This window comes from Aythya ferina, assembly GCF_964211825.1.
Source record: "Aythya ferina genome assembly, chromosome: 2".
NCBI lineage: Eukaryota > Metazoa > Chordata > Aves > Anseriformes > Anatidae > Aythya > Aythya ferina.
Window position 1 is genome coordinate 12,635,615 of NC_140297.1, and position 121,896 is coordinate 12,757,510.

A 121,896-nucleotide genomic window follows, 5' to 3' on the forward strand; every position below is an offset into this window, starting at 1 on the left:
TCTTAAGAAGAAAGGGGAGGAGAAAGACAAAGAGCACAGGCAATTTTCATGAAATCATCCAACTCCCCCAAGACACTTCTCTAAACTTCTCCTATTGAAGGAAGTCTACTGAAGATGGATACAAGATACATTTTTCAGCCTGTACTGATGTAGAATCAAAAGCTCATCTGAAACAAGTATCAACTGTAAAATTTACGGTGCCATTGTTTAAAGGTATTTGTATTAACATAAACCTGGTGCAAAATGCTGTCTATCTGCAAGTAACAGTGCTTAACAAATTCTATCACAGAAAAACTTGAGGCAATAGGATGAAGGGTCTCAGACAGGTATGAAATTACAAGGACAATACATTTAGATGCTACTGTGCTTTGAGTTTTGAAAGGATTTAAAAGCCTGAGGGAGAAAATGTAATTAAAATATTATTATTAGGACATTTTCTAATTTGGTAAGGATTAGCAGTCTGAGACATCAATTATCTTTAGTACTTTTGAATACTCCAACCTACAGTCAATGAAAAATGTCTGCAGATTACTTCATAGTTATTGGTGTAATTTGGGGAAGTATCATATATATATATGCACAGGCACATATGCATGTACATGTATAACAGGTATGTGCATGTGTGTGCATGTGTTTTTGTACTTTGTATTTAATAGTTCTTACAGAACTATAAAGTTGGATGTTCACACTGATCTTTTTATTGTTATGTTTGATATTACTTACATAAACATAAATTAAAACCACAGGAAGTTATACAAATTTATGCATTCATAATGTAAATATATAAAATACTAGTTCATCAAGAAGAACAGTAATTGTTCTATTTTATTAACTGTATGTGAATATTTACAAATTGTTAATTATTGACATAGAATCTTGTAAAATAAAGATTTTGTTCTACAGACTTTGTCTATCTAGTTTTTGTCTGTTTAGATTAAAATGTTAAAATGTAGCCTCTATGCCACCCACATATAAATTCCCTATTGCCTGGAAATCAATGTACCTGAAGAAAATGAATATTGAAAGAAGGAAGTTTCACTCTACATCACCTACTAAAAGGAGGCGGTCAGAGATTTCTAGAAGTGGAAGAAGAGCATTTAAAAGGGACTGAAATAGCTGACAGAATGGTACCCCAGGAGCCTTCCAGAAGTGTGCAATTGGGAGCAGAATATTATCCACAAGGTTGGTTTCTTTGATTTTATTGCTGATTTTTGTTTTACTCATTTCCTTTTTCCTTTACTAATGCAATGTCAAATGATTTTCATGTCTTCCTAAAAATTATCTTATATTTAGAAGCAATTGCTTTAAATTATGTTACAAGTTACAGGTATACAGCAAACTGATGGAAAAAAAAAACAACCTATTTTTTAATTCATTACTTTGTAGACCTGGCGGTTTACATTTAGTCAAATTTATTACAGAAAGCAATTTTCTATATACTGTATGTGTTTATCTATATAGAAATGGTGGGAAAACAAATGTTTTAGAAAATCACAATATAATTAAAAAAAAACAAACACATTCTGACATTTACATATTAAATAAATTATATATCAACATGTGATTCTCTTATATGTTTCATTTTTCTGTAGATACATAGTATAATATAACTTTCAAATGTTACACCACAAAAATTTAACTCATTAGGCTTACCACAGCACATCCGTAATCAGTGCTATCTTCCCATTGACTTCTACCCTAGGAAACATTATGGTTGCCCTGGAGTGCTGGGCCAAATTCCTATTAGTTTAAAGTGGATACAATTACACTGATTAAAGTCCATGTACAGGTATAGTTATGGCCTTCATCTTTATTAGAAATTAGAATCATTACAGCGTAAAAGTGAACATGCAGGGGTAAATGATATCAACTGTGCTTGTATGACTTTACAGAATTGTAAAACCATCTTAATTCTGTTAGCTTCCCGTCCACTTCTTCGTTCTCCAAGAACTAGACAATGTATTGCCCTGGGAGCTTCTTGATCCTCTTATCTGTCTGCCTTATTGCTACTTCCCTTGGTAATCACCAAAGTAACAGCCACCAATGCCTTGAAAGCGTGCAGTGGAGTGAGCTCTTAAAGGAGATTGAGAAACTGGTAAGTAGATGTTTAAAATACCACCATAATCTATAGACATTGTTTGTAATGTTTCCTTTCTTCAGTATAAGTGGAAGGAATTGTTAAATGCATTAAAAAAAAATAAATAAATAAATCAGGAAATTATTAATTATAAAAATATATTATGAAACATATGGCCCTATTTCTACAAAGCCAAAAATCTTATTTTTATCTTTTTATTCAAACTAATCTGGCTGAATATATGACATTTATGTGTCTTATGAAAAACTCCATTTCCTCCACTGATGATTGACAGAAGTCATGTATTTCAGAGTACACAGTTACAAGGGATTTCTACAAATTAGCATCAGCTGAAACCATAGCCCCATAATTTACCAGAATATAATTCCACCCAAAGAAAAGTGCTTCAAAGGCACAAATACTCAATTAAGGTGTTTGTGTTTTTTGTTTGTTTGTCTGTTTTATTTTTATTTATTTGTTTATTTGAAATCAGCTGTATGGAAAGCATGTTTCCTTTCCCATTTTAGCTCCCCCCCCCCCCCCCCCCCATCCCCCCATGGCCTGCCTTTTCCTCACCACCATACAGATACCTGGAACATTTGAGAAAATATAATAGGCAAAGAGTCCTACTATAAAAGCATATATAGATACTATAAAAGTATCTATTTCTTCCATAGCTTGGAAGCTTCCCAGGCTTGTGAACATATGCAGTTGTTCATACATTTCATTGTTAAGAGACCAAATGATTATTTAGTGAACTATTCTATGAATTGTTCATAATAAACCTAGTTTTGTACATACTTAAAATAACTATTTCAAGTAACTTAAAGTTACTTAAAATATTTATTTATTTATTTAAGTAACTTAAAATAACTATTTTAACTGATATTTTCTTTAAGAACAAAAGAGGTTTTTCTTTGGAATGTGAGGAAGTGAACAGTGAAGATTTGTGTTTCCCTGAGAAGATGCTAAAAGCAGTAAGTAAGAAAAGATATGATACTTGATATTGAAGTACTATAAATACATGATAGTATTTCACTGTAACAACTCTACTTCACGCAGTTTATGCACCTTGTCATGAGACTTTCACATTGGAACTTTGCAGGTTTAAATGACAAATCTGACTTTTGGCTTTTCACTCCAAACTCTTTTCCCTGAGAGCTTACTGGCTAAATAAAAACATACCTTGTCATATACGCTGGAATCCACAGTAACCAGGGCTACCTGCTAACTGGCATCAGCCAAGCTCATAAAATCACAGTTTGCTTTGCAAGAACACAATCTTACTGAAAGGAAAGTACTTCCACAGTAACAAAGTATTTTGGGCACAAATAATCTCAGAATGTATTTTTGGAAGTCAGCTATATAGGAAGCACATTTCCTTGTCCAATTTTTCACCTTTTGTGGTTTGCCCTTTGCTCAAGTCTGCAGAGATCATATAGACTAAGCTAAGTAACAACTTAGCCAGTAACTGGTCAAATTCATCCTTAATACCACGCTTTTGAATTTCAAACTCTGCAGTCTATTGCTCTATTGTTCTATTCATTACTGTTAAAAAGACTTCTCAAGTGTTTTCATAAACCATTCCTGAGGGGTATTTGGAAGTATGAGGTGAAGAGCAAGAAGTTCTTGGTGGTTTTTGCTTTTGTTTGTTTTTCCTACTATTTATGTTACTACATTTACCAGAAAAGGGTGAGATGCTAGTCCTGCCTGCTGTTCAAACCAGAAAGTTAGTTCGAATTAGTCTGATGTTCTGAAATCTACCAGAATGGCATGCCAGCTTTGGCTTCAGTCAGAAGCAGATCCTATAAAAGAAGCACAGAAGTAATTTTACATTACTCAACACATGCATGCCAACTCAACACATATATGCACAGTCCACATTCAGTCCACAAAATAAGAAGGCACTTGGCTGAGGTAACAAAAAGGACAGAAAGCATTATCAACCACTTTTGTATTTCCGTCTTCTCCAAGAAAGAGAGAACTCTTAATCTGCTATGTGCTTGTGAGGAAAGAGCTGCACATTACTAGTGTATTGCTTTGGGTCTGAATCCAAGAGATGCAACATATAACATATATAAGAAAATGCAATATATATTTACATTAAAAAATAGGGGTCCAGCTTATGAAGCAAAATTTGCAACTAGAAATTGCATATACAATTCCTGGTTTCCAAATAAATACTGTCTTTGCAATACATATTACTTTATATATTCTTTTTTGCACTTAAAATTTAAAAAAAAAAAACACAAGAAAGTGATGAAAACTGTGCAAGAGCTTATGAGTCGACTCAGACACTTGTAGTAACTGAAACTTAACTGCAAACTTCAGAAACCAAGGTAGTCTACATTTCATTTTTTTTTTTTTTCTTTTTCCTTGCAGGTTAAATATGATAGTGTCACCATTGTTCATATAGTGCACGAAATTGCTGAGTTTTTCAAGAGAGCAGACACACCTTTTCAAAATAAGAACAATTTTCTAAGAGGAATGTATGAAGCTCATGCTCAGCTCAAGACTTGTGTAAGTATACATATATATATATATATACACACACATTTTTATTATTTTTTTCCTCCACAGCATGATATTGAAGTCAGATTTGCTAAGAAACTTGCAGGAGAACAAACCCAGGCATACAAGCATGCAGCTAACACACCCTTTTGTTCCCAAAGAGGGAGCCCCCAGTGCATGGTAGAGAGGGTTCCTTGAATGCGCAGTAGCATATAAACGCTGAGCTCCAAAATCACATTGCTGCTTCTAAACAGGTCAGATTCTTGGACAACTTGTGTATAACAGTGTCCTGGTTTCAGTTAGCACAGAATTAATTTTCTTCCTAGTAGCTGGTGGAATGCTGTGTTTTGGCTTAGAATGAGAAGAGTGCTGATAACACCCCGATGCTTTAATTGTTGCAGAGCAGTGCTTATACTAAGCCAAGGACATCTCAGCCTTTGCTCTGTCCTGCCAACGGGCAGGCTGGGGGGTGCAGTAAGAGCTGGGAGGGGACAGACCCAGGACAGGTGACCCAAACTAGCCAAAGGGGTATTCCATACCATCTGACGTCATGCTAAACAATATATAGGGGTGGCTAGCCGGGGGGAGGGGGCCGGACTGCTCGGGGTTAGGCTGGGCATCGGTCAGCGGGTGGTGAGCAATTGCATTGTGCATCACTTGTTTGTACATACTATTATTACTTTCGTATTATCACCATTGTATCATCATTATTATTATTGTTATTATTATTTTGTTATTTTTTTTTTCCTGTCTTATTAAACTGTCTTTATCTCAACTCACGGGCTTCACTTTCCATTTCTCTCCCCCGTCCCAGAGAGGGAGGGGGGAGGGTGAGCGAACGGCTGCGTGGTGTTTAGCTGCCGGTCGGGTTAAACCACGACAGTCTTTTTTGGCGCCCAACGTGGGGCCCGAAAGGTTGAGATAACGGCAGATCTGATCAGAGTGTGTTAAACTAAAATTGGTGTAAGGATTAGACCTGCTTAATAGTCACTTGTCATGATGCTGATTGCTTTAATCACAACTCTGCTGCGCCTGTTTTCCAAATTGAGTATTATAGTACATTATTTTCCGTATTTGCTCTCTGTAGTGTTGTTTCTCCTCTCCGGGCCCTGGTTTCAGACCATTATGGTACTAAGTGTTATAGCAATGGCTTATGAGACGATAAGATATCTGGTCATGACTCTAACTTGGTATTTATACTCAGTAACATCGTGGACTCTGTACTTTGGAAACAGCATCTTGGGAACTATTAGCAATTATACCTATTGTTTTTCTCCATTAGAGCGTCAATCTGTGGAGGGGAAAGGGGAGGATATTTTTCCTTACTTGCTTACTCTCCCTTTCTCCTTCACCACCCCTGTATCCTCCTGGGTCACTCTGCCTTCCTCCTTCACCACCCTCTTATCCCCTGAGCTTGTCACAATAGCTCTCCAAGATATTGAATATTTCTGGAATACTCAGAATACCATAGTCTTGTTGTTCTGCCTCATGAATGCACTTCAGATTCTGCTTAAAGTTAAACAACTACTTATGAAGCTCATCCGGAGATCTGCCCGGAGGCAGTATAGTTGTGGGTGGCAGGGAGTATGGGTGGATATGGGCAGGCATCTAGAGCAGTTGGCACCCCCAGTGTGTTGGAAATTCACCCCTGAACAATGGCAAAATCCTCAAAAACTGGCAGAATGCTTGAAGAAAAGGTGTAATGATTCTGGCAGTTCCAAAGTAACACAAATCATTGTAACGTGCTGGGGCCTGGCTCATGCCTATCGAGCTGCCATTGATACTGCTGTCAACTTAGTGACAGACCCTGCGGCCACTCCAAACCCTGTGACAGATCCAACGGCCACTGTGACCCCTACGGTGGATTCTGCAGCCGCTCCAGTCCCAGCTCCTGCAGCCGCTCCAGTCCCAGCTCCTGCAGCCGCTCCAGTCCCAGCTCCTGCAGCCGCTCCAGTCCCAGCTCCTGCAGCCGCTCCAGTCCCAGCTCCTGCAGCCGCTCCAGTCCCAGCTCCTGCAGCCGCTCCAGTCCCAGCTCCTGCAGCCGCTCCAGTCCCAGCTCCTGCAGCCGCTCCAGCTCCAGCTCCTGCAACTGCTCCAGTCCCAGCTCCTGAAGCTGCTCCAGCTCCAGCTCCTGCAGCTGCTCCAGTCCCAGTTCCTGCAGTCGCTCCAGTTCCAGCTCCGGCCGCTACTCCAGTCCCAGTTCCTGCAACTGCTCCAGCTCCAGCTCCTGAAGCTGCTCCAGCTCCAGCTCCTGAAGCCGCTCCAGCTCCAGCTCCTACTGCTGCTCCAGTCCCAGCTCCTGCAACTGCTCCAGCTCCAACTCCAGCTCCTGTGGCCGTGTCAGAGAAACGAGCTGTAGCAGTGCAAGTTGACCCTGCAGAGGGCATTCCAACCCCTGTGGCAGACCCTGTAACAAAGTCAGAGAAACGAGCAGTAGCAGTGCAAGCTGCCCCTGTAGAGAAGGTGAAAATATGGTATAGAAATTCAAGTCGTTTAGAACGCAGAGAGTCTTCTGCCAATCCAGGTAAGGCTTCTGCCAAAACTAAGTATAGAGATGACGAAGATGATGACGACGCTGGGCCGTCAAGGATTCAGGAGGAGGAAGATGAGGATGCCGTACTAGTAACTACCCGAAGCCTAAACGAGCGCGAGCTACGAGATGTGCGAAAAGATTTTGGTCGCTGTATAGGTGAGCAGCTTGTCACCTGGCTGCTCCGGTGCTGGGACTCTGGAGCCAATTGTGTGGAATTAGACGGCAGGGAAGCCAAGCGGCTGGGATCCCTTGCTCGAGACGCCGGCATTGACAAAGCAATTGCAGATGGAGCACGACCCACCAGCCTCTGGAGGCGTCTCCTCTCAGCTGTGAGGGAAAGGTATCCCTTCAAGGAAGATATTTTATGTCTACCAGGCAAGTGGACCACTATGGAGAAGGGAATCCAGTACCTGAGGGAATTAGCCGTACGGGAAGTGATTTATGAGGATCCAGACCTCAAACAAACATCCACAGATCCAGATGAAGTCAAGTGTACACGACCCATGTGGCGGAAGTTTGTACGGAGTGCACCATCATCATATGCCAGCTCATTGGCAATAATGGCCTGGAAAGAGGATGAGGAACCCACAGTGGGTGAAGCGGCTAAACAACTCCGGCAGTACGAAGAAAGTCTCTCCTCTTCCTTACAGGCCTGCGTCTCAGCTGTGGAGAAACTTTCTGAAAAGGTTCACCAACTTGAAGAGAATCTATTGTCCTCCCCACCTGAACCAACCAGTGCCCACCGACCAAAGGAGAACACTTGGGAGAAACTTTCTGAAAAGGTTCACCAACTTGAAGAGAGATTATTCTCCTTCGCACCTGTACAAAGCAGTGTCTCAGCTGTCAGGGGTAGGCGTTCACCCACACAAGGAAGACGATATGGTGGGTACTCACCCCGTGCCACCCTGTGGTTTTACTTACGAGACCATGGAGAGGACATGAGAAAGTGGGATGGAAAATCTACCGCGACCCTAGAGGCACGGGTACGTGAGTTGCAAAAGAAAACAATCAGGAAAAAGGGATTCTCCGAAAAGTTTGCTGCTCCAACTTCCAGCAGACAGTCCTTCAAACACAGAAACGAGGAAGATTCTGACCAGGATTAGGGGGGCCCTGCCTCCAGCCAGGGGGAGGAAAGGGACAATCGAGTTTATTGGACTGTGTGGATTCGATGGCCTGGCACATCACGCGCACAGAAGTATAAGGCTTTAGTAGACACCGGTGCACAATGTACTATAATGCCATCGAGCTATAAAGGACCAGAGCCCATCTATATTTGTGGAGTGACAGGGGGATCTCAGCAGTTGACTGTATTGGAGGCTGAAGTGAGTCTGACTGGGAATGAGTGGGAAAAGCACCGCATTGTGACTGGTCCGGATGCTCCATGTATCCTTGGCATAGACTATCTCAGAAGAGGATACTGCAAGGACCCAAAAGGGTTCCGGTGGGCTTTTGGTATTGCTGCCTTAGAGACAGAAGGCATTAAACAATTATCTACCTTGCCTGGTCTCTCAGAGGACCCCTCTGTTGTGGGGTTGCTGAGGGTCGAAGAACAGCAAGTGCCAATTGCTACCACAACTGTGCACCGGCGGCAATATCGCACCAACCGAGACTCCCTGATTCCCATCCATAAGCTAATTCGTCAATTGGAGAGCCAAGGAGTGATCAGCAAGACTCATTCACCTTTCAATAGTCCCATATGGCCAGTGCGAAAGTCTAATGGCGAGTGGAGACTAACAGTGGACTATCGCGGCCTGAACGAAGTCACGCCACCACTGAGTGCTGCAGTGCCGGACATGCTGGAACTTCAGTATGAACTTGAATCGAAGGCAGCCAAGTGGTACGCCACAATTGATATCGCTAATGCATTTTTCTCCATCCCTCTAGCAGCAGAGTGCAGGCCACAATTTGCCTTCACTTGGAGGGGAGTCCAATATACTTGGAATAGGCTGCCCCAGGGGTGGAAACACAGCCCTACCATTTGCCATGGGCTGATCCAGTCTGCACTAGAGCAGGGGGAAGCTCCTGAACACCTGCAGTACATCGATGACATTATTGTGTGGGGTGACACAGCAGAGGAAGTTTTCGAGAAAGGGAAGAAAATAGTCCAAATCCTTCTGAAAGCCGGTTTTGCCATAAAACAAAATAAAGTCAAAGGACCTGCACGGGAGATCCAGTTTTTAGGAATAAAATGGCAAGATGGACGTCGTCAAATCCCAATGGATGTGATCAACAAAATAACAGCTATGTCTCCACCAACTAACAAAAAAGAAACACAGACTTTCCTAGGTGTTGTGGGGTTTTGGAGAATGCACATCCCAAATTACAGTCTGATTGTAAACCCACTCTACCAAGTAACTCGTAAGAAGAATGAGTTTGAATGGGGCCCTGAACAACGACAAGCCTTTGAACAAATCAAGCAGGAAATAGTCCATGCAGTAGCCCTTGGGCCAGTTCGAACAGGACCAGATGTAAAGAATGTGCTCTACACTGCAGCCGGGGAGAACGGCCCCACCTGGAGCCTCTGGCAGAAAGAACCTGGGGAAACTCGAGGTCGGCCTCTGGGGTTTTGGAGTCGGGGATACAGAGGATCTGAGGCCCGCTATACTCCAACTGAAAAGGAGATATTGGCAGCATATGAAGGAGTTCGATCTGCTTCGGAGGTGGTCGGTACTGAAGCGCAGCTCCTCCTAGCACCCCGATTACCGGTACTAGGCTGGATGTTCAAGGGAAGGGTCCCCTCTACGCATCATGCAACTGATGCTACATGGAGCAAGTGGGTTGCACTGATTACTCAGCGGGCTCGAATAGGAAACCCCAGTCGCCCAGGAATATTGGAAGTGATCATGGACTGGCCAGAAGGCAAATACTTTGGGATATCATCAGAGGAGGAGGTGGGTCATGCTGAAGAAGCCCCACTGTACAACCAGTTGCCAGAGAATGAAAAGAAATATGCCCTGTTCACTGATGGGTCCTGTCGTATTGTGGGGAAGCATCGGAGATGGAAGGCTGCTGTATGGAGTCCTACGCGACGAGTTGCAGAAGCTGCTGAGGGAGAAGGTGAATCAAGTCAGTTTGCAGAAGTGAAAGCCATTCAGCTGGCTTTAGACATTGCTGAACGAGAAAAATGGCCAGTTCTCTATCTCTACACCGATTCATGGATGGTAGCAAATGCCCTGTGGGGATGGTTACAGCAATGGAAGCAAAACAACTGGCAGCGTAGGGGCAAACCTATCTGGGCTGCTGCATTGTGGCAAGATATTGCTGCTCGGGTAGAGAACCTGGCTGTGAAAGTACGCCACGTAGATGCTCATGTGCCCAAGAATCGGGCTACTGAAGAACATCAAAACAACCAGCAGGTGGATCAGGCTGCTAAGATTGAAGTAGCTCAGGTGGACCTGGATTGGCAGCATAAAGGTGAATTATTTATAGCCCGATGGGCCCATGACACCTCAGGCCATCAAGGTAGAGATGCAACATACAGATGGGCTCGTGATCGAGGGGTGGACTTGACCATGGACGCTATAGCACAGGTTATTCATGACTGTGAAACATGTGCTGCAATCAAGCAAGCCAAACGGTCAAAGCCTCTTTGGTATGGAGGACGATGGCTGAAATATAAATATGGAGAGGCCTGGCAGATTGATTACATCACACTCCCTCAAACTCGCAATGGCAAGCGCCACGTACTTACAATGGTGGAAGCAACCACCGGATGGCTGGAAACATATCCTGTGCCTCATGCTACCGCCCGGAACACCATCCTGGGCCTTGAAAAGCAAGTCCTATGGCGACATGGCACCCCAGAAAGAATAGAATCAGACAATGGGACTCACTTCCGAAACAACCTTATAGACACTTGGGCCAAAGAACATGGTATTGAATGGGTGTATCACATCCCCTATCATGCACCAGCCTCCGGGAAAGTTGAACGATACAATGGCCTGTTAAAGACTACCTTGAAAGCAATGGGCGCTGGGACGTTCAAAAACTGGGATACGCATTTGGCAAAGGCCACCTGGTTAGTCAATACTAGGGGATCTACCAACCGAGCTGGACCTGCCCAATCAAACCTGTTACGTACTGTAGATGGGGATAAAGTTCCTGTAGTGCATGTAAAAAATATGCTGGGTAAAACAGTCTGGGCTACTCCTGCCTCAGGAAAAGGCAAACCTATTCGTGGAATTGTTTTCGCTCAGGGACCTGGATATACTTGGTGGGTGATGCAAAAGAACGGAGAGGTCCGGTGTGTACCTCAAGGAGATTTAATACTGGGTGAGAATAGCCCATGAACTGAATTGCACCATGTTAAATAGTATATTATACTGTATGTTATCACTACCATGATTACTATAGGTGACTAATTAGAATGTATGGAAAAGAGTGTAACCTGAGCATGACATAAATGGTATGGAATAAGGGGTGGATAGATGTCCTGGTTTCAGTTAGCACAGAATTAATTTTCTTCCTAGTAGCTGGTGGAATGCTGTGTTTTGGCTTAGAATGAGAAGAGTGCTGATAACACCCCGATGCTTTAATTGTTGCAGAGCAGTGCTTATACTAAGCCAAGGACATCTCAGCCTTTGCTCTGTCCTGCCAACGGGCAGGCTGGGGGGTGCAGTAAGAGCTGGGAGGGGACAGACCCAGGACAGGTGACCCAAACTAGCCAAAGGGGTATTCCATACCATCTGACGTCATGCTAAACAATATATAGGGGTGGCTAGCCGGGGGGAGGGGGCCGGACTGCTCGGGGTTAGGCTGGGCATCGGTCAGCGGGTGGTGAGCAATTGCATTGTGCATCACTTGTTTGTACATACTATTATTACTTTCGTATTATCACCATTGTATCATCATTATTATTATTGTTATTATTATTTTGTTATTTTTTTTTTCCTGTCTTATTAAACTGTCTTTATCTCAACTCACGGGCTTCACTTTCCATTTCTCTCCCCCGTCCCAGAGAGGGAGGGGGGAGGGTGAGCGAACGGCTGCGTGGTGTTTAGCTGCCGGTCGGGTTAAACCACGACAAACAGGTAATAATCAGTCCTTAACTAAGCACATTATGTATTTCCTTTTTTTTTTTTAATGAATAAACATACAGCTACATCTATGACATAGTATGTCAAATGACCACCAGTTATTCTGAAGCTAATTTTCTTTAATATATATATATATATTAAACACAGTACTGTCACAAAAGAAGGAAAATCCACAGGCCCTTACCTTGTTTTGAGCACTGATGAATTAATTTTCTGATCTCTTCATAGACCTAGCACGTGTGCAACATGCTACCTGTAGCATTAACCCCTTCAGTAGGCTTGCATATGACAGAAGCACTACAGTGCTTTCAGCCGTGACAATTTCTATCAGTTTTACTGAGTCATGTTGAACTTCTATTTACTTCTGACTGTTCAGATTAATAGGTTCTTTTCTTTTCCATTAAAAATAACAGCTGAAGTCTGGACTTAACATTATCCATGAATCCATAGTGAAGGACTGCTTCAAAAAAATGGATAAGTTGGTGGCCAAGGTAAGCAGGCTGTTTCTCAACTTATATTTTATTTTCCATAGTAATGGATGTTACCTTTTACAAAACAAGTAATAAGCTTTTTAATAATATTTTCTTCACAGAAAAACAATCACTGTACTTGGCAAGAGATCCATGCACAATCCAGAGAGTTACTTCAAAGAATTGAAAATTACTCTTTCAAGAGAAGATCAACACAATAAGAATGTCAGTTTCAATCAAATAATTTGAGGATCACATCAAGATAAATTATCCAATTTTTCTAAAAATGAAAGGAAGTAGTATATACATAGTTCCTATTTAAGGTTTTAAATCACTTAATTTATTTTTGTCAAGATATTTTTGTCAAAGTATTTTTCTAAACTACTTATAATAACTGTAGTCTTAATAAAAAAGATGCAAAAGAACATGTAAATGTGTCAATATTTATTGGTTTTAGTAAACATATATATATATATTTATATTTTCCATAAAATAGATGTCATAGATATGGTCCTCCAAACCTTGTATTCAGGCTAAACAGTGAGCATATCAGTTACACTGCTTGATTTGATAGTTCATCCATTAAATGATGGAAATATGACCTTATATCAGCCTAATGTTTTTCCAATACTATGAATTTACACTGTTGCACTTTTACCACTGCAATTACAAGGATACCTAACTGTTCACATGTGGAAAGATATGCATGTTTCCACAGTGTCATGCCTCCAGGTTTCCAGAACTATTCATGAAGAATTCTTACATTTCAGTTTGATCATCCACATGTAAATTTTATATCTAAAAAAACAACAAAACACACACACACAGAAAAAACAAACAAACAAACAAACAAACAAAAAACATATTCCATTATGTAGACAAGGTCCTAAATAGCAAAACACCTTTAAATGTATCATATCAGTATCTGATATGTGTTGGTAGCACTGTATATACATTTGTCCAAATAGCTCACAGATTATGTGAAAGCTTGTAGAAGTGAATGAACAATGAATGAATGAACAGTTCAGACAATGTTCTTACCATCTTCTGGCAGTGAGTTAAGCCTCGTTCTAGATTTTCTAAGCACTGGATTATAATTTATGTCTTTAGAGAAATGTAGATGGTAAGAGACCTCTGTCACAGATCAACGTGCAAAGAAAGTGCACAGTATTCCAGCAGAAAATTAATACCTTGAAGTCACATAGTTATCAATACAAGAATCCAACTTTTTTTAATGAATAAATTAGAGACAAATAATATATTACAATAATGAAAAATAGAAAAACAAACAAACAAATAAACAAACAAACAAAACACATATTTTTGAAATGAGGAAGTGCCTTTGTCTCTAGCAATATTCTAAGAAAAATATTGATATATGTTACCGTAGTTTGAATATGGATCCAAACCTTCTATGATGGAAGGTGCGTTGCCAGTGACCCACATTATGTATACTGATAGCACTAAATAGTTAAATAAATAAATAAAATAACAACCAAGAAAAAAAAAAATCATTACCTTCTCAATGAATTTCTTGGGAAAAAAAAAAAATCAAACAAAACTATATATGTAGTTTTATTACTTAAGATTATCAATTTGTAAACTGAGGTCAGGTAGGAGGGTAGGATTATTATGCTAATACATCTGTCTGAGTATTTATTTTAATAACAGCCACAATCCATTTTAATCAGATTAGAAATGACAACATGTACTTAAAATATGCAATGCAGAAAATGTAAGTACAGAAAAACGACTTCACAAAAATAAAGGAGTTAATAGATGCACTGTACTTTATAGCCTTGGCTAATGAATCATTTGATGAATGCAGCATTTTACAATATCTACCTAAATATTCTAGCACAGAGGAAGATTTACTGCAATTAGGAAATCTTTAGGAATCCAGCAGCTCTAGTGTGAGTTTCAAGCAGCAGCCAAAGCCATTTTAATTTCTGACAGAAAAATTGGCAAATTCTAACCTTCTTAGTTGTTAGAATGAATAGAACAACTTGTATTCTTTCCCCAGGAAAATAATTTTTTGTGTATTCACAGATATGCTAGCAAATTAAGGCAACATATGAAATGAAGACATCTATCTTCTATTTACAGGAAAACAATCATGAATCATGGCTGCAATACACTGTCTATGACAGATGGTGACTGGTGACAAAAAGTTTGGACTAAAAGATATAAGGGCTTCAATAAGGATAATTTCAAAGACATCTGTATGTAGCACAAGGTAGTACAGAATTACCTGAGCTAGCTTTTAAACTTTTGGTAATAAAATATGATAAAAACTCAGGGTAGAGGTAATGTTATCAGTTCTTCACTTAGGCAGTGAAGAGATGATCAACAACAATCCCAATTTTATATAGTACAAATACAAAACAGGTCCAAAAAAAAAAAAATGCATAATATATAACTCACTATTACGGGGATTTTTTTATTACTATTTTTTTTCCCCTGGAAAACAGCATTAAAAATGTTAAAGCCTTTTATGCCTTGGCAAAAGAGAAAAATTACTCAGCATCTTCTAACACATTGTGTATTAACAGAAAAACGGGGAGAGGTAGGAGAAAGATTTTTAAAGGGAAGATATATAAAGGTATGAAGGAATGACCATGTTAAACAGTTTACACTTTGTCTAATGAAGTTACAGGATTAAATGTATGCTGTTTTATTTAGTGCATTTTTTCAAAATATTTCAATATGAATGCACTTATGAGGTAAATATAGAAAGCAGAATGTATACAGTATGAAAAAAGAATCAGATAGCCAGAATTAAAATTCTAGTGGTCCCCTCTTCATAGCCTGAACTAAATTAATTTAATGAAGCAGTTTACATCACTGGGTTTGTCAGTCAGATCAGTGCGCATACTTCAGTGTATCCAGTATGTTAACAACTTGTAATTGTCCTTGACCCAGCTATTACACAAGAGAAAGAAACCTGGTGGTATATGGTAATGGCAAGAATAGTAGGCAGAAGTGAAATTCGAGGCACTTATGTCATCATCAACATATGACAAACAAAATATACACTAGTTATTTAAAGTTTGAAGTTTTCAAACATTTGTTTTGCTCAGAGGCATTTTAAAAGTGGCATGGAAGAACAGCATGAGACAAAGCCATGTAGAGGGTACTTTTTGCCTGCTGGTGACTTTATCAAGCCACAGTAATCAAGGTGTTCAGGCAACATTAGGAAAACAGTAGTTTTATACCATGAACTTACAGCTGAAAACAAGGAGAAATGAGCACTACACACCAGTTTCTATAATTTAATGAGAATGCATGGCTTTTAGTTTAAAGACCCAAGTGCTGTGAGCATTCTGAGCTAACCACAGCACACACAAGGAAGAAGGTTTGCACTGTCATTTTAAGTAATCTCCACTCTAAGACATACAAGAGAAAAAATATGGTATAGCAAGGACTACCGCATACGAGGGAAGCTATCTGTAGTTAGTCAGAAAAAAAAGAAAAAAAAAAAAAAAAGTTGCTCCAAATCACACTCTGAAGAAGAAGGCTCAAGGGAGACCTTATATTACTTTACAGTCACCTTAAGGGAGGTTGCAGCAAGGTGGGTATTGGGCTCTTCGCCCAAGCACCAAGTGATAAGATGAAGGGAGATGTCCTCAAGTTGTGCCAAGGGATGTTTAGGTTGGATATTAGGAGAAATTTCTTTACTGATGTGGTGATTTTATTCAGCTGGGCAGCTGAGCTCCACCATAACTGCTCTCACACTTCCCCTCCCTCCCCCCCCCCCCCCCCCCCCCAAAGGGAATGGGGGAGAAAATGAAATGGAAAGGGTTCAAAGGTTGAGACAAGGACAGGGAGATCACTCAACAATTATCATCATGGGCAAAACAGACAACACAGGGAGATTAATAAAATGTATTACCTATTACTAACAAGCTAAAGCAGTGAGAAACAAAAATAACAAACTAAAAACACTTTCCCCCTAACCACCTTCTTCTATTTCCTCCTCCTGCATGGTGCGCAGAAACAGGGAATGGGGGCCGTGGTCAGTCCCTGATGCTTCATCTCCACCTTCATGGTCCCTCTCTGCCCCTGCTCCACACAGGGTCCCTCCTAGGGGATGCCATTCTTCCCGAACTGATCTTCAGTGGGCTGCCCACAGGCTGCAGCTCTTCAAGAACTGCGCCCACATGGATCCATACCACGGGGTCCATCTCCCAGGGGCAAACTGCTCCAGCACAGGTCCCCCACGGGCGGCAGGTCCCCCCAGACTCCCTGCTCCTGCGTGGGCTCCTCTCCACGGGCTGCAGCTCTGGCCCGGGGCCTGCTCCTGCGGGGGCTCTCCATGGGCCGCAGCCTCCTCCAGGCCACATCCACCTGCTCCACCGGGGGCTCCTCCATGGGCTGCAGCGTGGAGATCTGCTCCATGTGGGACCCATGGGCTGCAGGGGGACAGCCTGCTCCACCAGGGGCCTCTCCACGGGCTGCAGGGGAACTGCTGCTGCGTGCCTGGAGCACCTTCTGCCCTCCTGCTGGGCTGCTGATGTGTAGTAGTTTTTTGTTTGTTTGCTTGTTTGTTTTTTCCCTTTCTTAAGTCTGTTCTCTCAGAGGCCCAACCAACATCACTCATTGGCTTGAATCCGGGCAGCAGTGGGTCCCTTTGGAGCCGGCTGAAACTGGCCCTTATCTAACGTGACAGCTGCTGTATTCTTCTCTCAGAAGCCACCCCTGCAGCCCCCTGCTACTAAAACCTTGCCACATAAGCCTGATATAACTGAAAGTGTTGTGTGGCATTGGAATAGGCTGTCCAGGGAAGTGGTTGAGTCACCATCCCTAGAGATCTTCAAGAAACATGTAGATGTAGAACTTAGCATGGTTTAGTGGTGGATGTAGATTTAGAATTTAGTAGCATGGGTTAGTGGTAGACTTTAGTACTGGATACAAGGTTGGATTAGATGATCTTAGAGGTCTTTTACAACCTAAACAATTCTATGATTCAAATATAAAGAAGGGGAAATAAGACCATAGCAGCTACTAGATCTGATCAAGATGTATTCATAATTTACATATTGCTGTTCATAATACAGCAATAGAAAGAAAAAGTGTCATGCAACACAAGATCCCAAGTAAGTGCATCACAGTGTCCTCATTCTATCTCAATACATTAGCACTTTGCAATCCTACCCACTTCTCTCAAACAATTAATGCATTAGGGTATTTTTCAAGTGATGTGTAAGGATTTCCCATCCTTATGAAAGTTGTCTGGTAGATACTCTGTGAATATAAAAGTCTCTGTGTTTTCAATAATATGTAACATCTGCTTTGCGATATATAGCTTGCTTGGTATTGGCTAAAAAACAGTCCCAAATGTATGTCTGAAATGCATCTTGATTTGTTTTGGTGAATTATTCAGTTCTAACTGAAGGAAAAACAAACCAACCAACAAACAAACAAAAAAACTTATCTGATAAGTCCAAGTTTAATTTAATTGATAACTTGCAAATAAATAAATAATGAATTAAGATGTTCTACATATTTCTGTCATTACAAATAAGATACCAAAATGATGCATATAGTGTATATGGTAGAGAAGTTAGCAGCTTTATACAGTAAAGTATTTTACACTAATTTGAAAAGCTCTTTCAAAATTGTCTTTCCTATCCTTGCATTTCATTAAACCACGATTAATACTTTTTCATGCCTATGTACTCTTAGATTTCATTTTCAGCCACAAGCCCAGAAGCTTTTTATTTCACAATTTATGAACATTTCATATAAAATACCTTAAAAATGCAAAATATAAGACTTCGTTTCTCTTATTCACTGGCTTCATTACATATCTGACCATACACTGCTTTATTCTTTATGCTTGAGAGATTTTTTTTGCAGTAACTGCTAATGCTGTTAAAAATATGGTGAACCAAATCACTGAATTTTTTGAACTCTAAGGGTCTAGCAAAATCACTTACCATTCAATGCAAAAAAGATCTGAAGCACATCAACACTAAACAATAAACAGTATTTTGGCTGAATAACAACTCAAAGTAATAGTAAACATGGGGATGAATGATATCAGTTTTAACAGTTGTGCTTGCTAATAAAATAACAAGTTACTACAAAATAAAGTTTGAAAAATAATATGGTATTGTGATATCCGATAGGTGGCTTATGCAACTGTTTCTACCTCTAATTACTATGATCATGTTGAATTGCACTTGTATTGCAGATGCCAAAGGGAAAAAGGAACAGTAAAAAATATTTTATAGCTTTCAGGTGCCTGTTATCATATGCAAATGACATTTCACTTGAAGTCCTAACCCACATCAGAGCACTGCCTATACTGCAGACATTACAATGCTATCTCATAACAAGGGTGGAATGGTTGTAAAATTGAATTAGCTCCATCGTAAATTAACAGAGGACAAATCTCTCCCATATGTCCTCTTACTGCTATCCTTGTGCTGGACACGTGCTCAGCTGTCTCTGACTCCAACAGATCAAGCTCTGTCCACATATTTGCTGACTCACTGGTGCCATGCAATGCATCGCTGCTCAAGACTTGGCTGCAGCGCTGTCAGACCTACCCTACAAGTTATCCTCAGTTTCATTTTCATGCTGCCCTGACTGTAGCAAAATGATACTGCTTGTTCATCCACAGCAATACAGACAGTGACCTCTTGTATGGAAAGCAGTAGTGTCAACTACAGGATGAGAGCCTCTGAAGTAGTTCAAGGTGAAGTAGTTCAAGTGAAGTACACACAAGCCCTGCAGAAAGAGATCTGGGATTCTGTGCACCCTGGCAGCCAAGATAGCTAACCATGCCCTGGCACCACATGGCTAGCTAGTCAAGGGAAGTAAGTGATGGTCCCGATCTGCTCTGCGCTGGTGCTGCTTCACCTCAAGTGCTGAATGTAGCTGTGCCATTACACTTATGAAAGCAATGTTGTGAGACCTGTGCCATCAGGTATCCCTCATCCAAATGAATGAATAAAGAAACAGAGCTTCAGTACCCCTAATTTGTGACATTGGTAGATGTACAACCTCCTTCTGTTTGTTGTAGAGAAAGTTTCTCCATACTTCAGGGATTGTGGCATAGGATATTACTGTTAAGGAAAGCTACTAGAACTAGGTTTCCAAGCTCTGCAGACAAAGCAGTACTTGGCTGAGGTCAACTGCATGAAGTTCAACAAGGCCAAGTGCCGGGTCCTGCACCTGGGGTGCAATAACCCCAAGCAGAGCTACAGGCTGGGAGAGGAATGGTTGGAGAGCTGCCAGGCAGAGAAGGACCTGGGAGTGATGGTGGATAGTCGGCTGAATATGAGCCAGCAGTGTGCTCAGGTGGCCAAGAAGGCCAACGGCATCCTGGCTTGTATCAGGAACAGTGTGACCAGCAGGGCTAGGGAGGTGATCGTCCCCCTGTACTCAGCTCTGGTGAGGCCGCACCTCGAGTACTATGTTCAGTTTTGGGCCCCTCGCTACAAGAAGGACATAGAGGTGCTTGAGCGGGTGCAGAGAAGGGCGACAAAGCTGGTGAGGGGCCTGGAGAACAAGTCCTACGAGGAGCGGCTGAGGGAGCTGGGCTTGTTCAGCCTGGAGAAGAGGAGGCTCAGGGGCGACCTTATCGCTCTTTATAGGTACCTCAAGGGAGGCTGTAGCGAGGTGGGGGTTGGTCTGTTCTCCCACGTGCCTGGTGACAGGACGAGGGGGAATGGGCTTAAGTTGAGCCAGGGGAGTTTTAGGTTAGATGTTAGGAAGAACTTCTTTACTGAAAGGGTTGTTAGGCATTGGAACAGGCTGCCCAGGGAAGTGGTGGAGTCACCATCCCTGGAAGTCTTCAAAAGACGTTTAGATGTAGAGCTTAGGGATATGGTTTAGTGGGGAATGTTAGTGTTAGGTCAGAGGTTGGACTCAATGATCTTGAGGTCTCTTTCAACCTAGAAATTCTGTGATTCTGTGATTCTGTGATTAATTATCTTGTGTATAGGACTGGAGGCTTTATATGTTTCTGATGATAATTTTCAGTTTAAATTTTGCTGTGAAAACACTGGTGTCAGTAGCAGCTAAAGACTGAAGTGCAATAAAATAGTAAAAAAAATCTATTCTCAGAAGGAAATTATAAATCACAAGAAGCAAAAAGAACAAGACTCTGAGCAGTGGTTTTTTGGTTGTCTTGGAAATAATTTTCTGCACCACTGTTTTTTGTTTGTTTGTTTTTCAGAGCTGTTTCTTCAGAAACAATGAATTTTGGAAACAAGAAGAAAACAATACTTTCTGAATGCTTTTAGTAACTAAAGCTTGTATCTTTCCCAAAACAGATCTGTTCAGAAAATTGTCTTCAATCATTTGCTTATTTGTAAATGCACTTAAAGAGATAAAGGAAAGATTACCTTGTTTTCCAGACATTACATAGATTGATCCTCTTAGTACTTTGTACTTACTTAGTAAATTGAGTAAAATTTGGAATTATAGACTCATAGAATAATTTGGGTTGGAAGAACATCTAAATTCAACCTCTTCCTCTAAGCAGGGTTAACACTGAATTCCAGACTTCGTACAAACAGGTCTTGAAAACATCCAACATATAAGTGAATGTTCCTCATAGCAGCTCTCATTCTATCATGATTCTTGATTAATTATTTTTATTGGTGTCAATATGATAGTCAAGACGACATTAAAATATTTTTGCTAACAGGTATTATCTTTGCTCTCTCCCTTCCTGTCTTATTTACCCTTATGTAATTAATTTTGTCCTCTGTTCTGCTTATTTAACTTTCAGTAACCCATCATAGTCTGACCCTAGGTAATGTAAGGCATCAGGTCTTCTCCATGAGTCAGACACATGCTTGATTTATTTAATGTGTGATCCACAAGCAAATACGGATCTGAAGATAAGGACAATGGCATTGCAGCAAAAGTGTTTCAGGGGTAGAATGGAAATTTTTATCCCTCCCAGTCACTCAGGAAAATGTAATCACTTTGCCAGAGGTGTCTGATTAACGCTTGGTGAACATCACTATGTGCTACTGAAATGGAATGATGCTTCACTGGAGCAGATCCTAAACTCATGGAGAAATTACACTGGCTACAGGCAATGTTTCTTAGAAATAGCTAAAATACTACTAAGTTTGTAGGGCACATCCTTCCCTGGGAGTCAGTTGATTGCCTTCTAGCCTACCACTCATTAATTCCCAAACTCTAACTAATCTCTCTTACTCCTGTTTACTCCTTTAGAAGCTATTCCAGCATGTCACAAAACTGAGTTAGCTGTTGCTGTGAGCTCACCTAATATTTTGTTCTTCGTGATTTGATAGTGAAATTTAATTTGATCAAGGTCTAAATTCATGAAAGCAGTAATGAAAGCCAAATACCAGCAGATGTAATATCTTATATGGTGTTGATTAATAAAAGTTAATTTTGCATCTGTGTAGCAAATTCATTTTTCTTCTTGATAAGAAGGATATTCATTTGAAAAGAAAAACCTCTCCAGCAGACTGTTGTTATGGCACCTGTTTTTCAGCATTATACTTTTTTTCATTAAAAAAAAAAAAAAAAAGAAAATAAAAAAGCTATTTGATGCACACCATCCATATTTTAAAGACAAGAGATTGTGGGAGGCATTCAATCTCAGCAGCAAATACTGGTATTTGAAATCAAGGAAACAGTGCTTTTCTGGAAGAGAAAATATGATCCTAGGATAATTTACTGTAAACATTAAATGTGCTCCACGTCTCATCACAACAGTCACCATTCAATTTATTAACAATATGATGATTATTTTGACATAATGTTCCTAATGGTATTACTCAAACATATCATAAAAGGACTTTGATCACTTGCATAAGCAGTCAAAGAGCATTTTATCGCATTGTTAAGACATTCCAAAGAATTAGAACCAATTACAGGAAAAAAAATAAATATATATATATATATATATACACATGTATATATGTAAAAAGCCAGATATTAAAATGTGCTTATCATGAGCACATCTAACACATACTTTTAAATACTACATACCATGTAAGTTTACAACGTTATAAGAAAAGCAAATACATTTTTTTTTAACCTGTCCATCCACCACCCTAACTCTGCTCCAACAACTTAAACATGTTTCTTAATTTCTCAAAGATGCCAAAATATTTCTATCTGTAGGTTCTGGCATATGACACTATGTTTATGGAGTTGTTTTCTTTGATTGTTTGTTTGTTTATTTTGTTCTGTGTGGCGGAATGTGGGATAAAACTCCTGGTATTTCTTTGAGCAAAGGATACACATAAATGCATTTTTACAAGGAATTAGTATTAAATATATGTCATCTAACTATTTGAATTTTTAAGAAAAGGAGAAAGGAGATGTTACTAATTCCTTTCATAAGAAGAAAACAGACCACATTGCATAAGGCATCCAGATTGGCATCTGATAAATGAAATTACTCTGCTAGTCATTAAAGGCTATTTCTTTCTTCCACATATGGAAATATTACATAGTTTTCACCATCAATTATGATCTCCAGTCAGTGTCATAAAAAATATTTAACATATTAATAGCATATTAGCAATATGCTATTTGTACCAGTTAATCTCTACACTAATACTATCCAAAGATTGAAAAAGCTGAGTTTCTTCCCATCTTCAGTGTAAGGAAGAAAAGAAACAAAAAATATAACAAGAAAGGTAAAAAAGAAAAATATATGGTAGGGAAAAAGAAAAAAAAAAAAAGAGAGAGAAAAAAAATGAAAGTAAGCTGTAGCAAGGAGGAAAAGGAGTAAGATAAAAAGCGCACAGCTGAGAACAAGAAATATTGATTGATCAAGAAACAGCATAAGTAAGAACTGTGATGCTCTCTCGAAGAAACAATCTTTGCTGTTATACATTATTCATGACACCATAGCAAAACAACAACAAAAAATCAAAGGTAAAGTCTGCTTCTTGAAGTGTAAATTATCTGGAGCAAATATCTAACTTTATTGATTTTTTAAGTACTTCCGATCTCTCTCTCAGAAACTGCAGGCTGCTAATACACAAACTGTAATGCAGATCCCCACTGTCTGCTTTACTGCCAAAATTCCTTTTCTAGTCTCCTCAGTCCTGCAGAAAGACAACTTTGTGGTGCTCTGCTCCACAGAGAGTTTGTAGAGGAGACAAAGATGGCCTGTAAACTCTGGAACGCATTCCATTGTGACCGTTTATGCTCTCTCCCTGCCTCTCGAATCCCAGAATTAATGTTTCCATTAAGTTCAGACATTTTGAGCTTAGAATTCTCTTTCAGTCCATCAGTAAGAAACCACAATGAATAAGAAGAGCCTTTGAAGGATGAAGGTCACTGCAGCTACAATAAAAAGTGCAGTCATACCACTTTATTTGAACACTCTATGGCTGCCTGAAGTCAAGGCAGGGATGTAAAAACCTTACTTTGTCTGCTCAAGGATGTCCTGGGCCAACAAAATCTGGTCCTCGTGAGTGACTTCAAATGGACATTTGTTGGGAAAACAAGGTACTGCCCAAATTGTCCATCAGTTTTCTGGAATGCACTGAGGACTACTTCCTGCTGCAGACACTGAACCTGCTGAGTAGGAACAGCATATTGCCAGATTTACTGCTCACAAACTGAGAGGACTTACTAGACAGCATGACTACCAATGGTAGCCTTGGAAACAGCAATCATTTCATTGTGAAGTTTATAGTTTTGCTGAGCACACCAAAGGCCAGTACTTAGATGAGCCAACTTCAACATGCTCAGAGTCCAGCAGTGAGGAAATCTGTGGGGAGAATCCATGGAGGGCAAAGGAAGAAGGCTGTGGGAAAGGAAGATAGCAGAACTAGAGACCATATTGGTTTAACAATGAGTTTTTGGGTGTGCTTAAGAGCAATAAATATATGTATGAATGTTAAGGCTCATAGAATCATAGAATAGCTCAGGTTGGAAAGGACCTTAAAGATCATCTAACTCCACCCCCTCTGCCATAGACAGGGATGCCACCCTCTAGATCAGGTTGGCCAGGGCTCCATCCAGCCTGGCCTTGAACACCTCCAAGGATGGGGCATACACAACTTCTCTTGGCCTGTGCCTCACTATATTTTCAGTGAAAAATGTCCTCCTAATGTCTAATCTAAATCTATCCTCTTTTAGTTTAAGACCATTCCCCCTTGTCCTATCATTCTCTACCTGAGTAAAGAGCCCTTCTCCATCTTTTTTATAAGACCCCTTTAAGTACTGAAAGGCCACAACGAGGTGTCCTGGGAGCTGTCTCCCCAGCTCCCTCAGCTTTTCTTCATAGGAGGGGTGCTGCAGCCCTCTGATCAGCCTCATCTAGAACGATTGGCTAAAGATGTCAAAAACAACAAAAAAGGTTCTTCAAATACATGAGCAGTAAGCAGAATCGAAGGGAAGACATAAGCCTACTGCTAAATAGGGCGGGGAAATTAGTTACAGTTGGTGCAGTCAAGGCACAGGTTCTCAATACCTTCTTTATCTCTGTCATTACTGGCATAGCTGGACCCCAGGCAGCAGATGAAGTAGCTATGGTAACTCACGTGCCAATCCACCAGTAGCGGAGGAAGGGCTGGTTTGCTGCCTCTTACAAGGGCTCAACCCAGATAAATCTATGGGCCCAAGTGAAATCCACCCAAGGATGTTAAGAGAATTGGCTGACATTGTTGCAAAGCCACTGTCTAAAATTTCTGAAAAGTAGTGGAGATCAGGCAGTAATACTGATGACTGAAAGAGGGCAAACGTCACATTCATCTACAAGTCCCCCCAAGGGACCCAGGAAACTACAAGCACATTTGTCTTACTTCAGTCCCTGGGAAAGTGATGGAGTGAGTCCTCCTAGAAATAATTCCCAACCAAATGAAGCAGGTGATTGAGAAAAGCCTAAACAATTTACCAAAGGCAAAGCATGCATGACTAACTGGACCACCTGCTTAACAAAGTAACACTTCTTGTGGACATATATAGTGGATACTATATATCTGGACTTCAGCAGGGCATTTGACACTGTTTCCCACAGCCCCCATCTAGACAAACTGGCAAGACACAGACTGGATGGGTGGTCTGCAAGGTGGGTAGGAAATTGGCTAGCAGGCTGTGCTCAGGGGGTGGTGATCAACGTTTTTTTTACTCAGCCTGGCAGCTAGTTATAACCAGAATTCCCCAAGGTTCAGTACTGGGCCCTGCACTGTTCAACGTCTTCATAAATGATCCAGATGATAGGACTGAAAGAACACTCACCAGGTTTGCTGATGACACTAAACTGGGCAGTGAGGTGGACACATCAGAAGGGAGAGCTGTCTTTCAGAGAGACCTGGATCGGCTCAAAGAATCACAGAATCACAGAATTTCTAGGTTGGAAGAGACCTCAAGGTCATCGAGTCCAACCTCCAACCTAACACTAACAGCCCTCCACTAAACCATATCCCTAAGCTCTACATCTAAGCGTCTTTTGAAGACTTCCAGGGATGGTGACTCCACCACTTCCCTGGGCAGCCTGTTCCAGTGCCTCACAACCCTTTCAGTGAAGAAGTTCTTCCTAACATCTAACCTAAAACTCCCCTGGCTCAACTTAAGCCCATTCCCCCTCGTCCTGTCACCAGGCACGTGGGAGAACAGGCCAACCCCCACCTCGCTACAGCCTCCCTTGAGGTACCTAAAAAGAGCGATAAGGTCACCCCTAAGCCTCCTCTTCTCCAGGCTGGACAAGAATGGGCAAGCAAGAACTGGATGAAGTTTAACAAAGACAAGTACAAGGTCCTGCACCTGGGATGATATAACCAAAGAGCTACAGGCTAGGTAGGATCTGTGTAGCTGGGGAGCAGCCTTGCTGAAATGGACCTGAGGTCCTGGTGGACAACAAGCTGAACATGAGTCAGCAGTGTGCTGCTGCAGCAGCAAAAACAAATCAGTCCCTGGGCTGCATTTGCAAAGACATTACCAGCAAAGGCAGAGAAATGATCATCCCACTCTATTCATCTGGGTGGCTATGAAGACGGAGGCTCTCTCATCACAAGGAGCCACATGGAAAGAACAAGGGGCAACAGGTATAAGTGTTGCACCAAGAAAGGTTTCATCTTGATACAAGAGAGAAATATTTTACAGTGAGAACCATCAGCCATTGGAACAATCTCCCCAGAGATGTGGTGGAGTCCCCAACACTGGAAGTTTTCAAGATGCACCTGGACAGAGCACTAGATAATTTCATCTAAGTCCCCTTTTCCACAAAAGGTTGGACCAGATGATCTTGTCATCTACCTTCCAACCTGCATTATTCTAGTGTCAATTAGTTTAATTTTAGTTAAATTTTAGATAAACTGAAATTATCTAGTAACATGGAAACTGCTGCATGTAGTCTACAAATATTTGGGAGAACTACATGTTTTAATTCATCTGATTAGTAATTGTATAATCAAATTTATATTACACTAATTATATTGTCTTGTTAATTTAGGAGAATAAAATAAAATTCAAGTCTTTGAGAAAGGTAACAACAATTTTGATGTTTGTAGGACATCAGATATTATATTAAGGAAGAAACAAAGTTACACTTACCAAATGAATTGAATTAAATCAGATCATTACTTACTGTAGTCTATTTCTTGAAATATAAAAATGTTACATAATTTTAAAGGAGCATAACAAATCTGTTTTTGTTTTTAACGATCCCCAGTGTTATAAAATGGGGAAGTGGTTACTCTTTCCTTAAGCAACCCTGATTTATACCTAGTTTTCCAGATTTTTTCCCCCTTGCAGTTATTTCCATGAAGTCTGCTGAGGGAAAAAATCAGAAACAGCCTCAGGCTAAATTACCAATTTGGCTCCAATCCACATACGCAGTTCGCTGATGTCTCCTGTATTCATGCCTTGTTGGAAACAAAAGCCAAAGCAGTATTCCAGCCAGACTCGTCTGAAGAATATGATAGAATAAATTTTCAGAGAACTCTTAAATATCATCTGCATCAGAAGTGACCTACACATAAAATTCCACAGTGCTCACCTCTCATATAATATAGCCTAACAATTACAGCACATGACCAGAAACTGAACTAAGATCAACTCCCTCTTTTGCCCAAGTACATTGAAGCCTTTCTCCACAATCTGACCTGTCAGTCAGGAGAGTCAGGAGGATATTTTTATTTATTTATTTTTTGGATGAGGACACTAACTCTCCTTCTGAAGCTGTTACAAAGATTCACTAATCCAGAAATACTGTTCAAAGGATAATACCATCTAATAATCAAGTAATTAGGACACTCATATATAAGAAGCCCTCTGTACCAGACAATGTTCTAAGGATTGTTTATATTTTTATATTGAGCAATAAAATACATAAGCATGTCATTCACATGACATAGACGATAAGATTTCTCCTCAATATCTTGAGATAATTCATGCTGCTTAAAAGAAAACTGTAGACTCACCATATTCCAAGAATAGCATCATTAGTCTATATACTTTTCACGTGAACTATGAACATGTATACATGGCCCTAGTCATTTCCCAACCAGACACGTACCTTTTGTGGCTCATAGCTTACAAATTATCCTGTGGCACCAAATGATGTCTCAATGTGGAAGTTCTCCAGGTGAGAAAGAGAAACTTACGTATTCTTCTTCCCCAAAATACAAGAAATAATTTAGTCAATTGTGTGATTCACCAACAATTTAATTACCACAATGTTTTCTTTTAAAGAAGCTTCTTAGGCAGTTTTTTCTGTTTCTGATTTTTTTTTTTTTTTTTTTTTAACTGAGCAATTATGATACATGTATGACTAGCATGGCTCAATCATTCCAAGCCTTGTATATCTGACACAACACGTCTTTCATAACACAAATCCTCTTTGATCTGCAATATTTTGGGTGGTGCTTAGCATAGTCTTGAATTTTCCTTCCCAATAAAACAATAAAAACATATTTTTAGTTTAAGAAGTGGGCTCCAGAGTTACATGGATCATGTTAAAGTGATGGAAAATATATTTCTAAGGTGTTAAAACATGTTTTTCAAGAATCAAAGTTTGAAGGGTAGATAACCTAGATAACCTAAAAATATGTATCATGTTAACAGTATTTGTTTGATGGTGGCACTGAACAGTGAGTTTAACAGCTGAAGCAGGAGAAAAACAAGCAAACAAACAAACAAAATACAAAACAGTGCCACATAATGAAAAAACTGAGCATGGATTACAAACTCTAGTATGTGTTATTTAAGAAAACGTGATTTTACAATGGAAGAAATAACTCTCTGGTGTAAAGACCAAACTGATACTTTTTCCATATGTCCATTTATACAGTATCTTCTATAAAAAACTACCACTTGAAAGCTAGTAAAAGTTGATCAATATCTCTTGGTTTTGAAGTGATATAGCAATATTCTTATTAAAGATATTTCTTCTAGGAATTAACTTGCTATTGCAAGTTAATAATCTGATAAACAGATTATTAGCTTTTTGAAATAAGCTAATTTTTAATTAAGAACATTTATATTTAAGCAAATTTAGGGATTAGATTTGTGTTTTCCATTATACAGAGATTGATTTAAGTACCATCAAACGGTTGCTTGGTTTTACTGGGACTTTCATTAATGCTTTAGATTAGTATCAGAACTCTCAAGTGAATAGTCAGGTACAAGAAATTCAAAGCAACAGCCATTTGACATTAAAAAAAAAAAAAAAAAGTTGTAGCTGATGTTCAGTAAATGACTTTCCTTCATGATGAATACAGTGACTTTATATTATTATCCCTCTCTGAAAATAAGATAACATCCTTTTATAGTTGACACTTGTTCCCACTCCCACTTCCTCAGCTGACTTTGGTCAGTTTAAATAGCTTACACTTAGTATAAGGGTTTTATTTGTCCCTGCGTAAAATGGGCATATTCACAAACCAGTGATACTACTCTTTATCTCTGTTAAAAGCTGATATTACAGTGACTCAGGACATTATCTATCTTCATAATGAAAATTATTTTGCTGGGAAGTAACAGATTAATATTTTGATTACCTTTTCCATAATGTCTGTGTACGTCGGAGTTTTAAGTACATTCCTCTCCATGACTCTGTCAATTGCTACTCTCCACCTAGCAAAATCACTACCAGGTAGAGATGGAAAACACAAAAAATACATTAAAAAATCATATGAATATTTACTAGAAGACTTAACTATTCTGGATACAATCACATCCCCTTCTCAAATCTGTGTTAGTTTCCATTGCCCTCATCTCCCTTTCATCCTCAGCTATTCCTAACAGCAAGACCTTTCTTCAAATCTCTTGAAGATTTTCTTATACCTCTTGCCCCATGCTAGTTCCAGATTTATTTTCATTTACACCTTTTATTTCTAGCATAAAGGAAGACTTATGGACATCAACATAGTAGTACTTTGAAAGAGAAAAATGAAAAACAAACAAAATATGGGAATCCAGCTGCTGTACTACCTTTACACTGTTAGAATGATGCAATTGAAGGGTGAAAACAAATTGGAAAAAGATAGACTAAGAAGCACAAGGGTTTGTATGCACGATATAGGGAGGGAATACCACAGTATTAAAGAAATAAAGTAATCTGTTCTCTAACAGAAATCTCTGTCTCCCTCTTCCCAGAAATGACAAACCAATGATTTCTTTCTTTCTTTTTTTTTTTTTTTTCATGCCAAACTGTGCATTGTGTCTATCCTGATTCATTTTTAAGTGCCGTAATTTCTAAATATCTTTCCACCCCATCCTCTGTTTTCTGCCTGTTTTTAATATTTTATAAACAATATTTTAATAATAATAAATTATTATTATTAAATAATAAATCAATGAATTTATGATCCATAAGTCTCATGGTAGCTGAGCAGAAGAGACAGCTTCTATAATCTCATTATAAAAACTTGAAGTGTGGGCTAAAATATTACTAGATGGCAGAGAATCCACATATGAAAGAAAGATCTAGCAGTAGAAAATTATTTCAATTGGACCTTCAGTTTTCATGTACTAAAAGCTGGAAATTTATTAAAAATGAATTATACTCTGCTATGCTACTTATGCAATAATCTTTTTGGAAAGGCTTTTTCTTCTTAATTTAACTTAATTTCCATGGAAGTTAAATGAAATACTGGATGCATCTATGATACTACATCCACAATATGAACAACTTTATAATTCAAAGGCACAACATTGTTTAACCATATTTGCACAGTAAGTTGAGGCAGGCAGCAACTGAAAGTATTTTTAAAGGATCCATCAGGACTTCTTAGGTAGTGACAGGATTTAAAGAAGCCTTGATCTAGATGGCCTGGGGAACACACAGTCTAACCACATTCTTCTCCTCTTGCCTACCTGCAACAGTCAGTATCAGGGAACAGTCAAAACCCACCTGTGCTGTCTTTATCCATGTAAACTGATTGTATTAATTGTTATAGTAAGAGGACAATTAGAGCACTTAATGTAGTGTGCAGCTTAACTGCTGAGATTTTACTCAGATATGCATTTTTTTCATGATCGGTTTGCATATCTCACAAAAGCCTATTCTCTCCGTGTCAGTAAGATTTATGTGCCTGTACCTAACTACATTGCAACTATACCCCACAGGGTTAAACGAGATTGTTTTCCCTAACAATCTTCAATATTCAAGCCAAGCCTTTTAAGATTATTGGCAACAGTAGTACCAGAATATATTTAAGTACATCAAGACAGCCTCGAGAACAAACAGTTCCACATCTTTTCCTCTCCTCCCACCTCTGTTATTAGACTTTACACAGACAAAATATAACTCTCTCCTGAGAGCTCTCCTAAAGAACAATGAGTAGCTATAATAAATGATGAAGTGAAATCACAGGCCCCTCCACAAGGGAGGGGAAAATTACATCACTTACAAGGACTGAATTCTTTATGTACCATAAGGCTATTGGAGAAAAAAATGTTTTCAGAAAGTCATAACTCCACAGCATCAGGGGTATATCTGGAAGCAAAGGGGACAAGTCTCCTTCAAGACAAAGTGTGAATGCTTTAATTACAAAGAATAAAGCAAAATAAACCAATTCCAAAGATGGGCTAAGTATCTGCACCAAAGCAAACATAATCAATGCAAAACTTCCTCAGGCTATTGTTCAGATGACAAATCTATATGACTATATACTAAGACCTTCCTATTGATTTTACAGGCTTTGTATCAAGCCCTGAATTTTAAAATGTTAACTTAGCTTTTGCAGAGCTACTCTTCAAGAAACTGATGCAACTCCAGTTCAAAACAGAGATGATCGAAGCAGGACTTTATGGGGCTTATATATTTCTACAATAAAAGTTTATCTTTGTTGCACTGCATGACTCAGAACTCTCCTCAGATATAATACAGTACATTCCCTATTGAATAGTTTTTGCAGCTACTTACACAGAAAAGATGTTCAGGGTATGCAAACTACTTGGAAACGTGTCTTTTCCATTGTTAAATTACACACTCATTTTAGCCTCTGAGAAGATTTGCAAATACGTGGTGCCCATTTGGTACGTGCAGATATCTCTTTGCAGGTACAATTTCTTGAAACATTTACCTATGAGTAATATTGACTGAAGTACTTAAATGACTGCGCTTCTGCCTGTGACTGTGTGAAAGTTGACAGGATGAGAACGTGTATTTTTAGAATGAGAATTAAGTCTAAGATGTGATGTAGATGTTGAATAAAAACAATAATTATTACAGCTATTAAGGTATAAAACTTGAGTCAGCATTTTGCTTCTGTTCCTGACTCTCTCCCTAACTTGCTTTATAATTTTGGGCGAGTAACTTGGTCCCTGATTCTGCAAATACTTTTACTCATGCTAAGTTCCAGACAGAACTGTTTATGGGATAACACATTAATATCTACTTAAATTAACAAAATCCGGGTCTTAAGCTGTTTCTGCTACAATCACGGGCATGTTACAGCGATGAACATAATCATACTGGTTTGGTCCAATGAGATATTATAATGAAGTGAGTTTAAGAGAGCACTGCTTTATCAGTGTGGAACAGAAAGAGGGCAGAAAGACAGGGGCTTCCTATGTAACTTCTGCCATCTGCTTGGCCTCCACTGCTCCCTCAGACTCAACACTTGTCTGCGAGCTGTGCACACTCACAGGCAACAACTCCACTTCCCTACGTGTGCCTGAGTGCCTGCAGTGCAGCAATAAATACCTCAGGAGGGATGGGGAGGGCAAAAAGAGGGACAAAGACCTGACAGAGCAGACACCGAGCAGGCCCTGGGACACGAGGCCAGCCAGAGGTGCTGCCACCGGGAAGGGAAAGAGGGAAGGGAAGGGAAGGGAAGGGAAGGGTTCTCCCGCCCCCACCTGCAGCCCCTCCTCCGCCTCAGCCCCCACCCCAGACCCCTCACGCCCCCACCCCTCCCGGCCCCGCCCCGCCGCCGTAACGGCCTCCGCTCGCTCCGGCACCTCGGCCTCCCATTGGCTCCCCGGCCCGTCCGTCAACCGCCCGTGGCGGCGGGGCGTTAGGGGCGTTACCGGGCCGCGCTGTCAGCCGGAGCCGGGGGAGGCAGCGCGGCGAGGCTGCTGTGTGCGCTGCGCCTCCTCTGGTCTCGCTCGCGCTCTCTTCGCCTCTTCCTCTCTCTCCCCGCCCTCTGGCACCCAACTACCCCTTACTATCCGTCTGCAAAGCCACACCAGCACCGCTTTATATTTTTATCCCATTTTTTTTATTATTATTTTATTTTAAATTTGTTTTCCGCGGGAGGCCGAGCGCTCGGCGGAGCCGGGCAGCAGGGCAGAGCCCCGAGGCCAGGGGCTCCCTCAGCGACCTCGCCCGGTCCCCCCCCGGCCGGCGCCATGGATCACCAGCCCAAGTTCTTCGAGAACCTCTCGGGCACCGGGAAAGCCATCGGCGTGCTCACCAGCGGCGGCGATGCCCAGGGTGAGCCCGGAGGGAGGATGAGGAGAGGGGGAAGAAGGCTGGAGGGGGGGGTGCGAGGAGGGGGGAATTCCCCCTCCCCGGGGGGCGGATGGAGGGACGGGGTGGTTGGGGGAGGCCCCGCTCCGGCTAGGGCACGGCGGGGGAGAGCGGCCTCGAGGGAGCCTGGAGGGGGTGTGGGGGTCCTGCGCCTCCTGTTGCTATCTCGTACTAAGATCATTTAAAAGATAACCTTTTTTTTTTTTTTTCTTTTTTTTTTTTTCGCGGCCTGGCCGCAAACGGCCTCTCATCCTCCGTGCCTCCTTTCCTTCTCTCACCCTCGCTTCCTAACGCGTGGCCTCCCCTCAGCCTGCCCCGGGCGGGGAAGAGAGGGAGAGAAAGCAGCGCTGCGGCGTTAGCAACTCCTGCCGCCGAGACGGCTTCGCCCCCGGGGAAATAAATGGAGGGGGGGGGAAGGAAGGAGGTCGTGCTGCCTCACGGCGGGGGGAGGCTGCCCCAGCGACACGTTCGTGTGCCCGGCCGTGATGTAGGAAGCTCAGGCGGTGGCTTGCTCTCGGGAGGAGCGTGCTGGCAGCGTGTTCCACCTCCCTGAATGCCTTCAGTGCAGAGGGAGCCCGAGCCGCGCGAGCAGGGGGAACAAAAGACGCGCGGGCATCAGGGGGAAAGAGAGAGGCTCGATCTCAACGTACTTAGTCGTGAAGTAGTTTTTTTCCCGCACTTTCGTTTCCCCTTTTCTACCAGAAAACCTCACTTACGCTAACAGCTTGAAGTTTCAGTTAATTAAGGTTTCAGACCTCCAGCTTTTCGTGCTGCTTCACAGGACTCTCCACGCTTGCTGGGAGAGTTTTGTGATGATTGCTTTTAGCTCCTTTGCTTTATTTACTTTTTTTTTTTTTTTTTTTTTTTTTTTTTTTACTTCCCCGGAGAGTGCCTCGGAAGTACTTTAACTTCGAGAAGAAACGTTACTCGCGTTTGTGGATTGAAGAGAGAGGAGGAAGAGAAAAGCCTCCCTCTCTTTCCTTTATACTTGGCAGCTCAGTGACCACTGCTTGCTGCGTTGCACATGGAAACGTGCAGGGACCGGTCTGCATCCATGGTGGAGCCTCTCCTGGCTCTCCCAACGGGCAAGTGGGTATGGGCAGAGCCGTGCCTGCTGCTCGCCCTCCTGGCAGCCCATCGCGTGGACCAGCGTCTGCCCGCTCCCCCCCTCCGGTGTGTACGTGATCCACTGCGAGTCGCTGCAGATTCCGCCTCCCTGCGTCATCTGGGCTGGGAGAAGCATCCTCCCGCCCTCCCTCTGCAGGAATAACGGGGAGTCCCCGGTCTTACCTGGGATCCTCAGGAATCTTTCTGATTGGGGTTGATCTAGTGCCAACCAGGAAGGAAAACAGTTCCAGAGAAAAAGCAAGCTGATGACCTTAAATGGCTTCTCTTTTCCTCTGCAGTCAGGTTACATTTGTTCAAGTTTTATCCGCTGTTTGCTCTCATTACTTCCACTGACAAGTGATTCTAGAAGGGACTGCGAATAAAGGCTTTTCTGCTGTAGTGGTCAGGTCACCCAAATCGCCATTTTAACTTCTAAGTGTGACAGGGCATTGCCTCAAGCAGCAGTAGCGTGTTCAGCAAGAGGCTGAACCCTGCTGCTCGCTTCCGCGTGTCTGGAGATTATATAATGCAGCGGCAGATGCATCTCCTTTTATAAAGTATTAATCTCCACTTGTCACTATGTGAATTAAGGCATTCTGCAAATCACAGAATGAGTGGATAGCATCTAGACATTATCTGGCAGATTGCAACTGCAGCATATTTCCATGGAAAGGTAAAGATGAACAACCTGTGAAAGCTGCTGTCTGAGGAGAGAGGTTGTCATAAAGACTAAACAAAGCAAGCTGGATGTCTTCCAAGACATCTTGTAGGCAGCTTTGTTGACCTAACTTAGAACAAGAAAAAAGCAATTTTAGGACCTGATCATTTGGACCAAATGACACGAGGCAGTTGAGGTTCATAAGCCTTACTATCTTGAATGACAGAGATGTGTAAGATATACAACCTGTAGTCTGTTTGCATGCTGGGTTAGGCGTAGAGCAAGGGACAGAATGAGTCATGCCCTGTCAAGGTCATTTGCTCTGTGTAGGGCAAATGTTCTAGAGAAACTGTGAAGGATACGCAGAAGGAAATATGCTGCTATTGCTGCAGAACTTGTTGCAAATAAATTTTAAAGCAAAATTGTAGAGCAGGTAAAACTACAAACCGTGACATAGACAAAAAAGTGAAAATATAAAAAAGTTCCAGTCAGTGGTTTTCTTTCAAATGTCTTACGTAGATGTAGAAAAGGTCAGATTATCTGTAATGTAAACCAGCCTCAGCAGGAAATACAGTGGAAAGAATACCTGTTAAAGTTGCAATAAACACATATCTGCATCCCAATAGGTGCCTGGATTTAGACAGGTGGGCTGTAAATCTTATCCTAGAACAAAATATGCTTGATACTGTTTTAGAATACAAGTTACTGCCTTTACTGCTGTTGTGAATAATTTAGAAGTAGCATTATGTAAAACAAACAAGCCTTCCTATTTATAGGATGTGTTAAAGTGTAAATCACTTTCCCACCTTTGTGGTACTTCCTTGTAAGTTTTTTTTTTTTTTTTTTTTTTTTTTGCCAGCTGTGAAATATTAAGCACTATATAATGTGTACATGCCATGCTGGGATTATTATGATTTAGTCACCACACTTCGTGAAGTATTGTTTTTGGTGGGGTTAAAGAATGTATTGCTGGTTTATTTTACATCAAAAAGGTGTAGTTTGTACACTAATGTGTGTGAGCATTAAACTTGGCAGTCCATCGCTTTAGCTAGCCAGCTAACTAGTAAACTAGAGTAAGTACTTTCTACCTTAATCACAATTACCTTGAGAGGCAAAATTCTGACAACTCTCAAAATTTAGGGGTTAATTCATTTCCTGGACTATTTACAAATGGTAGAGATTGAAGCTCAGAAAAATAGACTAAAAATTGGTTTTATTCATGCTTTCATCATTACTCATTGGGATTTACCATGATCTGCTTCAGGTACGTGGTTGTATTTTATGGTAGTTGGCAATGACTACCACAGACGATTTGGGCAGCTGTAGGTCACTTTCATGTTTGTATAACCTCCAGTCAGGCTGCTTATTCCAGAACCATGATAGGTGTGTCTCAGCAGCAGGAGCAATATCGTCTGAAAGCATCTGACAGAAGGCAATTGCATGCTGTTGAAAAAGGATGAGCTTGTGGTTCATTTGAGCTGTTCCCATTTACTTGCTCAGGATTATTGTCCTTAGAGGTGATCACGTTATTTCTGATACTAACTCAGGGATTTAGTGTTGTGGAAGATAGCAAGTGAGGGGACTAGAAATCTGGATTGCCTGGTAATATTCTAGAATATACTAGACCAAGGCTGCTGAAGTAAAGATTTGCATTTCTCTGTTTGATACATTACAGGCTTGCCAATGACATTTCAAGGCATATTTAATATAGTAGTGTAGATGTACTGTTCTTATCCTGGTCACTTCCTTTGGAAAAATGAATTTTGGCCACTGAACAAATAATAAAATATGCACTCTTTCATGACATCCAAAATGTACAATTTATTTATTAACACTTATGTAATATGAAGATAATCACGTGGAATAAAGGCATCTTTTCCAGCAAATATGATTGTGTGTGTAGAGACATCCATGTGCAAAACATGTGTCCACTTTTTAATATATATTAAAAAAAATAAGGCATGTGGTTACTAATGGATGACTGTAACTGTTTCAAGACATTTAATATTTTGGAGGAAGCTTATCTATTATTTGCAGAATCTGTGATTGAAAGTAGTCTCTTCAGATGTCCTTTAAATTGTGAAGAAGTAGATATATTTGCAGTCTAGATGTTATGTAAATATTTGTGTAGTACAGAGCTCTGATCTGATACAGTTTTTCTAAGCGCTTAAACTGTATAGTATTTCTCTTCAGGTAATTAGAATCATTAATGTGCAATAAAATGTTATGTAATTAACAAAACAATTTGAATTTTCTCCATTTAGCTTTAATGATTTGTTCAGTGTTTTGTATTTGACTACAGCTTCATATCTTTCCATTTGACGATTATAGCCTCCTACTGTATTATAGGTATATCCATTTATGTCCTTGAATAAATTCTTTCTGTTTAACAGTGTTAAGACATTTCTGTAGTTCATGTGTTAAGGCATTAAATGTGCATTTAAGCCAATAACTAAAATTAAAATAGTTGAAACTTAAGGATTTCTTGATATGTGAGCAAGATGCATAGTTTTACATTTTCTTTTACATGGTTAGTGTTATAGTTACTTGTTTAAAGGCCTCTTTGAGCTGACTAATGTGAAAAAAGATAGCTAAACACAAAACTGTGTTTCAATTTTACTCAAATTCCATTGTTGTAATTTTGCACATGCACGTGAAACAGTATGTAGGCACAAGAGAGAAATATTCTTCTGGGGGGAGTGTCTTTGAAATAATTTAAAGAGTTCTGCAGTACTGTTTGTAACTCTGCTATGAAAAATCAGCTTCTTCAAAGAGAACTGAATAGAGAATATCAAGAAGGACAGTAAATCATCCACTCTGAAATTAATTTTAGGCATTACATAAAGCCATCTAAGTCGTTGCAGGTAGCGTAATCTGTGCGGAGTCCAAAAGAACAAAATAAATCTTTTCTTCCTTCAAAGGCTTCTCTGCAAAAGTGTTTGCATTAAACCAAAAAAAAAATATTGGTTTTATCTGTAGCTTACTTTTAAAGCTGCTATTCTAATCCTACATTCATCGGCACAGTGTTTATTATTCAGGACTAAATCCATGGCTAACTGGATAAATCTGTTTTTCAGTAATAAGCGTGTAATTACATTTCATAGATATTACAGTAATTCACAAACGCTATTGTAAGTCTCCACAGATAATGAAATAGAGCAGCGCTTTGTTAGACAAGTTATGCGGAGACTTTGTGAAATCCTTTGTATTTACATACTTGAATCACTGCAAGCAATGCAGTCTATTCAGATTTAGAAAGCCAACATAAAATGTAAAGCTTCAGTGTTTTACCTGTATTTTGCAGATACCGAATTATAGTGTGCTTTAGTCCTTCTGAAATGCCAGCCACTTCTTTAGGAGTTTGCCAATAGATGCCCAAATCCTCTTCCTATATAAAGAAATAAAGCCTGCATCGCCAAGCAATAATAATGCCTGTTACGTGAACTTACAAAGTTTTAGTGGTGGTACAGAGAAAATGGTTTTTGTCTGTAGTTCCTGCATTTTTCTTGAGCTTTTACTGTCTTTTTGGACAGGTAAATTATGAGTCTCACCAGTTTTTCATGTCAGACAGGGAAACTGGGAAGTATTCACTAAAAACATATGCAACTGTATTAAGAATATATTCATGGTTAAAGAGTTAGTGGATTTGCCATTTTAAGAAATAAATGCTTAAATTTTCTGTTTTAGAAGAGTGAAAGGTAAGCCTAATCAACTAGGCTAATTTTTTGGTTAAAAAAAAAATTCTGGCAGATCTGGAGAATTTGGAATAGGAACAGAGGAATCCTTCTTTAAAGTACAATGATTAAGAGATTTATGCTAAAGATATAAAGATATGGTACAGGACCAATAAAGCAGAAACATAAGATAAAAGACAAGTTCGCGTCTTTAGTAGATTTGGATGTTTGTATTTAATGTCTTATTTTATTAAATACTCTTTTTGCTGACAAAACAATTCTGCCTCAGCTGGCTGGAATCACAGACACCTTTTTTTATTTTACTTAGATACATGGAGAACAGAGACAGCTAATGAGTGAGACACCAGAGTCTTTGAAGCCAAACGTTTGTTAGATACCAAAGATGTGTTACTGTGTCCCTTCAGGAGCCAGACGGGAAAGGTGACATTTGAACCTCAAGAACAAATCTTATAAGGGCAGTTCTGAGTACTCCTCTCTGAGTGATAATGGACATCTTCCCTTCAGAAAATGAGCTTGCCAGCTCTCTTCTAAGACTGTGTGGTGATAGGGATAGTACAAAAAGTTGTCCTCATCTCTTAATCAAACAAACAGTTGTGCACAGAACGAGCTAAGTATGCGGTGGACTTTGATGAAAGGAGTAGCTTGTGCCTGTGTCTTCTTGGTTTGCAGAAAATGGCAGTGCTGTGAAGAAAGGTTGATTTTATACAGTTAAAGGTCTTTGTCTCTGCTTTCCAGAGGAATTTGGAAGGGGGGGATGTTATTCTTTTATTTGTATTTTCTTTTTGAACTGCTTAATTGAGGAGATACCTTCACTCTGTGTAATAGATTAGTTTTAATCTGAAATTTAGCATGCTAACTTTCTTTTCAGTACAGTGTGTCAAAAGAAGTTCTCAGCTTTTCCTTGGCATTAGCCAGTTTTTCTTCCAGAGCTGTGCTTTTAGCTTTCTTGGCACCTGAGAACTTTTCCATGTTCTGCCACAAGACAGAGGGACAAAGAGACAATTCTTGCTTTTATTTCCTAATACAGATTTTGGGGGAAAGCGTGGTTACTTAAGATTTGAGTCTTAAGGTGAAGTGACATTATGCAAATTATATTATTATTCGTTAATTATACATCAACAAAGCTGTCTACATGATTTTGGCAAACTTTATTTATTTATTTATTTATTTTTTTAACATTAGCTAACTTCAGGAATTTTCTGGTATGTTCCTCATTAGTCAATCTCTGAGAATACCTCAGCCTCATTCTTTATTTAGGCAGGTAGGCATTTATAGCTCAGTATTTTTTTTTTTCTTTTCTCCCAGTAATGGTATTGTGGGGATAGGCCATTATGGCTTACTGTGTTGTGAGTTTACGTATTCTAGCTATCATGTTCTCGAATCTCCAGATTGGTGAGCACGTAACACCTACGTTAACAGCAGAGCTGACCTACTGCTTTGCTATTTTGATATTGAATGCAGCAGATTTGGAGAATTTGTCTTGTTTCTGGCATCCCTTTTCAGTTGATGTGCAGAGGCTAATCTTTCAGTGTAGCCTAACTGCAGCTTCTGTCCTCAGGCTTTGGATAATCTCATGCCTTTTTTAAGTGGTATAGAAGCAATTAGCATATTACTTTTGTGAACTTCTTGATTAATGAGAAAGGTAACATGAAACCTGAAGTGATGGATTATGATAGAAATTCATTTAACAAATGTAGGGGGACCAGTGGAACTTCCACTGTTTCTGAGGAGATCGTGTTTGATCATTACGCTTGCATGTAATACTTTATATTAGTATAGTTTGTCAGATATGTGAGCAGAGAGTTCCAGTGTGAATTTGCATTTCAGGGAAGCAAAGTGGCATATAGGCACTTTTCTTTTATGTGAGATGTGTCCAAAAAACATTTCTTGTGTTAATTTCCAGCTATTTCTTTATTTCCTTTTTCCTTCAATGTCAGGAGCTTTGGCTGTGCTCCTGACAGAATACTCTATACTCACGTTGTTTGGAGAGCTCAGGAAAAAGAGCTGTTGTAGCATAATATCCCTTTTGAAGATGTTAAATTGGTTGAGTGTTCATTGTGAATTTCCTTTCTCTTTCTGGTTTAGTAGCTGTTAGCTTTACAATGCTGTTTTACAATAGACAGCAATTTAATCACAGACCGACATGCATACTGGCATATCATTATTATATTAAGGTAAATACTACTGCAACCTTCATATTTATAGACTGATTGCAATATCATTAAGCAAATTCCTGGTATAATAGATGCTGATCATTGTCTTCCTTTAGGAATGAATTAATTGTTGTTCTTATTTTTATTTATTTTCAAAAACGCTGAAAGTTTACACTATACACACACAAAAAGGTAACCTGGAACAATGTGATTTTGCTTTTTCTTACCAGGTATGAATGCTGCTGTACGTGCAGTGGTACGCATGGGAATCTATGTAAAAGCCAAAGTCTATTTTGTTTATGAGGTTAGTGGTTTTTATTCATTCTGTATTTCTTTTGACTGTATTTGAGTAATTTTCTGACTGTGGAAACTTCATAGAGAGTGAGTAACAAAATAGGAAAAAAAAATGCTGTAGATATCATTCCCTTTTAATCATATCAACTTTTTTTTGTGTGTGTGTAAAGCGCTTCTGACATGATATATGATAAAGTTAAGTCACTTGTAAATAAATGGAATAATCCATATAGCACCAGAAGCCTGAAAGCATTAAGAATACAGAGGTGGTTGACACTCAACAGTGAGATAGGTATTTGTGTACTTGTCAGATGTTTGTCCCCAATTATTATTATTGGATTTGGTCTCAATTATTGTGATGTATAAATAAACCTAGTTAAACTTCTAATTCTTATTTCCCCCCAGGGTATGATAAGAATGTGCCATTGTCACAATTTCACAAATAACACCATTTCTTTTTTTATGAGTTCTGCTAGGCTGGTTCCATCTTTCCTGGTTTAAAGATAGGATTTTTTTATTATTATTATTATTATTTTTTTTAAGAAACAAACAAAAAAGTAGCATATCCAGACATCAGAATTTTGTGGTTGAAGATTATGACTGCATGTGCATGAAGACTATTAACTTGCATAAGAAACATAACAATCCTCTGAAATGAAACATGCAGAAGGCAAGTTTAATGTAAATGACAAAAGAATACTACCTGAGCATGTCTTATCGGAAGACTTAAATTCAGGTTAGACTTCAGCTTGAAAGACACCTTCAGTTATAAAATGTGCAAATTGCACAATACCGTAAATACTTTTTCAGCAAAAAGTCATTCTATTTACACTTGAATTCCTTTACAACTACTTAGAAGTATGGGGTGATTACAAATCATAAAAAACATTTGCTGTGGGGCAAAACTCAGTAGTCAGTACTCCTATCAAAATTTTTTTTTGTTTTTTAAAGTTATTTAACAAAAGGAGTACTCGGATTCATAGAGGTGTTATGAAAGTACTTTATTTTCTGTTTTGTGCATGCAAAATATACAATTTAGTTTTAAAAGGCAGCTATTTATCCATCTTCTTTCTTGGTCTGCTTATTCCTACAGCTCATTTACTAAAGAGAGGTGAAGTGCATTGAAATGCAAATAAGTGGAGCACTGTGCTCCAGAATTCTTTTGTGCTACACTGCTACAGCAAGGAGCCCTGAATACTGTGTGTGTGCTAATTACATGACCAATCTCTAAAATTCTTTCAATGTTCAGCTGTTCTGCAGGATTGCTGAAATAGGTCAAATGTTTTTGAGAAAGTAAGGAGGTTTTTTGGCTGTTCTGAAAGACCAGATTTTTTTTAAATTATATATAAATTGAGAATTATCATTGTTGTAATTTATCTTTGAGTTTGTTTGCTTTTTAATGGCTATTTTGTATCATGCAGTGTATCCAGTGATGAATTTCCATAGAAGTGCTGTTGTTTTTCTGAATTTGTCAAAATCCCAGTGAAAGTTATCGTGCTTCTCTATCAATTGCTAAAATTTGATAAGAGTGAAGTCACATAATTTTTGAATGAAAGTCATTTGTAGAAACCAAGTTATTGTTGGAGTTTTGCTTCTTGAATACCTACAGGCTTGGGGCTGTAACCACTTGGTTCAGTGCTTGACCACACTCAGTGAAGGACTTTCTTCTGATATTGTCTGAACTTCCCCTGACACAACTTTAAGCCATTCCCTTTCATCCTGTCACCAGAGAAAAGTGATCAACACCCCCCTTCCTCGTCCTCCCCAAGGAAGCTGTAGACAGCAGCAAAGTCACCCCTCAGACTCCTCTAAGTTGAACAAACCAAGTATCCTCAACTGTTCCTCATAAGTCATGCCCTCTAGTCTTTTCAACATCTTTGTTGCCCTACTTTGGCAATGTTTTCTTATTTGGAGCCAAAAATGGAGTTAAACGTCTCAGCCTTCTGAAGCCTACTTTGCTGCAGTTGTCTGCTCTTTTTTTCCATGTAACTATTGCTTTCCCTCATAAGAACTTCTGCACTGCAAAAATCACTGTCTTCTACAACTGTGTCCAAAGCTAGGTCAATATTCTACATAAAACAACAGCTCAATCTTTCTGTCCTTCTTTTAGAGGTAAGAGAGACTAACAAGATAAATAAGCAGAAAATGGCAGTGAAGTAAGACTTATCTAATTTTATAGAGTTTAAGTTGATCTTGTCAAGGCCCAAAGAAAGAAAACATTAGATATTGGAATTCTTATGCTGTTTGGACATACCTTAATTCCCAAAAGGAGGAGGAAAAACAGACAAACATGAAAATTAAAATTAATTGTAAAAAAAAAAAAAAAACAAAAAAAAAAAAAAACAAAAACAGAAACAAAAAGAAAACAAAAACAAAACAAACAGAAAAACCAACAAAAACCACAACAAAACAAACAAAACTAAGACATGTATCTTATGTAATTGAAATGAGCACGTTTGAGAATTACGCTGTTCATTTGTGGAAATAATGTTTACAGTTCTTTTGTGGAAATAATGCTTACTCTACACAGTTGCTCTGGTTCTATATTTTATTCATGTTAGCATCTTTTAGCGCTTAATATTAGGATTTAAACAGTTTGTAGCTACCATCATAGAAAACCATCACATTATTTCCCATATCTACACAACCTGAATTAAAATTTTAATACCCATGGACTTATTCATGCTGTGAAAATGTAGTAAGTGTAGGAAGTATGTGTAAAAGTACCAGGCTGCGCTAGGAAGCTGTTTTATTTTTATTTATTTTTACTAATCAGAAATGTGTTTTTTCATATAGAAGTGTTTGCTGTCATATATGGCTATCAATTTGAGAAACTGAGATCCTAAATATTTATATAAATAACTTCCCTTTTTTCCTCAATTGAAGCAGGCCACATAGTTCCCAGTGGCTGTTTGCTCTTACCGCTAAGCTGTGGAACCCTTAGGTTCTTTGCCTTGCTTAAGAGACCTTTTCTTAAGAGGCATTCCAAGAGCATTGGAAACTCAGTGGTAAAGCTGTCATGGATTTCTGTGTGGAAACCTTCATGTCTTTTATGTGGTGTTTTGTGCACCCAGTGATATTTTTATAAGCAATAACCAGAAAAACTGAGTAATTAAGCATATATTTTGGGCTTCAACAGTTATTTAACATGAATCATATCAGAAGATAACTTGTTCTTTCCCTATAGCTTTTTTTGTGGACTTAAGATCAGAAGCAAGGTTTGCTGTCCCTGCTGCTCTCTTCTAGAGTTACGCTATATTCACATGTGCCCTGCAAACGTGTGACCCACAGATTTCCTCTAGTTTGTCTTTAAACTATCAGATGTTAGAAGAAGGAAGCATGACAAGGGGTTGACCTTTGAATATGTATTGTTGTATTTTTTACAGTTTGTTTTTTTTTTTTTTTCCATGTTTGCCTTATAGCTCGAGTATGTTAGTACCAAAGCTGCTATTTTAGAAACTGTAAACATTTTTTGGGGGGTAAATTGGCAAATTGCCACCATATTTTTATTAAGGTCTATATGCATGCCAGGCAGAGATTATCAGTAATCAGACAATTATGACAGTGTTAAATCTAACAGGTTTAGTTTGCAATATTTGATGAAATATTTAATCTTGAATTACACTTCTAAAATGAATTGCTCTGTCCCCAAGGTTAACATCAGCGTTTAAGTAGGTAAAATGATAAATGGAAATCATTTTTATTATTAATACTTAAATTCTACTTGATCCTTTTTTTTTCCTCTGTAGCTTTTATAGAAAGATTTTTTTTTTTAAGTTCTATGTTTTTTGTACCTGTTAGTGGCAGGGAAGAACAGAGCTGAAATTGTAGTTACGTTGTTCCGAGCTAGCTTACATGCACCATTTGGCAAGCAGAACTGAGTTAGTAAAAGCTAATGTAAACAAAGCTAATATGCATCTAGCCTGTTCCAAAAGCTACTTTTCAGTTAGAGGAATTATTAATTGTTATTGCTTGTCAACACAGAGAAGCTCATGGTCACGCAGAGTTACAGAATGGTTGGTTGAGGCTGGACCTGGCTCTACATGGCCCTGCTTGAGCAGGTTGGACAAAATGACCTCCAGAGGCCCCTTCCAAACTCAACCATCCTGTGAGTCAGTCAGCTCATTTTAGCCTTGCTGTAAAGTGTTTCAAATCACAGAGCCAACTTCAAGTAGTAGTTTATTCCTTTGCTCTTTCTATGCTTTAGATCTGTTAATAAAATATGAATTAGCAATTTTCATCTGTGAGTCTCATGATATGCCTTTAATACTTAGAATACTTTATTGGATCCAGTTTGTTTATTTTTCCTTTCAGGTAGAAAGGGGAAGTGAATGATTTGAGCAAATTTGTGGACTGTATGCATTTTTGTCAGCTTGTAGTGCAGCTTGCTATATATAGTCTCTTACAAGCAGAGTTAGGGTATAGCATCATGCTATTCGTTCAGGATTTATAGGCTATGTATTTCAGTGTTGTTGTAGCCAATAGGAATGTGGATAGGAGAAGCTTTCTATCCATTATTTATCGATATGAGTAACACTCTGGTTTCTTTTTTTTATTTGTTTTTCTTTTAACAATTCTCTGATAATTGAACTCTGCAATTTGTTTATCAGGCTCAGTTGGATATAATGGAATGTTTCTGTCTGTAGATAAATTAAATAGATTAAGGATTTATTATTTCCCAGCTTGATCTTTAATTTTGAAAGAATTATGGAAATAATATCTGAGCCTTAAGATGTCTTATTTTGTATGTGTGTGTGTTACATATTAAAGGTATCTAGAGAGTATACAAAATAATGAAAAGATCTGTTAAGGACAGAAATTAGGGACAGATTATCTTCTACCTAACTGTTTCTTTACTATTACTTGATTATCTTACATGTAACTCATACTTTTGCTGAGTCGAGGTTTTCTTTATATTCACGTTCTAGCATGTGACTCAAATTTTATAGAATATTCCTATCATATCATATTATATTGTATTCCAACATCACCTTCTTAAGCCAGTGCAAGCTTGTAACATGTAAATGAACTTTCTTAATGGCTAAAACCTTTGCTTCCTCTGGATCATCCCAAATTAAGTGTTTCCAGTTTTGCTGTCTTACAAGCTTTCTATTGCAGCTTCCAATTGACTTATTACAGAGAACCCTAAAAATAAATATGTACTGCCTTGCAGTAACTGGATATGGAAGAATGGTTAATTAGTTCCTTTTATACACATTTCTTTTAAAATTGGTGTATTGTTTCCCTTTGAATTTAGAGAAATGTCAAAAAAATGAATAGTAACTCCAGTTTTAGTCTTCTCTCTATATCAATTAGTTTTTTGCAGGTTCAAAATTTGCTGTATTTTCTTTTTCTCATTAGTGTTTACAATATCACCTAATGGAAAACAGTCTGTAACTATCATCTTTCTGCTAATATTTATACAGGGAGTTAATAAAACCAAGCAAAACAATTTTCTGTAGCTGCTAACTACATCATTTTCTTTCTTTCAGCTCAGTGTAGTTCTTTCTGTATTAGAATATGCACTGGTTTTTGAAGACAATTTGAGTTAAGGCATATAAGATTGAATAACCTGATTTCTTCTTCCTGTATGAAAACTTTTTGCTTGTTGCTGTTTATTTTGCTTTGCTTATCCATACCTTGGGGGAAAAGCATACAAAGTGTTACAGAGGTAGATTTTTTCTGATTGAACATTATTTCATTTGAATTAAGTATCTTTTAATTCAATGTTTCTCATTACTTAGAGTTGCATTTAATGTGAATATTACTATATGGTGAATACAGTGGAAATGCTACAGCTTTTCAAATCAGCCTTCTTGAAATACTTTTTTTTTTTTTTTAGGGTTACCAAGGAATGGTTGACGGAGGTGATAATATTGTTGAAGTTTCATGGGAAAGCGTTTCGAGTATCCTGCAAGTAGTAAGTGTTAGGGTATAAGGGTGGGAACACAAAGCATCTCTCTGAACAACAAACCAAAATCTTACATCCAGGCTAACAACTGCAGTTATGGAATTTTATTTCTGTGATGACTGAAGTGATCACATACCACTTCTAGCAGAGCCTAATTTCTGTGATACAGTTGCTTGACATTTTCTAAAGATGATCTCTGTGGGATCTCATTTTTGGTGCACAAAAATAATCTCGAAAACCTTTGTTCTAGATTTTCAATATCACATGTCATTAGCTTCCTGAAGATATATTGGCAAAGATGTTATAGGGCCTAAATAAGGAATAACTGTGTTTCGTAAGGCAAATGCTTTCTTACAAAACCCTGTTGGCTTCCTGTCTAAGTGAATTTAGAATTATAGTAATGGATGTAATTACAGTTCTCTAGAGCTCAGATAATACCAGTGATTTTGTGCATTTGTATTACAATGTCCTGCAAGGTGGCCATTTGGATCTCCTTATGCTTTTCTTCGACATGGTAATACTGTTCTTCTAGAGCAGATGCGATGTTTGGCAAAGAGGCCTTGCTGCTTGCTAGGCTTTCTGAAAACTCCTTTCAGGTGAACTGTTTCTTTGAGATTATCTGTAATGCAAATATAATAAGCATAATTTGGTTAGCATAGAAAAATACAGTTTTTTTATCTTGTAGCATCTATAACCAAGAGAAAATTGAGGTGTTATGGCCAAGGACAGAGAAAGAGTCAAATTTTTGAGTGTTACCTTTTTATTTCTGTTGTATGTATTGACTCCCATGAACATAATTTCCAACAAATTCGATAATTGTTTTCATTACTTTTTACTCACTATAGAATTAAAGGTGGAGGTTATGCTACAAAATAACCATTCATCATTAATACATCTTAAAAATACAATAATATATTAGGTTATAAATTAAAACCATTATATTTCCTTTTTCTAGGGAGGTACGGTTATTGGTAGTGCACGGTGCAAATCCTTCCGTACTCGGGAGGGCCGCCTGCAGGCAGCCTACAACTTGGTTCAGAGAGGAATCACTAATCTGTGTGTGATCGGTGGAGATGGTAGTTTAACTGGTGCCAATCTGTTCCGTGAAGAATGGAGTGGACTTCTAGAAGAACTAGCGCAGAAAGGTAAGTTTGGGTTTAGACCCTCTAGACTTTTAGTTCAATCTCCAGAGTGGTTATATACCTTAACTATATGTTTACGAACTATATTCGGAGGATATTTATTAACTTTAAAAATCAAATACATGCATTCTGGGAAATTATGCATCTCTTCATAAAGTATTAGTTCTTGATTTCTGTACATCCTTTCCTATATACCATAAATGTTCAAAAAGACCCCCAAAAAATACTGGGCATCTGTCAGTGTGGCTTTTTTCCCATTATGAACAGATTTCAGTGTCTAAACTTTGAGCCTTCTGCTTGAAAGGCCCCTTCACTCAAATGTAAACTGAGATGGCATTTTTTTCCTACAATAAGCAAAATTTTCCTACAATATTTGGTTGTTAATAATTTATTATTACTTTCCTGCCTAGTTGTTTAAGATCAGAACATTATAAAAATGCATCCAGCCCAGTATTCATTTGATGGCATCTAAGAGAATGTTTAAGAAAACGAACGGAGCAAGCCTACACAAGGCCATGTTGATGCTCTGTGTTATTCAGAATATATAAGTACTCACATATGTTTCATCCCTTTCTGTCTTCAAGACTTCCTGAACCAGATGCTGTTAGCAGTCCTTAATGAATTTCTCCTGTATGAATGTATACAGTCTCCTTGAACAGATACAGATTTTTGTGGAAAACACTGTAGCAAGCAGTTCTACAGCTTCAACAAATTATGAAGATTGTGAAGAATCTTTTCCTCCTGATTATTTTGATCCTATTAGTTTCTAGTTTTATTTGTTGTCCTCCGACTTTTCTGTTAGAACAAACAGTGAATGATCAATCCTGATTTCTTTCTGTGTGCCACTTATGATTTTACAGCTGTTGTATTTTTTCCTTCATCATCTCTTTTCTAGATGGAGGAGTCCTAGTTTGCTTAGTAGTTCCTTATATGTATAAGTTCTGTACCTATGATCATCTTTGTTGCCCTTCTCTGAACCTTTTCCAGTTCTACCATATCCTTTTTGAGGTGGGGAGGACCCGAACTGCACGCAGTATTCAAGATGAGGGCAAACCATGGATCTGCACAGTAGTATAATGATCTTTGTTTTGTTCTCTGATATTTTCCTAATATTTTCCTAATATTTTCATTTTATTTTTGACTGCTACTGGGCACTGAAGCTGATTCATTAATGAAAACAGCATTATCATATAATTATGTAGAAAATAGTATTTTCATGTTAGGATATGTTTTCATGTGGGTTAGTTTATATTTCTCTACAGTGAATTCCATCTGATACTTTATTGCTGCTCATCGTGTCTTGGTAGTCTTTTTATTCACAGACATTTCCACACATTTAGAACCCAAGTAATTCAGTATGAACAATAAACTTTGGCACCTTACTGTTCATTTCCTGTTCTAGGTTATCGCTGAATATGTTAAACAGTCCAGATCCCTTTAAAACTACTTTGGTTACCTTCCTGAGATATAAAAATCTGCTTTTACTACAGCCCTGTTCTGTATTTTTCACTCTCTTGTTTCGTATCATTTACTCCATGCAAAAGCCTTCTCTCTTATGCTGTGGATGCTTAGTTCCCTCAAAATCCTTTGGGGATTGAAAATCCTTGTCAATTTTTGGAAATCTAAGTAGAATATATCAACCAGATATCCCTTGCATTATTATTATGTCACTTTAGGAACACTAGAAATGGTTTGTAAAGCATTATATATATGTTCACAGAAAACACTTTGACTCTTCTTCAGAATGCTGTAATTATCTGTACAAACATTAGTTATTTTTTCTGTATGGTTTATAATATTTTCTTTAATATAGTCATTAAACAGTTATATAGTTCTTGAATCTTGCATGAAAAATTTGGTGTTATTTGCTACAGTTTAGTTGCCACAGCTACTAAAGTAGTTGTAAGCACTTAAACAACTGACATTTCATCCTTGAGATCCTTTAGAACTGTTGTGTGACTCAGCATTTTCACTGATGTCTTTGGAGACATATATGAAAACTTAAGAGTAGGAGCTGTCCTATTCTATTTACTTATTAATCATGAAATCAGAGCCTTTCAGTGATGCAGAAGAGAAGTCTTCAGAAGCTTAAATGTGGGGTTTGATTACTTGTGTATGCCCCCTTACATCCAGTTTGCATCTTTTTGCTTGTACATTGTGTGTCACACAATGAGCCTACAATTTGGATGCTATTGTGTCCCAACCACCAATTTTAAGGTTGGTTACAAAACATGATAATCTGTTGACGCTTTGAAATGGACTGAAAAGCTCTTGTTTCCTTCCGTAGTGTAAGGAGTTCTGTGCAGGATTCTTTTGTTTGGTTGTTTGATTGGCCTTTCTTTGTACTTCTGACTAACCCTGCTACCTAAAATATCTAAACATTATTTAACGTTTGGATATGTTTAATTTACAAAAATAGAGCACGCAATAAATATTTCTAGTATGCATTTTTTTGAAGTTTAAACTTACACGTCTTTCTCTGGATATTTCTTTACAGGAAAGATTGATGAAGAGGCTGTTAAGAAATATGCTTATCTTAACATTGTGGGAATGGTTGGATCCATAGATAATGACTTCTGTGGCACTGATATGACCATAGGTACTGACTCAGCCTTGCACAGAATCATTGAAGTCGTGGATGCCATCATGACCACTGCTCAAAGGTAATTGTGCATGTTATAGAAGACTGTAACATAGTTGTTTCATGTCTTATTTCCTATTGTCATGCAGTAATGGAGGATATATGTTCATCTTAAATAGAAGTTAGGTAATTGACTCACACAGTATTTCTTGAGTGTGAATATAAGCTATTTTTAACCACATCTTTCATGTGTCTTGATTTTTTTTTAATTTGCAACTGCTTTTCTTTCATTCCTGTCATGGCGGAATTTCAAACATCTGATTGTAGAGATCTAGGGGCACAGCTTTTATCAGCTTTAGGGGCAGGCTTCATTTTTCTAATACATTTTTAGTCTTTCCTAGACATGCTATTCTAGAGAAGATTCAGACACGCATTGAATAGTACAAAATAACATCTTCATGTAAGCTTTCCACAGGTAAAGTGGTAGTAATTAAATGATAGTTTTATGAAGTTCAACAACAACTACGAAACCTACAGCAGTATCATTACAATTCATAACTATGAGTTTTCATCATTTACATTGCTAGTGAGTGTTCATCTCTTCTCTTGTAAATGCTTTTATAAATCTTAAAATGAAATAGGAGTGAAAATGAATTAAATTGTAGAAGATACGTAGTTTAATATGGCCTTTTATTTTGCTAATGAAGGCTGTGGTCATGTTACCAAACACAGCATATTTCCCAATACCAGCTGCTGATTTCAAGAACTTGGATGGGATTTTTGAGCTGCAGTTAATTTGTTTTCTCATCTTTACAGCCATCAGAGGACGTTTGTTCTGGAGGTTATGGGGAGACACTGTGGGTATGTATTATATTCAGTAGTTTTTGTTTCATACAAATATAATTATGAAATACCAAGAAATCTGAACCATAAATAACTAAGTATTTGTTATATTTATTAGGTATTTAGCTCTTGTCAGTGCCTTAGCTTGTGGTGCAGATTGGGTATTTATTCCTGAATATCCACCAGAAGAAGGATGGGAGGATTCAATGTGTGTTAAGCTTTCAGAGGTAATAAATTACTCTGTTCTGGATTTCCTGACTTCTTGTAGATCCTTTTTTGAAAGCAGTGATTTAGCAATGCAATCAGACTTCTTAGCACCTTTCCTTGTTAATTTGATAAGATGTTTTGGTTCATCAATTAAAATACCCGTATGAAAATAAAATGTATGAGAACTCTGAAGTGATTGAGTATAAACTGCATGGAGAGGGAATATTTTTTTAATGCAAAACAATTTCTTTTGAAATTGCATGGTGATTTTCTATATAACTATATGAATATGCTTTTTTTACTATAGAATCGTGCACGAAAGAAAAGGCTGAATATTATTATTGTAGCTGAAGGAGCTATTGATTGCCACAACAAACCTATAACATCAGAGAAGGTTAAGGATGTAAGTGTCGATACATTTATGATGCAGTTTCTATTTTGTCCATACCAGAGATCTTTTTACTAACACTAACATTTCTGTTAAGTAAGTCTGTTCAAAAGTAGATTCTAACACACTTTGCTGGTTGTATTTTAAATTTGTGCTTTATTTATCCAAGTGCACTTAAAGAGAAATTGTTTCAGTTGCTGTTAATTAGGACCTTTTTTAGTCACAATATAAGACAACAGTCTGAAACACTTACTTCATTGGTACCTTCATTGATACAAAGTCTGAAATCTGCTTAAATCAGTAATTACAGGTATATTATACATTGTTTCTTGTAAAACTTAAATCCTGATATGTCCCACTTGTTGTGAAATAATTATGTTTACTTTGGACAGTCTTGTCTTTTTTTTTTAAATGGATCTTTGTCAATAATTTTTATTGTTCTCTAAGATTTAAAAAACAAAACCAAAAACAAAACAAAACAAAACAAAAAAAAACCCTTTTGAGCTGAAATCACTGATTATTTGCAAAGTGTCCTTTTGGAAAAGAATTTCAAAACCACTCATTGGCAGAGATACATAAACTAGTTATGCTAATAAAACTACATATAATAAAAACACATTTTGAAATTTTTTGCAGCTTGTGGTTCAGCGGCTTGGATTTGACACTCGTGTGACTATCTTGGGTCATGTGCAAAGAGGAGGAACCCCTTCAGCCTTTGACAGAATTCTGGTGAGTTACTTAAAGTAACTTTTCATGGCATCACTTGGTACAAATGCACAGTTCATCATTTGTGGTGGTTTCACACTGATGACTAGCTGAACTCCACCTTGCATAGAGATATCGGATTATTTACTGGAGAGAGGGAGATCTCAATTGTCTGTCAAATTCAGAATAGTGAAGCACTTTACATAAAATAATCTGTAGTAGGGTTAAAAAGCAAAGCTGCAAGAACAATCTGTTACAGTTTCTCCTGAAAAATAAGAATTAATTTCAGGTTGATTTTCAGAGAAATCTTGACCGTTTCTGTGAGTGCAGGCTTTTAGGTTTTAAACACTTGCTTGAACACTTGAATGTTTTATTTTTTCAGGCAAGCCGTATGGGTGTAGAAGCTGTGCTTGCCCTTTTAGAAGGCACTCCAGATACTCCTGCCTGCGTTGTGTCGCTGTCTGGAAACCAGGCTGTCCGTCTGCCTTTGATGGAGTGTGTGCAGATGGTGAGTTTCTGGCAAAAAGCCAGTTCATCGTTATTCATTAACTACAACGGACCACTGTGTACTATAATCAGTGGTCTGTCGTTAAAATGCTGATGGGAATGTGTACAACACTTACCCGGATCTGGGAAAAATGAGCTTCGTGTGTGTTCTCTGGTACTAAGTGATAACTGTGAACCACCAATAAATAATATATAAATAAATATATATTCATTAATGCAATGGAAGCATCTGAAGAATGCTTGCATCCATTTGCACGTTGTATACAACACTCTGGTTTCTTCACCAAAACTGTTCAGTGTTACTTTAGCTTAAAATAAAAAGGGAAAATGCAAAATAGATACGCTGATTTTCCAGGGAGACTTGAGGTGTCAATTTCTACTTTGTTCTTCTCCTGTGTACTATAAATTATGCTGTGATAAAATGTAGGTCATAAAATGAAAAATCGGTATTTCATTTTTCACTTTGGAAAGTTATTTCATAGTGCCTGTTTAGAGAAATATATTGATAATCAATCTTCTGGGTTGTTTTTTTAAACTTACTGAATAATCAACTTGTTCTTTCAAGACTCAAGAAGTACAGAAAGCCATGGATGAAGGAAGATTTGTTGAGGCTGTGAGGCTTCGTGGAAGGTATGACAAATAACACATTAATTTATTTGCTCTAGAAGGGCTGAATTGCTTTGCTGTTCTGCTGGCACTTTACATTTAAATCAGTTTATAAATGTTTTTGTGTATTTAGAATAATATAGTAGAGAAGATGGAAGAAGAGTTGCTTAAAAAGAATAATAGAAACATTTATCTGTGTAAAACAAACACAAAAAAACCCGCCACACAAAACAAAGAAAACTAGTTTGGTACCGTGTGAGACTCTAGTGACTGATGTTAGGATAACTAGCCACAGATAAAAGAGCTGCTGTCATGTATGAACTGGCTGGTAGCAACCACATGTTTGTTTATTCAAGATTTTGAAACCAATCCTGTGTAAGATGAATTTATTTGTAAGCAGCCATTAGTTTTCCAACAGTAATGTTGGGGAAAGACCTTCTGCACCCGTATGTGTCAAAAGGGCACGTTCTGTTTCAAGTTGCTTAATAGTAAAGTGTTTTATCACCCATCTAATAAAACTCTCTTGCCTTACATATGGTTATTTTATGTTTTCATGTTATCTTACAAAGTGTGTAACACAGAGTGTTTTTCTGTGTTCCCTCATTTTCAATTATTACCATGTTTTGCATTTGTAATAACTTTAGTCCTAACATTGGATAGCTGTTTTTAAGTTACTTTGATTTGCTAGAGTGAGGATTGATTATTCATACTTATAATTAAAACAATATTTTTCAATTAAGTGTTTAGAAAGTACAGAAAGTGTTCATTCTTAGAAATCTGTTTCACTCAGTAATATTGTATTACGTGTACAAAGCAATGTGATTGCTACTAGTTGCACAAAAAAAACACTTTTCAAATCTAGTACTGTAGCTGAAGTTGCTGCATTGTCAAATTCAGTGCCTTGAATGCCTTCAGTATTTAAGGCATGTTTCCTCTAGAATCTTCTATTTATTTTTTCATTATCTATATACAGTTATTTCAAATAAGTGCCGTGTCTTGAGATTAGCAGTGGAATTTGAAATTCTTACCCTAATACAGGATGCATGCTTTATTTTTGTTTGTTTGAGATAGACAAGCCTTGCATATTCATATTATGAACTGGCAGGTATGCTCTTGAAAATGGGGCTATATTTTATTTTATTTATTTTTTTGCTGTAGTGTTGCTTCGCATTCAACCAAGGTCTAGGCTAAACAAAATGTGGAGGAAAAAAAAAAAGGAAACCTTTTTCCAAAAGATTATTACTATCTTTTTTGTTAGAAGACCTATGACCCGCCCAATACACTTTGTGATAACAAAGTTTAATGGGAACTATGTTGTCTCGCTTTCTAAAGGCTTTTTGTGAAGCCAGAACACTGATATTAAAACTTTCTTACTTGGGAGTTGACTTAGTTTTAACATTTGTAAGATTTTGCATATTATCTTTAAAAACATGTTCTGTCAACTTCTTATTCTTTCTATCAGCTTATGAAAAAGCTTACTCTTTAAAGTAAGTGTGTTCAAAAAAACTACTGTGTTACTGGATTTGTTTATTTTATTTATTCTTTAGGAGCTTTGAAAACAACCTTAACACCTACAAATTATTGTCACACAAAAAACCAGATGCTGAGCTTCCAAAGGTGAGAGTTCTTTTATGAGTGTGTAATGTGTGTCTGCCCCTAGGGTATATTAACAAATCAACTTTTTCTTCGTCACCCCCTTAAAAATTGTCTTCAATTCTATATCGTATGTTATTTTATAAAATTAGTCAAATATTATAATGGCAGAAAGGTGATTGTAACACACCATCTGATTATTATAATAGTTAATATTTTTTAAAATGATACAAGTCTAACTAAAAATTTTTATCCTAGACAATTTCTATTGTGAATATGTCTTGGATATGTCTCTTTCCCAATTGCTACAGTATCTGGTGCTAATGGTTACTGTCATCACTTTTGTTAGGTGACATGGAGAGAAGGAAAGGTGATGTAATCGCAATTAAGAGACTAAAAATCTTGGTAGAAAGAAGGGTACAGTATGAAAAAAAAAAATTCTAGCCTTTCATTTCAAAGGGGCAAAACTACTCAAGAACAGAGGCAAGTACAGGAATTCATTGAACAGATTGGATAAGACACATGGTTATCTGATCTAGTAAGTCACTGTGCACAAGGCAGTAGTGGCTATTTACCTCTTATTTCCTTTTATACAACTTACAGACTGAGAAAAGCTGGATTTATTAGGAAGTTGTCAATAAATGGTGTCTGAAATAAATTTCAGACAGTTGTTTTTTTAATTTTTCCCTATTAATGGTTTACTGAGTAATTCTGTTTTTCACCAGTTTGCAACTATGTCACCTCACTGGTTAATTCATTTTTAATAGTGGTTTGTGACTATTTTTTGCCTTATTTGCATGATTATATTACTATTATGTTTTGAGGATTTTTTTCAATGAAATATTTAAGTAATGGTTAATAGTACCTTCTCCATATTACTAAGCACAAATTTGCATTGAAAATAGGAAACGTTCATTTTGATTTAGAAATTCTGTGGATAGGTAATAGCATCGTCACAATAGCCATTTTGGTTGACAAAAATTAATGTGTAATCTGTCAGGGAAATCTTTGCACAATAAAGAAAACTTGATTGCAAATTAAAAGTTATAATAGAAGCTACTAGAGAGGATAAAATGTAGTTTAAATTATATTTTTACTTTATCTAAATATAAGTAAAAATAAGTATATAGATTGACGTTATTTCAAATATACCTGTCAAAAACTTAATTTAATAGTGTGTGTGTGTGTATTGTGTATGTATGTATATACACACACACACACAGACCTTTATTACGCCTTAAATTAGTGATTTTCAAGAGACCAAAGAATTCAGGATTATTTTTAGTGGATATTCAGCATTTGCTTTGCCAGATCAGACTATTTATTTACATTGCAATGTAATTTTAGGATTGTTAGCATTGGTCTATTTCTACTAGTCTATTTTGTTTCACAGTAGTTCTACTATGTCTTTTTGTGATGGAAGACATTAGAAGGAATTGTAGGTCACTTGCAATAATTAACAGAAGTACTTGGCTATGACCACACCAACCAAATCTGTGCTTCAATAAAAGGTGTTAGAGGGGAATTAAAAAGCAGATAAAATGAGCCTGTCACAAGAATTGAGGAAGAGGCTAAGCTGATCAGATCACTAGAGCCTACTCAGTGCTCTGCTTCAGAAGTGTTGCTGCATGCAGATATTTTGCTCTTACGTTTCCTTTGTCTTTTTTACAATTCTTTGATTGCACTGAAGTTTAAAAATAAATAAATAAATAAAAAATCTGTATTTTTTTATTTGAAAAGATTCAATGATTGTTGCCTAACAACTGCTCTGTATTTATTGTTTATTTGTTTTGGTTTTCTTTTTTTTGTTCTTTATTCCCATTTTCCAGGGTAAAGCAATTTTCTCCAGTACTAAGTTGTTACAATTTTGTCATGTTAATGATTGCAAACAATTTAAGATCATTGAGCTGTGATGAATTTCGGTGTATAAGCTCAAGCTGTTAAATTTTGTTGCATTTTTCTTAGTTTGCTATTGTTTAAAGCCTGTTCTGCTAAATGCATACATGTATGATTTGCATTCCATGCTTTGCTGTTCAATTGAAAGATGCTTGCTAGCATTTACTCATAGTAGTACTGTTGCTTTTTTTTACCCATACATGTTTTTTCTTTTTATTTTTAATGCAAGTACTGAAGCTTTAACTCTGAAAAAGAATCTGTGGTCTGAAAGGTTTTGGATTTATCAGAGTGAAGACATAGTTCCATTGAGGATAGTGTTCTTAATTTGAAAATTATTTTGTCTTTAGAACTGGGCTTGCTGTAACAAGATAGAAGTTTTACATCCTATTTTATATCTAGGTCGTGTGATTGTGGTCCTTTCCATTGTTCAGTCAGTAATGCTTACATTTACAGAATTGCTTTATTTAGACACAATAACTAACAAATATATATGGAAACTAAATGCAAGATCATGGAATATATATTATGTAGCAAAATATTATTTCATGTCTTGTTTTAAGCAGAATCTTTTCTCTCTTACATTGCGTGTATTTTAGTTTACAAATGTATATTTGGTATCTCAGACTTTTCCCTTTGAATAGACGAGACACTTACCTGGAACACATATTAAACTTGCAGGAGGAGGTAACACTATATATAAACAGTTACACTGAGTCACTAAAATGCTTTAAATCTGCCATAATCTGAAACCTTACGGTAATGTGAAAGATGCTGAATGATCCTGTTTACTGCTGCTACTGCTGCTAGCTGCTCTAAAAGTCTGTCAGATACTTTTAAATTAAAGTTGTAATCTGTTCCAATTTGTGTGTCTGCTGATGACACTAACTGCTACGGTGATTGAATGAAATACATCAGCTCCTACTCTTTTCTAGGATATTCTATTTTGCAAAATCCAACTGTTTGGATAATATGAAAATGGTTGAATAACTTAGTCTATTTTGTTTTTCTTTCTTTTTTTCTTGAACCTAGCTGAGCTAATTATAAAAAAAAAAAAAGCGTAACAAACTGCAAAGCAAATTGAAAGTCTTATTTAAAAACTTCTAAAAAAGAAACAGATTGTGTGGCATTCTGAAAATGGGAAAAATAGATTTATGTATATTTTAGTTTTGAATGGTTTTCAGGGCTTTGCAAGTTCCTACATTACAATATTTATCATCTGTGCATGATGGAAAAATTAAGCATGATAAAAAAAGAAAGTGCTTATTAAAGATTGTTATTTTTCTCTTGCAGACTAATTTTAATGTGGCAGTCTTAAATGTTGGTGCTCCTGCAGCTGGAATGAATGCTGCAGTAAGGGCTGCAGTGAGAGTTGGCATAACTGAAGGCCATAAAATGTTTGCTGTCATTGATGGATTTGAAGGTTTTTCTAGAGGGAAGGTCAGTATTTTGTGTGGATAATATAGTAGTATGTACCTCATCCCACTCTACTGCCTTTGTTATAAGGCATGTTCTTTATTATAATTGCGTGTTCTGTGATACTATCATGGAAAGTAAATCAGTAAGTTATTTAATGAAGACATATGAAACACAAATTGTAACTATTTCTCAACTATATAAACCTATTTGTTTGTTATTGCTTTATTTCATTTATGCTTAAATACTACATGCTTCAGAGCTACAGAATTAGTTCAGGTGATGGTCAATGTTTAGCATATGGTAGATTTTCCACAGAATAACAGAAGAATTGCTGTTGCATTTGTGTTCTTTTACAATAAGAAACTTTGCAGAGATGCCTTTTAAGGAAGGAAGCTTTTGTTTTTTTTTCCAGGTGAGTCAGATTCTTCTGTTCCTCTGTTTTAAATGTTATGCATCAGTTAATGGCGTAAGGAGAAAATACATATAAGATTATTAGCTGGAGCAGTAGGTCCCAAAACTAACCTCAAAGACCTAGTTTTAGACTTGTATGTTTCATGTTCAGTAAGAGAGGATATGAAAACAGGACCATGATATGAATCAAGGAGGAAAAGTTTATTGTGATCTGGAGAAAGAGAGAGAATGAGAAGGGACTGGTAAGAATTAAAGAGAATTTAAGTTATTTAACCTCTTGATACTGATACTTCTGCCAGTTTCATTTTTGGTGCTGCCAAAGTGCCCAACAACTCGGTCCAACAGCTTTATGTTAAGTAGTATCTTGTGTTTGTTGCATGTCAAGAAGAGTAATTGAATAATTATGTAACAAAATCTCCTTTACTTTAATTCAAAGATAAAGGAAATCAGCTGGGGAGATGTTGGAGGCTGGACTGGCCAGGGAGGATCGATTCTTGGTACCAAACGGTAACATCAATATTTTTCCAATTGCTATGGTGAATTCTAGTATGTTATATAACCTGTGTATACTTCAGTTCTCTTTTCCTTTCAATGAATGTTTTAATTATTTTATTTTTTTTAAATGTTATATTCCAGTGTGGGTATCTTGATGGTACTGTATCAGCTCTGAGGAGAGAATGACAATGGGAGTTGTCATTCTTCTTCAACTGAAAAATTTCCTAGGGAAATTATTTAAAAGTATTGCAAACCTGTATTTTTCTCATAGCTGATGTGATTCCTTAGAGGCAGCCAGAAAGAAATATATTTATGAATAGGTATTTAAAATGAAAAATATTCTATTGCTTGCTGGGTTTACCGTTATGGCTTAGTAATTAATTCTTATTGCTGCAGAGTCTGTAAATTGTTTTTATTTTTCTTTTGGTTTAATAATTTTCAGTACTCTTCCTGCTAAGTATTTGGAGAAGATCGCTGACCAGATGCGCACTAACAACATTAACGCTCTTATGGTTATTGGTGGATTTGAGGTACAATTAAGTTTCAACTTTATGTCTAAGTAGAATAGAATTCCTAACAAAAGAAATAGACCATTTTAATTTTCACCCAATCTTCATGTAAAGTGCATTTGATTTGCTGTATTTTATGCACAATATAGCATTTAGGATCAGTTTTTACTAATCACTGATTTCTGTGGAAAGTTGGCATTCAAGGCAATGACTAATAACTGAAAAAACAGGTAAGCTAAATGGATAAATAAGATGAGGTGATGTGATGCTGTTTCTATATTTAAAAAAAAAAATAATAACTTCAGCAGTACAAGCAAGTCTATATACCATATCAATACTCAGAACACATCAAAAAGTTTTTAAGCTTTAGTTGTAATTGTACTGTGGTCCCTTATTTAAGCCACTCTTCTCAAACAGTGCATTTAAAAATCTGTAATAAATGAAGATAAGTATTCTTTTTTGTTTTCTGTCCATATTTCAAGTTCATCTTACTTTACCAAAGTGATTTTTTTTAAGGATGTCTTGATTCAGGAATACTATGATTTGAAACAACAGGTAATAGTACCTGAAGATTGGGGAATTATTTTGTATATTTGTTGTACAAAGCACTTTTATGTCTAAATTACATATTTTCTTGAAATGAATGAGTATTCTGTTTATTGTTTCTTTTCAAATGCATACATGTTTTTAATCCTTTCTGTTTTTTTTTGTGTATCTGTCATTTTAGTGGATTCTTAATGCTTTGACTTGCTGAAGTGTGTCGTGGTAGAAATGGCTCCCCCTGTGGCCCGTTCCATTTTATCATTCCAACCTTGTCTTTATTTTATTTGTCCTAATTTTTCATCCAATGCCTGTGCCCAACAGGCGTACCTCGGACTCCTGGAATTGTCAGCTGCCCGAGAGAAATATGACGAATTCTGTGTTCCAATGGTTATGGTTCCTGCAACAGTATCCAACAATGTACCGGGTTCAGATTTCAGCATTGGTGCAGATACTGCTCTGAACACTATAACTGATGTAAGTCTATTCTGGTGTGTGCGCTTACTAATACAGCAGTTCTGGTTAAAACTGACTGAATTGGCTAGAAATGGATATTTTTATAGACCAGAACTTTGGAAATCTAATCTGGAAAATAATACAATTACTCAGTATAGGCACATTCATGATACTTAGTTAAAAGAGAGAAGTTTTGTGATCTCAGAGGTAGATCCAAAACTACAATGACCTTTGAATTTGTAAACTACCAAATAGGATGGCATGTATTTATTATATAGGAAAGAAAGAAACCTAAAGCTAGGACTTGATGATCATTTGCACTGTAGAATAAGGAAAAAAAAAAATCCCTGTTATATGTGAAGTTTCAGTATACCCAGCTGTGACAAATCCCAAGTGAATATTGTTCTGTTCAGAAATGAATCCTTATTTATGTAACCATTTCTGTAATAAGAATTGTATACACTACTAATAAAAGAAACAGATTTAACATAAAGAGCTGAGACATATTATATTAAAAAAAAAACAACAGCAAAATACAACAGTAACATAATGTAAATTAAGAATGGATCAATTAAAAGTAAATTCAGTTGGATTATCAGAGAATTATCAGGTGCCACACAAATAATACATCAAGCACGCATGTTTACAGTTCACCTGAATCACTTAGGAAGCACTAATCAATCATACACCTGCTAAGAAAAGCAATACTGTTCCTATATATTTTGAGATAATGTTATCCAAGCAATAACAATGGGAACATTACACTTCTTTTGGTTTTATTTTTCTTTTTAGTATAATCTGTAGATGCATATCCAGTAGTGTTGGAGCAAAAATATTTTCACTGATTATACATGTTGAGCTACGTTTAAAAACAAACAAAAAACTAAAAACAATAACCATGATGTTTGTGTAAAGTAGGAAAAGAATCTCAGATTGCTTTTGAAATGTAATATCGGTTCTTCTGTCATATAGATTTGTTTGAAGATTTTAATCATGATAATATTTCAAAAAATATCAATGATTCCTCAAAAGCTATCAACCTCAAGAGCATTAACATAATTTTCACCTATTTATTTCTGTTTACCATACCAACATGGGGGTTTGTTTTTCTCAAGATAATTCTCATTTGAGTTAAGAAATTTCAGTTTTCCAAACTGTTGCCTTGAACAAGACTGTAGGTTTATAAAGGTTGACTTTTTTTCCAGTTCTGGTAAATAAAAATATCTCACCAAAATGATTGATCATAAATTGAGGTGAGTAAAATGACTGTGCATGACACCTACTTTTCTTTTCTCCTTTTTTTCATAACCTGTGTATGTTTACCTAACTACCTTCTTTTTATAGGTTATTTCATGTAGAGTAGGGTCTCCCTCTCTTTCCCTTTCCCTATACTGTTGATGTGTTTTGCTTTATACTTAGGTTTCTAGATACTGTTAGACTTCATTAGGTAACAAATTGACAGTGTCTCCATATTTTCAATGCAGTAGTTGAAAACTTGTTTGTGTTGTATCTTACTGATAGTCTTTTTGTTCTTGCATTTTACTTTGTCGAGATTTTTCTCTGAAATGTATACAAAATGTAATAGCTTTGCAGGATTTAGTTTCAAGCCAATAGAAGGTTAAGATTTAGAAGGTTAAGGTTTGTTCTTTTTTTTTTTTTTTTTTTTTTTTTTCTCCTTGGAAAGGAGCAGACTTTTGTGTTAAGGAAAGATTCCTGCTTAGTATTTTTTCAGTTTTCTGCTCTGACTGTTTGAATATGATCCACTAAGACTGGTAATAAAAAATGTTTCCTTTCATTCCTGTGTCACATGTTCAGATCAGGTTCAATAGCAATGCTGTCCCCTGTTAAGTGTGACTTATAGGCTCAATACAAGTCATATAATTTTCATTCCTATTGACACTGTTAGATGAGTAAATGTGTCAAGTTTTCAGATTAGCGTCTTTTAGCTCTCAGATTAGCACACTAAAGTGTTACCACGCTTAGTTTTTCTGTGGTACTTTTACAATTCTATGTTCTCAACAACGTTCAGTAAGGTAAGTAAAATTTTCTGGGTAATGAGGCCTTGTTGCTTTTTGGCATTAATAGATGTTTGTCAGTGTTAGGTTGTTTGAGAGTTGTCAAGGCATGTAAATGGTACCCTGAGACATTTGCATATGTGGTGATGTTGCATTTAAAAAAGAAAATAAACGAACACAAATCAGACTACTTTGTTTTATACTTACCTAAACTTGGTATTAAAGATGGTATATGATCTGTAAATACTTGAACAGTTACAGATCTTCTAGATGAGTTATTAGGCAAGAGCATGCTGTGTCCTAAGTCACGATAGTGGATGGTATGTTTCTCAATAACTAGAATTTGGATTCTGTGACAGATTCTTTGATGCTCTTGATTATTTTTTTTTTTCCAAATTGTATTTTACAATGTTAGACTTTTAATCAGTAGAATGGTAGAATTTGGGTTGTCTCTTGAGTAGCATTTTAAATTTGCCTATATATTCTATTTTCACTTCAGTGTAAAATATCAGTGAGAACAATTGTCAGAGAAATTGTCAGTATTCCACAGTACTGGAATACCTGGGGAAAGGTGGAAGTTTCAATATGTGAATAGGGTATACTTTAGGCTTTTTGTATCTAGGTAGACATAAATTATTTAGAATTACAGGATGAGAACGTTAACTTGAATTTTTCTCTGAAAAGAAGCAGCAGTAAATTAACCACGGTAATAAAAGTACCTGTGTTCTTAATTTCATGTTGCTAACTCAGTGAAATAAGTAGAGTACTATTTTGGATATCAGACTTCTGAAATATGACAAGAAAAGTGTTAGTCTTCATACTTACGTAGAAATAACCTATACATTACTGGGTTATTTAATAACCATCAAAAGTGGAGGTTATCAACACATTTTTATGAGTGAAATTAAAAAAAAATGAAATCTACTCTGTAAGTAGAAGAATGAATAAAAAGTTAGACTTCTAGCTACACAGTGTGAAAATGTATGGAAAATATGAAAATTAAATTTGAAAACAAAGCCTACAAAGGCTAGAGGACAGTGACAGAAAGAGCAATAATCCAGAACAATGTATTCCCATATATGCATTGTGATTTAGGACATAAGAACTAGATGTGGAAATGAAAAGTAAAGGTAGCAGCTAGAGATGGAGAATGAAGGAACTTGAAAAAAGAGGAGGCTGAAATCTTTTGATATGCTCAGAGAATTGACAATCTGCATTTTCATTCCATCCTTCAAAGGGAAGGGTGTGCAAGCTGATCAACTGGTCATGAGAAAAAGAATAGCAAACAGCCACAAGAAGACAATTTCTCACTGGAGTGAAGAAAGTTTATTAGATTGTCCGTGCAGTTTCATTGGAAAAAAAAAAAAAAAGGACCACTCTCCTGTTATCATCCCTATGCTGGTGCTAGCATACGTGATTGTACATTAATCTGAATCATGCAGCTGAACAGGCTGAATATTAACCTGGCCAAACTAATTATCCAATTCAGTTTTCATCCAGTTTGGTCCTAGCAATGTGGATATGGAGCTGGGGCAGTAAGTCCATCCCTTTTAATGGACACAAGTCAACAGAACACAGTCTGTGCTTGACTGCTTGTATTTTTATAAAACACATTTGATTCTGCCAATACACTTCTAAATAATAATACAGTAAATGGATATGAAATGATTAAAACATGTTATTGATGTGGTACAGTATTCCTCTATGATCTTACTGTTGTCCTCATTAAAAAAACAAAATAAAATGTAAAGCAATGATTACAACCACCCATCATTTACCTTCCAAAATTGTTTAATTACCTTTCATTGAAAATGTTTTCGTATTTTCTGCGGTGATGCTAAGATGCTGTGTATAATTATCTGATGCTTATGCTTGGTGGAGGTACAATCTTTGGATATGTTTGCTAAAATCACTTGCATCAAATGAAATGGCAAAATTTAATGCAAGTAAAAACATATCTTACCATATCATAACTAACCAATTGTGTTAGTTACTGCTATAAATTTCCCTTCAGCATGGTTTCCCAAAAGTCTCATTGTAAAACTTTTCAGAGAAATTAATCAGCGTTTCTTTGCAGATCTCTAAGAAGCCTTATGGTTTTGACGTCACTTTCTTTCCTTAGAAACAAAAAATGCAACTGACTGACTTAAGCTAAGCTAAGCAATTACTGCTCAATGAAATTTTCTCAGTGAAAATTCATTCTCATCCACTCAAAAAATAATAATAATAAAATAATCAGAATGTTTTGAATAAATAAATAATGTCGCTGTTTTGGCTATACTACTCAGAGCTGCAGATCTGAAACAGCAGCTTTTTAGACTGAGATATTAAATTGGAAATGCATCCTAGCACTGAGCTGAGTTTAAAGTTGCACTTCCAAAATTTATCTGAAGTCAACATAGACTTTAGAAACTTAGTTTGCACTGGATTCACCCGATGACATATGACCTGTCATCTCACTGAATGGGATCTGCTCCATCTGGGGAAAAGAGCCTTTAAGCAGAGCTCTCACGAGTGAATTTTTTCCCATCGCTTTCTCCCAAGTCATTGATTAAATTAGTAGCTGTGGAGATATTTGTGGAAATAGCTACCTAATAATTTGATTTGCCATAGTTTGCTTCTCTGAACTGATTTGAGAAATTGAAAAAAGATGAGACTTCTGTGAACGTCATTCTTTTCTGGGAAAAGGATTAACAAAATAGGAACATACTATGTAATTAGACTTTCTTGTGGAGAGTCATTACATAGGTAGTTTAAAAAATTGTCACACATCATGAGAGATGCTGAATGAGTTTGGATTAGGTAGAATTGGAATAATGTAAGTTTAAAAAAAAAAAAAGTTTACTGACTTAAAACAGCTTGAATTTCAAGCATTATTTTTACATCTGTTAGGAACACATAATCCTTTTCACATGCAGATTTATTTTGTAATTTGGAATCTTCCTAAATACCTACAGCTGCTTCACAAAGCAATTTTGAAATGTACTTGCAAACTTTAGCTCATCCATGTGCACATGTTCTTGGATTTTTCTGGACCTCCGTGTGATCTATGTGAATAGAAGCACATGTGTGATGTCGATAGAACCTTGGAAGGCAAAGGCAATTTTTTTCTTTTTTTTTTTTTTTTCTCAGTGGAAATAGGTGTGTCTTGACTTTGTAGGATAACATAGTGTTAAAAAACAGACTTCTTTTAAGCATTTCCTTCATGTTGCAGGTGTTTTCCTAGTTAACTTTCTGAACTTCTTAACACGTATCAAACTTTGTTCTTTAAGTGGCTTTTTGTTGAATGATTTCCAGTCCATCTTTGTGCTGTCTTCTTTCTGCTAAACTGCTTCAGACCTCTAATGCTGTGCACACTTTATATTCACTCCATATTTACCTGCACTAATCATCTGCATTTCTTCAAAGAGCATTGTGCCAATGCAACCTCAGTGCACTGTTGTGGTCTGTACAGGATGCATCCCCAATAATCTCACCAATTGTATTCACTTGGGCCAATGGACAGCCAAATTTACCATCACATGCAAGGAGTCATTAGCAGAGCAATCCAAAGACAAGGAATGTATCACTCATACTTGTACCACTGCTTCAGGCCTATGAAAGTTGTCTGCAGCTACATGAGGCACGTTCCCGCTTTGAGGAGTTTTGCGTACCTATCTGTGTGTTGCCTGCTACTATTAGCAACAATGTGCCAGGCACAGACTTTAGCATTGGTGCTGACACTGCCTTGAATGCTATTGTGGAGGTAAGACCGTGTATCTTTTAAAAGTTAAGATGGTAACATACATAACATCAGGATACCTAAAGACCTTGAAATGTCTAGTGTTCTAAAATAATTCTGTCACTGTAATTTTTATGTTTTACAGTTAAGAACTTTACCAAGACTGATTAAATATGAACCTAATTAAAGTTGATTATAGTCAGTATTTAGCTTTTGGGGATTCTATTTTGTTATCCAAGACTACTGCATTAGTGCTTAAGGCATTTGCTTTTACTGAAAATAAAAGATTTTATGAATTTCTTTTTTTCTTTTTTTTTTCTTTTTTTTTTTAAATCCTAAGTAGCTTCTCAACATTATTTAGCTGAAAGAAGAAAGCACATCTTTTATAAATACCATATTTATTGTATGGGCCAATGACTGAACTTAGCATAACAGAACATCTGTGTGTGTGTTAACACTAAACACGTAAATAATCGTATGGACTACATAGGTTTAACATCAAGTATAAACATAGTGTAAGCAGTTAAGTTCATCACTGATGCTGATTTGAAGCCAGATCTTGCTATGGGTGAAGCTCTCCATTTTGATCAGAACAATCAGTTTTCTAGTTCTAGTCTGCTGTAGCATTTTTCCTCAGGTACAATTACTATATGAAGTCTTTAATTCTTTACCATTTCACCAAGTCTGCTGGAGTAACAAAAAAGGGAACTGGTTGAGGACTAATGCAAACAGATGACTGAATAGCTTTGGGTTCTATCAAACCTCCTATTATGAAACTAAATGAATAATTATGCAATTGGCCAAGAAAGTCTGCTTGGAGATCCTGGGGTTTGAGAAATCATCTTGAAAACTGATTTGTTTTCCTGCTCCGGTACAGAATTACTTATTCATTAGAGTAAAAATCCTCTTGTAGCTAAATGAAATAGCTGCATCAGAATATAGTATGACCTGGTCAGTAGGAGATGCAATATTACATCCCTGGAATGAAGAGAATGAAGACAACCTATGATGTAGAATGGGTAAACAGCATCAGCACATTCACAGGTAGGACACAAGTCCTCTAGTCACTCCATTAGCTGCTTCTGCCTTACCCAGCCTCTTAAGTGTGGCTGATAGGCACATGTAAAAATAAAAACACGACAACACAATGGAAAAGAAAATATACATACTACTGCTTCCTCTTAGTTCACTGCCTTAAGTACTTTTAATTGCAATTTGTACAGCATTCAGTAATGCTCTGTTTAAAAAAAAAAAAAGTGATCTATTAAATTTCAGAAAGTTTTGTTTATTTAAAAAGATAAAATATTGTTGATTTGGAGGTTTGAATATCAGATTTTTCATGAAGCTGGTTTAGTTCGTATGACAACACAACTAGCAATGGAATCTTAAAAAGTTCTCCAGAAAGAATCACCATACCTCCATGTTTAAGAGTCCTGAAACTGCATCATACTCTTGAGCGTTGGCCTTTCTAGCCTATGGAGTAGGATGTGAATTAAAAATACAGAGTCAAGACTGAAGTCCAAGACAGAATTTGGTAAATATAATTTCTAAGAATGTTATTTTTCCAATTTTGTATAGGTTCACTTCTACTTTTTCCAAGACCATCAGGAAAAAGGGCTAGAACAATTTTTATTCTAGATTTTTAAGGAGGGGAAGCTTATTTAGGAGACAGGGCAATGGGGAGGAAAAAAATGAAAGGTGACTTAAAATCCTGATCAATTACTTGACCAAGCTCACTGTGAGGTTTCACAGAAGGTAGTGTCAAGGCAGTGAAATATGGACAAGTAACAAAGGGCTTCTACCACAGCAGTAGTCTTTGCTATTATAGTCTCAGTTTCTTTGAAGCTGACCCCATAACCATGAATTAAAAATTCCTGGGTTAATACCAGCTACAAATCTCTCTCCCTGAAAGTAGCAAATAAAAATCTATGCTAATGTTTTATGTCAAAATCCAATGTCAAAATCCATTGTTGTGTAGACAAGTACACACAAAGTTTTCACTGGCAGTTATTCTAAAACAGGAAATATAGCATCAATGTAAAAAGCTATGTGTTTTTTTTCCTCATCATAGTCAATTAAAGTAAGGATTTGAAATTCTACCATGAAAAAGCTGAGATAAAAGGAGCTAGCAACGTGACAAGTTAAACTGATTGTATGATAGTCTATATATCATCGCAGTAAAAAACATGAGACGTTCATAAAAAGGAATTGCCTTGCCTTCTGGTTTTAGTACCTAACACCACCATTTGCTATTATGGTGATTGGTATTGCTTAGAAAGCAACATAGCAACAGTTTATAAAGATGGTCTGTCTGTCTATAGCAGGCATGTAGAAGACTGAAATGTATGGCTACTAGATTGCAGAAGATTACTGCTAACCATATTAAATAAAAACATCTGTACATACAGAGATACCTGTGTGTCTTAAGGCTAGAAAAGATCACATTTCATCCAGTCTGATTTCATGCATATTGGGTCCTAGAACTTAATCCTCTTAAGTCTTGAGTCAGGCTGCTAACTGAATAAGAACACTTGTATTGTATCTCCTATAAAGCTGTCTGAATTTCTTTAAAATCTATCAGTGCCATTTGAGTATTTCTGTCACAGTTATTCTGAGACAGCAAGAATAGCAGACAGTTTCTTCTGCATTTCTATTACAAGAGACATCCTTCTAAATACATCTAAAATGGTTAATCCCCAAAGCAGAAAATTTCGTTCTTGTACCAGCAGCAGGAAAACTTGCTTGAAGTTTACAAATGTTTTAGGTCTCTCAAACAGAAGGAAATCAATGTATTATCAATCCAGTTCTAGGCATGTGGGGGTGGGCATGTTTTTTTTTTTTTTTTTTTTTTTTTTTTTTTGAGTTAAAATCAATGTGCCTGCTACTGTTACAAGTAATAGGGACTTTTATAAATTTGTTGTTTACCATATACCAAGTACCAGCATTCTGCAACAATTACAAAACCACAAAACCACATCTGGAACAGGAAAGCTTGAGGACACTGTAAAATCCAAGACGGGTAAAAGAAAATGTCACCTTGAAAAAAACAACGAAGTTCTATCTAAACTTGTTTAGGTTATGATAAACAGAAGTATTCAGAAACATTTTCCATAACAGAGTGTTAATCAGTATTCTTAATACATCTGTGTGAATTCTGCACTTGAGTGTGTGTATGGGTTCATGGGGGGTAGAGGTATACGTTTACATATGTGTGAAAATATAAAGATGCATAGATTAAGTTACATGCATCTTTTGGTAGCTGGACCTAAATAAATGCATACTGGTTTTAGTTTCTGAATGCGTTAAGCACTATGATGTTAAAAGTTTTAGTCTTTTTAAGTTTCCTCACTTACCAATTCAGTATTTATTGTGGTCTGTTTGGTATATTTTTGAAGCTCCTATAGCTCACAATTTCTTCTTGAAGTCCTGTTGCTATCTGAATGAAGCTTTTGGTTGTAAAAATCTGTGAAACAAATAAATATTAACAGGATCTGTAGTTGGTCATTCAGAAAATTAGTAAGGCATGAGGAGTTCTTAAAAATATAATTCAAGTTTCAAAATTATGCGATTGCTAGATACTTTCATTTCTTACTTTTACCAAATGGAACTGATGTATGGACTATACATCAACTTTCCAAAATTATTCTTGTTACCAAGTCTAGCATAACTTTTATTGATTTTGAAGGAAAAGGAGGAAGTAATATGTTTCTTTTCTTAATCTCTTCCTGAAAGGAAGTATTTTTGTCCTATGACTTAAAAATAACTTTGAACAGTTGCTGTAGAAATATTTTCATTCCAGGAAGTGAGAGTTTGTCAGCTAGCTTCTTATAGCATGGCTATGCGTAGTAATGTCAGTTTCCTAGGTCCTATAACCCTGGAGATTTTCTCTGCTACTCTTTCCCAAGTTTCTTAAGCAACCATAGTAAATACTGGTAGTATTGGTGCTATGTGAGCATCAGCTCTCCTAGTAGAGAATGTTTCTTAGGCTGTTCAGAGCATGATACAAATAAATAAATAAAGGAGCAATAGCTCCAGTAGTGCTTGAATAGTATTTCTGTGGATATCTTTGTTGGAAAGTAATCCACAGAGCAGAACATACCCAAGAGTATGAACAGTTACATATTTTTTTTTTTAAACTTGAGCATAGTCAGGAGTGCAGTAAATTTTAAAATCAATAGTAAAATGATAAAAGCTTTTCAGTAATGAATGGAGTCAAAGTAAAGAAGAGAAACTTATGCTCAAACTGATTAAAAAGCTCTAATATATGTATTAGTATCTCTGTTAGAAAACTATCACAATTTTTATGTTCATGCACAAGACAAATTTATTTCTTGTTAGTATTTGCATGAAACAAGTGTTGATCGTCAAAATAAAATGTTTTGCTAGTGTGATGTTCAATATATTACTTATGAAAATGACTTATGGTAGTTAAATGGTTTATATTATGTTGGAGCCTTTTAAAATTTATCTCTTAATAAAATTTTTAAAATCAAAATGTGACACAAAAATGTGTGACATAAAATAAAAATTCAGAATTTAAAATTTCTAATATCTTATCTTTGAGTAGACATGTGATCGCATCAAACAGTCAGCTAGTGGTACCAAACGTCGTGTATTCATCATTGAGACCATGGGCGGTTATTGTGGATATCTGGCCAATATGGGGGCCCTTGCGGCAGGAGCTGATGCTGCTTATATTTTTGAAGAACAGTTTGATATTCGAGAGCTCCAGGTATGCAAAATGAGAAATGTTTTCCTCATTTTTAGGTAGATCCTAAAACTGTTGAACATACATGTATATATTTGAAGTAGATAGCTAACTTGTTTTTTGTTGTAGTTTATTTTTAATTATACTATAGCTAAAAGCTATGCTTGTCAGTAGCACCGTCAAATAGTTCCAGTTTTTATGCCTTATTACCTAAAGGAACATACACCCAGTTGTTCTTGGCGTCAGGGTCAGTTAACTGATGATTTTTTTTGTATTAACCATTAAATATTATTAGGGTATCATTTCATTTCTGTTCTTCTGATTGAAATTCAAGCAACATGTAAATGAAAAAAGTTCAGCAGCTTGAAAAGACAGACAAATATAGGATAAAAAGAAACACCTTTTCCATTATAATTGTGCCTCAGCTCATTGTGTCAGAAGGCTGCTCAGGTCAGGGAATGAACAGGATTTAAGGTGGATTAGATATTGACTTTGATAAACTATTACGAGCATTTTTGAAGTGTTATTGAAATAAAGATTTTAGGATTTAAGGGCTACAGATTAGGATATGACTTTGCAGAGGGTAAGCTGATGTGAAACTTGTCTACTACAAGGCTTTTACACTTCTGAAGTGCTAGCTGCTGTCATGGACTAATACAAACCTGAGCAGATACAGATTTCCTAATAGATAGAAAGTGAATTGTAGTTCCTCCCCACTCATTTTGCAGTGGCATGCACTCTTCATGTCATGCACGGGAGTACTGATGCGGTAATACATTGCTGGATCCATATAGGACTGCAAGGATTGGGAGTAACGGCAGGATTAGACCTTATGTGACAATGTATTTTTATGTATATCAAGGTAATCCAATTTGGTGCTCTATCAGTATAGCATTAAAAAAATAACAATTTTATGTGCCTACTAAAATCTAAATTTGTGATTTGAATTTAAATCACAATTTAAATTTGTGATGCAGAAGAAGAAGTTCATTTTAACCCAAGATGAATAGCCATACTCAATATGTTTTCCTGGATCTCTAAAATTGATTATTTGAATTTGTACATATTACTTGATGTGGAATCTTTACACGAGCTTTCAGGATAAGCTCGTAGGTTCATTCAAGCTCTTTAAAAGTTGTGCTTATCTCTTTAAAAATACCTTTGTTGTTTCTAGGCTAATGTGGAACACTTAACTGAAAAGATGAAAACCAGTATCCAGCGTGGTCTAGTGCTGAGGTAAGCAAAAATAGTTGTAGTAAGTGAAATCTGTGATGCTGAGCACTCGCAGCCAAGGCTGTTTGGCCACTAGTGAAGACAATTCAAGTCTGTATTCCTTGATTATTCCTTTAGCATGAGATTATTAGCAAAGCTGTTGCTCCAGAAGGCAAGTCTGGGAGCTGTCTGGGAGCTGAAGCCCAAAACTTCCTTCTTTCTATGTAAATACAATTGTTCTATAATCTAATACTTGATTCTCTTTTCAGCCTATTTTCTCAATGATTTTTAACTGTAGATTATTAATAAAGACAGTGAAAACTAGCATGCACATATAGCCTTTACTATAAAAATTCTACTTAGATTTTACAAGGTAACACAGGATAAACCATTTTTCAAAGACCAAAAACTTTAAAACTTGTTATTTAACATGTTTTAAAATTATCCATTCTAAGGCATCCTGAATCAGTCTGCAGCTTCTCTCTCTCTCTTTCATTAGCATTTACCTTCAGTGTGCTGAGTAGCAAAGGGCTGAAAAATGAGTACTATAATAAATTGTATGAGGAAGCTATTACACTTGTTTACATTTTTCTGCTTATGGTGATTAGGGTGAAAAAATACTTGACATTTAAAGTACTGATAAGGAGCAGACCAGGTGTTATTCATCATCCATGCTTTTATAAATGGCAAGATACTGACATTACTGCCAGTATGTATAACTTCTGTTTGTAAAGTTTTTCCACTGCATAGTTAAGTTGTCAGACATAAATTTTACTTTCCGCTACCTTATTCAATAATGGATTCCAGCTGACCTGCCAGTAATGCTGGTATAGTAGAAGTAATGCAGGTTTTAAAATCATGAATATGTTACACAAAATATGTTCATGAAACATGAAAGTGAACGTATGGGATTAGATGAAATTATCCAAGCAGTGACCGCTGCTATCAAGAAACTGGGAAGATGTTTGTCATTCAGTATCTGTAAAGACATTGACTACTTAGCAGTTAATTAGCTATGACTATTTGGCCTGAATTGTTACAGAAATGAGAACTGCAATGAGAACTACACAACTGACTTCATCTATCAGCTGTATTCTGAAGAAGGAAAAGGAGTGTTTGACTGTCGAAAAAATGTATTGGGCCACATGCAGCAGGTAAAAATGACTTTAGAGTTTACAGACAAGCTTAACTATATGCACAAAGGGCACACACTATTCAAGCATTTCAAGTAAGTCTGACTCAGAATTAAAAAGTGTGTGGATTTTTGCTCATAGGTAGCTCTGAAGTGTTTGTTAGCATCACAATTTATTGCAACTCCTTCCTTAAAATGTAGGAAAAAAAAAAACAACCTTTAGCTTCTTAATAATTATTTTTTCTCCCTCTGTCTATATTAAAAAAAAAAAAAATCATAGACATTACAGCTATCGTTATTACTGTAATACATATGTAGAACATACATCTCTACCATTACATAATGTATCTGGCTTTGGAACTCTCTGGAAGAGAAGAAATTTGGTTAAGGAATTTTACGTGCAGATGGATTATTCTGGTAGAAGAGACAGCATTCAGCTTCTCCTTGTGGTCTCTGTAGCTTCCCTCTCTTTAACTCATGCTGATTGTTAGTGGGCAGATAATAAGTTTCTAATTTGGCTATGGTAATTACCAAGACTGAGGTACAGTTAAAAACACATGTAGAGCTAAATTTTTCAAGTGCTAGTAGTGAAATAACTCTTGTTCACATTAAGTCATTTAAACTTGTATGCGTAGTCCTTTTACCATTACTTATTTTTAGATTCTTCAACATGAAGATTGGCACTTTCTGCATAAAATTTAACAAAATTTATTTTTAAGGTCAAGAGCAGCATTGATGAAATGATCTGCTGTTTGTGAAGTTGTTCTGAATAGTTCAATGATTTCAGTTCCATCTGTTGCATTGAAAATGAACACAAAAATCAGACTTCATATATAGACAGCTTAAAAAATATAACGTCGTTCCCAGAGCCGTATAAAGGCTGTTTTAATACTTTGAATAAAAGCAGCCATAAAAAATAATATTAATTAAAAAATGTACTATTTAAAAAAGTCCCAACCCAGTTGTTTCATCCTAGTTTTATGTACACAGCATTCTAGCCTTCCTTTTTCTAGCTGCAATAGAGTTTTGTTTCCCCAACTTCCTAGATTACAGTCAGCACTTAAGTTTCTTACACTCATTCTGACACCTTCAACTGTTTCCTGTTTTATATTATGCTGAAACTGGGTTGCCCAGTGCAGTGTGAGAGCTAGGCGGTGCTTTATGATCAGCACTGAGGGAAAATGGAGGAAAGGGAAATCAGTGGCCTTTGTTTACCTTAAGTGAAAAGTAGTATTGATTCAGTGAGAATTCTACACAGGCTTAACACAAATTTTAAGTGTTTTATCTTGGTTTATGTGGTAGGTTTGTTTGTTTGTTTGTTTAAAGTGGGGGAGATGTGAGCAGGCCATTAAACTAGTAAAATAAGAAGACAAATACTGACTCGATAACTGAATTAACCCACAGTTAAATTTCCACACAGGGTGGTGCGCCTTCGCCATTTGATAGAAACTTTGGGACAAAAATTTCTGCAAAAGCTATGCAGTGGATCTCCAAAAAGCTGAAAGAAACCTACAGGAAAGGTGCAGAAACACTTGGTCCTATCTCTCGTTTTACTGCCTTCAGTTAGATATTAGTATATGACTACTGCCATACACAAACACATGAATGCATGATAGGTTTAGTTAACATACCTCTTTCCATCTTATTCAGTAATGTCTTGCTATGCTTCCTGCTATATTACCCCTCAAGTGAGGTCAGTATTTTAGATAGCTATTTTCTTACCTGCCTTTAAAAAATGCTAGTATGATTGCAGTTTATTATGCATGAAGGAATTGATGACTACCTAAGTTACATCTGTTCTTCCTTTTTGTTCCATGATGGCTACATGGGAGACAGAAGAAGGTAATATGTCTTCTTTGGGAATTTTTATAAAACACTATTTACTAAAATCTAATTTAAAACTGGATGTTAAAATTCAGTCTTGTTGATTAATTACACTGTTTTCATGGCTAATCATCAAAGCTAAATGTAAAAAGTGAAGATCTCCTAACCCTATTAAAGTACTAATTGATGTTTTAATGTTATGTTAAATGTTCAGTAACTGAAATTCACTTTAATTACCCCATTCACTTTAATTACAGAACAAGGGTATTTGGCCATACAAATGTGAATAAAAAAAGTCTTGAATTATTTCATTCTTTTTAGGAAAAGTATTTGCCAATACTGATGACTCAGTCTGTTTGCTGGGAATGCGTAGACGCAACCTTGTTTTCCAACCAGTGGCTGAGCTGAAGAATGAAACAGACTTTGTGTATGTATATGCTGCTTACATTTTAAACATCTCAGCACAGGCTTTCTTTCACCACATCAAATGAACGTCTTCTTCATGGTGCTGACACACAGCATTTGCCAACTGTTTTATTGTGCTTCTGTCTCTGGCCTATATTCAGCCAGTGATTCACTTTGATTGTTCACTTGTCTTTTTGAACAACTCCCTTTATGCTTTCTAGTCCTTATACTTTATGAAGTTCTCTTTTATGAATTCTGGGAGCCCACTGTCTTTTTTATCATCTTTGCTCTAATGTCTGGAATTGGTTTACTTCTCATAAAATTTAATAGAATAGTAGAGTGGTGTTTTTGTGCCTTAGATGGCATTTTATCTATGAAAAACTATCCAGTAAAATCTATTTTTTTCCTTCAGTGTTCTGTTTTTATTTTTTCCCATTTTGTTGGTGCATATAAGTATTATATGCACCAACCCAATGCAACCCAATAAATAGCAATACTTGATCCTCTTTGTTAGAATATTCATGTTAATGTTCTTAAATTAGCTACACATTGTTTGCCATGGCTACTAAGTAAATATTTTTTTTTTCCTTCCGCCACACCACAGACATAGGATTCCCATGGAGCAATGGTGGCTGAAGCTGAGACCACTGATGAAAATCCTGGCCAAATACAAGACCAGCTATGATGTTTCAGATTCAGGCCAGCTGGAGCATGTTGCTATGCACAGCCCAAAGGAAGCAGAAACCGGAGCCATCTAAAGAGATCATTTTTAGATTGTTGTCATAGATGCACATTGTGAGTAACAATGCTTTAGAATCGTTACAGCTTTGTTTTGTAACATTTAAGTTATTGTACCAGCACTTTATGTGAAACAAGACAGTCACGTCACACAAATTTTGTCCTATATTTGTGTTACGTTTGAAACAAATCCCAGCATCTAAGGAATAAGCACCATTTTACTCATACTATCCTTTAACAAAAAAGTGCAACACTGTTCTATGCACTCTGTAAGTTACTCACCTACTGCACTTTGTTTCAGAGTACTTACACCCAAAAGTAAGTGTAGATGGCTAGTTTTATGTTGAGTTACAGGATGTGCTTAATGTATCTGAAGTGAAATAAAGTACTGTTGCAAACATCTTAAGTGTGATGTGTCAAAATGTATTCACCTGCTTCTAACCACAAATAGCAAAAATCCTTCATGAAGGATTCTTTACAGACTAATGAAGGAAAAAAAGCATCAGTCTTAATTCCCTATCTAGTGAAGGGGGGAAAAAAAAAAAGCAACTCTTCTACTTTTACTTGTTTCATGTTTCTTTTTCTCTTACTTTTGTTAAGGCTATAGAAACTCTGCATAATGAGGGCAAAGGGTAGAAATAACCTTATTTGTTAACCTAATTTTAAAATTAAACCAAACTCTTTTCTTAGGCTGATTTGTTAACTAGATGATGACCAAAAAAGTACTAAACCATTTCATACCAAACGTTGACTGAATGTTGCCCAAATAAACAAGATAAAAGCTGCACTGTACACAGACTCATTAGTGATTTGCCCACTACACTGCCATTCACTACAAACTTGCTGTGAGGTGGAAGGCACTGTCAAAAGCTCTTCTAGCTGTAGGTGGTTATTCCACCTACAAAAGAATTAATTCCAGCAAAGGCAGCTGGAATTAGCATACCAAAGAATGGAAGCTGTAGTATAAGAGACTTTTTTAAAATTTTTTATATATCCAACAGCAGACATGATTTCAAACAAATACCATTTAAATCTCTGGAGTTCTACATATACAAAAATATTTAATTTATATAGTATCCATATGAGTCTCTTGAGTAAAATATTATGGTCTTTGTCCTAACAGAGCAAATAATTCTTGCTCTCAAATACTGGGTGGTTAGAAGATTTGACAACATGGTTTTAACTGGTTTGTTGCGTGTTGTTAGAAGCAGCAATGAACATTTAAGTTGGACCATGGGCCAGTTAAAAGTTAATATAAAAAAATAATTAATTTAGTCACAAAGATTGGCTCGTTTTAAATGAGCCTGGATGTTCAGCAGCAATTCATCGTTTGACCCATGAGGGATCTTTGGTAATATCTGCGTTTTCTGGGCCAAGTACCGCCAGACCACGTGTGCTCTTCCCAACTGCAAGATACCTGCAAAAAGAAATAAAAGAAAAGTTAATGCATTTGGTTATCTGTACCTATGTTACACAGTTTAAAAGACTGATTTCAGGAAAAAGTGCTGTCTGATATGCACCTATTGTTTGCTTTTATAACATCTTTTGGATTTACATTTTTCCCCCCCATTAATGATGGTACAACAGTCAATAGCACCTGGCCATAACTAGCCTAATCTGCTTAAACAGATGTTCTTCTGTGTGAAATTCTTAACTCTAAAGTGCAAGTCAGAAATCCAAAGAAGTACACTATGTTAGGAGTCCAGAAGAACCAGCTCCTTTAGCCAGGAGCTGGAAGTCTGAGTGTACTCTTTCTTCAGGCCCTTTCCAGGCTTTTGAAAAGTAAAATAATCCCTCCTACATTCTGAAGTTGTAGGTGAATTACATCTGTTAAAATTCAATGATCAGAATATAATTAACATCTCTCTAAGGTTACAAAAACAAATAGTGGAAGTAGTACAGAAGACCAAGGAAATTCAAGAACTTAATTATGGTAACTTTAACAAACTTCTCTGATTTGTTCAGTTTTTCAAGCATCTTTTTTTCTCTGAAGTTGAGCATAGACTTACTTGTTTGACACATTAACCAGGTTATCACTGTTGACAGCAAAAAGCTGCTCTCTGTGTGACTGCTTCATTTCATCTGAAATCCCGTATAAGAAATGATCCATACCTAAAACAAACAAAAAAAGCCGCATACTGCAGTGATGTACTGGAAGGGAAGAATAGAGCCTACAGTTTGACCATTGTTCTGAGACAAATTAATTGTCAATCAAATGTCAAAAGTTAGAATTGAGTAAGTAAGTTTATTTTTCTGAGGTAGTAGGAGTTTGCTATTTAGAATTTGTATTATATAGTCTGGCAAGTTTGCCAAAAACCTAAATGTAATTGGGATCCAGAAAACCTAAAGAAATAAACCAAGGCAAAACAAAACATGCTAACAAGATTCATTCTAAAAAGTCTCAATACTTTCTAAAATGTTTTAGCCAAACTGGATTTCATGCAGCTTGTACGAACAACCTCTTAAAATTTTCAATCAGCTGTAATATACATGCCAAGACAATGGTTTAATCACCTTTTGATCAAGCTACATACAGAAAGAAGTCTGCATACAAATACTTTATTGCTTTTGTTGGAATACTTACCTACAGTATTTCAGCATCAATATTAACATGAATGTTATGCATGGAGCTATAACCAGAGAACTCCAAAATAACCATAGCAAAGATTTTAAACATGAAAATAATTACAGAAAAAAAGAGTAGGTGGGAAAGACATCTGGAGACAGTTAACTCATCCAAACTTCTGCCAAAGGCAGGATAAAATGAGATAAGGTTGTTGAAGACCCTATGCAGGACCAAATAAATAACAGTAGTATTAAGGGATAGCTATTTGTCTCTGCAACAGATCCTAGGCCTATGGAACAATGTTCTTCACTAAATTTGTCACAGCTGCTACAGCACATGTTAAAATTAAATCACTGCTCTCACAAATTACAACATTCAATATGCGTTCATTTCACTCATATCTGCACCTAAAAATGATTACTTTTTTCTTTAAAATTAAATTGCCCAGGCCAAAACCAAATTCATTTCAAAGAACACGAAATCAGCTTTTCAACACGTTTTCAAGTGTTATTTAACAAACTAGCGTTAATACAAATACATATTAAAATAACATTAATTTTATTCCTATAATTACTTAAAGGAAAGGAATGTATTTTAAATTAGCAAGTTTTGAATTGAATTTAAGCTGAGACTTGGAGAAGGAAGGGAAAAGTGAGGAAAGCAATGCAACATGTAGGCAAACTAAAAAGAAGATGCGAAGATACTACCAACTGTGATATGCATGCAGATATGTAAAGAAGGTAACACCCTCCACTGTGGCATTGCTATGCTCTAATTTATTTAAAAAAAAAAAAAAAAGCATGCACAGAAGGTTACACATTTGTAGTCAAAATGTACAGTTGTGTCAGGAAAATAATTCTTCAATTCTATTTGTCTTTAATCAAAAGACAAAATATTTATTTTTTTTGCTTGCTAGCATCTGACTCCCTTTCCAAGCCTAAATTTGTTTCTGTAATATACCTCCATGTTCCAACTGTATTCCCCTGACATCAAGGACAAGCATGAATATGAATACTTCAGTGGAGAGACTGAATGTATGCTATTTCTGAAAAGGGAATAACAGGAACTGAGTATTTTGTTGAAACCACAGTTGTCTTACATCTGCCAAGTACAAATTTTAACATATGATTCAGTTTAGCAAATTAACTGTTTTCTCTCCTTTAAAACTTAAGAACGTACCTTTATCTGAAGGAGCTATTGGTGCATCTACAGCAGCAAATACTGCTAACTTAGCTTCATCGATATCTTGTTGTGTGAATTCTCCAGATTTGGCCCATTCAACTGCTCTTTCAAATGTTTTCAAGGTGGCTAATGAATTTGGGTCTCTTAAAGAAAAATAAATAAAAAAAAAGGTAAAATTAAGGGCTTCAGTCTTACAAAGTGAAATACTGTAATTACTTTGTTCTTAATTTAGAGTTTACTATTCATTACGCAAACATAGATACACGTGGATTACATCAAATGAGAAACCTACTTTTTGTTTATGAGATTTTTTCTTAGAGGAAGCAAGTATTACAGTAAACCAGACATTTTTTGAATTTTCAAATACACAAGTGCAGCAAGTTCACTTGCCTGTAAGTAGTTTCAAGGCAGTGTGCAGAGAAGTGGCATTCAAAAGATGGTAAGCCAACAGTGTTTATAATGCACTATCAATTCACTGTTGCAACTTAATAAGCATTAACTTCCATTAATATCAACAACAGTAATATTTATGGTATACCACCTTATCTCCTCTAAGTTGCTCTTCCTGCTACACCTCTTTTTGCTCTCTGTAAAACAAGTGCAACAGGTTGACAACTACTGAAATACTAACCAGGACAAGTCCCACCACGTTGAAACTTTGCAGAGGCGCAACACTGCTCAGATTTTAGGCAGGAATACTGTCCAAATACTGTGATGGACTACCTTTGGTCTAGGAAAATTATTTAAGCTAGGACTCTATGACATTTCCAGGGGGGATTTTATAACTAGTCTTTAATGCTTCCAATTTAAATTTCATCTGAAAGTAGTTTGGTAAGACCAAAGCTGGTTAACTGTTCCAGACTTGACAACAAAAAGCATAAAAAAAGAGACTTTCTCCATTCTAGCTCATCACCAACAATGCTTTCTTTCTGCTGAATCTCTGGTGTTTCCAGACACTGCCAAGGAAGCTGTGTATTTTCAAAACCAGGGCGTTAGGAAACAGCATCATTTCTACTCCATGGTCTCAAACAACAAAATCTCAACTTTTTTTTTTTTCTCCTTGTATTTGCTTATTTATTTATTAAAAAAAAATAAATAAATATGAAGGACCTCCTTAACTCATGAGGAAATAAATGAAAACCAGTCTTACATAAGCCTGGTACACAGACACAACAATGGTTGCTACCAGCAGAGAGAAATTAGACGTTCCCAGGGACAGAAACCAGAGGAGGGGTTTATTAACAAAACTGATGTACATTAAACAATTAATCTCAACATCATCAGTGCTGAATCACTTTCTTTTGATTCAACATAGTTGTATCTCTCTTTCAAGACTAAGTGAAATCAAAACAAATTCAAACAAAGATACACACAAGTGCAGTCAGTAGTTCCCCCAGACATGAACACGAACAAATGCTGTTACCTGTAGGAGTAGAAAGTAAATATGCCGTTGTGGCTAAGTTTAGCACCTCCACCGTAAGCTCCTCCTTTCTCTCTAATTTCTCTATGTAGGAATTTAGATGTCATCAACCGTGCCAGAATTCGAAGGCTGTAATGAGAGAAATATTAACAGCAAAGATGTTAAATGAACGGGATAACAGTAATATTCTCAACTGCCTCTGAAGTTCAAAAAGATCCCCATTTACTATGCACTGCTTCTTCCAATCTACAACAATAACAATACTCAGTATTTAGTAACAGCTGAGCAATGTCACATCATTGTAAGAATTGTTGCTACTTTGGAACATTGCTCGATTATTCCACTTATGTCACTGTAATCAAATACAAAAGCAGCCTCCTACCTGTAACTTTGTTAGTGCAATAGGATTGTCACCTCAGACACATCCAGGTAAGCAGGGCTGTTATTTGGAAGCTAGGGGTTAGTAACCCCTAGTTACTTAATCTCAGCACTTGGCAAAACAGCGCATTTATGGACCTAGCAACATGAAGATTGGTCTGTAAAGAATTTGTCACAAACACACCACAAAGCATTTTTTTTTTAATTGACACTCCATTTTCAGCAGTCCTGTTTTGTTTTGCATTACCCAACACACATACAGAGCTCCCTGCTGATTATGTTTCCTACCTTGCATAGTCCGTAGCTGTGTAGGGAACTGTACGAATGCATTCCCCAATGTAGTTCACTGGGAAAGGAAGTACAAAATGGGTCTTCATCTGGCATGGTTTGAAAGTAGGATCCTAAGAGAAAAATGCATTATTGGCACTGTTAGCAGATAGGAGACAATTTAGCCAGCTGAGGACTATGAAGTGCCACCAAACACACAGACGGTAAAGCTGCCACTTGACCTGTACTGCAATCAGTGACATTCATCTTGCCCCACGTTAGCAATCCAGTAATACAACTGCCTTAGGAAACTTAAGTATGTGGATATTGTACATAGGCTACCCATCGCTGCTCACCAGCATCTCAGCTGTCCATGCCTTGTGTTATTACCAAAAAGCTTTGGTAATAACATGTCTTTGCTTCTTAACATGTCTTTACTTGGACTGAACCAAGCGTTCATAACTCTCCACTTCTATGTCCATCATGTTTGACTCCTACTCAATTTTAGATATTGCAACTGGACAAAAAAAAAAGACACCCCCCCCCACTGTTTTATGAGCAGCAGCAGCTACATCAATTTCTGCTCACACATCCCCTGCAATAAACTTGACTTCTACTTAGAATCACAGAATCATTTAGGTTGGTAAAGACCTTCAAGATTATCAAGTCAAACCATCAATGTGACCAACCAGCTCCCATCACTAAACCAAGTTCCTTAGTGCCATGTCCACACGCCTCTGAAATACCTCCAAGGATGGGGACTCTCCCAGTTCAAAACTTCCAGTCCTTCTCATGTCTCCAGGTCCCTGCAGCACTCACTTCTTTGTCTCTTTCACACATACACCTGCTTGTGTGCTTACTTAAGCATAAGCAGAGCCCTAAGCACCTCCAGAATCTTTTAAAATTTCATTTCAATGCTTCCAAATGTTTCTTAACTCCACAAACCTGCTCCCCAGCCCCTCACACATCTCTGGCTGGTTGGGCCCGGCCCAGTACTACATGCTGGACTTGTAAGCAAGAACCACCTTTGGCTGAGCAATCTCTGCCTTTTAGCTCAATGCTCAGGATACACCAAGTTGTGTTTCTCCCATATAGTCAAATAAAAATTTTCATTTTTACTTAATTGTCACAGATATTCTTTTATCAGGTGTTATTCACATTCAAAATAACTTAGGGAGTAGAGGAAGGAAAAGGGCTGACTTGGAGTGACACCACATGGATCTGATTGTGAAAGAAACCAAGGTAAAAATAAAATCTTGTAAACGTTACTTGCAAGAAACAGCATAAGCGGGAATTTCCTGCATGCACAGATAGGAAGTCAGCTAAATGATCTTCAAACCAGAACCAAAGGGAAGACAACAAAAAGGATGACACAGAAACATGAAGAAGTTTGACGAATGGTTTAGAGAAACAATAGAGTAAGAGTGTAGAAATGTACGTAGCACTATCCTCAACCGATAATGTACTTACGTTAATTAGTTTCCTTGTGATCTGCAAACAATTAAGCATTTTGCTTCCCACAGGTTTGACTTCTGAAGATTTCTACAAGAGACACAACCCATATTAAATGGTGATTTAACAATTGAAACTAAGATTACAATAAATATGGTCCCTACTCCCTTGAACTTCCTGTGTGAGCTTTTGAAACCACCATCAGCCCATGTGTCTTCACACACATAAGCAACCTACTCGATCATTTGTATTTCAAAGCTAAATAAATTTCCTTTGAAGAGTAATTTGGTACTGAAAGACACCAAGAGAGAGATTAAAGAGCCCCCCAAAATTTCAGGCAATTATTTCCTTCATGGGTAGGGAACTGGGAGCCTATTCCAGTCTCAGAAATTAATACTGATGTACATTATCGGAGCAGATCCTTTGTCAACTGGATTGAGCCAAGTACCCTCTGTGCCAAATGTCCATCCAGATAACGAAACAGATTCCTAAACAATTAAGGAACTGCACAATTCCCTATTTTCCTTTGGCTAACATGCCAAGTAAAGCTAAAAAAGAAATTACAGTTTTATGTGACAGAGAACAGAAGAATTTATTTTCCTTCATCCCATGCAAAAGCATCCACCTCAGAGTAACATTTGACAGCTGATCTACAGGATTATTGTTGTCTATTTTACAGGGTGAAGACAGGTACTGTGAGGAAACATAGCAGCTTATCACAGAGCTGACTTGCAAATTTCTTCAGACATCTATGCATGGATACAATATTTTAGATCGAATCATCTTCTGATTGCACAATTGTCTTTACACAACATCAAATCCAACGGTATTTGATGAACTAGTCACAAATGAAGTCATTTCCTACCTCAATCACATGGGGTCGAACAGGTTTTCTCTCTTTTTTACTTCTAGTTATGCCCTTTATAAATTTCTCTACTTCTTTAGATGCCTCTGATATCTGTTGAGGTGCTGCATTCACTGAACATCTGTTAAAAGCACATATTGAGTTGTTTTTTTTTTTTTTTTTTTTTTTAATGTTTTTGTGGTTTTGTATAGTCCAACATAATTTGCACCTCTATGTCTTCCTAAATACTTTGTTAAATTGTCAGAATATGAGATCTGTGATCACTGATAATCATTATCACAGAAATAAAAAAAAAAATACTCATAATGTAGCACTTGGCATGCAAAAAAAAATAAATTCAAATTACTTTGTTCCTTTGCTTGCCCCAAACCAACTTCACTATTGATGATAGCAGTAGCTGTGACCTCCTTCTCTGCGCAGGACAAGACTACACAGATTTTACAAAATAGGAACATCTCATAAGGAAACTAATGACCTCCTTTGTCCCATGGTTTTGAACAGCACAGGTATTTCAGTAACTTTATTCGTCATTTTATTCTTTGCAAACAATATGTTGCAATTTAATGTCACCTCAAATGAAAGTATTTTTCAAACTAATGCTTCTGATACTAAGCACTTAAACACGCCCTCTTACTTTTTCCAATATATACATAAAGCAGATTTCAAAATACCACTATTTTCTGTAAGGAAGAAAAACAAAAAACTATATTCAACTGATATAATACACTATAATAGTATTTCTATCTTGGGCACTTTTCAAAAAAAAAAAAAAAGCAGAAATGTTGATGGAATATTTCTGTAAAACCCAACAAACGGTTTAATCACTTTTGATGCAACAGTTACATCTGAAATTTGCCTTAAGTTTCATAAACATATTAAAAATCAAACAAAATAAACCATAACTACCATCAAGTTCTTAAGGTAGGAAAATGTGGACTAAAAACATTTTTATGAATTCCTTGGGTTTTCTGTTTCACAAAACCCCAACATCCCAGAAAGCACGTTAAGAAATGCCCTTTCATAGGCCATTGCCTCTCTCTAACCAAACGGCCCCTTTTTGTTTTAGCTGGAACTCACCTGATGTTGTCACTATTTAATAGATACTTCTTAATGCGTGGTAGTTTGCGTAGTACTGGTTTAATATCAGGCATTTCTGCTATTCTCTTCATCAACTTCACCTGTGCAGGAAGGCAGAAAGACTACAGATGAAGCCACTTAGAAAGAACCAGCAAAAATTTAGCACTCTAATTCCAAAGTGGAGGATTTGGGCCTCACTAAAAGACGACATTAATTTTTCACCTGATCCATCCCACTAAACATTTCTTGCAGTTCTCCAGAAGGTGTAAGGTTTTTGCTGGCTCTAATAGAGGCATACAAATGCCCACAATCCGGAATCCCATTTGACAGTTCCTGGGCAGTCTTCTTAACCAGCACTCTGAAGTGTTCTTCCTCCTCAAATCGCGGGCTGAAAAAGAGTAGAAGGAGTTCTCTACATCTCAGGCGAAATTGCGCCGATGGGTTTTCACAATACTGACTCATTCGTTCATTATCCCAAGTTCAACAAAGAGCTTTTAGACCATCATTTTTCCAATTAATCCACTACATAGTCATACAAAGGATGACATGCTTAGATTTGCTGTCTAGACGTGGTCCTGAGCAACCTGCTCTAGGTGGCCCTGCTTAATCAGGGGGGTTAGAACAGATGGTCTCCAGAGGTCCCTTCCAACATAAGCTAGTCTGTGAATCTGTAATTTAGAAAGTAGAAGCCACTCAAAGATACAGTTATGAAAGCAAATCTCACAGTAGAATCTCTAAGAAGTTGGGAATGGTTGGGGAATGAGGGGGAAATAAAAAGAAAACCCCAAACACACAAGGGAAAAAAAAAGGAAACCCAATGTACAGTACTTGTTAAATATTTCACTCCATAAATTCATCATGTCTGGCAGATTTCTGTCCAAGCACAGAGATGAAAAGAGCACACCCTGAAGGAAAAAAAGAAACACATACAGGAAAAAAAAAACTTCAGCAATGGAACAAGTAAAGAGCAAGAACTTTTTAATTGAAGTGATGCAGTGGTACCAACCTAATGCTTCACAACACAAAACCACTTTAATACAGGCTGTGCTACTAAAATCATGAAATATGACTGATCTTCACACAAAACAAGCCTGTCAATTACTCTTTTTCAACAGTAAGCAGCAGTTCAGAAACAGACTTTATTTTTCCTCAAAGTACAAGTAAAACTATTCTGGGGATGAGTCCTTCTGCAAAGGATCCCCCCTAACTCAACTTCACAATCCATAGGGAGCAAGCTACAGGAAACAGACCCCAGCAAGTCTGAAAAATCTTAAGAGACATTGCTAAAACTTTTATGCCCAATACTAAGATCTGACAATACTGAAAACATTCAGGATTGTGACATCTATACATTGACAGCAATAGTGCAACACTATGCCTTTCTCTCCTCTGTGCTTTGTTTCCGAAGTTTTTTGCAGCATTCAGAAACATGTTGACAAAAGCTAGTGAAACACTATCTTAAAAGAGATAACTGCAAACACTTCCCTTAACACAAAATATTGATACTGTAATTGTCAACTGTATATTTTACACAAAAAGGTACAAGCCCTTTTATACACTGCTTTCAATGCACATTAGCTGACCCTCTACTGGATGCCGTGATTGACCCTTAACTACAGAGCTTTTATTGTAATTTAACATCATGATGTTTATGATTAATTTACCTGTTCATACACATCCAGGTGTGAATCATCTGGAATGATATGTGGGCTGACAGACATCCCACCTGTTTTAAGCTCTATTTTCTGGGCCTGTTCCCTGTAATCAAGGGCTCCACAACCCATCCTGTGAAAAATAATCAGAGATTTACTTCTATTTTCATTAAATGGCAAAAACACAACTCATATACCAAATGCAAAGGATACTGCTAGGCCAATACTAATTTAGCAAGTAAGTAATTTGGGGCATTATCAAACAAATATAACACTTCACAATTTATATTAAAAAAATAAGTAATACAACAAACTCTTTAGCTAAAACCCACTGCTATTTCAAAATGGCGTAGTAAGTGTGCAGACTTCACAACACCCCAACACTGTTCACCCAACATCCATGTTGAACTAGAGTAGCAACATCACATAACCTGGTATCACCACCAAAAAACAAAAACAAAAACAAACAAACAAACAAAAAAAAACAACACAAAAAACAGATTCCTTCTGGTCCATGTCACTTCATCTACCCTGTGCCACTCTTGCTCCTATGATACGGTCAGTGTTTCTGTGACCACTGTGATGCTACACCCCCCAAAAAAAGTGAAAACTTCAATTTCTCCTGGGCTACTTTTCATTTAGATCAAGTTTCCAATCTATTTGGGGAATGCTTGTGTTGACACTAGGGAACAAGGCAAAGCAGAGACTAAAGGAAAAGGGCAAAGTAGATGGCAACTCAGTGGAGAGAGGAAAGAACCATTGTTTCTGCAGCACACCAACTTATCAGCACCTCCTTCCTAAAAGGACAACTACTTCAAATATTAAAAAAAGTATTATTTCAGTAAGTTGTATTACATCTTACTGCTTTAGCTTCTAGCAAAGTAAACCTCTCACTTTGTAATGACATTGCAGAACAGCGGTACATATGGTTTGAGCTCCTCAGGAAGAGTGTTCAAGCTGGAAACAGCTCTAAAATATACCACGCCATTGGTTGGCTGAGCACAGTACTGGACAGGAACTTCATCAGCTAGGGATCAAAAAACAAGAAAAGAACAACCAACAGTTTCCTTCTGAAAAACAAAAGCATTTCTTGTTAGAGTTACTTTCTGTAACTTCAGAGCCACTTATTTAAACTTCAAATATTGCACTGTATGATGGACTGAAGGGTTGTTGGTTTTGTTTGTTTGTTTCTGCCCATGGTAAAGTAAAGGATATCTGGACAATCTGGAGAATTCTGTTGACAGAGTATGCATTTTAGAGGTAATATTCAAATAATGGAATGGTAATTTGTTTCTGAACAGCTCAAGAAGTTTTTCCTCCCATATTTTCACCTTCATCACTTCAAAAGTTGAGGAAAAACGGTTCCTGAACTGTACATTCTATTCTAACATTGGGTAACAATGGGTACTGGGAATACACATTAGGATTTTCACAAAATAGGTCATTTCAGCATCAGAATTATGCAGCACTTGACACTTGCTGCTAATTTTAGCAGAAAATTATCTGTTAAAAATATAATGTAGAGCATTATTACCTGCAAGATTTTGACAGAACCATAACAAAATTGAGATCTAAAATTTCTTGTTTCCTATCAACTCACAGGACAGCCTTGGCAAAACTAGAGCAGACTGTCAATGCAGTTATGATGGATGACCATTTTTTTCTTCAAGGTTCCTACACACCATATTTTGTAAAAATAGGGAGGGAGGGAAAGTAGACACTACCAAAGGCTTGATGCACACGTTGCCAGGAGAGCTGCACCCTGTAACAAGCTGAAGTCTCGGAAAGCAAGGGGATTGCTCAAGAGTAATTGAGCATACCACCTAGTGACTTTTCTAACCGCAGGGCAGGGCAGGCAAGGCAATGAGAAAGCAGAAGGCAGGGAGCTTGCATCAGGAGTGTTACTGCCAAACTCCTACTGAAGAGCAGGCAGCTGAACTGCAGCTGGAAACAGCCCCACATCACCCCTCAGAGGTGATGGCAAGAATTTTCTGCAGATCACTGCAAACTGTGTACTGCCCAGGTGGTGGACTAGATGAAAAGGAGATGGACTAGATGAAAAGCTATGGGCAGTAAAGTGGGATTCACTTTCAGATTTTATTTTTTTATTAATCTCACTCAAAGGATTCTAGGTACTCTGTGTTTGAAACTTTACTCCAGTACAGCTCTGAAGCCTAATAAAAAAGACAGCCTTAGAGTCTGGAAGCTTGGCTTTGGCAAGCTAACACTGACAAAAAAGCCAGGAGCTAGGTGGTCAGGGCTTTTACTTGACTCACAGCGTTATCACAGTTTGTTTTGGATATCATATTTAGCTCAACTTTGACAAACTGGCAAAAACAAACAATTCAGGCCAAAATGACTGACTTTTCCTTCTCCACAAACTACTCTTGTTTAGTGTTTGTTTACAGCTTAGCAGGTACACGCATTTCTTAAAGAGCAAAGAAGAGGAACAGCTTGGCAAGTAGACAGATAACAATACAAATGTTCTTTTCAAGACAAAATACCGGTTATACCAACCTGTGAGTGTTGTCTCCAGCACAGTGAATGGGATTTTGGGTTCAATATCAGACACTTTTAGAGCTGGGAGACAAGAGGTATCCTGAGGTTTACTTTGAAGATCAATTAATTCCAAACCTAATAAAGAAAGCAGAATACTAGTGTTTGTAATTTCTACCTTCTAGTGAAAATGCTGTCAAAACCTACTGAGATGATGCAGATCAGAAAAACATAAGAGTTTGAAGTTCAGCATTTTCTATCAACTCTTCTTTCAAACACTGTATTGAAAAATTCTGAATATTATCATACCATATCAGTGAACAGAACAGTGTACCTTTGTAAATCCTCTTTCCAACCCCTCCCTCTCCTTTTGCATCCTGTTTACATGTAATTAAAACCCTAAAGAAGTGATATTTGCCATCCTGCCTTGTTGTCTAGCTGTGTAGACACCACCCAGGCAACAGAGACCTTGCAGTAAAAATCTAACCGATTAGAAATCTTTCTCAAGTTCTCAGTCTGTACACCAATGCACCTAAGTTGTGTTTTCACAACTTTCATCCTCTTTCTGATTCTATCTGGCTGCCTCTAAGTAGCCTCAAACTTACCTTTGTAAGGAGACCTCTTCTGAAAGAAGTTTGCTCCCTTATTACCCCTCCCAGTAACACTGCTTCTGAACATTAACTCCACCTTTCTTCTACACAATCTCTGTGACTAGAACACAGTTTTTACAAAATGACATAAACTTGGAAATATGGAGCAGTTAAGTTATTCCTCAGAGGAAGTCAAAAGCTATTGCTGTAGTTAGCTCTTTACGTAGAAAAGAGAAGTACAGTTACAAAATGTAAATCTTATAGGAGCATGGAACAAACATCATACACTCAAAAATAAAGAGCTTTAAGATAAATCATGGCATACATCTTGTACTTAGTGCAGCTATCATACGAAAGAACCAGGTTAATATTTTTAAATAATTTCCTTTCTTCTGTCCTACTGGAGACTTTGATCATTCTGTTTTCTGAGTGTTAGAACTAATGTAGTATACCCATAATACAATTTAGAATGACCAGTAAACTGCATAGCCCCATAACACATATACACAAGCTTCCAACCTCCACCACCAATGAAAAAATACCATCCTTTTCAGAACAAATGCTGGGTTATGCCTGATATATCTAAGAATTTCAGGCATTTTACAGAACATTAAAAAAAAAAAAAAAAGGTTGTGTTCTTAAACAGTTACCCAAACAAAAAGATGAAAAAGCATGTTAACCTTTTTCAAAGATTTGTTTTTTTTCTTCTTCAGAAAGAGCATTGACCTTCTTTTTCAGTTTTTCTGCTTCCAGTTTTGCTTGTTTATCATAGTAGTCTTCTTCTGGACTCATTGACAGAGTCAATCTATGTGGATTATCCTGCAGAAATGTATCCCAAAACAAAGCATTATTAATTCTGAGGGCTACTTTCACCTGTTTTGCCTCAGATTATTGCTTCATCAGAAATAGAAAAGATACACATCATTTGGTTTATGTATTATCAAAAGTATCACAAATAGGCAATTTAAACTTCTCAATTAATGAACAGCAGTCTGCTGCTAGGGTGGAGAAGAGAGACAGTTTACCACACGAACAAGCATGAACAACCTTCTGTGAAATTTCAGTGTGGAGTCAGATTCCCTTAACAACACACAGTACTTATTAGTTTAATTAAATCAAGGTTAAACAACTGCATATAAGGCTACAGAGCAGTATGCCAGAAGTTATATCTGGAGAATGTTCTAAGATTGGGAATCTAGTTAAATACAGCAGGGTTTCATTAAACACCTCATTCAACCTGCCCAAGCTTGAGTGCACAGAAATCCCATATGATGTAAAAGGGGCATGCCTTATCCTGCTCAGAAACGGTTTACATCAGTCTTGCTGCTAGAGAACTCCATGCATTATGCAAGTGTTAGAACTGCTGGTGAATTTCTTTTTGTTTATACTGTATTGTGGAATTTTAATCACAAAATTACTCAATCACTTTCCATTTTAGAGAATAATGGAAGGCTATTCAAGAGACAGTGACCTCAAAAATGTCAATTTAAAAGTAGGAGTCAAACAGCAACATCTGTCACAGAGATTCACTGCCAATAATTTGGGACAATGTAATCGGATTCTCTGTTTTATGAGCTTATCTCCCCTGTGCTTATATGGAAATACTACGGAAACATGACTGACTGCAAAGTTAGAGAGTGAAATACAAAATCAACTAAGCACAGTTGAATGGATAGGATGAACAACATCTCTTTTGCTCACAGCCTTCCTGCTTTATTAATCTCCAGGCACAGTGTGCAATATAAGGTACATAATCTTTGGATATCAGAGCACCCAACTATCCTCATTACTTCCTGAGGAGTCGTGCTTTTGTCTTAGGCCCCTCAGCAGAACTGCATAGTAAAGGACATTCTTAAAAATACCATGCCCGTATTTCTTAATACAAAAGCCAAAAGCTTAATAGCTTCCTACTACTTCTAGACACTAATTATGCCTTTAGGAAATCAGATTTCAACTGATGCCACCATGTCCTGTTGCCTTTGAGTATATGCAAACCACCATTCACTCACTAGTAAATCAGGTTGGCAGTTCCATATAATAGATGTGTCCTTCAAAACAACCCAAAGAATTTAAGCAAAACAAAACCACCAACAAAAACAACAGAAGACACTTTTGCACTGCTATCACTGGATTTTTTTTTTTTGTTCTGCCATTAGCTAATGCAGGGATTCAGAAGTATCCACTGTCATTATACCTTCACCGTCCTTAAATCTAAAAGCACTCTAGCAGAACGTATAGATAGGAAAATAAGAAAATAGAGCAAAAAGCAATTAGTGCTGACAGCAAAATTCAGGCAGCAGTCAGTGAACATTACAAGGTCCACACTGCTATCCACATCTTAGTTTCTCATTAGGAAAGACTCATGTGTCTTTCTATAACATCAGGCATCACAGTATTTTAAACATTAAAACATTAGTATTTTCTCAGTGTTCTAATGTGTGTGTTTCCAAACGTCCAATGGCCAATTTTTCCAGTTTTAAAAAGTTTTCACTTCAACTATTTAAAATGAACATGCTTTATTCAGAAGTGCTGCTGTTCATCTACATCTAAAAATAGACAGTATGAACAACTCAGATCCCTTCAAATTAATTTTAAATACAAAATCGTGATTCAAAAATCAATACTGCAGGTATTTTCATGCAAGTTTTCCTACCTTAAAATACTTTTTAACTTTTTCCTGAAGAAATGTGGGATTTTCTCTGAGGCACTGCCTGAATCGAGAGACTTTATCTGCAATCTTCAGAAGCTCCACTGGATCTCCATCCTGATTCCAGCAGGAAGCTATATACTGAAAGGCAAGGGTAATTAAGTAAGCAGGACAATTCATATATATTTCTGTAACTGGCAGCATCTGTGTTCCAAAACCACCTTATCTACTATCGATATATAGATGATAAGTAATAGCTATTGCATACTTCTAATAGATTGAGGAGGGGGATGCTGCTGAAGTGTTTGTTCAAACTAAAGGACTATGTCATCATCACCTGTCCCTCTGTCCCCTCCACTCCCTCCTCCAATTTTACCATACCAAACCCCTGTTTCCTCTTTTTGCATAGGTGTGTATGTCTGTATTCTGGAAATCTATTGGAATATTCTTTCCTCTTTCAGATTCAAAGTAAATTCACTTTCAGCCAGGGAAAGAAGGAAAAGGGGAACAGGAGGTGTATGCAAAACAGTATATAAATAACAGTCTCCTCATTTACCTTATCAGTCAGATGAAACTATCTGTTCACTAGCAGTATCCCCCGGGGCTCAATTCTAGGGCTGATTCTGCGTAATATTCTTATCAATGATTTGGACACAGGAGTTAAGATGCATCCTTAGCAGGTTTGCAAGTTGATGCTAAACTGGAAGGTGCTGTTAACTTTCTGGAGGGCTGAGAGCCTCACAGAGGAATCTAGACAGACTGGAGCATTGGGCAATAAGCAATGACATGAAATTCAAGAAGGGCAAATGCCAGGTGCTGCACCTGTGACAGAGAAATGGTGGACAAAGTACAGATGGGGAGAGGAGTGGCTAGAGAACAGCTCAGCAGAAAGGGACCTGGGGGTGCTGGCTGACAGCAGGCTCACCTTGAGCCAGCAATGTGCCCTGGCAGCCAAGAAGGCAAATCACATTTGGGGTGCATAAAACCCTGCATAGCCAACTGCTCAAAAGAGGGGATTCTTCTGCTATATTCAGCTTTGGTGCAGCCTCACCTTAAATACTGTGGACAGTTCTGGTCTCCACAATATAAAAATGATATTAAGATATTTGAATGTGTCCAGAGGAGGGCAACAAAGCTGGTAAAAAGGCTGGAACACATTCTGTTTGGAGAGGCTGAGGACACTTGATTTGTCTAGCTTGGAGAAAAGGAGGCTAAGAGGAGAATTCATTGCTCTTTACAACTTTTCAAGGAAGGAAAATGGAGAGGGAAGTGCTGATCTCTTCTACCTGGAAACCTGAGTCTCCATAAGCTTTTCTTGTGGAACCTATCTAAAAGGACAAAAGAGTATCAGGAGACTAATTGTTTTTAACAGTTGCACAGATAAAAAGTAAGCAAGCCAGAACAGGCCACCATCCAAGAACGCAATTTCTACTGTTTTGATCAATTTAGAAACAAATGGAAACCTCCAGGCTTACTGAATTCTCCTATTGATGTTTTAAATAAATAAATCACAGAGAAGAAGGTCCTTCTAACGGTAGGGCTAGCAATTATATTAAATTATAGTGGCACAACCCTAAATTCCAAAGAAAAATACAGTCATTTGATTTGATTTCTATAAAAATACACGGGCAACTGGCCAAAACGTACCAAGAGCCAGCATGACATTCCTCTCTTACAGAAGTAATCAGTCCTACTGCAATCAAAGCTACTATTCAGGCAAAGACAACAGGCTAACTGCCTGATTAAGTCCTACAGAGTAGAGTCTAGCAATGGTTTGAAGACTACTGAAAATAATGGAGAGATGTATAAGAGATGACAAAGAAAAAAAAGCCATAAAATGAAAAGTTTTAGGTATTGAGAGCCTACAAAATGACCCCATATTTTATTAATGTGTAGAATGCAAATTCCATGCCTATGTCTGAAACAAACAAAAATAAACCACGCACAACATACACAAGCACACACACAGACTTACTGATGTCAGGGCAAGTCCAAAACTTGTAGACTGATGTTTCAGCTGGATTTCAATTTTGTGCAGTAGAGCTTCAATCCTGTCTTCCTCAAATCCTTTCCTTTGGGAAGGGGTAAAGAGAAAAGGAAATCATATCCATTAGTACTAATCACTCTAAGTAAAATTATAAAAATGAATTATAACATCAATAAAGGAAGCATTACAACATGATGACTTCCATACTGAATTAAAATCGATATGAAATAATCTTATCATGCTGTGTCATTTAGTAAAACAGCACTAATATCATTAAACTCCTGAAGGTTATGCTGATGAATATGCTACAACAGAGGAAGTAGCAGATAAAAATTTTAAGAATATATAGCAATATAACTTTCTTCAGTGCATTTAGTGCATTTAGCACTGAAGAAAGTTTTTTTTTTTTTTTAAAAACGTACCTAAAATTTTAAGGTATATTAATATGTGTGCCTGTATTATTACACATACATTAATATATTATTAGATTACTATAAATATCTAATTGTAAAAGACTGTATGAGAGAACTAACAGTATTCTTATAAATTTAATATTACTCACGCAATAACTTCATCAACTGTTTCAGCAATAATCTGTTTCACAGTATCAATGTCTGTCTCAGCAATACCCTGTAGACCCACACTGAAATAGGCTTCTCTTGTTGAGCTATTAAACCTGGAACAAAATATTCAACTCAGTTACAAGTACTAGAACTTCAGCATTAAACTTTATAGCAAAGGTAGAAGGGGAAACACACTCATTCATCATTTTCGCATAAAAAAAGAGGACTTTAAAAGCCAGACAGAATAATAATTACCAAAGAGACAAGAAACTGAACTTTAAAGCGCTTTTTGTTCAATTTAAGTAGTAGTAGCACACTGTTAGGAAAACATATGGCATATTATATTAGAGAAAGACAAACAGCTACAGAAAAAAAAAAGCTCTATTCTTTTCTGTTCATCTTCCAGTTCATCAGTAAGTACTTTCAGGTAATAAAGTCTCTTTTGTTAAGTGAAAATTGTAGCTGCCTGTAAAGCCAAACACATATATTCTACTTAAGCAAGTTAGTGAAACAGAACTTTTAAATTAGTACATTTAAAGCATTATTTGCAGAGCAAATGGTGAAGGTGAACTGTTCTGTGTTTGCTGCAATCATTTTCAATACTACCAAACAACAACAGCAACAAAATGTTGTAGCCCTGTCAGACATAGTTAACAATAAGAACTCCACTATAGAGAGACAAACTGATACTTGCAGAAATATGCAGAATGTAGCTGTTCAGACCAAGGACAACAAACAAAAAGCAAGAGGTGTTCAATGCTAAGCATTCACTATTCCACATCTAAAACCTACAGAAGGGTTCAATGACAGACTCAGATGTCAAATTAAGGATCTGTGGACTCAAAATTTGTCTTTATATTGATTCATCTGCAGAGTTATTAATGCATATTAGACAATTCACTCCATAAATCAACACCAAATTAGTATAGTTAGCCCAAAAAAGGCTTAACTGAGGAACTATAAAACAACTGAATCGCTACTTCACTGGTTGAAAACAGATATAATGCCCTGTGATATTAAGATGTATACATAGCATTGGAATTCATGACGCAGGTCTTGTAGCATTCCCAATAGAGACGATTTCAAGCCATGTAGAGTACCCCAAGGCATTACAAACATACTAGATTAGTATGTTTAAGTTTCCCACTCAAACATCTGAGACAGCAGAGACAAAGCATGATTTTTGTCATCCTCGATTTTAAAATTAGTCAGATGAATCACGCCCTGAAAGTGATTCTTTCTTTCTGCTGACACTGAAGTCCAACTATAATGAGCAACCGAGCCTATAGTTAGGTTAAGAGAATCCACCCATCTAGTTTGCAGTGGAAAGCTAGCTCAGAAGACTGTTTGCAAAAGCTACAATTTGAACAAATCAATACTGGCAGACATATCCTTTCATATTCTGGCAATGGCAAATTAATAGCACCTAATTGTACAAAAGCACATTTATGCCAAACCTACCTACTACTAAATCACAGGATTAAAGCAAAAGAGCAAATGTAACAGTACGCAGTAAGAGCAAGAACTAATTTTAACAGTTTTCTGAGTAATACTAAACGCACATGATCAAAACACTCCAAGCAACTAGCACACTGAAAGCATAGCGTGCTCTTATCTATGCATTTTTCTTGCTGATAAACGTTAAACAAAGCTGTACTACTGTTATCACTAACACAGCTTCCACTGAATTATTTTGACAAGCCAAAAATTACACTTGATAGTAGTTCATCAGGAAAAACCTTTAAGATTCATCTGGTGTGGCCTACGTTGCCTGCATGAGAGATGACTTTTCCCAACTTGATATTCATTTGTAACTCTTCTAATACTGCTTATAGCGATGAAATGCAACTTGTAACACTTACCCAACATCAGGAGAAAAATCTGTACCAACACCAGACTCGATTAAGGCTTTGTAAAAAGGAGAATTTGGTCCATCAACCAACAGCGAAGACAACAGGTTTAGTGTGAAAGTTTCAAAGGTGTCTGTAATGCTGAAGAAAAATTATTAGTTCTTAGAAAACATCAAGCTCGAAATACGTCACACCAAACACCAAGTTAATTTCAGAATAATTACTTCTACTAAAAAATACAGGTGAGGCAAGGGAAAAATAACTGCCTCCTATGAACACCACACCAAAATTTAGGAAACCAAGAGAGTTCCAGGTTTATGTTATGTGTTCAGAAACTTGAATTACTCATCATAACAAGCAGTAAAGCTCTGCAAGTTCAATTAGGCTATGAGGATGGATGAAGTTAGAATTTGGATCATACGAAAAAGCTTGCACATTGAAGGAAGTTCAAAGACAAGAAGCCAGTGTTCCCAAAGCCTAATCCACTGAATAGTTTTGTAATATAATGGCTGATTGTCCTTTTCTTTAGCAGGTAGAGCTGAGGATAAGACATGTTTTACGTGGTACTTAAATTTTCACTTACTAAAGGAGGATTTGTATTAACCCACAGTATTATTTAACTTGAAGGTGACATTTGCAACGAGGGATGGGGGCACAGTTATGTACACCTGCATCTTCCTGAAAGTTCTAAAACAAGTTTTTGATTGAAAATTTTATTTTCATAGACTTACTCTGTCAACAAGTAGCTGACACTGACAGTCGTCTGCTTGGAAGGATCAGCAGCAAATGAGTCTAAGCCACATGTTACACGGTGTTCTCGCTGTAAAGTATAATAAGTACATATGATGCAGACTAAACTTGTATCAGACTTACAAATAAAAAAATGACTGTATCTTCATAGCATCTTATTTCCCAAGATTTAAAACAATTTCACAGATTCTCATAGATAAATACATAAACGTGGGATATTTACTCAGTATATCTTGAAAAACTAAGAGTGGTATTTTCACTTTTTACAAGTGCAGAAATAGAGAAGAGGATCAAGAAAATCCGGCCATAATTAACACTCTAAGCTTGATTTCAAAGAAAAGCTTAAGCTCCTGCACAAGCCAGGGAGGAAATGAATATAAATAAATAAATGAAGTGGAAAAGTTATTTTAACAGCAATGTTTGGAATCTTAGGTAAAATTTGCTGGATACATTTGCTGACAATATAAGTATCAATATATTTTTTTAATACCTAGCTCCAGATGCTTTAAATTGATAAATGCTTGTTCTCCAAATGCCAAGTACATTTGAATACTGAAAATAAACACCTGTATGCAGTTATTACTGAAATTGAAAAGTATACAATGATGTGGTGTGTTTTTTTTTTGTTATATTATTTTTTTTTTTAAACACACAAACACACTTTTAAACAAACAAAATAACCCCAGCAGGTTGGGTTCAGTTATACTCAGTTTCTGCAACTCCAAGATTGGATGTGCACTTCTTTAAAAATTATTCTTTATTTGTTTTAAATACTCACAGGCTTTTCCCAGAGTTTCTGTTTTGGGATGTCAGTCTTTGATTCAATTCTTTCAAATTTTACCAACGCTTCCTCATGAATTTGTTTCAAATGTTGCTCCAGTGGAAAATTACCATAAGTGAAGAATCTGCATTTGAAATGGAAGTTTGATATTAAACATCAGATTTTACAGGAACTCTGTAGGAACAGCTTTTATGTGTATTTATTTATTCATGGTGTTTTTTTTTTTTCTGAATTTCATGTAACTTCCAGTGATTCAGTTACATCTAGAAGACAACATGCTTTGTAAGGTCTGTAGTTTTAAGACCCACCACATTTTGCCACATACATAAAACCCACAGATCTGCTGGTAAAATTTCACAACGCTTTTCAGCTTCTGTTTTATTCTTTGGAGTCCAAAAGACTAGAATTCAGTTAGTTGCAGCAATATACAAAACTTGTAACAAAAAAATACTAGTAATTGAAACCAGAATCCCAACGCTCTAATGTTTCAGAAGACAAGATTCTTATGGTCCCCACACAATGTATAAAATACTATGATATGTTTCTCAATTTATCCATAAAACAGGGCTGGGTTCTGCAGGTCACTGCTGAAGTACAGTGTCGTACCTACAAGACGCATTGCTAACTTCCATTGGATTAAATATGAGCATGGGGTATATCTCAGGCTAATTAATTAATTAATTACTTGATTAAAATCTAAACTCAGGTACAAATGAATACTTGAGATGACGAGAAAATAAAGGATGATAAATTCACAATCACGTCACAAGCTGATGTTCCATAGATGATCAGACTAAGAGATTAACCACAAAATTAGTACAGAAGAAAGAATACTATAGATTTCCCTCCACATCACCCTCATATTTCAAGTAAGTTGACTTTTAGCTTAATGACCTTTATCAGAACCAACAGAATTAGTGTCTAACTCAAATGGATATCTGTTATTTAGAGCCCAATACAGTAATGTGATTCAGGAGCAAATAAAGAGCCATGCATTTGTAATGTCTTTTAACTTTTAATCTGGGTTGATTTGAAGGGGATTAGGAACCCCTAGACTCATCTGTGCTGCTTGTATGGTAATTTTCCACCATTACTTCCAAATACTTACCATTTTGTATTTTTGTATTTGTTCAATTTTCCCCCAACCCACAGAAGTTCATGGTAAATTATCTGTAAATAAAAACTTTCAAACAAATCCTCATAACCCAGCAGGCACAAGGAGTCTAGAAAACGCCCATCAGCCACGTATCTTCAGAAGTCCCTACTTCCAATTCACCTTTTACTTTTCTTCCTAAAGCAAATTCCTTGCTTTGAAGCTGTGATTCCTTGCTTTGAAGCTGGAGGGTACAGGTTATATTGCTGACAATGAGTACAGAAACACTGTTCCCTCACAGAGATATAAATACAGTGTTAAGTCACTATATAACCTAGTAAATTAGTCACAAATTTCAGATACCTGGAGTTGCTTGGATGATAATGTGTGGCATGGAACTGTTTGAGCTGCTCCCATGTAAGATCAGGAATACTTAACGGATCCCCACCAGATACTACACCATAAGTGTGATCAGGAAGGAGTTTATTTTGCAGGTGCTGTGCAAATATCCTCTCATTATCTGTCTTAAGAGGAAAACACCACATTTTAGTACAAGTCATCAAAACATTTTAAAAATAAAAGGTGCTCAATAAGACCTCAGTCCTAACTTACACAAGAACTCCCCACATAAGCATTTTGTTATGCAGTATTTTGATACCCATGTACTTTCATAAAACTAGCTATGTTATGTCAACTTAAAAGAAAAATTCTACAATAATACCCATTAACAAGGTTCTCTTCTATATGCAAAAAAGCTTTCAATGGGCTACCTTCAAGAATAAACATGTAACAGTTTTCTCTTTACTAAGACTTAAGATTCATAAAGGAAGAACAGATATCTCTGGTGCAATAATGCTGTTGATAACCTGTAATTGAAGCTGTGTAGAAAATCTAAAGAAAAAAAAAAACACACAAAACTTACAAATGCCCCTTTCATTTCATTAAAAACAACTCCTTTGAAGACTAGAGGTGTCTGAGGATCAGTTGGGTTCTCGTGTTCTAACCTCCAGCCTTCTTGCCTGAAAAACATTAATACAGGAAGTGTTGCTTGAGAGTTCAAGAGGTTTTTGCTTTTTTGGTCTTAAAATCTTTTTTAGATCTAAAGTTTGCATACATCTCCACAACTTACCAGAAATCTAGTTGTCGCAAACATGGGAAAAAAGCTGCATCCAAGTACACTGACAGGAGATTCTGGAAATCCTTGGGATTTTGTGTTGAGAATGGATAGAGTGTGTAATCACTAGCTGTGTACAAATAAAGGTAAAAGAACAGAACTTCAACAACTGAGATGCATTTTACTCTCATTCATATTTAATCACTCATCAGTATAAATAACGGGAAGAGAAGAAATTTACTAATTGACATATGAAGTAACTATTTGTAAAGAAAACTTTGTGCTGGCCAAACATACAAAAATTTAAATGTCTTACAGTATACTATAAAAATCCAGCTCTACTGGGCCTTTGTAACTGCCAAACAAACAAGATTTACTTTGTTGCCTTGCCTTGTTAGTTTCTTAATCCCTCACTCAAAATTTTGAGTCTCTCATTCACGCTTAATAATGGCTCTCCAAAGGGAAAATAAAGAGAACCAACAGAAAGTTCTGCTGCAGTAAAACCATATTAATTTTAAACAGTATTATTTACTTCAGGCTCACCTGTGAATGCATTCATGAAAGTGGACAACGATCTGTTTAACATTTTAAAGAATGGATCTCTGCAAGGATACTTTTGAGAACCACATAACACGGTGTGCTCAAGGATATGCGGGACCCCAGTGCTGTCCATTGGAGTGGTTCGGAACTGTATACTGTAAGACAGACAGCACAGAGATGAACACATTTATTTGCGATGAGAATTGCCCCCACCTCCCATCTACAGCTTAGATTTATGGAAATATTATCACTGTCTAGTAACTAACCTGATTTACAGTGGGATGCAGAGTTACTGAGCTTTTATGAAGGACTGAGTTGAGTGCTCAGCCATAGCTGCTAGAAGGGGTAACACTTCTGCACTTCTATTTCTGTAAGTAGTGCAAAATATTTCAGCACGTAACTAAACGCTAGAGCCAGAAGTGGCTCAGCAGACAACCTGTGTAACTAAAGTAATTCATAAACCTACAACAGTAGCCAATATCAACAGTTAGATTTACATCCTACTGGGAAATACAGTCTTTCCCCCCTACTACTCAGTTTAGTAGCTGAAAAATAGGTTTTTTGTTTGTTGTTTTTTTTTTTTTCTCTCTCTCTTTTGTATTGGGTTTATGTGTCAAGGGTTTGGTAGCAGCAGAGCTGCAGCGGTGGCTTCTGTGAGAAGAGTCCAGCAGCTGCCCCATGTCAGATCAGAGCCAGCTCCAGCCAGCTCCAAAGGGACCTGCTGCTGGCCAGAGCCAAGCCATGGGTGATGTTGGTTGGGTCTCTGTGAGAGCAGATTGAAGGGAAAAAAGAATTACTGTGTTAACAGCAGCTGGGAGAGGGGAGTGAGAAGCAGCCCTGCAGCCACCAAGGTCAGTGCAGAAGGAGGGCAGGAGGTGCTCCAGGTACACAGCACAAGTTTCCCTATGGCCTGTGGAGAGGCCCCTAGTGGAGCAGGCTGTCCCCCTGCAGCCCATGGGTCCCACATGGAGCAGATCTCCACGCTGCAGCCCATGGAGGAGCCCCTGGTGGAGCAGGTGGATGTGGCCTGGAGGAGGCTGCGGCCCATGGAGAGCCCCTACAGGAGTAGGCCCCGGGCTGGGGCTGCAGCCCATGGAGAGGAGCCCATGCAGGAGCAGAGGGTCTGGGGGGAGCTGCTGCCCGTGGGTGACCTGTGCTGGAGCAGTTTGCTCCTGGGGGATGGACCCCATGGTACAGAGCCATGTGGGAGCAGTTCTTGAAGAGCTGCTGCTTGTGGGCAGCCCCTGCAGGCTCAGTTTGGGAAGGACGGCATCCCATGGGAGGGACCCTTCGTGGAGCAGGGACAGAGAGGGGCCACGAGGGAGAGACTGTGAAGGAGCACTGATCGCAGCCCCCATTTCCCATTCCCCTGCATGGCTCAGGGGGAGGACATAGAACAGGGTGGATGGGCGTAAAAACGTGTTTTTACTTTGCTTTTAGTTTCTCACTGTTCTATTTTGCTAGTGATAGGCAGTAAGTTACATCCATTTCCCTATGCTAAGTCTGTTTTGCCTAAGACAGTAATTGGTGAGTGATCTCCCTGCCCTTATCTCAACCCTTGAGCTCTTTCCATTGTAGTGTCTTTTCCTTTTTCTTTGAGGAGGGAGATTGAGAGAGTGGTTGTGGTAGAGTTGATGGGACAACTTGGTGGGACAACTGAAGCACACAATCAATGGCTATAAACTATTCAAAAGTGTCAGGCAGGAAAGGAGATGTATGAGGGTTGCCCTTTATGCAAAAAAAAAAAAAAAAAAAAAAAAAAAAAAAAAATTGAATGCATGGAGCTGCCTTTGAAAAACAGCAATGAAAAACAGGTTGTCAGCTTATGGGTGAAAAATCAGAGGCCAAACCAACAAAGGAAACCTCATGGCTGGTGTTTATTACAGGCCATCTGATCAAGGGGGGGATGCTGATGAAGCATTCTTACTTAAAGTACAGGAAGCATCCTGCTCTTAGGATCCTGCTGAGGGACTTCAATCAACATGGTATCTGGAAAAGCAGCACAGCAAGCTGTAAGCAGCTCAGGAAATTCTTGGAGCGCACTGAGGATAATTTCTTAATCCAGGTGACAGACAGCATGACCACAGGGCAGCATTATTTGACCCACTGCTTACCAACACAGGTGAACTAATTAGAGAAGTCAAGAAAGGTGACAGCCTGGGCTATAGTGATTACGTCTGGTGGAATTTACGATCTTGAGGGATATGGGCTAGTCCAGTAAACACAAGACCCTGAATTTTAGGAGAGCAAGTTTTCAATTGTTTAAGGAGTTAATGGATGGGACTACCTGGGAAAACTTCCTCAGGGATAAAAAGAGCAGAAAAAAACGGCAGCTCCTAAAGGCACTCTTTCTTGGAACGCAAGAGCTCTCAGTTTCCATGTGTTGGAAATCAGGAAGGGAAGGCAGGAGACCTGCATGGCTGAGGAAGGACCTCCTGATCAAACTGAAGATAGAAATGCATAGGCAGTGGAAGCAGGAACACATACCCTGGGAATAATATAGTGATGCTGGTCAGGAACGTAGGGGTGGAATAAAGAAAGCTAAAGCACAACTGGAGCTGAATTTGGCAAGGAACATGAAGAATACAAGCCCACTGATCAGAACAAGAATACTAAAGAAAATGCACCCCACTGATAAGACAGGAGAATTAGCGGCAACTGATATAGAGAAGGTTAAGGTACTCAATTTTTTTTGCCTGTTTTCAAGGGCAAGCACTCTTCCCACACCTCTCATGTTCCCGCACCTCAAGGCAGGAAATCGTAAGAGAAGATCAAGTTCAGAGGAACCTGAACATCCATGACTCCAAAGGATATGATGAGAGGCATCCCAGTGTCCTGAGGGAAACTGGCAGACCATTGTTAAGCCACTCTCCACCATATTTGAAAAGTCAGAGCAAACAGGCAGAGTCTATCACACTTCAAGAAAGGGGAATATCACACCCATTTTTAAAAAGAGAAATAAGGAAAAATATTACTCTTTAAAAATAGTAATAAGGAACTATCCAGGAGCTACCGACCAGTCAATCTCACCTCAGTGCTTGGTAAAACCATAAAAGAGATCCTCCCAGAAGTTACGTGGAATCAGACAGAAGAGAAGGTGATTAGAGACAGCCAACCAAGGTTGTCTCTAATTATGGCTTCACCAAGGACCAGCTATTCCCAACTAATCTGGTAGACTGACTGTACCAGAAGACATGGGAATCTTATCTAATTGCTGCCTTCCAATACATACAATGAGGTTCTGATGAAGACAGGTTCTTTCCATAGGTACACACAAGAGAAGGCCACGTGATGACATTCATAAATAAAAACAAAGACGGTTCCAACTTGGTATTGAAGAAAAAAAATAATCCACATATGGTATGTCAAACACTGATAAGAAGTTACCCACAAAGGTTTTAGAATCTCTCCTTTTGGAAGTTTTCAGGGCCTACCTGAATAAATTTCAGAAGAACTTCATTTGAGTTAAATGCTGACCCTGTTTTGAGCAGCATATTTAACAACAGCTCTCAAAACATTTGTTCCAACATGAATAATTCTAAGGAAGTTCCACAAAGTAAGTACTATCTTTGTTATTACAGAAAAATCCAGTTACAAAGTTGAATTACAGTTTATAAACCACAAGTTGATGCTGAGATGGAACGTGCTATACATACATTAATGTTTTACCTGAATAGATTATTGGAGTCCTCTCGAGCCACATGTAAATATTTGGCTCCTGTACTGTCATGACTAAGCTTGACTGCAGTCAGGAACAACTCAGGAACAGCTGTCACCTGTATTAGAAGAAAACATCTACATTACAGTGTGTCTGCCATAAGATCAAATAAATTAAGAATAATATAGCAATGATCAGTTTGTTGATCCTGTACATAATGACACCATATACAGTATTACATAAGGTCTTTGTTTCTATGTTTTATGGAAAAAAAACACAACTGTATATAAATAAAAACAAATAAGCTATACTAAAATCAGAGAACTATACCCTTCCAGTATAGATATTAAGACAAAAAATATCTGATAGTGAATTAAAAGAGAAGGCATATCAAGTATCAGTGGCTAGGGCAGCAAAAGAAAAACCAAGGAATCAAGGAACTCAATTCTACTACTAATTCTGTTGCTACCAATAACTGTTTGCAGATTACCTTCATTCTCTGCTTCTGCTTTTTTTCTTTAAAAGTAAAAAGAAATTCCACATATTATTGCTATTGCAAGTTGTTAACAAGGCAATCAAAAGCAACTCTGGGAATAAAATTTACTTTAATGTCTTCTATGAAACAACACACAGTGAAGCGTCAATTATCTGCCCATACTTTTAGAAGACCACACAACATTTAACATTTGTGACAGACACACATACTCCTACAGTGCATCATTTACTCTATGACAACAAAGTCCCTACAGGATCATGTGTTAATGATATCCAGAGAACTTAGCTGCAGACGGATAAATATAAGAAACTAATGTATCAGTTTTTAAAGACTAACCAAAGCATCTATGTAAATATTTGCACTGTGTGCAGGCATTTGGCCTCCTTGTGACACTTCCCCACCAAGAGAAAACGCAAAGAAAAGGCAATGCCTACCTGACGTACAGTGAAGCCATGGATTTGCTCTCCTACGCTGTACTGCAGCGCTCTTTCGTTGGCAGAAACGCTCTTCCACCTCCACGACTTCTGATTCAGAGACCTGAAACAACACTTCTCTTTAAAGCAAACACCGTCTGATGGCAGCAACCGCACCAGGGAGCGAGGCCTTTCCCCGTGCTGGGTGAGGGCAGCGGAGGGCAAGCCGCTGAAAACACGACCGCAGCCGGAGCCTCCCTGCCTCCCTCCCGCTCCCCCCAGCTCCTTCCCCACCCTCACCGGCCGCGGCTCAGCAGCCCCCCGGCCACCCGGTAGCGGCTCCACATGGCTCGGCAGGACGGGACCCGAGAGGAGAGCGGAGGACAGGCCGGGGACGGGGCTCGCAGCCGGAGCAGCGCAGGCGCCGCGGCCCCGCGGCCTGCATTGGCGGCGGGAGGCTCCGCCCGCAGCCCCGGCCCGCCCCGGGGGAGCCCCGTGAGGCGACCCGGGGGGGGGGCCTTGGAGGCGGTGGGACCGCGAGTGGAAGGTACTGGAGTGTGGTGGTGGTGGAACACTGCCCGAAAACGTTTGACTTTGGGGAGAGGCAGGAGAGACTTTGGGGGTGGGGGTTAAGGGGGGAGGATACGACAAGAAATAAAAAAAATAAAACCGACTCTGTGTAATGTCTCTGCGCGTTTGGGGAGTTCTCAGGAAAATCAAACGTTGTGTTGGCTGTAAAGGGAATATTTGAGAAAAGCTTGTTTGCTTTTTCAAATTGTAAAAACAAAACAAAACCAACAACAACAACAACAAAAACCACACAAATTAGTTATATGTCTTTCAAGGGCTCTGCAGGTGTCCCTGCCCATGAATATCAAATGTGAATTTCATATTCCACCAATTTGAGAGGGAAAAACAAACAAAAAAATAAACAAAAAACAAGGGGGAAACAAAACCAGGGCTGAATCCTGCATTTGTATCTGTGTGTGCAGAGTCATTATCTCCTGCACAAGACCTTTCATACAGGAATGGTACACCTTAGATAAAAAGGCTAGCAGAAATGTACTCCAGTCTGTGTGGTAACGGGCCTCTGAAGATTCAGCAGACACCACTGTACCCACTACTAAAGTGCTGGTACGTTGGAAGTCTGTGCTTAGGTTTCTATTCCTTCCATTTTGCACATTATTACGGTTTGTAGGTCATAGATTCATAATGGATTCCATATCTCACTTCCATGAGGTTTCAAAGAAGGACAGGATCTGCAAAGTTTGGCCACCAAATTACCAAGCCCTCCTTCCTAAACATGTCTGGTTAGCCATTTAGACATCAGAAGCCTGATTCTGAAAGCAGAGAGTACGTGGGATTTTAAATAAATTCAGTGTGAGCAATGGATGCTTGGCACATTCCAAGCTGCTTGTCTTCACATCTTTGCTTCAATGTAGACTTAAAAAATAAAATAAAATAAAATAAAATAAAATAAAATAAAATAAAATAAAATAAAATAAAATAAAATAAGATAAAATAAGATAAAATGTAGGAATTTAAAGCATCCAGGGAATTTTTGTCTCTATCATCTCTGACCTTTTCCTCCCCTTTGCTGTCTGCCTCCTGCTGCTGCCTGTGCTCAGTCTCACTGCGGGTTTCAGCATCATTGCACAATTCTCACTGCCCTTCACTCTCTCTGCCCCTGCTGCTGGTTGTGCTGCCCTAATGCACACCATCCATCTCCCTTCTAGCTATGTGGTTTCTGGTCTTTCATTTCCTGTTTTTCTCTTTTGTGTTTTCCATATAATTTTCCCATTTAATTAATTTTTAAATTAAATAACACAGCCAATAACTTGCTCTAGTTAAAGTTCAGATGCTGTGCTATATAACCTATCATCTATCTTAATTACATTTTTTTTTTCTCATTCATTTTTAAGCCTAGTGGAAAGATTCAGTAAAACTTGTAAAGCTTAGGAACTCTGTACTAGTGAGTGTAATTTGTTCACTGCCTATTTTCTTTATACCTGATTTTCTCTCATTTAACCTATTGCATTTCTATTTTTCTTTCCTGTGTCATTTTGTCCTCTGTATGTTATTTTTTTTTTTCAGATTAGAATAAAGGCACACCACTTTGGCGGGAGCTGTTTTCAGTATACACGTTTATAGTGATTAACACCATGAAGAACAAGTACTGATGGGAATTATAGTTAGAAGAAAAAAAAATAAGTTGCATCAATTTTTATTATAAAGGTCAGCTTCTTTTTTTTTTTTTTTTTTTTTTTGTCTTTTATTTAGTTGTTTATTTATTTTCTTGTTGACTATTCAGTTCCCTAGTTTTACTAACATTTTCCTAATTTGGCCATGAGTGACTGTCTCTTTTTACAGATTTATTCATTATTGAGTTTGCTTCATTGTTTGTAAGATTCATCTTAATGGAGAATCAAGCTGACATTCTGCTGCAGACATTTATTTATTTTTAGTTGATGTTTATATTGGAAGGATGATTTACTGGCTGTCTGTTTTTGTATCACTGACTAGCATTTGACAAGCAACCTTTCACAAACTTAACCAGTCTGATTGGGCAGAGTTTCAAAATCTATCAAACGTCACTCCTAAACTTAAATTTAAACACAAAATGGAGGGCTTTCATACTACCCCTTAGACAACTTTAAAATATTTTTCTTTCTCCCGCTATTGTATATGATGTATTTTGCACATCAGAACTTTTCTTCTGGGAAATGGAACAGAAAGTGATGTGTGTTTTGTTTCTATTATCGTTATTTTGTCTTTTTTTTTTTTTTCTTCTTCTTCTTACTGTGTAGATTAGTGATGCATTGGTAATATAAGAGTAGAACACTATATTATTTGTGAATGTACAGGCACACACACACATATGTATGTATTAATTTCTTAAACATGACTTTTGCATCTTAAGAATTCTCAATTAAGAAAAATCTCACTGCTATGTAAAAGTATAACAGATATAAAATCATCTTAGTTGGTTCATCTTGACAAATCACTTAAAACCGTTTGAATTACCATGATCAGATTTTGCTTTCAGTTATTTAATGTCAAATCTAACTAACTGCAATTACATCAGCTTTTAATTGGTGAAAGTAAGGTGACAATTTCATCTTCAATGTTTGAGTAGAGGGATACCTTTACTTGGTGTTATTTTCCCTCAAAAGATTTTGTTTTCAATCATTTACAAGTTTACCTAAATTACATAGTTGAGTTAAAGATTCCTGTGCCTGTACTAGCTATTTATTTCAAAAGATTCAACTAAAACTATTCAAGAATTAAAATACTAGTTTGGGTTTAACTAAGAAATCTCACTCTATTTTCTGGGGCAGAGTTTGGTCCTTTTCACTTGAGAGTGTTTTTTCTTAGCTTTTTGGCCAATAAGACCCAAATTTTACCAAGTTAAAATCTCTGAAAAACACCTAGTAGGTGCTTGTTGCAACTGGATAACTGTATTTTTATGGTGTCCTGTACCAAGCATGCTTGGATCTCAAAATTTCTGCCTGTACAGAGCAGACTGCATTTTCACATTTCTTCCAGAGTTTTCCCAGGGCTAAAGTTAATAAAAATTATTTCCCTTGTGACTGCCTGTTGTGGTTTAACCCAGCAGGCAGCTGAGCACCACACAGCTGCTTGCTCACTCCCCCACAATGGGATGAGGGAGAGAATCAAAAAAGGTAAAAGTGTGAGAACTCGCAGATTGAGAGAGAGGAGGACAGTTTAATAAGAAAGAAAGAAAAAAAAAAAAAGCACACAAATAAAAGAAAAACAGCAGCCACGCCCCCTGGGCGTGGAACTGGCCAGTTCCCCCTCAGTTTTTACTGCTGAGCATGACATCCGATGGTACAGAATAGCCCTTTGGTCAGTCTGGGTCAATTGTCCTGGCTGTGTCCCCTCCCAGCTCCTGGCACACCCCCAGCCTTCTTGCTGGCAGGGCACTGTGAGAAGCTGAAAAGTCCTAGACTGAGTTGTTTAGTTGGTGTGTTATCCACACTATTTCCATCCTAAATCCAAAACACAGTGCAATAACAGCTTCCATTGAGAGAATTAACTCTGTCCCAACCAAACCCAGGACACTGCTTCACACTCCCAGGGAAGAGACATGATTTTCTGTATAGCCCTCTACTGTATAAGAAACATAAAACTCCCTATAAAGGTCAGGGGAACAAAAAAAAAAAAAAAAAAAAGGCTAAGCTCAAGGTCTACTGAAAGATAGAAATTTAAAGGGGATATAGTTTGTATGTCAGAAATTTTGCTTTGCCAGTGGAAAGAATAATGAGGAGACTGTCTGTCAACCCTTGTCTGAAGGCGATGAATAAAGATTCTGTGAAGGGAATTCATGACAATTGCAGGGCATCCACTGAGCTGAAAAGAATAAACTTCAGCATCCCAAATACCCTTGTTGCCTTCACACACCACCTATCATGTTTCTGAGAAAGGATCTAGTGAGTATAGTTCTTTGAGAGGATGTTAGCATGACTGCAATTTCAACTTTATCTTGAACATCACTGTACCCTTTGCTCGTGTATCAATTTCATTTCCAAAACTATTCATATTCATATTTTTGAAAGTATTCTCTTCAATAAAAAATAAAAATAATAGAAAAATTAGCTAGCCAAGGTTTCTGCACTACAGGTCTCATCCAATATTCAGCAAGTCATTAAAATCAGTATTTTACAAAGCTGGTTTGCTAGGCCTCAGCATGCCTCCTAATTTGCTCTGCCCATGTTTCCTTCTAGACAAAATTGTAAGAAAAAGACAGGAGACAGAAACTGATGTTTGTGCTGCTACTCCTGTTTTTCTTCTTCTTTTTCTTCAGAAATGCCTGTTTAGCCTGAAGCTAAGGCTTGGGGGTACCCAAAGAGTGCCTGCCTGTTAGCAGGAAGCCTGTCAGAGTCAGGTGGAAGGTTATTAAATGTGTACATGGTAGAGTGAAGAGAGTGTGTTCACCACAAAGACTTTACAGTAGGAAAGGGAATAAAAACCACAGGTAATGTTCAGTGTGATGTTTTTTTTACACTTTCTCTTAAAGACATCCTACAAGGTAGAAATACACCCTGCATTGGGCTATGGGACCCTGTGCAGGATTAATGCTGGAGCTTGTGGACCCTTCTTTTTATCACACAATTAGATTTGAAGATACCTCCCTTTGCTGCAGTGCTAGGAGTAGGTTTTGTCTCCAACCAGTTACATGAGAGAAGGAAAGAGGAAAATCTTGTGTCTTGCTAAAATCCTGGTGTAATGTAGCATAACACAAGTGCTTCTTGTGTTTTAGGATTACCTTAACCAAACCAGAATACCTGGTGACAGTCAAGATGAACACCTTACTTAACAGTTTACACTTTGATTGATTTAATTACCGTCCTTCACATCTTTTTCTTTATTAAATCTTTATTAGAAGATTTAAATATTAGAATTGCTTGCCCTGCTAACCAATACTGTGACAGTAAAGAATTCAGGTAGAGGAAGGAGAGAGAAAGGTAGAGGGAAGGTAGAGGTTAGGTGAAGGTTGACAAAAAAAATCTTGTTTCTTTAACAAAAAAATGTCTTGGTTCTTATGTGTGCACAAAAGTTAAAGTAGCTAGTGTCACATCAATATTATTTGTAGGAAAAAGGATATTGCAAAGGATTATCATTAAGTGAAAGACTTTGTTATAGAAAATCACAAATACAGGAATGGAAAGGAAATACATTTCAGTGTCTCTGAAGGTAAGGAGAACTTCATACATATCTTGTTGTGTGCTGCCTTCAAATTGCAATTTAATGCTATATCCGAATTCTGTATGAGGAAGTTGTTAACAATGACAGCTGAAGGAGAATCAATCTCAGGGTTAACAAAGAAAAACAATGAATTATGAAGTGGCAGAGTTTTATTCCATTGAATATGGCTTAAAAATTTATAACCTACAGAACTTCTTTCTAAGGGCAATTCTGTTTGGAAGGATCTTCCTTTGCTGGTTGCTTATAATACCCAGAAATATTCAGCTACATCACTTACATAGTTTTATCAGTCTTTTCATTCATCCTTTACAAACATTTTAGAATAAATTCACTTTAACCACTAGTAATGCCATTTGCTGTTGGAAGGTAACAGTAACATAAGTAATAATGAATCATCAGAGTCCATCTTTGCCAACAGAAGAAAAACAAAACCCTCACTAATAATAAATTCTGCTGTTGTCTTCTTAGACCCGTTAAAAAATGATAATCCACAAAAACAAGAAGAGGATAAGCAAGTAGAAAACTCTGTCACCTGCTCCATTCTTGACACTTATTATGGAGTGTCCCCACTTTATGAATTTTCTTTTAGCCCTAGCTGGGTTTTATTTCATTTCTTAACTTATTTGTTGCATTAGGGTCAGACAAGCCACAAGAGAGATTAATGTTGTGTAGATATGGTCTTTCACATAGCTCTAATAAGGTACCTCAGTCCTGCTCCTGTCACACTGCTGACAAAGACCTTAAGAGTGCAGGTACACATACATGCCAAAGTGTATTCTCCTACATAAAGGAGTTATGGAGTTTATGCAGAGTTAAAAATTTAATTTAAGGCAGCTATCTGCCCGCACCTACAAAAACACATTCTAGATCCTGTGGAGCCATAGTAATGGAAAAGAATGACATTTATGTCTTGCTTTAGTAAAGTAAAACATATTATGGGGAGAGGTGGGACTTAGTACATGTCTGATTCTGTTCAGAGTAGTTTGAAAACTGCTCTGCATCTTTAAACATTTCAGCTGTCACATGCAGGAAAGAATTGCTTCTTGTTATCTCTTCCCTTCCATTTTGGAAGGAGGAGGGAAGAAAGGTAAAAAATATTTAACCCTCAAATTTCTTGCACTTTTTTTACATAATTAAATGTCAGGGTAGCAGGGCACCCCTATGATAAAAAGTGTCTTCTAAATATAAAGCCAGAGAAGGTTCATAAAAATTAAGGTCCACACTTGGCCCTTGGTCTCTTCAGATCCCTATAAGGCCATAAAACATAGTTAAGGTGAGAGGAATTTTAGTTTCAATTACCTGAAGTAGTGAGAGAGCTGTATTACAGCTTACTGGGGCAGTGATTTTATAATACAAAACTGTGCTGCATGCCCCTGTGCATGGGAGAATCTGAGTGTGGAACACCCCATGACTAAGCTGTTGAGTTGTGGAAGCTGATGGCAGGTTAACCATCTTAAGTCTTACTCCAGTTGCCTTTTAGAAGAGGTCTTTGAGCAAGCCATATCCATAATCTCACCCTGATTTTGTTTCAAGACAAACCTGTACACTCCAAAAGAGATTCTGAGAGTGAATTAATATTTATGTGATGTGAACGATAAATGTGGTGTAGCCAGCTCTGAATTCCAAATGCCAGAGAATCAATTATTTGCTAATCTTCAGCTTTTCTTATTTGAATGCTTATTTGAACACTTAGTGTACTCAGCTGGATGTATTCTGACAGGCTTAGAGTAAAAATGCCATATTTGCATGTCTGGCTGCTTCAGCTATCAGAAGTTTGTTGTGGGAAGAGGTAGGAATGTAAAGTTGTTCCGTGAGCAGCAGAACAACCAAATATAATTTCTTGTTGGCCACATCTTGTACAATGAAGTAAACCAATTCCTGTTATCTGTCCCCATATTGTGATGGTCTCAAGAGCCTCTCATCTTGACTATGGTTTTCCATTGCCGATACCAGCAGTATAAAATCACAGAATGGATGAGGTTGGAAGGGACAAAATCATATACTGTACTTGATCTGGAATGATGATGCATGGACAGATTGCTCAAAAAACTGAGTATAAAATGGATGGGCTCTTCCTGCTTTTCCATCATCTTAACATTTAAGTTGTTCTGCTGCTCATCTGTCTCTTTTAAAAAAATATGGCATTTAATATCCGAGACTTCTGCTCTCACCATGTTCCATTGCAAGTAGTCAGTTGGTGGATGAGAGGGGAACACAATGACAGACAAGAAAAGCATGAGCTGCAAAACCTAACTGTCCTAGAAAACCAAGTTAAAAACAAGTGTATAAGTGACATAAAGTTAAAGTAATCAAAACATTCTCCACTTCAATGGCTGTTTCTGAGAAAAGCAAAGCAATGTTATAATTTAAATCATACTTGGTTTTAGATTTCTTACTGGCTCTTACGCAGCTGTTTAGCATGCAGTACAAAATGCAACTTCACTTACACTTCATTATTATAAACAAGTGCTAAACAGAAACCATCTGTATCTTCCACAGTTAATATCTACATCATGCTGCAGTTGGCCAACTCTTATAATCACATTCTAGACATGAGACACAGTTGTAAGACTTATTAAATATCTGTATTTTGTGCTATCATCTTGTGCTATTGAAGTAAAACTTAAAACGTGTAATTTTTATGAAGATTTAGAGTCAAAACACTTCAGAAATGTTGAAGATGGTGCATTTTTTTTTCCCAATTTGCTCAATAAGATTGTTTTCAGTTAATCTTTTAAGTCGCATGGGCGAAAAATATCTTCTAATTTGCATATGGTGTAGTCAATTGTCAATCATACTGAAGTAAATAGTATCTTATGAAGCACACACCACTGAAGATTTGCCCTATGTTTATTTATTTATTTATTTATTTATTTTTATGGTGCTTTCTACTTATCCACAGCTGTACAAATAGCCATCTGGAAAGGGAGGTGCACAAATACTGTTACCGCCACTGTACTCACAGAAGGGCAGAAGAGCATACCTGCCTAAGGACAGCTGCAGTCTGTGCAATCCTTGCATTTAGGCAAGGGTATGAGTAGCTTTCATTCCCGTAGCAGTGGCTTTCTGCTAAGTGTTACTGGCAGATTTACCTAAGTAAGGTTGCAGAACTGAGCCAGAGTTTTTATCATGCACGTTTTATTTTTACTTACATTTTTCAGAACATGTAAGACTCTCTCCTTTGAATAATCCATAAAAGCTTCAAATAGGCAATGTGACCTAATCTGCTAAATGATCCTATGCTTTGTCAGATGTAAAATATTATCCAAAGTGAATGAAATGAGGTGGTTTGAAGTTTTGAAAAGATGTCTCTGGAATGTATGAACATATTTGTTTCATCTTCCACATGTAACCCAAATAAAGAGCCCATTATGATGTACTCCACATAGTATACAGTTCATTATGTTCAGCAACATGTCTTTTCCATCTTGTAGTAAAGCAAAGCATTCTCTTTCATCTCTGTTCCTTATAAAGACCTGCCACCTCTTACTGCTTAATAATTGAAGGCAGCCTACTACAGAAGCTTAGTGTTGGATAGCAGCCTGCACCAATAATATGAAAAAGAACCAAGTTATTATTTTTGATGGCTTTAGTAGTTATTAAAACTGAAGACTATACTACAACTCCAGGAATCTTTTAACTGTGCCACTGACTTACAAAAAGAAACTCTGGCCTTGCTAAGATTAAGGATGACTTGTACATCACTATAATCTCTACTTCAGTCACCAGGTCTCACTTTTGCACTTGGACAAAGTATTAAGATTGCTACTATTAATTTACAGATAAGTTAATGGAATTCCATTAATTAGTCAATGGGAGTCAGGAAAAAGATTCATTTCTTTGTCATAATCATGCAGCACCTATGTAGTAAATCCCTCCCTGACATACATGAGTGAAACTTCCTCTGAAGTTCCTGTAGGATTGGGACACTTTTTACGGATACACAAATCTATTTGTATGTATTTGAAATTCAAATATGTCTTTATCTTAACCCTACATGATGAATTTCAAAACAAGACAATTTCACAAGTATCTGTTTTGCTTAAATGGATTTTCCAAACAAATAAGTATAGTTTGAACAAAAACTTCTCAGTCACCTGTGTGGTTTTATATATTTTGACTTTTTTATTTTTATTTTTTTTTTAAGTTACTTTTCTTGGGAGCATGAAAGCTAACTCAGGAGTGAATCTTTCACTGGACCATCAAATTCTCTGAAGACTACGTTTGCTTATTTTGTCCAAAATCATAGCAAACTATGTAAAAAGAACTCATGAAATTAACATGCTAGTTTCAATCTCCCACATTTTTAGAAACAAGCAACCAAAAAATCTACTTCACTTTGGCTTGTATCCATATGTATGCGGAATGTATATGTCACAGCTTTTTATCTGTTTGGATAACAGAATGATAGATAGAATGGTTTGTGTTGAAAGGGACCTTAAAGATCACCTAATTCTGCCCCCCTCACGCCCCCTCCGCCATGGGCAGGGACACCTTCCACTAAAAATCTTGGATACTGTTTAGCAGAAACCCCTCCTAGAGCTTCATCAAGAGTTCAGGTTGTTCCCTATACTGAGAATAAACTGTCACTTCATATCTTTCACAAACAAACAGAAAATGAAGGGGATGTGAAAACTGCTGATCAGATCAAAGACCACTGCAAATAAGACCAGCACAGGAAGGTTTTGCATGCTGTTTTTTCCTGTCATTTTATCAGGATAAATGGTACCCAGAACTGGACTGCACTATAACTACAAGGTATGTAGTCACAGATAAAATAAAATAAAAAATAGAAAAAAATCCTGCATGCTTTGACATTTTGTGAGGCTTTGACAAAAGGGAATTAAAAAGGAAGTAGAAGATTTTAATTGAAAATGTGGAGCCATGAACACTGAATCCTTGAACCCACAGGTGATCTCCAGTACTTAGTGTCAGTAAAATATGCATAATATTTTTCATTTTAGCTGTACTATATATTTCACCTTCCTGTGCTTAACATGTCTGAAACCTTACAAAATGAATGCCTAAAAATAACTGCATCTGGGCAGCACATAAGTGGCAGAAGACTATATCCTACAGCAACAGCTGAGCATAAAAGTGAACATGACTTATTCAATTCTTAAATATGTGTTAGGGTACAATTGCACTCAGATGAGGCAATGTCTAACCCTGGCATGCGGAAGTGCTCCTCTAGGCTAGAGCCTTTGCCCCCGCAGTTTGTGTCCCGTTATTATGCTCAGCTTTGCCATTGTGATAGTTCAAGCATGTGCGGTTTGCCATTCAAAAGAGAACTGACAAGGCTTTCAATAGACAGAATAATATATGCTCTGAATGTGAAATATGACATTTATCATTAGAAAAATCACTGTACATGTAAAAATCCCTGAAAGTACATGCCCCAGGCCTGCTTACAGATATCTTTCTTTTAATAGCTCACCAAGCATGCGTTTTGCCTTCAGCTAGCTGTGTTTGGCTAAGATAAAATATTTACCTGTGTGTTGTGTACTGTATCAAGCACCCCTGTATAGATCATACACATGTAAACACTTTAAATAAAATACTAAACATACAGTTTTAGACTATAGATTCTGCTGTCTTAATGTTGGCCCCAAATCTTCTTCTGGTACATCACTTTCAGAGGGAGGCTTGATGTAATCACAAGAAGGTCTGTATCTATTTGCAGAACGGGACAGTCATATTTTCTAACACTGCATAATACATCGTTCAGTATAGAAGAGGTTAACTCCAGCTAGGAAATCAAATATATTTTCATTTTCAAAAATATTAATTTTACACAAGCTGGCTTTGGAATATATCTCATGGGTAAGCTTGTTTTGAGAGAAGATTAATAAGAGAATTACGTAATGTTGTTAGTAAGCAATTAAAATTCAACTCAGCCTTAAAATTTAGGCCTTTGGGAACCTTAGTTGAATTTGCACATATTTCTAAAATAAAAATAGTAACTAGTTCCAAAGTGCCATTACATGCCGTACATTTTCAAATGTTTTCTCTTAAATGATCAATTTAGCCTTGCTTCTGGATCTTGGGAATACTGCTTCAGATTATTGATTTTGGAACTATCATTTTGCTTTCTTCACAGGTATGAGTGGTTCAGTCTTCAGAGAACTGATATTGGCAGTGGAGAATTTTAGGTCTGCACCATGGTAGATGTTGAATTAGTGAAAACGTCATAAACTCCCCTGTCTTCCAGGCCTTCTGAGACTGAGGAGGAGGTAGAAGGAATATTGTAGAATGCAACAGGAAGCAGATGGAGGCTTGTGCCACCTGTGGGAAGGACACCGAGGATGCGTTTCTGGCAGCAAAGCAGCCCTTCTGTGGTACCGCACAAGGAAAAACTTCTCCACCCAGAACCTGCTGTGCCCATCAGAGGAGAACCTTCCCTAGTCCATGGGCAGCAGTGACCAATGGTGCTTACACTTGTGCTAAGGAGGTCAGCTCTGGCCAGGGAAGGGACAAGAGAACAAGAGGAAAGTTGAGGCAATGCCAGGAGAAAGGGTGATAACATCATCTTTAAATGGAACTGAGGAGACTGGAAGAATTGTTATTCAAGAAACTGTGTTGAAAAATGACATCTGCTCTGCTTTGTTCCAGGAAAGTCACAATTTGCAAGTTTATAGCTCCAGAAGTGTCTGAATCATTTTCCAGATAGCTTCAGTGGTTAGACCTATAGTAGTTATTTTTCTGTGACAGCTTCTGGGAAAGCACCTACTGCTGAGCCGCCTCCTCTCTGACTTCTCCACAGTCATGGGAGCACAGCAGGACCGAAGCCAGGAGGAGGAAGGGAATGTCAGTAACTTGAACCATTTCGCACCATTCGCAAGCTGCAACAAAGGATTTGCGAGTTTGAAAGAGTAATTGCTGGTTGTTGGTCGCTAATCCTCTAGAGGGCAGATGCTCCCTGTTTTATCATAAAGCAGGATTTTGTGCTGTATTACAGTACTGCCTCTACCCTTGTCTCATTTAAAACTGATGTTATCACCCCGTCTTATGGCAAAGCCTCAGCTTAACCCTTGCTTTCTTGTTGGTCACACTGCTGGTTTGAGCTTCCTTCCTTTTTCCACTCACATCGTCTTATTGACCGTGCTGTTGGCCAAAAGGAGTTTGCTGTTGACACAGTTGGCAGTGAGAAAAGCCGTGCATTTATATCTCATTAGGTAGGTAGGATTATATTAGAAAGCTAAAATTTGACACCACTGCAAAATGATAAAATGCCTCCAGCATTATTCATTGTCTTCTCTGAAAACCAAGTGCAGTTATTGCATGTGCAATTTCTAACTTGCTTTTTAAAAGATCTGGGCTGAGACATGGATTTCCACTGAAACCATGCAAAATTCATAATATGTGGTTGAGACTGGGATTTTCTTGTTTACCTTTCCACAAAACTAGCCATGGCATAACAGAGTTTTGAGGTGAGATCATTTTAACTTGAAATTTAAAGCAAAATCTGATGGGTTTGCAAATGGAGCCAAAGGGAACTGTGCTTTAAAATGCCATAAAAATGCTGACAATCCTGAAAAATCAGGCTTCAGGCATTTCAAGATAGGAACAAAAATGGATAGTCTTTTTTTTTTTTTTTTTTTAATACAAAGACCAATAGCTACCTTTTCCCATCATAGCAAAGATAAGGCCACGGTTGCATGGTACAAGACAACAACACACTCCAAATAGGAATTGATGTGATTTGGTACAGCTAAACAGCAAAGTACATTACCATTCAGAGACACTTGTCTGAGATACAGAAAATGTGATTCTCATACCATAGCCAAAACCTTTCCCTAGGAATAGATGTGAAATGACTTTGATGCATTTATAACAGTCCTGGTTTTGTGACTAGCTTGTCCAACACTCCACTGTTTGGTGCAGGTACTCCTAGAATTAATGAATATTTGTGAAAAACTGAGCAATGGCAGTGAATAGCACACAAAAGCCCATGAAGACATGGGAATCCTGTACAACCTCAAGGCTTTAAATGGCATGCAGTAAATAAAATCACAGCAATGAGTGTCCTAAGGATTACTAGCAATACAAATTCCCTGAGTACTGTCCATTCTTAGCACTGAAGGATGCTGGAAAAAATAATAGTGATCAAAGACAGTACTCATTAATTAACAATTATCTAATAAACAATTGTTAACAATCTCATGTTTTCTGTGTGCTTGTATACCACTCCAAAGCCTGTAAACATAGTTTTGTGACATATAATGCAAATATAGGTACCTAGTCAATATTTCTCTGAAGCAGAGAGGACCCATGAGAAATGTCCTGTTCTGCAGTCTGGGAAAGAGGCAATTCAGAGGGAAAATGACTGAGCTTTGAACAAACAACCTGAAGAGTCAGAGGCAAAGCTGCAGAGGCTCTGCAAAGCTGCCTGCTTTGGCCATTGCAGATCTGAAGTGAAGGACAAACTAGAAGCGATCACAGAGCTCTCAGCTTCAGATGCAAGCAAAGTATAGGCACTCACTGGCCAGTGAACATTGCCGAGTGCAAAAATCATACTTTAATTAAAAGCATTCCTATCTGCGAATGGAGAAGGCACCATGGAGTTCAGCTGGCAGCTAATTTTAACAGATAGATTGTAGGCTTCTCTTAATAGAATATTTTCTCAAAGAAGTAGAATGTTGTGATTGAAATAAATATATGTTTCTGCCCTTTGCATCCTTCAGCTTTTCAACAGAGAGAAACACTGACTGTCCTATAAGACAGCAGTCAGGTAGGTTTTCCCATGTCCATTCAAGCTCTTGCACATCTGTAATGAGTTAAAAGTTATAATTTACAGTAAAATTTATATATATATATAAATTATGTGTTTATTAGTTGTAGTTGTATTTAAAGGCCATGATTAAAGATCAGAATCTTCTTGCCTGAAGGACTTCACATGAAAATGAAAGGACAGTCTTTGTCCCCAGACTGGCCCAGTGAAATCCTATTAAAATAT

The 121,896-nt window shown here is 37.4% G+C and overlaps 2 protein-coding genes and 1 long non-coding RNA gene across 6 annotated transcripts; 1 reads left to right on the plus strand and 2 right to left on the minus strand.

Annotated features, from left to right (window-relative positions):
• Positions 1-33,069: 33,069 nt before the first annotated feature.
• PFKP (phosphofructokinase, platelet) lies at positions 33,070-77,776 on the plus strand. Of its 3 annotated transcripts, XM_084509295.1 has the most exons (23): positions 33,197-33,472; positions 41,352-41,425; positions 47,258-47,335; positions 48,282-48,471; positions 50,966-51,131; positions 51,866-51,910; positions 52,011-52,119; positions 52,407-52,502; positions 53,124-53,216; positions 53,575-53,700; positions 54,265-54,329; positions 55,853-55,922; positions 59,085-59,231; positions 60,058-60,128; positions 60,559-60,646; positions 61,490-61,642; positions 67,229-67,381; positions 71,925-72,089; positions 73,240-73,301; positions 74,320-74,431; positions 75,830-75,929; positions 76,555-76,660; positions 77,243-77,776. In XM_084509295.1, exons 1-23 carry the CDS (start codon positions 33,388-33,390, stop codon positions 77,394-77,396), a joined length of 2,508 nt encoding a protein of 835 aa, XP_084365421.1. In that variant the 5' UTR covers positions 33,197-33,387; the 3' UTR covers positions 77,397-77,776. The 3 variants fall into 3 exon arrangements, with proteins under 3 accessions (XP_084365420.1, XP_084365421.1, XP_084365419.1); XM_084509294.1 differs by lacking the exon at positions 67,229-67,381 and having other exon boundaries at positions 33,070-33,472; XM_084509293.1 differs by lacking the exon at positions 61,490-61,642.
• Positions 68,018-74,820, minus strand: LOC311431593. Its single transcript, XR_014689545.1, has 3 exons — positions 74,808-74,820; positions 70,711-70,820; positions 68,018-68,044 (listed from the first exon to the last, which is right to left on the minus strand). It is a non-coding gene; the product is annotated as an uncharacterized lncRNA (long non-coding RNA).
• A 707-nt stretch (positions 77,777-78,483) lies between the features above and the next one.
• Positions 78,484-107,649, minus strand: PITRM1 (pitrilysin metallopeptidase 1). Of its 2 annotated transcripts, XM_084509291.1 has the most exons (27): positions 107,514-107,649; positions 107,235-107,337; positions 106,316-106,422; positions 102,650-102,801; positions 102,122-102,236; positions 101,915-102,011; positions 101,356-101,516; positions 99,897-100,023; positions 99,100-99,188; positions 98,381-98,509; positions 96,518-96,631; positions 95,944-96,040; positions 93,975-94,109; positions 92,002-92,140; positions 90,753-90,869; positions 89,130-89,262; positions 88,248-88,368; positions 87,412-87,488; positions 86,806-86,971; positions 86,584-86,684; positions 85,507-85,627; positions 84,660-84,731; positions 83,211-83,323; positions 82,548-82,673; positions 81,122-81,267; positions 79,386-79,488; positions 78,484-78,793 (listed from the first exon to the last, which is right to left on the minus strand). In XM_084509291.1, exons 1-27 carry the CDS (start codon positions 107,558-107,560, stop codon positions 78,700-78,702), a joined length of 3,102 nt encoding a protein of 1,033 aa, XP_084365417.1. In that variant the 5' UTR covers positions 107,561-107,649; the 3' UTR covers positions 78,484-78,699. The 2 variants fall into 2 exon arrangements, with proteins under 2 accessions (XP_084365417.1, XP_084365418.1); XM_084509292.1 differs by lacking the exons at positions 78,484-78,793; positions 79,386-79,488; positions 81,122-81,267; positions 82,548-82,673 and adding an exon at positions 82,894-83,060.
• Between the last annotated feature and the right edge of the window lie 14,247 nt (positions 107,650-121,896).

Excerpts from the sequence above, each read along its gene's own strand:
- PFKP (XM_084509295.1), top strand. The coding sequence starts at position 33,388 with ATGGATCACCAGCCCAAGTTCTTCGAGAACCTCTCGGGCACCGGGAAA. Across the intron at positions 33,473-41,351 it reads CAGCGGCGGCGATGCCCAGG|GTATGAATGCTGCTGTACGT; the intron begins GTGAGCCCGGAG and ends TTTTCTTACCAG. Across the intron at positions 60,647-61,489 it reads TGGTTATTGGTGGATTTGAG|GCGTACCTCGGACTCCTGGA; the intron begins GTACAATTAAGT and ends TGTGCCCAACAG.
- PITRM1 (XM_084509291.1), bottom strand. The coding sequence starts at position 107,560 with ATGTGGAGCCGCTACCGGGTGGCCGGGGGGCTGCTGAGCCGCGGCCG. Across the intron at positions 99,189-99,896 it reads AGAAACTCTGGGAAAAGCCT|CGAGAACACCGTGTAACATG; the intron begins GTGAGTATTTAA and ends TATACTTTACAG. Across the intron at positions 81,268-82,547 it reads TTTACTTTCTACTCCTACAG|AGACCCAAATTCATTAGCCA; the intron begins GTAACAGCATTT and ends TTTTTCTTTAAG.